Source organism: Hibiscus syriacus, unplaced genomic scaffold (assembly GCF_006381635.1).
Source record: "Hibiscus syriacus cultivar Baekdansim isolate YM2019G1 unplaced genomic scaffold, ASM638163v2 tig00110348_pilon, whole genome shotgun sequence".
NCBI lineage: Eukaryota > Viridiplantae > Streptophyta > Magnoliopsida > Malvales > Malvaceae > Hibiscus > Hibiscus syriacus.
Window position 1 is genome coordinate 1,942,682 of NW_024062699.1, and position 107,604 is coordinate 2,050,285.

A 107,604-nucleotide genomic window follows, 5' to 3' on the forward strand; every position below is an offset into this window, starting at 1 on the left:
AAAAGACTTAGAATTTATAATTCTTGAATAAACATTTGAAGAATAAATTACTAGAAATATACATACGATTAGACCAAATGAAATGACCAAAATACCCTTGAGCTCTAAAATGAATAAAATAACATTGAGTACTAAAATGACTCAAATACCCTTATGATTTGGAATAAGTGAACGCCCTTAAATAAATTTTGAAGATATCAATAACCCTAAATTTTGTACTACCCCTAAAGGTTATAGATCACGACCCAAGCATGTCAGTCATTCTTGATACTGTTGTAATAAAGAAATAAATCAAATACCACTCGAATACCTTTTCGTCTCCTCAAGATCTGTCCAATGATGATTCTGAAGGTGATCAGTTCAATTATACAGTGTAGTCAATATTAAGAAGTGAATATTCGTGAAGTACCTTAGTCTGAAAATTGGAAAGTAATGTAGAGTTGAGATCCACTTATTTCGATTTGACTCAAAATCCTGATAATTCAATATAAATCATGAATACTATAAATCATCATTTACCCTTATTGGGTTAATTTACTAAGAATTCTTTCGAAATTAAAAAGCCTAAAATACCCTGATGGCTTGAGTAATTGAATCACTCCTATTATATATGAATTTTAAATAATTATGATGTAAAGGTTTTTATATACCTTTATGATGCACCTGAAGCTTAAAAGGTCCTAAAGCATCAATTGCTAAATGTTTGATGAGATCTATTAGTGATCAAACCCATTTAATGTGGCTCCGATTCTGAAATTCGATCAATTTACAAAAGCTTCATGTTTTCACCTTCCTGATAACTACCGAGTGCCTCTGAAGAATAATTGGATCATCTAATGTGTTCCTTGTGTGCTATATGGTTGTTTTATATGTTTTAAAATATGAATGAATTATCCATTTTGATTTATGAATGAATTATCATATTGAAATCTTGATTCTTGATTTATTGATTACAAACTATGTTTGCCTGATATATGTTCTATGGTTATCGATTTTATTGAAAAATAATAATATGTCTGATTTATGGAATCCTAATACCTAGGGGTGTTCAAACAATTAATTTAACCATCGACTGAACCGAATTACCATTAACCGAATTAACCGAACTTTTTTCCTTTAACCGTTAACTGGATCAAACTTTTTTTTTGAAAATATTAATCAAATCGAACAAAGTTCGGTTATTTCGATCGGTTAACCGGATTAACCGATTTTTTTTACTTTTTTACAATTTTTTAATTATATTAATTTTATTATGAAAGAGATATTTTTTTAATTTAAAAAATAATTGGGTCTTAATTCTTAACGGGATTGAGCTTAAAATAATTTAATATAACATTTAACATTTAATAATCTGGTTAATTTAGTTAATTAACCGATTTTAAACTGAATTAATCGTTAGCTGAATATTGAAAATAACATAATTGTTCCTCAACCGAACTTATTCGATGGCCGACCGAATTAACCAAACTAATTCACTTTGATCGGTTAATTTAATTAAAACCAATTAGTGAACAATACTTTTACTAATACCATTGTTTATTATTTGAAACTGTTTTATTGGGGTACTCTCCGAGATGTATTATGGAGTTCGAAATGTTCAGCTCCGATCAAGGTGATAATTCCATATGGACCTAGGTGACTTTTTGGTAGGCATACAAACCACAAAGTACTCTCTTAGGTTGGCACTTATACCCAATGGGTACAGTATAAGTCCTTAGGGATATAATAATTGGGGATTGCATTTTAGTGTACGGATGGATGATAGTTATGTGATATAAATAAACCTCACTGTCACTTTTATGATATTTTATTGGCTCACGATCTCTAATATTAATGTTTACTGTTTAAATTGATTTATATTGGGGTACTATTTGGGATTTGTTATGGAATCTCTGCAGGTTCAGCTCCAATCAAGCTGGTAATTCCTTATGGACCTGAGGTATTCCCTCATGTTGGCACCTACGCCTAATGGGCGTAGGGTAAGTCCTTATGGATGCAGTTATGGGGAACTGCATATCATTGTTTGGTTGGAGGGTATTATTGTGAATTTTTTAAAAAAAATCCTAAAATAAACACTGTTGTTTTTAAACTATATGTACATTTATTTCTAGATTTGTTGGAACATAATATACAACCTAATTCAATTTCCTAAATCTGTCTCTCTGAATGTTTCCTTTGAACTGTAGGTTTCCTGATTGTTACATGAAGAATTAATTAATAAAACTTCAACTCATCACTAGAACTTGTATATGCTTGGATTTCTATGAATATTCCATGTTTCACCATATATTTGTTTGGCCTTTAGCATCTTTTTGTAGTTATGTATTATTGAGTTTTCCCAAATATCATTCTGTTACTTACCTTTTCAAGCTAAAGGAAATGTCTTGTGTAGTTATCGACATCAGTAATGGGAGTTCCTTCAGCGTTGCTTGCGGAGTACGGTACTCGTATAATTAGGGGCATGTATGTCGCATTTGTTTTTATACTGAGTCCGAAACTTGTAAGATATTGTGTATGATTAAAATCATATTTTTAATATATGAACGATTTTCTAAACTTGTATTTTTTTACAATTATTTTATTGTTTAAAAGGTTTAACAAAAATGTTAATTTTTTCTAGATTTTTTACTGTGTACCGCTCCGTTGACCCTAACGTGGCATCTTAGATCGGATCAAGTCACTTGTATCTGTTGACTTGTATCAGTGTGAGGGTGTTACAACCGCTCTCCAATCCCCAAGCCCTGGTCTTATTGAAAAAATACATAATGCTTTTGATCTAATAATAGTGAACATATGAGAATAAATCACATGATAATAAAGTAAGGACTATTTAAAGTTTGAATTCAAGATGTTAACATAGAATCCAATAATAACGTTAATCTTTTATTATGACCTGATTAATTGAGTTAATGATTATTCTTTGTCGTTACTGGATTTAGTATCGATATTATCAAAACTAAAGAAATATTACAAAATTGGATTTTGAATTGTCTCACGTCGATCACGTGGAAAATAAGAAGGAAATGGCAATAATACTCCTTGTCCATTTTGTATTTTTTTTGTTTCCTATGAATGGGACACTGGCTTGGTGGTGCAATTTAGCACGAGAACCACCCACCAACTCTCTTTCTTAGGTTTACCCACTTCTCTACTTGGTTAGAAATGTACGTGTGTACCACTACCATCACAAAACAGCAAGGGAAATCGACACTTTTACCAAATAAATTCAAACCATTTTCCACTATCACATGCTGGGATTATCCATTTTATCAAACCTTTATTATTCTAGTAATAAAATTAATCATTTTTAATTCAAAATTTAATGATCAAATTAATATAAAAATTATTTATTTTTAAAAAATATCAAAATATTTTTGGATAAAGTATACATATATTCACTAAATTATGCTAAAATGATATTCTTTGTCACTAATGTTTCAAAAGATACAAAGTGGTTGTAAACCTTATCGAACTGTTACAAAATAGTCATTAAACATAATAATACAGTGATAAGTTTTGATAAATTAAAAAAAATGTAACTATTTAAAAAGTTTAATCATTATTTTATAATTTTTAAAATTTCAGTAATCAAAAAATTATTTCAGCATAATTTAATGATTATTTATATAGTTTATCTAATATCTCAATATTACAATGTAGTATATGTTCACAATAATTTTTTAATTAATTGACAATACACACATCTTACAAACGTCTTTTCTCAAATATATTTTTAAAAAATAATATTCATTTATACCATATAAGCCACTAAATAGATTCAACAATTTTTTTAATAATACGGGGTGATTATAAAGTAGTATTTATTTAAAATATTTTTTTTAATAATTATTTAGAATATTCCCAACATATAATTTTACGATTGAGGAGACTTAATGAATTCATAAATTTTAATTTTTAAATCAAAAAAATAAAACTAAATAATAATTAGATAGATTAAAGTGGTGATGAAGTAACGCGCATTTCGAAAACGATGAGTCGTCGACAATGAAGCACTTTTAATCAATAAATAAAGAAAAAAAAAGCAATAGCTTATACCCCACACCCACTGGACTAACTTTCTTTGTATATGAAGATTCATCTTTCTTGCAAACTTTTATCAGCACGTGTCGAATGAAATGAATTCATTGTATATATGACTAGACACATTGTATTCTTACGTCACGTGGTAGTCCAGTTAACCAGGGCATGTCCTAATTATTTTTAAGCTAAAAAATGGGCTACTACTATAAAAAAATTAAAAAATATATAATATAAAAATTTTATTAGATTTTTATTAAATTAAGCAATTCATTACAATATAAAAGATGTAAAAAATTATATTTAAGAATACAAATACTTATAAAAAATTATTACATTTGATCAATTTTTATGCAAATCATTGATGATAGTGTCAACATCAATGTTTTCCAACATATTTTTCTCAATACATAACATTTGAAAATGAAAGAACGATCTTATATAGAATTTGAAAATATATAAAATTAAAAGAAAGAATTTGAAAATGGGGTCTACCTAGAATTTTAAGAATGATCTTCAATAAGATTCAAGCACTATAATTGACAATAAACAATTGTGACTTTACGTGTGAGAAAAATATGATAAATTAAAAAATAAGAATAATAATATTTAGATGAATCGTGAAATATGAAAGAGAAAAGAAGCATGCTAATTATACTTAAATTTTTCCCTCTCATTAAATTTTGAAAAAAAAATAATGTTAATAAATTTTTTTATTGATATGAAAAATTGGGAAAGAGATTTGGTGAATTAATAGTGGGAATTTGGAAAGACCAAAATTAAATAGTTTAATTGATTTTTTTTTGAATTTTGATAAAGAAATATTATATTAGAATTTTATGGAAGAACAATTCATTAACGTTAATATAAAATTCAATGAAGACAATTGACACCTTAATAAATTCATAGGCCCCATTATTTTATTGAGTAAATTACGTGATTAGTACTAAATTATCAGTTTTGATCTGTTTTAGTCATGGTTATCAAAACTGGACCGGACCGGCCGGTTCAACCGGTTGAACCGTGAACCGGTGGCCTGTCCGGTCCGGTTACCTCACAAAATTGGACTGGCAATGAACCGGCTGAAAACCGGTAGAACCGGCTAAAAATCGGTAAAATCGGGGTGAACCGGCTGAAAATCGGCAAAACCGGTTTGAACCGCCGGTTCACTTTTTTCTTTTAAAAAAAATTAAACCAAACGGCGTCTGTTCAACGAGCCGAGTCAAATTCGAGTATTGCTGAGCTCGACTCGAACTCGAAAACTTTAAAAGTAAGCTCAACTCGAATCAAAAACTCACGAGCTAAAAATTATCAAGTTCAACTCGAACTCGAAATATAATATTAAAACTTGAACTCAAAAAGGCTCGAACTCAAAAAAAAAATTAGAAGTTCGATTTAAGCCTAAAATTTGAGCTCAATTGAAGCGAAATAATAGTTCGCTCTGTGCTCATCAAAAGGCTCCATGATTTTGAATGTCAAATTACCTCTATTATTTATAGAAGTAAGATGTGATACTCTTCTATGTTTCTTAACCATGTGAGATTGTTTTGTTCTCATTTTTTTACTCTTTAAACTTTTGGAATACTCTTCCATGTTGTATAATTATGTAATTATATTTATTATTTAATATATTTTACCTTAATATTATGTTGTAGTTGATTTGAATCATTTTGTTTCACTTAATTTTATGGTTTTTAATTTATATATGTTATGACTTGTGATATTTTTATACCTTTTAATATTGTAAACTTAAAAAAAGTGTTACATATATATTAATATTGCTTTGAATATTATGTAAAATTAAAAAAAATATTATTTTATATAAAATCTGGTTCAACCGCGGTTGAACCAGTGAACCAGTACCTTCACCGGTTCAATGTCCGGTCCGGTTTTAAAAACATTGGTTTTAGTACCTAAACTTTCAATTTTTTCAAAACCATAAGTAACGTTTAGTTTTTGTTTCATTTTAGTACCCGTCGTTAAAAACTTTAGTCTTTTTATTTCATTTTAGTACACATTCAAAATTTAACGTTAAGTTTTAATTTTTTTTTTGAAATTTTAGGTACTAAAACAAACCAAAACTGATAGGTACTAAATGCATTAAGTTTTTAATAACGGATATTAAAATGAAATGAAAATTATACGATAGATATCATTTTTAAAAAAAATTAAAAGTTTAAGTACCAAAACGGATCAGAACTAATAGTTTATGTACTAATGAATAGATTACTCTATTTTATTTTATAACTTTTTAATTTATTATTAGAAAAATAAAAAAAATATTATACTAAAAAATTTATTTTGTGGGCCCAAGACGGACACCCCTCCTGCCCTGTCCCAGGGACGACCCTGCAGTTAACAATTGATGATAAAAAAATGCATTTAATTAAATAACTTTTCTAGAGTTTTAGAATATGTAATTTAATTTCATGAATTAAAACGATGATTAGTTAAATTGATGATCAATAACTATATGATATTTAAATATTTATTATTAAATGATTAAGAGTCTCTAAAAATATTATTATTATCCCCTTATAATTATCCTAAATTAATAAAAAATATATATAACAGAAGTGTTAAACTTTATTTTTTAGTGATATAATATTCAAAAACTAAAAAAATAAACTTATTTCTTATATAATATTTATTTTAGAAAAAAAAAACAAAATGAGAAGGGGTTTAAATTAAAAGTGGTGCATTTCACGTGTTGAAATAAAGGGGTCCCACTTACCAACATTATTTATTACACGTGAGTAAACATTCCTTTGTGCAGCTTTCGTCAGGTGAGAAACGAAAGTTTGCTTATGTCGGTATAGGTGGGGGTGGGTCCCAACTCGTGTCTGAAATTCAGTTCTCTGTTATCCAACTCGCCAACTCGTTTTGCAATTTGTTTTTTCTTTAATTTTGAGTTATTCAGATTCAGTTATTTGAGTGAAACTCCAATTATCAATACATTTAGTTTGAGTAGAGTTGAAATTTTGAATTACTCGAAAATTAAAAATTTAACTAAATATTTTAATAATTTTATAATTTAGTCTATAATTTCATTATTATTTTAATTCCTCATTCTTTTAAGTTTATTTTTTATTAAATTTGAATCATATACTTGTTAGCCATCGTAGAATGCATATGTACTTCCAATTCCTCTTTTAATAACAATTTTTTTATTTTCAATTTAGTCATTCAATTTTTTATAATTTTCGTATTTTTTCAATTCATCATTTATTTTAAGTTTGTTTTTATTAAATTTGAACCACATGCTCATATACCACAATAGAATATTTATGTAACTTCAATTCTTACTTTTTTACTAAAAATGTACTACCACTTTTTTTATTTAGTCTATTAACTTTGCATCTTATTCAATTTGGTCTTTTAACTACAATTGTTTGCAAATTCTTTTATCCCAACAATTCATTGACTCCTTTATACTTTCATCAATATTTTATCCTCAAAATACTTTCTTTAAAATATAATATTATGAATATACTTTTATATTTTAGAATATAATATATATTGATATATATATATATATATATATATATATTATGATTAGAGAAAATAAAAAAAATTAGAATAAATCTTTATCAATTACCATAATACTATAAATAATTATAATAAAATTAGAATAGAAACTTGAATACCTCAACTCGAATTACTTAAACTTGACTCAACTCGAAAAAATTTAAAGTTAAATTTGAATTGTAAAATACGACTTGCTAACTTGAATAACTCGAAATCTTTTGACTCGATTCAACTCGATCAAATACTCATCCTAGCCGCAAGCATCAACATGAGTGTAAGGTATATCTAGAAAATAAATTCCTCCTCTTAATTATTGATTAATCTTTTGATTTTCGGAAATAAAGAAGAAATATACAGTTCTACAGTAACTAGTTATTACCTCCATCCAACTCTTTGTAAAATAGAAGAAAGCCTATGGCTATGGTGGATATTCTAAATTGTACAACACAATATTCAGCTACAAATACAAATACATAAAAAAAAACTTAAATATTAGCATTCCCTGTAGAATCCCAACAATAGTTGTCCCCTTGAAATTCTGTCATCATCATCATCATCATCCACTGCTGAATCTCATCTTCGCTTACTGCATTCTCCAGTCTTTTTCCCTTCTCTTCTTCCTCATTCATCCATTTGTTATTGATTTCATGATCACTGGTTATTATCGGTGTAACTATTCCGGTAGCTGGTGGTGGTGGTGGAGGTGTTGCACTGATATCAGGGAAGGGGAAGTTGAGTTTAGCTCTCGGTCCTCGGAAATCGATAGCTGCTTTATCATAAGCGTGAGCTGCTTCCTCCGCCGTGTTGAAGGTTCCGAGCCACACCCTGCTGGCACGCCTTGGGTCCCGAATCTCCGCTGCCCATTTGCCCCATGGTCTTTGCCGTACTCCCCTGTAGTTTTTCTTTACTCTTTTACCTCTAGGCTTAATTGTCCCCTTGTTTACGTCTTGCAGAGTTGGCGAGAAAAGATTGCATCCCAGACAGCCGTCGAATTTGCAGACGTGGCACTTATCCTGAACTTCACTCACTTGAAGTACCGTGTTACACCGGTCAGCGCCAGTACAAGTAGAAGTGGAGCTCTCGGGAGCACCAAAATCGAAAAAAGAATCAATATTAGAAGAGGAAGTGGAACCAGTGATGACGTTCTTCAAGGCGGAAACCATGACGGAGATTTCTTGTTCAGAAGGAAGATGGTATAGCGGGCAAAATCTCGGTATAAACGCGGGAGGGAAGTGGCGTTGAATTATGATTTTCTTTTTTTCAGATTTCAGTTTGTTAAGGACGAGAGATAAAGAAGCAGAGAAGCGTTTTATATACGGAGAATCGGAAGTGTCTACGTGGCATTCCAGCTGGTTACACACCTTTAATACACGGCTTATGAGACCAGTGTTTTGTCGGGCGTGTGCTACTAGATAGAAAACTCGCCATGGGGTTGAGGTGGCAGATGACGTCATTTTATGACCTCAGGAAAGACAAGGACGAGTGATGTTTTAAGTTGAACAAACCCACACCAAAGTCCCTCTCACTTTTTTTTTATTTAAGTGATCCGATTAACTCTATTCACGAATAGGCATAGATCGGGTTAGTTCGGATTTTTGGTCCATTCGATTCGACCCGGGAACAATGATATGTCCACTCAAAATTCGACCCGACCTGCATAATATATACCCTCCATTCGATCTAAACCCGACCCGAATTTTTGAAAAATCCGTAATCGATATGATCCAACCCGAAATAATAATAAAAATATTATTTTTATTCAATAAAAATAATGATTTAATTGAAAAAAATAATATATAAAGGGGTATTATTGTAATTATTCCTAAATATATAAGATAAAATTATATTTTTTCTGGTCGGGTCGGGTATTTTTCACCCTAAACCCGAATCCGACCAACCCGAACACCACCTTTAAAAAACCCGATCTGAACCCAAATTTTTTTTATAAAAAAATCAATCCGATCAGACCGAGTCAGGTCGAAACATGTCGAATTCGGGTCCCAAGCAAATCTATAACTCTATTTATAAAATGCGTGTATTTATTGTCAATCTGCGTGTAAAAGAAGATTATAATAATAGTGATGGTTCAAGTTTAATAGATTTTGAGAGAGATAATGAAAAAAAATGCTCTTCTTCTTTTGGAGATTAGGTGCATTCTTGTAAGGTGATTAAAAAATTACCATATATCTTGATAGAGGTGTGACTTCACTTGCATATTTATTATTATTATCATACTATAACATGTACAACAATTAGATAAAATTTTAAAATATGTACCGAAAAATATTTAAATTTATTTATTAGTTTTAAGAGAAGAATAAAAAATTTCATTTAATAAAGAAAAAAATAAAAGAGAAAATAACTTCAGCGACAAAAAATGTCTTATAATATACGAATTTAACCAACTTTTTTTGGATTTGCCAAAATGACCAATAAATTCGTAACGCGATCTCAAATTCGCAAAGCGAATTTCAATTTCGCAACGCGAATATGTAAATCGCATTGCGATTTTCCAAATTCGCGTTCCAAATTCGCAACGCGATAGTCAAATTCTCAACGCGAAAGTCAAATTCGCAACTGAATTTCAAATTCGCAACGCGAATTTAATTTCGCAACAGGTTTTAGTTTCGCAACACAAATGTTTTGGGTATATAACAACGCAGCAGCAACAACTCATAACCCTAAATCCCTAAATCCCTAAATCGCAACTCATTTCATCTTCATCTATCACTCTCTCCGGCGACATCCGTTCCTATATCCAACGACATCCTTCCCCATCTCTATTTTTTTTACATAATTTTATTTCTATATAATTTTTCAATGATTTCTCTCCCAAATTATCAACTATCAACTTAATAAAGGTATGTTTTTCTCTAAGTTAGTGATGATATCTAGTTTATAGCTCGTTTGTTTAGTAAATTAATTTACAATTTTTAGAATGAAATCATCTAATGTTGATCATGTTTGGATAGATTTGTGTTTTGGAGGGTCATGGGAGAATGTTCATGGTGCTTTTACAATATATTCCTTTACCCATGAATCTTCAACTAAAACTGTCATTAAAAAAGTTAACTTATGAAACTCTAATGTTACGTGTTGCAAAGAAATTGAATTTAGAGCCTCTAAGTGGATTTAGGCTATTTTATCTGAGAAAAGGTAAAGTTTATTTGTTAACCGACAATAAAGATGTTGAACGATTCATTACTTACATTAGTGTTTCGCAAGAAGATGATGTTACATTATATGTTGTTGAACCTAGAAGTAGTGAAGTTGGGTCAGTAGCGGGTAGTAATCAACTAAGTTCTTCAACCCAAAATTTAATGGTTCTACCACAATTTCATCACCAAGCAAATTTTGTTTCACCACATTTCCAATACCAAACACAATATCAAACACAATCTCAAAACCCACAACTTTTTCCTAATCCAAATCCCAATCAACTTTCAGCACCAAATTTCAATTTTCGTATTGACCAGTTAGACGATTATGAGTCAACAGAAAAAATTGTGAGTACTAGTCAGTATTCGAAATTTGATCTTGGTCAATACCCGGACTTTGATCTTGGTCAATACTCAGATTTTGATGATGTGATGGAAGAAGAAACAGACCTTGCATGTAATGATTTTGATATTGGTCAAAATCCGATTTTTGATGATGAAACAGCCGCTGCCAAGGAAGATGTTGTTGATGATAATGAGGAGGAAGTTACGACTGTGAATGAACATGTTGAATATCCATTCTGTAATTCATATAACCTTGAAGAAGAAAAAGAAGAAGAAGAAGTCCCCGAAGAAAGGAAAAAGAAGAAAATACCACGGGAGTATAACTGGAATATGCCAGAATTACTTCAGATACCGGAAGAAGAGTTGGTAAAGATATCAGTTGATTATTACAAAAACGTTAATCGTATCAAGAAAGATGATTGTTTTGATACAAAGGAAGACTTGAAGATAACTTTATATACGAAATGTGTGGAAGATGGCTATCAACTAAGAGTTAACAAATCAAGCAAAGATCGTTTCGAAACAAGGTGTATGATTGACAAAAACTATACGTGGCGTATGATTGCTAAGAGGATAAAAGATTGCGAAATGTTTCAAGTTAGGACTTTTATTGATAAACATACATGTTCAAGAACCCAAGTTTTTCCTCACCATAGACATGCAAACAAAAAGGTGTTGGGTGGTTTTCTGGCTGAGTTAATGTTTTTGAATGGAAGGGTATATTGGGGACATGAAATTATGACTGACATGAATGCTCGGTTCAAGATTAGTATCTCATATTCTCAAGCTTGGAGAGCCAAATGTTATGCCTTGGAATTGTTGAGGGGGTCACCAGAAGCATCGTTTGCCCAACTTCCGGCTTATTGTCACAATTTAAAGCTGAAAAATCCTAGGTCAGTAACTCATATCAAAAACAGATAGAGATGAACGCTTTGAGTTGTTGTTTATCACCATTGGTGCTGCGGTTAGTAAATAATTATAATTTTGTTGACTCATTTTTGTTAGTTGCATGCATTTCACATTTAAATGATTATATTTCTTGTGTATATGATTTTGTAGATTCGTTCGTTTATTACTTGCATGCACCCAGTTATTATAGTTGACGGAGCACGTTTGAAAGGTCGATACCTTGGAGTAAACTTATTAGCAGTAACCATGGATGCTAACAATGGGATACTGCCAATAGCTTACGGGGTTAGCAAATCTGAAACCTCTGATTCATGGACATGGTTTATGGGGCATCTTAGGGATTGCATAGGTCCTATTAACAATCTGACAATCATATCCGATAGGGCAAACTCAATTGACAACGATGTTAGAAGGTGTTTCCCAGATGCTTTTCATAGACTTTGTGGTGTTCATTTGTATAGAAATCTAAAATCAAGGTCTGCTGGTATAAAAAATCACAAATGGACATACTGGAAGGCTGTAAAAGCTTATCGAGAAGTGGATTTTAATAAGCATATAAATTGTTTAAGACGTGTTTTTCCTCAATGCGCTCAAACACTAGAAGATGTCAGGTTTGAAAGATGGTCAAGAGTACATCAACTTGGAGCAAGATATAGTTTCATGACGTCCGATAGTGCAGAATCAATCAACACTCTAAGTCGTTATTCACGAAAATTACCCATTACTATGTTAATGGAGTTTTTTCGAGCCTCTATTCAACAGTGGTACTACAAGAAAAGAAACCATACATGTATTATTTCTTTAAATTCGTAACTTATCATATATATTTTACTCAGTATTATTTATTTAAATTTACAGGAACATTGGAACGTCGTGTTACACCATGGACTGAAAAAAAGATAACGAAACGTGTTGTGAAGTCAACGTCCTGGAGAGTTGAACCATGTTCAAACACTTTGTTTGAAGTATTTGATAATAATTTAAATGGGCTTATCGATCTAAATGCAAAGACGTGTAGTTGTAAGAAATGACAAACATCTGGTTATCCATGTGGCCATGTTATAAAAGTTGCTCTTCATCTAAACCAAGATGATTCAAGCGCATACGCTATGGATTGCTACACTACAGAAGTATATCGACATACTTATGCCGAGATTGTCTATCCATGTCCACATCCTTCTGAGTGGGACATACCAGATGACTTACAAACAGTTTTGCCACCAGTCATGGACAGCAGGCTACCTGGCCGACCAAAAAATCACGATCGTATACCGTCTAAGGGTAAAGAGAAGAGGATATCGACATTATTTAAAATATTTTGATATTTCGATATAAAAAATTAAGTTAAATGAATTTTAAGATTTTCCAAATGATTTTCTAAGTATATTCGATAGAATTATTCGAATATCAGAACATTACTCCAAATCTTTCAAAGATCATTTTTAATCCTTACTCAAAGTGTAAAATTAAGTTTTAATCTTAAAACAATTTCAAAATAATTTTACAAAGTATTTCGAACCATTTCAAAGCCAAAAATTCAAGATTGCTCAGAGGGAACCGATTCCCCCCTAAGGGGGTATCGATTCCCCCTGAATGGTTTGGCTCCGAGAATTCCAGTATGCTCGGAGGGAACCGATTCCCCCCAGGGGTACTGATTCCCCCATTATATAACGGTCGAAATATTTGAATTTTACACTTAGGGAACCGATTCCCCATAGGGGGTACCGATTCCCCCCATGCTCCAAGCTGTTTTATTAATTATTTTCACACTAAAACGGCTATATGATCTTCACTAATCATCCCCAATGTTCAGAAGTGATTCAAGGTGTATTTAAACAAGTTCTGAAGCCCTTGATCAATAAGAAAATATAGAGAAACAAGAGAGAAAGCATCAAACACCAAGTTTGTGCAAATCAAGCCAATTTTCCTTTCAATATTCATTTTTCTTTCAAGAACACCATTTGTGCTCATTTGTAATTATCTTTGAGTGTTCTTTTCTTGTTCTAGAATTGTGCAAACATCTTACCTTGTGAGGTTTTCCTTGTAAGTTTGCAAATTTGTAATCTTCTCTTTGGGAAAGAGTGTTCTCAAGAATTGGGGTATATTCTTGAGGGTGTTGTAAGGTTATCTCTTTGGCCTCAAAAGAAAGAACAAATTAGTGAATTTGTTGGAAAATCCTTAGTGTGGATAGCTAAGGTAGTGGACGTAGACTTTGATTGAGAAAGTCGAACCACTCTAAATCGCTGTGCAATTACTTTCAATTTTCTGCAAAAGCTTCCACCAAATTTTTAATTACCAATTCACCCCCCTCTTGGCCAATTCTGTAAATCGATTAACTCAACAATTGGCATCAGAGCCTAACTCATTTGAAGGTTTAATCGCCTCTTGAGTCGATTCGGGAAGAGTTATATCGATAATCAAAGTCATCAATGGCCTCCACTTCAAACTTCGACTCCGGTCTCGACTCGATGCCCGTCAACAAGCCTCCTTTCTTCAATGGAGCTAACTATGCCTATTGGAAGAATAGAATGATGTACTTCATTCAAGCAAGTGACATGGGAGCATGGAATGCTGTAGAAGAAGGATACATCAAACCTCTCACTCATCCAAGGTTGTGGAGTGAAGGAGAGACAAGAATGTTCCAGCTCAACTCCAAAGCCATCCATATCATTTTTTGTGCTCTTGGACCAGATGAATACGGAAGAGTTTCATCGTGTACAACCGCCAAATAAATATGGGACAAACTTCAAGTCACTCATGAAGGTACCGATGAGGTAAAGAAATCTAAAATTAGTATTCTAACGCATAGCTATGAAAATTTCAGGATGAAACCAAATGAAGATATCAAAGTTATGACGGATAGATTTTCAACGATTGTCAATGGTCTCAAATCATATGGAGAGATCATTTCAAATGAAAAGTTTGTGAGGAAGTTAGTCTACTCCCTCCCAAAATCGTGGCAATCAAAGAAGACGACAATCATCGAGTCTAAGGACTTACCGTCCTTAACTCTTGAAGAGCTAATTGGGTCACTCCTCACTCATGAAATGATGCTCGAAGATGAGGTGGACCTCGACAAGATTGACGAGACACCAAAGGAGAAGGAGAAGAAGAAAAACATTGGAGTTACTCTCAAAATCCACAAAAGATGAGAGTGATTCGAATAACGATGACGATGACGAGGAAATGGCATTGTTTGCCAAACGATTCAGAAAAATTATGAGACCTTATCGAGGAAGAAAATTCAAACGAAATGAAGGCCTCAAAAATGAACCGAAAGAGAAGAATCCAATCATTTGCTACGAATGCAAAAAGCCAGAGCATGTCAAATATGATTGCCCACAATTGAAGAAAAAAGGTCAATCAAAGAATAAGCACAAGGCTCATGTGGCTATATGGAGCGATGAAGAAAGTTCCGATGAAGAGGAACAAGAAGTAGCTAACTTGTGCTTGATGGCATTTGGGGAAGATTCTAAGGTAACCTCTAACTCATTCGATTTTGATGATTTATCCTATGATGAGTTATTAGAGGAATATAATGGGTTGGCTTCGGATTATGAGAAATTATTTTTAAAATATAAAAACGATGTTTCAAAATTGAAAAATGAAAACAAACTCATATCCAAAACCAACAACTATCTTGAAAGAAAATCAAAGATTTGCAAATCAAACTAGAAGAGTTTGAAAAGAAAAATTTAGATTTGAAAAATTTACTTTCAAAGATCAATGATGATCATCAAAAGAAAATTGATGATCTTAAAACTTCTTTTGATAAAGTTGGAACAAAACATTTTGAAAAAGGTGGAAATTCAAAATCCAACTTTATTAGAAAAAGGTTTAGAAACTACAATCATAGAGGTCCCCAAAGAACCTCTAATGGAAAAATCGAAATATCCTACACAAATGGATACCTAAGGGGACTAGGATTTTGGAAACTAATAAATATGGACCCAAAAGAATTTGGGTACCAAAAATCAAAAATTAATCTATATTTATAGGGAAAGGAGCATTGCTACAAGGCACGGGAAACAAATTCAAATTCATGGTACCTTGATAGTGGATGCTCAAGACACATGACCGGAGACAAAAGCCGGTTCATTGAGCTTAACGCCAAAAATGGAGGAGAAGTGACTTTTGGGGACAATTTAAAAGGTCACATTGAAGGTATTTGTACAATAGGTAATACCTCTTCCATACAAATTAAAAATGTTTTATATGTGAATGGATTAAAGCATAATCTATTGAGTATTAGTCAACTATGCGATAAAGGATTCAATGTCTTATTTGAAATTAATGGTTGTAAAGTCATTGACATTGCATCTAATCGGATTATGCTTGTTGGTCATAGAATAGGAAACATATACATGGTGCATTTATATTCTTTTGATATGACTAATTTATGCCTAGTTGCTAAGGATGAACATGATAGTTGGTTATGGCATAGGAGACTAGAACATGCTAGTATGAGTGTTTTGCAATGGTTAATTCAATGAGACCTAGTAAGAGGGTTGCCTAAGCTTAAATTTGATAATGATAAAATATATGATGCTTGTGCTAAAGGAAAACAAAAGCAAGTTTCTTTTAAATCCATTAATGATGTATCATCTAGTAGAGTTTTACAATTGATCCATTTAGATCTTTTTGGGCCAACTAGAACTACTAGCTTGGGTGGAAAACAATATGCATTTGTCTTGGTAGATGACTATTCTAGATATACTTGGGTTCTATTTTTAAATACTAAAGATGAAGCATTAGAACAATTCATCATGTTTTCAAAAGTAATCCAAAATGAAAAAGGTTACTCTATAACTAGTGTTAGGAGTGATCATGGAACTGAATTTGAAAATCTTGGATTTACTGAATTTTGTAACTCTAACGGTATTAGCCATAATTTTTCAGCACCTAGAACCCTCAACAAAATGGAGTTGTTGAGAGGAAAAATCGAACTTTAGAAGAAATGGCTAGAACCATGCTTTGTGAAAATAATTTGCCAAAATATTTTGGGCGAAAGCCACAAATACCGCTTGTTATGTTGTAAATCGAGTAATGATTAAGCCAATTTTAAAGAAAACTCCATATGAAATTTTCAAAAACAAAAAGCCTAACATTAGTTATTTTCATCCTTTTGGATGTAAATGTTTTGTTTCAAACAACGGTAAAGAAAACCTTGGCAAATTTGATGCTAAAAGTGATGAAGGAATTTTTCTGGGTTATTCCTTAAATTCTAAAGCCTATCGTGTATTTAATAAAAGAACTTTAGTTGTAGAAGAGTCTATACATGTTGTTTTTGATGATAATCCCCTTCCGAGGAAGGATTCTTGTGTGAATGATGATGTAGGTGTTATAATACAAATGACGTTAGACATGACGTGGAGAACCATCACCAAAAGAAGAAACGAAAAATGAGGAAACTCATGATCCTCTTGAGAATCCAACCATTGAAGAAAGGGAAGTATCTTATCCAAGAGAGTACAACTATGTCAAGAATGGTGAAATTATAGGTGATCCATCAAAAGGGGTAACAACTCGATCTTCTCTTAGAAATATTTGTAATTATGTTTCATTTATCTCATGCATAGAGCCTAAGAATATTAAAGAAGCATTAAATGATGAACATTGGATTATGGCTATGCACGAAGAGTTAAATCAATTGAGAGAAGTAAAGTATGGACATTAGTTGAAAGGCCTAGTAATAAATCTACTATAGGTACTAGATGGGTATTTAGGAATAAGCTTGATGAGAGTGGTAATATAGTGAGAAACAAGGCTAGACTTGTTGCTCCAGGGTATACTCAAGAAGAGGGCATAGACTATGATGAAACATACGCTCCCGTAGCTAGGATGGAAGCAATTAGAATGTTATTAGCATTTGCATGTTTCAATGAATTTAAATTATATCAAATGGATGTTAAAAGTGCATTTTAAATGGTTTTATAAAAGAAGAAGTGTATGTGGAACAACCCTCCAGTTTTTGAAGATTCAAATTTTCTGAATCATGTTTTAAAATTGACAAAAGCTCTTTATGGTTTAAAGCAAGCTCCTAGAGCTTGGTATGAAAGATTGTCAAATTTTTTAATTGAAAAGGGTTTTTCAAAAGGGAAGGTTGACACTACATTGTTTTTGAAGCATAAAGGTAAAGATTTATTAGTAGTTCAAATTTATGTTGATGATATAATATTTGGTTCTACTAATGATGTTCTTTGCCAAGAATTTTCTAAGCTAATGCAAAGTGAGTTTGAGATGAGCATGATGGGGGAGCTCTCATTTTTCTTGGGACTCCAAATCAAGCAAAGAAAAGATGGCATCTTCATAAATCAAGCTAAGTACGTCAAAGATATTCTCAAGAAGTATGGACTGGAAAATAGGAAAACCTTATGACACTCCAATGAGCTCTTTAACAAAGCTTGACTTAGATGAAGGAGGTAAATGTGTAGATGTTAAATTATATAGGTCAATGATTGGATCTCTACTTTATCTAACTGCAAGTAGACCGGACATTATGTTTAGTGTTTGCTTATATGCTAGATTTCAATCATGCCCTAAGGAATCACATTTACTAGCTGTTAAGAGAATCTTTAGATACCTTAAGGACACTCATAGTTTAGGACTTTGGTATCCTAGAGACTCTAGCTTTAGCTTGCATGCTTTTTCTGATGCGGATTATGGAGGATGCAAATTAGATAGGAAAAGCACCTCCGGTACTTGCCAATTCCTTGGAAATATGCTAATTTCTTGGTTTTCAAAGAAACAAAATTGTGTTGCATTATCTACCACTGAAGCCGAATACATTTCAACTGGTAGTTGCTGTGCACAAGTTTTATGGATGAAACAACAACTTTTTGATTATGGAATTGAAGTAGGTACCATTCCTATCAAGTGTGACAATACTAGTACTATTTGTCTCACTAAAAATCCCATCCAACACTCTAGAACTAAGCACATTGAAATAAGACATCACTTCATTAGAGACCATGTCACTAAGGAAGATGTAGTTCTAGAATTTGTTGATACTTTGCACCAATTAGCGGATATCTTTACAAAACCTTTAGACAAGGAACGATTTTGGACACTTAGGAGAGAATTAGGTTTGACCAATCTATCTTCACTGAGTGTTTAAAATAATTTTAGCACTTTTAATAAATGAAAAATGCTTATAATAGCAATTTTTGATTGCATTCATTGCTATTAGTTAGGGGGAGTTTATGATTCATGATGAAAAATTAATTTTATGTTCAAATATCGTTTAAAGATTAATTGAATTGTTTGAACATGATTAATTTTCAATATATGAGTTGCCAATACCACTAGAGGGAATTAATTTAGCATTTTGGGTGTTTAAAATCGGATTTTAGCATTTTGGTGCAGAGGGAATCGATCCCCCCTTAAGGGAACCGATTCCCCCTTTGAAGGGGAACCGATTCCCCCCACAGGGGAATCGATACCCCCCTGGGGTTCTGGTTAAACACGGGCAGAACCCTTATTTTGTTCAAAACCCTTCTTCCTTCCGTTGTTTCTCTCCTTCTAAGCACTCAAATCTCCATTTTTGCCTCAAATCAACATTTTTAATCGGAATTCACTTCAAATATCATCCTCTAAACCTGTTGGAATCATCAAAAACATGCAAACTTCATCTAATCTCACTCAAATCCAAAATCATTCAAGGTATTTTTTCAAAACTTCTTTTTATCAATTTATGAACATAGAACTAGTTTAATTAGTTCTAGGTTGAATTTTTGATCGGTCATTGATTAGTTAGTAATTAGAAACTAGATATTACAACTAATTTCATCAAAAACACAAGATTTTTTCAAAAGTTTCTAAATTTTTGAAATAAATAAATAAAAAAAAATTAATTTTCAAATTATTGTGTTTTGATTAAATTATGTTGTTATTATGAAAACTATACATATATTGTTTCTCAAAACCATATTTTTCAAAAGTTTTTCAAAAACTTTGCCCATTAGGATTGATTTAGAGAACCTTGAAATATTGAGGACTCAATTGAGTTGTGGGATTGATTGAATTGCATACATGTGTTTTTTAAATTGCAGGTTATCAATTCTATTCCGATTTCCTAAACCATGTCCAATCCTAAACGTGCTAGGTCTTCATCTAGTCGTTCACACCGTCAACCAAATCCACCTCCAAATCCTCCACCTATTCCAATTTCTAATCCTAATCCTATTGATCCTAATTTGACTATCCAAAATTCGTATTTCAATCATCCTGGTCCTAGAAATCATCATTTTTGGTATTATCAATATTTCGACTCTTACAAAATCCGGGAAGAACGTATTCCTTCTCGTCAAGCTATGTTAGCTATCAATTTTAAATATCTTCCTCTTTTACAAGAGTGGAAATTTGATAAACTCTTTGACCTTGAACCCATCGTTTACCATCAACTTGTTTGTATTTTCTATTCTAATGCCGTTTGTGTTAAAAACCAAACTGAAATCGAAACCATAGGAATTCGTTCCTACCTTCTAGGACAATTCTTATATATTGACTCGGCTTACATAGCCAATACATTCGGATTAGATAATGATGGGATTTCAAATGAAAAACAGGTTTTAGGATCTCGTTATAAAAGAAGGGATAGTGCAAGTGTCCTAGACCTTCATGAACGTTTTCTTCATCTAATGATTTCTCTGTGGTTTCGACCATCCGGAGGTCGTTATTCTACTCTTAGAGCCTTAGATCTTTGGTGGTACATGTTTCGAAAACAATATTAAATCAACCTACCTCAGATTATTTTTGCTGAAATTGTTGAAACCGTAAATCTTGTTCCTAACAAAAAACTCTGTTCATCTCTTGTTTACGGTTGCATTTTGAGTAATCTGTTTTCCAAAGCTGGGCTTAGAGTCGGTCTAGATGTCGTTTTTCCCCTTAAGAAACAAATTAACCTTCTTTCCTTAACGAGAGCGGGATGGATTAAGGATAAGGAAATCGGTGAATGTGTTCGATCTTCTGCAAATACTCCGGGAGCTAGTTCTTCACAAGCTCCACCCGAAGCTGACGAAGATCTCGAGCTTGAGCAATTAATGTGAGACATCGATGAAGCCGAAGATGAACCTGAGCAGCCCGAGGAGCAGCCCGAAGAGCAAGCACAACAAACGCATCCAATGCCTCCATATTTCCAATCCTTTATGGAGACATTCGATTTTCGATACGCTACTATGGATTCGCGCTTTACTTCTATAGAGTCCCATTTATCCACAATGGGAGCTCAACAATTAGAAATTCTTCGGGAAATGCGTGCAAATAATGAAGCAACCAACGTATGTATTTATGACCTCACTAACAAAATGACCGCTATGCGAGCTCGTTTTCCTCCTCCTGATCCGGATATGTGATTCAATGTTTTGCTTTGAACTCCAAACTTGTTGTTTTAACATTTTGAATATTTTGGAATGTTTGAATTTGTGGATTGATTGACTTTGAATTTGTTTGGATCCATGAATGGTTAGAAATTATCTATTTGGTGTGATTAAATTTATTCATTATTGCATCATTTACTTCATGATTAGATATATGACCAATTTTGCCATTTCATATTAATTATGAATATTGATTATGAAACTAATGGCTAACGTTTCTCTTGCTTGTGATCTTAGCAGATTATATTATATATAATCAATTGGCTAAATGATTTCAAAACCTTGTTTAAATTCTTTAAAATGTCTTTTTGATTTAACAAAAAGGGGGAGAAGTGTTAAAGTGTTTTTAAATGATAAATGGGAGAAGTGTTAAAGTAAGGGGGAGTAATTTCAAAACTTAATTTCAAAATCTTAAAATTACTAAAATGTTTTGTTATATCAAAAAGGGGGAGATTTTTGAAAACATTTTGATATTTCGATATAACAAATTAAGTTAAATGAATTTTAAGATTTTCCAAATGATTTTCTAAGTATATTGGATAGAATTATTCGAATATCAGAACATTACTCCAAATCTTTCAAAGATCATTTTTAATCCTTACTCAAAGTGTAAAATTAAGTTTTAATCTTAAAACAATTTCAAAATAATTTTACAAAGTATTTCGAACCATTTCAAAGCCAAAAATTCCAGATTGCTCAGAGGGAACCGATTCCCTCCTAAGGGGGTACCGATTCCCCCTGAATGGTTTGGCTCCGAGAATTCCAATATGCTCGGAGGGAACCGATTCCCCCCCAGTGTGTACCGATTCCCCCCTTGTATAACGGTCGAAATATTTGAATTTTACACTTAGGGAACCGATTCCCCATAGGGGGTACCGATTCCCCCCACGCTCCAAGCGGTTTTATTAATTGTTTTCACACTAAAACGGCTATATGATCTTCACTAATCATCCCCAACGTTCAGAATTGATTCAAGGTGTATTTAAACAAGTTCTGAAGCCCTTGATCAATAAGAAAATATAGAGAAACAAGAGAGAAAGCATCAAACACCAAGTTTGTGCAAATCAAGCCAATTTTCCTTTCAATATTCATTTTGCTTTCAAGAACACCATTTGTGCTCATTTGTAATATCTTGAGTGTTCTTTCTTGTTCTAGAATTGTGCAAACATCTTACCTTGTGAGGTTTTCCTTGTAAGTTTGCAAATTTGTAATCTTCTCTTTGGGAAAGAGTGTTCTCAAGAATTGGGGTATATTCTTGAGGGTGTTGTAAGGTTATCTCTTTGGCCTCAAAAGAAAGAACAAATTAGTGAATTTGTTGGAAAATCCTTAGTGTGGATAGCTAAGGTAGTGGACGTAGACTTTGATTGAGAAAGTCGAACCACTCTAAATCGTTGTGCAATTACTTTCAATTTTCTGCAAAAGCTTCCACCAAATTTTTAATTGCCAATTCACCCCCCTCTTGGCCAATTCTGTCAATCGATTAACTCAATAGACATGTAGTCAGTGCAAAGAGAGTGGTCATACAAGGTTGACCTGTGGATCACCAGTGCCATCACAATCTTCTTTTCCTCTACCAAAAAATGGATCCTCTTCAAAATCCAAAGATCATATGGTGCCAAGCAAAAGGAAATCAAAATCAGAATCACAACCGACTTCACCTTTTGGGACTTATTAACTTAGGTGATTTTAAATGCAAACGTTGTATTATGCGTATTTTATGTGTGAATGCATACATTTTCAGTTAGACATTCATTAGTAACTTGAGTTTGAACATTGATATGATCTGTTCAGTTGTTATCATGTTGGGATTTTCTCTTGTGTTTGATTGCTTGGATAGTTGTTCTCTTGCTTCTTCAAGCGTCCTTAGCTTGTATTTATAGCTTGGAATGTGTTTGATGCTGTATGTTGCGATCAACGCAAAAGTCAAATTCGCAATGCGAAATAAGCGTTGCGATAGTCAAATTCGAAACGCAAAATAATCGTTGCAAATTTGACTATCGCGTAGCGAATTTGACTTTCGCGTTGCGAATTTGACTATCGCAACGCTTATTTTGCGTTGCGAATTTACCTTCAACAGGTCTTTTTTACCTTCAACATAATTCATATTGAAAATTAAACAACAAATTAATTAAACATTGTTGTGGGTACATTATTTGAACATTGTTATGATTACATTATTTGGAAAAATAATGTTCCGGACTTCGATAGAAATAACCCTTTTTCATCGGATTAATTTTGTTTTTGTGGGTACATTATTTGAACATTGTTATGTATAAATTTGTTGTGTATGTATGTTTTGGTTTGATTATATTTTATGTATATTTTCATTCAGATGAGATGGGCTGTGTATAATAAAACAATCTATCTCTTCCATGTGAGTACTTTATTCCAACCATGTGACAAGTGTGACAACCCCATCAACTCACAAATCAGCTTTGAACTCAATCAATATTTTCTTTTAGTTTGATGGTTCATAAAGCATGTTACTTGAACAGTATGAATCAATTATGCAATTTCCATGTTCAATTTAACACTGCATTTCAAATTCATTTCATATGTAATTGGAGTTTGAATTTAAATTTCAATTTGATTTTGAATTTCAATATAAATTTCGGTTCCACTATAAATATTAGCCCAAGCCAATATGAATGTTATCATTGATTATTCCTAATTTCCATTGGTTTTTTTTAACTTTAAACGTGAGGGAAATCCCGACCATCGTATTTTTTGGTCAACTTTAAAGCGTCAGAAACGTTTTGGGCGTATGATCTGGGTGGTATACGAGAAATGCAACAAATGGCCACTAAAAATCTCGATAATTGAGGGCTACAACTTGTAATAATAACAAAAGTTCAAAATTCTTCTGAGTACCACCCAAATCATAAGTCCGAAATGCTTCTGATGCTCATCAAAATCCAAAGCTCATATGGTGCCAAGCAAAAGGAAATCAAAATCCAAATCTCATATGGTGCCAAGCAAAAGGAAATCAAAATCTACAACTTTAGTTTGAACATTGATATGATCTGTTCAGTTGTTATCATGTTGGGATTTTCTCTTGTTTGATTTTTTGGATAGTTGTTCTCTTGCTTCTTCAAGTGTCCTTAGCTTGTATTTATAGCTTGAAATATGTTTGATGTTGTATATACCTTGATGTTGTATGTTGCGATCAATGCGAAAGTCAAATTCGCAACGCGAAATAAGCGTTGCGAAAGTCAAATTCGCAACGCGAAAGTTAAATTCACAAGCCAAAAATCGCGTTGCGAAGTTGATTATCGCAACGCTTATTTCGCGTTGCGAATTTGTACGTTCAACAGGTCTTTTTTGCCTTCAAACTTAATGCAGATTGAATTTTTTAGAAACAACAAATCAACTTTTACAAATCAATTAAACAAGCAAAAAAATAATTCTTATTTACAAATCAAATTAAACAAATCAACTTTTACAAATCAATTAATCAAAAAATAAATCTTATTTCCTCATCAATTGGAACAAATCAACTTTCAATGTAAAATTCAATTGTTTACAAAGAAAAAAAGTGTACCCCAAACTGTTGTTTATGCACAAATACATTACACGCAGCTCACTTCAGGATTAACCTGCAGAAACCAAACATTTGCTCAAACAACACTTTCTACACATCTAAAACCAACAAACAACAAATTACTGAATTCTAGGTACTTAACCAAATATTTTCAAACCAATTAAAGAGTACTGAATTCAAACTTACCAATTGTTTATGTACAACTTTCAGCACGCGGATGCATGTAGGCAGCGTCTCATATATATCGATCTGGCCATATAATGCCGAAACCACAAGCATACTGCAGCTCTATCTCTATCTGTGGGAGGTAGATATTGTATACTTCCTGTCGTCAAACGTTCCAAGCACAAGCATACGAGAGGACCACAATCCCCTCTGGCTCCCTGCGTTTGTTGTGGCGCAGTCTCGTCTCTGATCATTGTAATTTTGAACTTCTTTGGCTTCTTGTTTCCAGATTTTGTCCAATAATCAATCGCATTCAAGTATTTAGCCAAATGATCACTCCATCTCTTTGTAATAATATCTCTCAAATCAGATAATGGTATGTAATTCAACATGTTGTCATATACCATTGTCTTTAGGGATGGGAGCTGAAGCTCGACGAGAACCCAATGATGATGTTCTAAAATAGGGATAAACACCTGCAATCATAAATAATTGCGCACATCAAATAAAATTTATGAAAACCTTTAAAATATTCAAAAAATAAATACTAACCTTATCGACTTCCCACCACGCAAGATAAAGTTTAGCTTTTCCATTAGCCAACTTATATGAAGCATCTTTATGATCCTTCAAGTGAGCTGCGTGAAAAGACGTCGGCATAATAGTCTATCGAATACCTTTTTTCTTCAATTTCCTTATTATTAGAAGACGTGACACCCATGCATCAATATGTTGTTTTATAAAAAAATAAATATATTAGTGAATTTATTAATAATTTAAAAAATATTAATCAAAATGCAATATAAGAAGAACATAATACTTACCCCCCTTCGAGGTAGCCATTATCTTCAACCCCTAATAAAATACCCCACCAAGACCGATCAAGAAACAAATGAATAGCATCGTCGATTTGGCATAGGTCAGAATAACACCCCTTGCTCCGCTCATGTAGATAAAAATCAACTGCCGTCTTAGCCCAAAGGGTATTATCCGTAATTGTGTCCGGTAGTGTTTTCATCTCCTGCTGAGGAAATGGTACTGGTCGGTAACTCATACGAAAGCCAACACGAATCCATCATATCGGGCACGGGAGGTGGTTTATCAATATGTCGACATATGACGCCAAATGAATCAGGCTCTTGAATGGCGGGCGAGACCACTTAAACGATGACAGGGGCCTCTTGAACGGTGGGAGGGGCTTCTTCGATGATGATAGGGGCCTCTTGAATGATAGGAGGTGCCTCTTGAATGATAGGAGGCGCCTCTTGAATGATGATAGGTGCATCAGGCTTATTCTTACGGAGTCTTGGCACTAATGGGGTGAACGGAGACGTAATGGCACGTGCACAACGTTTGATGCGTGAACCTTGTTGTGCAAGAAAAACCCGACAGAAAGCATCTACCTTAACGGGCTGCTAAAAATAAATTAATATATAAATCAGTAAATAAATAAATAAATAATACCGAAAAAAAGTTATTTGCATTTTTAGTATAGTATTAAACAAATTTACCTCATTCCGTAGAGTATTAATCTCATTCTGCAACAATGAAACAATCTCGCGTAGAGCGGCAACCTCATCACGTAAGGTAGATACCTCACCGCGTAGCGCACCATTGTCATCGCATAAAAAATCCACCTTACCACGTAAAGATCGAACCTGTAACACCCCCAACCCGTATCCGACCAGGATACGAGTCAGAAGTGTCACATTGACTTTTCAAAAATTTATTCGTATAAAATAATGAGTAATTTAAAAACTTTTATAACATTTAAATTATTCAAAATATTTACAAAATTATTCAGAGCTTATACAATATATTCTTTTGATTACATGCCAACTAGAACTTTATATACAAAAATACATATTATTCACCTCTCTTCTGATCTGACATTCGGTAAGGAGAACTGACCTGTCTTGTTCCTCTTTACTTTTCTTTTCGCTTTCCAAATCTACGTGTGAAACAATCACACGCTAAGTCGATGACTTAGTGAGGCATATAAAACATATAATATTTCATATAACATAAAGCATACATAAACATATACCATCATTATCATAATCTCTATCATTATCATTAAGAAACACACATAACATCATATGGTTCATGTAACACATTTCAAACCACTTACCTTTGATAACCATTTATAAACCCATCGTATACATATCACATTCAGTATGCTTGTTTAATCACTTTATTAGCCCATGTACACTAGTGAGAACTTAAGGTATATGAGTACATTGAGGTTGTGCACACATATGCTGTCACCACAGCTCGATCAATGTCCCGAAGGACCAGTCCATAGATTCCTAAGAACCTAGGTAATCAGTCCATATGTCCCGAAGAACATAGGTAAACAGTCCATATGTCCCGAAGAACATAGGTAAACAGTCCATATATCCCGAAGAACATAGGTAAACCCTCGACCCTTGGCATACCAACTATACCCTAGCTCTTATATCACATAACATGGGCATTATCATTTAACAGTTCACATTACTTGTCATTTCTCTTCTGTCACATACCACATGTATGTGTAACCATGTATTCCATATCATATCACATGTTCATATAAGCTCATAGCTTCTTTCACATATACATGTAATCACTTAGTCTATTTTCATGTAATTCTTTTCACTTCTCATATGATTTTATATTCATATCTCACATAGCTCATATCACCTTGCATTGTTTCATATAAACATAGATGTCATATCTTGTTCGTATATATTTTCTATATAACTCATATATCTCATAGTTCTTTCACATAGCTCACTATCATATTTCATATCATATCTTATAATAGATTCTTATATCATCATTTGTTTCCTTTCTACCTATTCATAATCACACAACATATACAAAGCATATCATTATCTTTAGTCATGCATACATACAATCAATGTAATACAGATAATCACATATAATTATAACAACACATAATCATGTCCATGACTTCATGCATATTACTCTAGGAAATAGACTCATCGCAAGTCTTATTTCCATTAAACACTACATATCACTAGTATGCACTCACCTTGGCCTCACTAGTCAATTCCAATCTCTTATCTTTCCCTTGATCGATCTTACTTGCCAAATGTTCCGAAATTGCTTTCCGCGTAGAATCTACATAAATGTACATTTTGAGGCAATCATTAGATACCTACACCTTGTAATTGGATACTAGCAACTTAAACGAACTTATTAAACCAATATTCACATTTTCCTTTAGGGGAATCGATTCCCTCCTGTGGGGAATCGGTTCCCCTATGAGATTCTGGAATTTCTGGTTCGCTTGAGGGGTATCGATTCCCCATTGAATGGGTACCGATTCCCTTGAATGGGTACCGATTCTTCTTGCCCAGAAATCATATTTTCAGCACGAAATTTACTTCATTTCATCTTAAACACTTCATATTTCAACCTCTCCTATATACTAAACTCAAAAACACATACTTAAGCCCATTTGTACTCATTTAATCCATCTTAATTCTCAAAATCCTTTCCTCTTAATGAAATTCAAGAATTATACTCAATTTTCAACATGTTCTAAATTCCTTTCTATCATTCCAAATCTCTTAATTCAACTATTGACAAGTCAAATTCAACTTAAAATTCAACTTATCAACTTTATTTCAAGATTTTATTCAAAAACTCAAAATCTTTAATCTCTCCTATACCTTTCATCTTGTTGTTTTATAACCAATTAAGCTTTCCTTAAGCTTAATTACTATCCAATGAACAACACCCAACCTTTAGTTGAACAAATAATCAACTAATGAAGAAACTTACCTTTGCCCTTGAGCTCTTACGGGAGGAGAAAGAAGAAAGGAAGAAGAGATGAAATGTTTTCATCTTCCACGTTTCAATCTCCTATTAAAGGGGATAAAAATATCTTTATTGTCAAATGACCATTTTGCCCTTTACTACTTTGGATAATTACAAAAAACTTCCAGGGATTATCTCCACATAAATCATTGAACTTTTCAACTTTTCCACTTTAATCACCAAATTCTGAAATTTTACAATTTAGTCACTAACCTATAATTTGGGATGTTACAAATCTCCCCTCCTTTAAAGAAAATTCGTCCTCAAATTTTCACTGCACACCTTGATAAGAACATGTCTGATAATGTTCTCATGTTGTTTCCTTTACTTAATCTTTCTTTCCCTTAGTTCTTCAACTACCCTCTTTTTTTTTTACATCCTTATCATGTCACTTATCATATAACCAATAGCATCAGTTATTATCACTCAAAATCATTAATCAATCAAATTCCTTATCAATCTTTAATTACCTTGCAGTAATAACCAACCTTTATTCCATCATCGCTTAATTACTTCTTACACTTTCTTAATACATATAAATTATTCTTTATTCCTCTGACTAAATCTGCTTGATCAAGAAACATAACCTTTATTTATTCAAAATCAAAATCTCCTTATACATAAATCATATATTTTCTTTCATGCTCACATACTCTTTTCCTCTCACTTGTACTCATCTCTGATTACTAATCTTTATCATCTCTTCATCACTTTGATAATCAACACTCCTTGCACATACCTTATTCTTCGTAAAGTCCTTATTCAAATCATAATACACATATACTTGACTTCCTTCAAACATATTAATCCTTTACTCTTTCCGGTCGAAACTAACTCAACATTAATTTATTTGACTCATTCAACTCACATTCTTACTCATTCACAATGCAATTTTCCTGGGTTCAAACTCAGGCATTACAATTTCCTTTATCTTATAAATCAATCATCAATGCACCTATTCTTAAACCCTTGCAAAACAGTACCTATATCACTTGATCCTTTTAAAATAATTTTACTTTACCTATTTTCTAGCAGAACTTTTAATCCAATCCATTACTTTCCCTTCTAACTTAACTTCATATTCATTCTTAACTCCTTATTTAATCTTCCAGTACCAGACTCTACTATTCAAGCGTATCTGTCTTTCATCAAGTTTTGATCCTTTGCTATGGAATACAACTAATTCAAATCGAGTATGTAATTGACAATCATAATCTATGTCTCTCTTCGATAATATCGATTTTTATGAGATACGAATTCTCTTAATTCTTCTGAGATCTCTCTAGATCTTTAATACAATTCATCGCTTCTTGAAAAGAACAATTTTTTTTAACATCAATAATATTCTTTTCGTCTAGGCACAAACCCTCCATACCTCACTTACATACATCATTTTTCCTTCAAATAACTTAACAACAATTTCTTCAACTTATCAAACTATATTCATATCCCTACACGTTACGATTCCTCTGTTTTCAAAATCAAGCATTCTAACTTTCTCTCTCTTATAAACTGATTGTTGATATATTGATTCTTAAACTTTTCTATTACTTTATAACTTTCTTAACCATATGAATCCTTATCTCCTTCACTACATCACATTTACATGGTCAAGATACACAACTATATCCATATCCGTTTCATATTCGGTTAACTTATCCTAATAATATCTTCAAATCCTTTAATTTAAATACACTTTTCGTCACATAAACCGGTTAGCCAACGCTAACTCTTTTCATCTAGAATGCAAACCCTTATAATATCCACATTTTGCTTATACCCAGTATTATCTCTTTGTTTCAAATTCATCACACTAATTGCATTTATCTTATAAACTGGTCACTGATTCACTTATTCTTGAACTCTTCTACAATTCTAGCCACATCCTTAGATCTTTTAACTTTCTTATGGTGACACTTTCATTCACCATATTTTATCTTATCTACGTAGTAACGAAACTTCTCAATTTAATTTCTCATCTTTGGAGAAATGAACACCTTCTAGCATTATCTTCATATCATTTATCCAAAGGTCTGTAACAACAGAACCTTTCTCAAATTCACCCTTGAACTCGGGTGCACTTAACTCTATTCGATACATTCATTCTATGAGTTAACAAAGTATACAATTTAAAACACATCAGAATATCATTCAACATCATGAATCATTCTCTAATCTTATACAGGCATTCCCTGAGGTTTTCGCTCTTCTCCCTGCCTGGCCAGGGCAGGTGAATGCTATTACCTTCAGGTCTATCGCCTTGTGCTTCACTTTGGAAGCTCTCATATATTCATGTGCTCATATCCTTACTTCTATCACTATCACGTGTGCATATGATCATCCAATTCATCATATAACGTATGTTATTTGTATATGTTCACATATCATCTATCATATTATATAAACATATATATATATCTCATAACTCATTCTCAGTATTCACTTATCTTATATAACATAACAATTTAACTCTATTAACAAGACATCACACTCCTTACCCTATCAGATCAGAATTTTTTTTTTCACTTTGTGTTGGCATGTACACTTTTTAAAACACTTTCAACTTCGTTTTTAGCCTAGAATCGGCTAAACCGTAGCTCTGATACCATTAAATGTAACACCCCCAACCCGTATCCGACCAGGATACGAGTCCGAAGTGTCACATTGACTTTTCAAAAATTTATTCGTATAAAATAATGAGTAATTTAAAAACTTTTATAACATTTAAATTATTCAAAACATTTACAAAATTATTCAGAGCTTATACAATATATTCTTTTGATTACATGCCAACTAGAACTTTATATACAAAAATACATATTATTCACCTCTCTTCTGATCTGACATTCGGTAAGGAGAACTGACTGTCTTGTTCCTCTTTACTTTTCTTTCGCTTTCCAAACCTACGTGTGAAACAATCACACGCTAAGTTGATGACTTAGTGAGGCATATAAAACATATAATATTTCATATAACATAAAGCATACATAAACATATACCATCATTATCATAATCTCTATCATTATCATTAAGAAACACACATAACATCATATGGTTCATGTAACATATTTCAAACCACTTACCTTTGATAACCATTTATAAACCCATCGTATACATATCACATTCAGTATGCTTGTTTAATCACTTTATTAGCCCATGTACACTAGTGAGAACTTAAGGTATGTGAGTACATTGAGGTTGTGCACACATATGCTGTCACCACAGCTCGATCAATGTCCCGAAGGACCAGTCCATAGATTCCGAAAAACCTAGGTAATCAGTCCATATGTCCCGAAGAACATAGGTAAACACTACATATGTCCTGAAGAACATAGGTAAACAGTCCATATATCCCGAAGAACATACGTAAACCCTCGACCCTTGGCATACCAACTATACCATAGCTCTCATATAACATAACATGGGCATTATCATTTAACAGTTCACATTACTTGTCATTTCTCTTCTGTCACATACCACATGTATGTGTAACCATGTATTCCATATCATATCACATGTTCATATAAGCTCATAGCTTCTTTCACATATACATGTAATCACTTAGTCTATTTTCATGTAATTCTTTTCACTTCTCATATGATTTTATATTCATATCTCACATAGCTCATATCACCTTGCATTGTTTCATATAAACATAGATGTCATATCTTGTTCGTATATATTTTCTATATAACTCATATATCTCATAGTTCTTTCACATAGCTCACTATCATATTTTCATATCATATATCTTATAATAGATTCTTATATCATCATTTGTTTCCTTTCTACCTATTCATAATCACACAACATATACAAAGCATATCATTATCTTTAGTCATGCATACATACAATCAATGTAATACAGATAATCACATATAATTATAACAATACATAATCATGTCCATGACTTCATGCATTACTCTAGGAATAGACTCATCGCAAGTCTTATTTCCATTAAACACTACATATCACTAGTATGCACTCACCTTGGCCTCACTAGTCAATTCCAATATCTTATCTTTCCCTTGATCGATCTTACTTGCCAAATGTTCCGGAATTGCTTTCCGCGCAGAATCTACATAAATGTACATTTTGAGGCAATCATTAGATACCTACACCTTGTAATTGGATACTAGCAACTTAAGCGAACTTATTAAACCAATATTCACATTTTTCCTTTAGGGGGAATCGATTCCCTCCTGTGGGGGAATCGGTTCCCCTATGAGATTCTGGAATTTCTGGTTCGCTTGAGGGGTATCGATTCCCCATTGAATGGGTACCGATTCCCTTGAATGGGTACCGATTCCCCTTGCCCAGAAATCATATTTTCAGCACAAAATTTACTTCATTTCATCTTAAACACTTCATATTTCAACCTCTCCTATATACTAAACTCAAAAACACATACTTAAGCCATTTGTACTCATTTAATCCATCTTAATTCTCAAAATCCTCTCCTCTTATTGAAATTCAAGAATTATACTCAATTTTCAACATGTTCTAAATTCCTTTCTATCATTCCAAATCTCTTAATTCAACTATTGACAAGTCAAATTCAACTTAAAATTCAACTTATCAACTTTATTTCAAGATTTTATTCAAAAACTCAAAATCTTTAATCTCTCATATACCTTTCATCTTGTTGTTTTATAACCAATTAAGCTTTCCTTAAGCTTAATTACTATCCAATGAACAACACCCAACCTTTAGTTGAACAAATAATCAACTAATGAAGAAACTTACCTTTGCCCTTGAGCTCTTACGGGAGGAGAAAGAAGAAAGGAAGAAGAGATGAAATGTTTTCATCTTCCACGTTTCAATCTCCTATTAAAGGGGATAAAAATATATTTATTGTCAAATGACCATTTTGCCCTTTACTACTTTGGATAATTACTAAAAACTTCCAGGGATTATCTCCACATAAATCATTGAACTTTTCAACTTTTCCACTTTAATCACCAAATTCTGAAATTTTACAATTTAGTCACTAACCTATAATTTGGGATGTTACAGAACCGCATCACACCTTGCACCATTATCTTCACGTAAAGTACCGACCTCATGACGCAAAGCACTGACCTCATCACGTAATTCCCCTAACTCATCCCGTAGAGGTGGAGAACAGGGAGATGTAGATAGACGGAGCCTCTTTGCCGGTCGCCTATCATGAGGTGATGGTGGAGAAGAGGCTCGATGATGTGATGGAATAGGTGATGGTGGAGGTGGAGAAGAGGCTCGACCAGGTGATGGCTCCGGGTGTCGAGCTATAGAATCGGCCCGATGGGGTGATGGCTCTCGAAGTGGGGGGTGCTCATCATCTGTCCCATCAAAAAACTGCTTACTAGCTTTCCACCAATCAGTGGCAAGCTCAGCATCTGAGGGTGTCAGCCTCTGTAATGGGTAGTTGGCCTTCTAACAATATAAAAGCTCAAACAAAGTTAAACGTGTACTAGTAATAACTTGTTTATATATGGTAATATTTGTGTGTTAACTTACATCATTAATCGTCGTATATGGGAGTAAGTCTTCCCAATCCAACATGCGGATCCTCTTTCAGGTAATAGCCCTAGGAATATCATTTGATCTTTTTATCGCATATGTCCGCATAATGGGGAAAGCCTCAAATATCCAAATCTATAAAAAAAAATAATACACAAACATTAGTAATTGTTAAATAATTAATTATAATTTTGGAAACATTATATAGAAATTCGTACCTTAAAGGCCCAAGTAAAGCATGTCAAAGTGTATTTAGAACCATCGCCCCGCAAACTTTTTCGGTCCTTGAAGGCAGACGACAACTTCTTCCAGGTAGCTTTCCATATATATGAACCCCACGGAAACAGGTTCCATGCATTTAGGTCATCTACCAATAATATTAGGTCCTCGGAGATTGGTTGTCTGCCCTCTTTGCCTAAAAAACTGGCATGCAAAAGTAGTAAATGGCATACTCAGACAACATCAAGGTCATCCATCCGAGTAAAACCATCTTTATCAAATAATCTCTTCAAGTCGTCGACATGTATACTCGGCTTCAACTTTGCCAGCTCAGGAAAAACTCGATATAACCATGATGGGCGGGCGATATGACTAGTGTACTGACCTACATCATCGTGTCTGAAGCGTAGACCGGTAATTAAGCAAAACTCCTCCCGCCCAAAACAAGTATACGCCGGTGCCGGAGGAAAATGAAACCATATCTCTTCATCACCACGTTGTACCCCCTCGGGTAGATCGTTAGTCATGGTCTGAAGAAACAAATGTGTCAACATAGCATCTCTACCCGGATGTTGTACTTTCAGCCATGGCCCGAAGCAAGTATCCTCAAACAATTTTCTTTGTAGAGGTGTAAGCGTCGACGCAATTTTAGTGGCTATGCTTAATTTATTCCTTAAGGTCAATTGAGCCGAAAAAAAATTCTACAAAAACAATAAACATACCAAGCTAGATATACCAAAAACTACAAATTATACACTACAAACAGAAATGATATTAAATTGTGAAAACAAAGCCAAATATGTTTCAAACTAGCACGGTATTCACCCAAGTCATTATTCCATCATAGTTCACAAAATGCATCAGATAACATTCCAGAAGTAAGCACTTATATAAACATTTAAAAGAACAACATATATGTTTAGTGCAGGTTCAAGGACAATATAAAGAGTAGTAGTTTATTCTTGAAACTTAAATTAGCAACACTGTGAAGTTAGTATTTGTCTTTGTTTTTTGGTTGAAGTAATGCAATTCATTCAAGTTTCAATTTGCAGAATAAAAGAAGTTTCTAAAACTTAAATTCGCAACGCGAAAATGAAAATCGCAACGCGATTTTAGTTTCGCGTTGTGAATTTGGTGTTGCGATTTAAGGTTTCTTCAACAAAAATACAAAACAAAGACAAATACTAACTTCACAGGGTTAAAGACTAAACAGTTTAGCAGTATTGGCAGTAACCGAATGAATTTAGCAATCTCCGTGAAATGGTTAATCTAATAATAATACAAAAATTTTAAAATAAAAATAAGAGATGAAAAAAACTAACCCTCGGTGGTTGATTTTCCATTTCTGACCGTGAATGGTTGTGAGGGTTGATCTGAGAGATGGAGATAGACGGATTTCGTCGGAAATGGGGACAGATTTCGTCAGAGATGGGGACGGATGTCTCCATAGGGAGTGAGAGATGGAGATGAGACTGAGTTGTGCTTTAGGGTTTTAGGTTAGAGATGATTTGCGATAATACTGTTTACATTTGTGTTACGAAATTAATATTGTGTTTCGCGTAAAAACATTTGACTTTTGCGTTGCGAATTTGACTATCGCGTTGCGAATTTGACTTCTGTGTTGTGATTTACAAATTTGACTTTCGCGTTGTGAATTTTACTTTCGCGTTGCGAATTTGACTTTCGTGTTGCGAATTTGGAAAATCGCAATGCGATTTACATATTCGTGTTGCGAAATTGGAAACTGGGTTGTGAAATTGGAATTCGGGTTGCGAATTTTGTTGGTCGTTTTGGCAAATCTAAAAAAAGTTGGTTAAATTCGTATATTATAAGGTATTTTTGGTCACTGGGGTTATTTTCTCAAAATAAAATAGGCTACACCTTTGTCCCATTAAAGTTGTCTATTATTGACATTTTTTTAATCAATTTTTTAATTTTGATTCATTGTTGTTTAAAATTTACTATTTACAATATTTTATGGTTACTGGATCTAATGTCTTCACCTACTTTTCCTCTATTTTGCCATTGCCTCATGATCATTGTGTGTAGACATCAATTTTTTCATTTAAATTTATTATTATTATTAAAATTATTATTATTAGTATTATTATTATAATAATAATAATAATTATTATTATTATTATTTAATATTAATATTAATATTAATATTATTTAATAAATAATTACAAAACCCGGAGCCCAATAATCAGGCCTGTTTTACACAACCAAAACCGGCCCAATCTAGTCCAGGCCTAGCAGAACCCTTTTAGGGTTTCTATCTCATCCCCAGCTGCCAGACGATCTCCACCGTTAGATCTGGCAAGATCCAACGGTCCAAAGTTTTACAACAAGAAACCCTAGGGTTATGATACCCTAGGAACCACGCGGCCGCCGCTGTCGCCACCACCTCCGTGCCGACGCCCATTGCCACGCCTCCACTGCCAAGTGACCCAACCAGCAGCTACCAATGCCACTGCCAACGCTCCACCAATGCCACGCCCTCGCCAGAAGCCTCCAGAAGCTTTGCTGCCATGATAACAGCCGCACACGTCCCCTCTATGGTAAGTCACCAGCATAGCTTTTGGTGACTCACCGAGCCTTACACCCTTGTAACCGGTTCGACGAGAGCCTCATCGAGGCTATAAAGCCATCACCTGCAAGACGAGAAAAGAAAGCAAGAAAAACGAAGACAGCAACCAACAGACCAGAGAAACAACGACAAAGATACCCAACAAGACACAACACAGTAACGACGAGAGCAACCATATCCAAAGAAAACGAAAGACAGAAGGAGAGAAACGGAGAAGAAACTCACCATCGAATAGCTGCCGAACCACCGTGGAACCACCGTGGAATCAAAAGTTCGGAGGTAAGAAAATTAGATCTACAGGAACCTAAGGGTTTTTAGGGAAAACAAAGACCGAAATCGGTCTTAGGGCATTTAGATCTATATTTTAGGTAAATTTGGGAATTTCCGGCCACCGGAGGCGGTGGCCGGCGGCGAAACTTGCGGCGGATCATGGTTGCCGGCCGGTGGTCAGCTCTCTCTCTGGGGAGAGAGTTTAGAGAGAGCAGAGAGAGTTTTCTCTCTCAGAGAAAGAAAGAAAAGAAAGAAATGAGAAAAATGGCACATAAGGGTCGCCCGATTGGGTATTTAAAACCCTCCCCAAACGACGTCATTTTGGGGAGGGTATTTCTGTAATTTCATAAAGGGTAAACCCCGTCCGCAGTGCTCCAAATTTGTATACCTTTCAATTTAGTCACTAAAGCAATTTTGATTATTTTAATTTAGTCTTCTAATTTTATTTTATTTAATTTAGTCCTTATTAACATATATATATATATATATATTTAGGTAAATATCAAATTTAGTCCCTTATAGTTTAGTATTTTTTATTTTAATCCTGTATTAATTAATTAGGTTAAATTACACTATTAACCATTATCTTTCATAATATTTCAAATTATTATCTTTATTTTTGATACTTTATATTTAGTTTTATAATTTTAATTTCTTTTATTTTGATCATTATTTAATTACAATATTATTTTGTTATCACTCTTATATTTTAATTATGGCTTTAATTATTATTTTATTATTATCTTAGTCTTATAAATATATTTATATTAAATATTATAAAAATTATAATTTATTTAAATCATTTTTATGAAAAATTATTACATTTTTAATATTTATTTATTAATATAGAAGAAAAGAGCTGTCTTAAAGCACCTAGAAGTTCTTTTCTGATATTCTTAAATAAATAAATATCCTGTTTTTTATAAATTATATATTAATTATTTTTTAGAAAAAATGTTTTTTTTAGTTATTTATTTATTAATATCGAAGAAAAGAGCTGTCTTAAAGCACCTAGAAGCCATTTTCTGATATTTCTAAATAAATAAATATTTTATACATATTAATATATTTTCTTTAAAATATTTGAAATAACATAATTATGAATTAAATATATTTTAAATTTTTAAATTTCTAATAATAGAGACAATTTATAATTAAAAAGTACAAATTTTGGGCGTTGTAGGGGTGCTAATCCTTCCCTAAACGTAACCGACCACGAATCCCTTTCTATTATTAAAAAGAACGAATTTTTGGTTAAAACGCAGATCAGTTTATATTTTAATTGATGTTTTCTTAAAAATTCTTTTAAAATATATTTTTTAGGTATTCAACCTACCTGACCCAAAAGGCCGATGGCGACTCCCAAATTATTTTCAAAACCATTTATTCACATCACTTTTCCCGTCAAGTAAATATTTCGTGCCCGGACGAAAACCGGTTACGACAGCTTGGCGACTCCGCTGGGGACCGGTCAAACTTTTAAAATCAATTATAAATTGTCTCTATTAATTATAAATTAAAAAATTCATATATTTGATTTATAATTCTTTCTTTTCAAATTTTTATATACTTATTATTTTCATAGTATTTATATATTTTCTTATTAATATTTCATTATTTGCAGGTATTTTATTATTTATTTTTCTGTCAGAGGTTTGAACATTTCTCCTCACACACAACACTTGCATAACATAAAGCTCTATAATTGAGTTTGTCCCTTTTAAGTGGAAGTGAAAGCGACGTCTTCGTGAGAATTTATTCTTCGTGTCAGACCTAACAAGTAACTTTCGGGGTTCATATGCTCTATGTCTTCGTGAGAATTTATTCTCTGTGTCAGGCATAGATAAATGTATCCCCTCGAATTGAACTCAATCCACTTTAGTCTGTGATGGACTAGGATTGAGGGTTAACAGCCCAAGGGGGCATCAACAGGGACAGTTCGAGTACCTTTACTCCTAGAACTAAAAACTTGCATATAATAAACCCTAGAAATTCTCCTAATCTAAGACAATACTGAAACCATTTCCATAGGTATACACAAAGGAGAAATAAGTTTTACTTTTTAATTTATTATTTTTCTGAATAAATGCCTGCGAACTAAAATCATGCGGTTAGGTTAATTTTTCCTAACAAAACATGGAACTAGAAAGCATGAGGTTAAGATTTATACCTTGATAGATAGATTTTTTATTAGTTGGTACTAACTATTTTATTTTTTCTCATTTCTTTTGTTTGCATTGCATGATCAAAGCATAACCAAAAAGGTGTTTACTTGAAAGACTGTTCATCATATTGGAAAGAAATCGTAAATGGACAAAAAGTTCTATGATCAAACAAAATATGATGCGGCCAAGAAAAGACATCCTGAGGAAACTCCGAGGATAGAAGAGAGCTATGCACCTAGAGATCATGTGTCCATTAAGGAGCAAGAGGAGATACGAGAAATAAGAGAGAAGATGTCCAAGATGATGGATAGAATATCTGTTTTGGCCAAAAAGAGAAGAGATTCCTGCACAGAAAGAGAGAAAGCTTAATGAACATAATCCTGCAATCTCAAATATGCAAGGGACTTCTGATCCTAATCAATTGGAGAAGTTACAGACAATCATCATCCGTATTCACAAGTCATCTGGAGATACCAAAGAAATGATGACAATTGTAAAAGCTTCCAGAGAAGAGAAGAAATCATGTAACCTGAAATCATCGAAGTTTAGTATGCCCCCGATATCTAAAACTCAGGTTCAATTCAAGACAAAAGGCGATTCTCATGTTGATGCTATACCTATATCGTATATTATAAGGTATTTTTGGTCACTGCGGTTATTTTCTCAAAATAAAATAGGCTACACCTTTGTCCCATTAAAGTTGTCTATTATTGACATTTTTTAATCAATTTTTTAATTTTGATTCATTGTTGTTTAAAATTTACTATTTACAATATTTTATGGTTACTGGATCTAATGTCTTCACCTACTTTTCCTCTATTTTGCCATTGCCTCATGATCATTGTGTGTAGACATCAATTTTTTCATTTAAGTTTATTATTATTATTAAAATTATTATTATTAGTATTATTATTATAATAATAATAATTATTATTATTATTTATTATTTAATATTAATATTAATATTATTATTATTTAATAAATAATTACAAAACCCGGAGCCCAATAATCAGGCCTGTTTTACACAACCAAAACCGGCTCAATCTAGTCCAGGCCTAGCAGAACCCTTTTAGGGTTTCCATCTCATCCCTAGCCGCCAGACGATCTCCACCGTTGGATCTGGCAAGATCCAACGGTCCAAAGTTTTACAACAAGAAACCCTAGGGTTATGATACCCTAGGAACCACGCGGCCTCCGCTGTCGCCACCACCTCCGTGCCGACGCCCATTGCCACGCCTCCACTGCCAAGTGACCCAACCAGCAGCTACCAATGCCACTGCCAACGCTCCACCAATGCCACGCCCTCGCCAGAAGCCTCCAGAAGCTTTGCTGCCATGATAACAGCCGCACACGTCCCCTCTATGGTGAGTCACCAGCATAGCTTTGGTGACTCACCGAGCCTTACACCCTTGTAACCGGTTCGACGAGAGCCTCATCGAGGCTATAAAGCCATCACCTGCAAGACGAGAAAAAGAAAGCAAGAAAAGAACGAAGACAGCAACCAACAGACCAGAGAAAACAACGACAAAGATACCCAGCAAGACACAACACAGTAACGACGAGAGCAACCATATCCAAAGAAAACGAAAGACAGAAGGAGAGAAACGGAGAAGAAACTCACCATCGAATAGCTGCCGAACCACCGTGGAACCACCGTGGAATCAAAAGTTCGGAGGTAAGAAAATTAGATCTACAGGAACCTAAGGGTTTTTAGGGAAAACAAAGACCGAAATCGGTCTTAGGGCGTTTAGATCTATATTTTAGGTAAATTTGGGAATTTCCGGCCACCGGAGGCGGTGGCCGGCGGCGAAACTTGCGGCGGATCATGGTTGCCGGCCGGTGGTCAGCTCTCTCTCTGGGGAGAGAGTTTAGAGAGAGCAGAGAGAGTTTTCTCTCTCAGAGAAAGAAAGAAAAGAAAGAAATGAGAAAAATGGCACATAAGGGTCACCCGATTGGGTATTTAAAACCCTCCCCAAACGACGTCATTTTGGGGAGGGTATTTCTGTAATTTCATAAAGGGTAAACCCCGTCCGTAGTGCTCCAAATTTGTATACCTTTCAATTTAGTCACTAAAAGCAATTTTTGATTATTTTAATTTAGTCTTCTAATTTTATTTTATTTTAATTTAGTCCTTATTAACATATATATATATATATATATATTTAGGTAAATATCAAATTTAGTCCCTTATAGTTTAGTATTTTTTATTTTAATCCCGTATTAATTAATTAGGTTAAATTACACTATTAACCATTATCTTTCATAATATTTCAAATTGTTATCTTTATTTTTGATACTTTATATTTAGTTTTATAATTTTAATTTCTTTTATTTTGATCATTATTTAATTACAATATTATTTGTTATCACTCTTATATTTTAATTATGGCTTTAATTATTTTATTATTATCTTAGTCTTATAAATATATTTATATTAAATATTATAAAAATTATAATTTATTTAAATCATTTTTATGAAAAATTATTACATTTTTAATATTTATTTATTAATATAGAAGAAAAGAGCTGTCTTAAAGCACCTAGAAGTTCTTTTCTGATATTCTTAAATAAATATATATCCTGTTTTTTATAAATTATATATTAATTATTTTTTAGAAAAAATGTTTTTTTTAGTTATTTATTTATTAATATCGAAGAAAAGAGCTATCTTAAAGCACCTAGAAGCCATTTTCTGATATTTCTAAATAAATAAATATTTTATACATATTAATATATTTTCTTTAAAATATTTGAAATAACATAATTATGAATTAAATATATTTTAAATTTTTAAATTTCTAATAATAGAGACAATTTATAATTAAAAAGTACAAATTTTGGGCGTTGTAGGGGTGCTAATCATTCCCTAAACGTAACCGACCACGAATCCCTTTCTATTATTAAAAAGAACGAATTTTTGGTTAAAACGCAGATCAGTTTATCTTTTAATTGATGTTTTCTTAAAAATTCTTTTAAAATATATTTTTTAGGTATTCAACCTACCTGACCCAAAAGGCCGATGGCGACTCCCAAATTATTTTCAAAACCATTTATTCACATCACTTTTCCCGTCAAGTAAATATTTCGTGCCCGGACGAAAACCGGTTACGACAGCTTGGCGACTCCGCTGGGGACCGGTCAAACTTTTAAAATCAATTATAAATTGTCTCTATTAATTATAAATTAAAAAATTCATATATTTGATTTATAATTCTTTCTTTTCAAATTTTTTATATACTTATTATTTTTCATAGTATTTATATATTTTCTTATTAATATTTCATTATTTGCAGGTATTTTATTATTTATTTTTCTGTCAGAGGTTTGAACATTTCTCCTCACACACAACACTTGCATAACATAAAGCTCTATAATTGAGTTTGTCCCTTTTAAGTGGAAGTGAAAGCGACGTCTTCGTGAGAATTTATTCTCCGTGTCAGACCTAACAAGTAACTTTCGGGGTTCATATGCTCTATGTCTTCGTGAGAATTTATTCTCCGTGTCAGGCATAGATAAATGTATCCCCTCGAATTGAACTCAATCCACTTTAGTCTGTGATAGACTAGGATTGAGGGTTAACAGCCCAAGGGGGGCATCAACAGGGACAGTTCGAGTACCTTTACTCCTAGAACTAAAAACTTGCATATAATAAACCCTAGAAATTCTCCTAATCTAAGACAATACTGAAACCATTTCCATAGGTATACACAAAGGAGAAATAAGTTTTACTTTTTAATTTATTATTTTTTCTGAATAAATGCCTGCGAACTAAAAATCATGCGGTTAGGTTAATTTTTCCTAACAAAACATGGAACTAGAAAGCATGAGGTTAAGATTTATACCTTGATAGATAGATTTTTTATTAGTTGGTACTAACTATTTTATTTTTTCTCATTTCTTTTGTTTGCATTGCATGATCATAGCATAACCAAAAAGGTGTTTACTTGAAAGGCTGTTCATCATATTGGAAAGAAATCGTAAATGGACAAAAAGTTCTATGATCAAACAAAATATGATGCGGCCAAGAAAAGACATCCTGAGGAAACTCCGAGGATAGAAGAGAGCTATGCACCTAGAGATCATGTGTCCATTAAGGAGCAAGAGGAGATACGAGAAATAAGAGAGAAGATGTCCAAGATGATGGATAGAATATCTGTTTTGGCCAAAAGAGAAGAGATTCCTGCACAGAAAGAGAGAAAGCTTAATGAACATAATCCTGCAATCTCAAATATGCAAGGGACTTCTGATCCTAATCAATTGGAGAAGTTACAGACAATCATCATCCGTATTCACAAGTCATCTGGAGATACCAAAGAAATGATGACAATTGTAAAAGCTTCCAGAGAAGAGAAGAAATCATGTAACCTGAAATCATCGAAGTTTAGTATGCCCCCGATATCTAAAACTCAGGTTCAATTCAAGACAAAAGGCGATTCTCATGTTGATGCTATACCTATATCATATAAAGATTTGTATGAAAAGTTACTTGAAGCACGAGAAGTGGATCCATATTATATAAAACCGTTCCAACCTCCGTATCCAAATTGGTATAACATCAACGTTCATTGTGAATATCATGCCGGAGCTCAAGGACATACCATCGAGAATTGTCTTGCCTTCAAACGCCGAGTCCAAAGTCTTTTGGATCATGGAACCTTACAATTTATGGTAAATGATCGACCTAGTTTGGTAACCGAGGGTCCTGATAGATTAATACCAAAAGTCTTCAAATGTAAGAATATCAGTAGGGGCGCCCAGAGAGAAGAAGATTTGCTGAGGTTTGAAGCTCAAATACGTCATTTGAAGATTGAAAACGATAAATTGAGCACCAAAATGGAAACCATACATGAAGATTTCCAGAAGGTCAGTCAAGCCTTTCAAAATGCTGGTATAGGAAACACCCTAGAAGAGTGGATAGCAGGGGTCACCAAACTGAAAAAAATTTGCAACATACATGAAGATCTTGTCCAAAAACTTTTTGAACACAAATGTTCTCTCACAAGGGAAAATGAGCAACTTCGAGAATTGGCATAGGAGATGAAAGAACACCAGAATATCATGGAAGAAGCTGCAGTCCAGACAAGCAATATGGCTCATAAGCTGATAAACTAACTTGGTTTTAGAGAAGAAAATAAGAAAGTTATTCCCTATATGTAAAGTTAGGACTAAAAGTTGTCCCCTACATGTAAAAGTTTTGTTTGATGTACCAAAACTTTTGTGTTCAATGAAATCTGTTCTAAGATGATCACTCTTGAGAAACACCTTTTCATACATGCATTTTCATTTTGCATTCATACTTTTATGTTTGCCTTTGAAATGCACATTTTGCATTCTTATTTTTCCATTTATGCATTTTTCACATTTTTATTTAAAGTATTGTTATGTACTTTAATTATAAAAACATGTAAATAATTCATGAAAGGTTTTGTAACAGTAAAAATCAAGACCATTCATTTATATTACTATACTATCATCATGAAAACAATGGAGCAATCTTATAATGGACTACAAGACCAGTGGCCAGAACAATTGACAGGGTTACCTCATGATATAAGGAAAGAAGTGTCAGATTCAGTACCAGATGGATCAGATCAAATTATTCAGGGAATGGAATCTGATAAAGAAGAAATAACTGCTAAAGAGAAATTGTGCTATCAGATTGAAGAGTCGAGAAAGATAACATACCCTGGGGCATCCCACTCAAATCCAAAGAATAGCCTCATTAATTATTCACAATATGAGGAGAAAGTCAAGAGGACAGAGAAAGCAATCAGAAACATGAAAGATGTTAGTGCCCACCACAAAGAATTAGAAGCAAGAGAGCTCATCTTGGTTCCATATTTGATTATTCCCCATAAATTCAAAATGCTTGATTTTGAGAAATATGATGGCACCAGTTGTCCCTTAATCCATTTGAGAATGTTTTGCAGAAAAATGGAAGGATATTTGAGTTCTGATGATCTGTTAATTCACTCTTTCCATGATAGCCTTATTGGCCCAGCAGCAGTCTGGTACAATCAGTTGACCCAAGAACAGATCAAGAGATGGGTTGATCTAGCTGATGCATTTTTAGGACAATATCGGTATATTAAAGGCATAGCTCCAACACGTATGGATCTTCGAAGAATAAAGAAGAAAACCAATGAAAGATTTCAAGAATATGCCTTAAGATGGAGAGGAGTGGCAGCACAAGTTCAACCTCCCATGTTAGAAGAGGAGATATCACATATGTTTCGAGATTCTATTTCCGCTCCTTTCTGCAAGTTAATGCAGGCAACCCCGACAAAGGAATTTGAGAATCTTATGATAAATGGAAATTTAATTGAGAATGTAATCAGTGAAGAAAACTCAAAAGTCACATCCAGGAGCCTGACGGATCAAAAAGCTAAAGTTGGTAATGTGAATGAGTATCACATCCAAAGTCCCCGCAATTGCAAAAGAAAAGGAGCAAATAGTTGTTTGGATCAACCAAAGAAAGTCATGCGATCAAGAAAAACTTTGGAAGTATTCCAAACTTCCATTTCAGACTTGTTTCTTCATTTGGTTAAAGGTCAATACATCACACCAAGACCAACTAAAGTGACATCAAACCCTTCTGCTCATAGCTATGATCAACATAATGTTTGTAATTTCCACTTGGGGGTAAAGGGGCATTCTACAGGCAATTGTAGGCCACTGTTAAAAGAAATTGAGATGCTTGTTGACAAAGGGGTTTTGATACAAGAAATGATCAAGAAATGGGGGGCAAATGAAGAAAAGAACCCTGATCTTATTACATACCCAACATTATAGGAATAATGAGGCATGATGCATAAACAAGTGGAAGTGTTATCTACCACTATAGTACTTTTCTATTTTCAGCGTCCTGTTTAAACTTGTTTTTTGTTCCTTTCTACACCTTTTGTGCAATAAATAAATGTGTGTTGCTTTTAAGGTTATGAGCATTGAGTTAATTTTGTAATCTTGCAGTTCTTTGAATATCAACTGGATTAAAAAGTTCTTCATGATTAGAGTTATAATCTTTGACAGAATATCAGGATTGAAAACCAGAAAAACAAGGACCATTGACCTTACCTCAGAAGAAATACACCCAAACACTATCCTATTACAAATATGAGATAGCCTACTCCTATTGAAATGAATTACAAAAAGGCTTGGTATTTATATATAGGAGCGTACAACATGGTGCATCATTGATGTATTACATTACAAAACCGACTATAGTATTTTTCTATTGATAACGTTCAATGATGAACATAATCTTCACAAATAGGTAAATCTAGTTTAAGTCAGTTGCTTGAGAATTGAATTCTAACAAAGAGATTTTCTGAATTCCACCAAAACACCTAGACTATAACAGGTTCTTCTTAACAAGCTTAAGAAATTGGTTTTGAACACCCATGTTATATTATTATACAATAAAGTTTGAGTTGTCCCTCTAGAGCAATTGGTTAATCGCCCTGGCTTTATGGATAATATTCAGCTAGTCTATTATACTATTATATGCAATAAAACTGTCCCTCTAGAGCAATTGGTTAATCGCCCCAGCTTTATGGATAAGTTTCAATTAACCTGATAAAAGTGATTATTATATACAATAAAACTGAATTCAGCTAGCCAAAATGGCAAATGTGTTAAACAAATGGACTAAGGGAGTTGTGAAACACCTGTTATAGTCTACTTCACACTAGCACTCAGAAATTTCATTTTTAGATCGATATTTTTGCACTACTTTGATTAGATGAATCTAAATGAAAGATTCCAGAGAATTGAAATAGAAGGATTCTAGAAGGTCTAGTGATTGGCAATCCTAGTTGCGTCATTTTGTACGCATTCGGTTAAAATACCAAGTCCTTAAAGTGAGGTATGTGACAAAGTTCACAAAGAGATAGAGAGGAGTGACATCTTAAATAGATGTAAACATAGAAAATAGGAAAGCCATCCTGAAATCAAACCAAATCTTGATACTTGTCAAAGAATTATAATTCTCAAACATTACAGAGTTGTTGATTCTTTTGATATTCTTTGAATTCATGCTTATGATTTGATTATATTGTGAACCTGAAAGGGGTAATACTTTACAAAATTCTTTCATTCTTCAATAAAGAAAGGAGAAAAAACATTTTCAAACAGGACAATCTCAAATGAGGAAGGTCTTTGAAACAATTGTTGCTTATTCTACCTCTGTTGTAGAAAAAGAATGAACGAGGCCAGAATAATGAAGCACTTCACATTTTTGAAAGCAAGTGGTATGAGAAGCCAGAAAGTCTGGAGAATTGAACTTGTGACACTCTCCTATGACATTATTAGCAGCTCATCAAGAAAGATTATCGTTTATCTCATGTTGAGGTCGATAAGCATCACCAGACAAATTATTTTTCCCAACCATCAATTCATGTTCTCTAGAAGATTACATCATAGAGCCATGAAGAAGTCACTACCTGCACTCTGGTTATACCGTGATGCTGGCTCAAGTCTTGATACATCATTGTTGCTTCTTCTATACCGATCACTTTCTTTGTTAAAATGATATCCATTATGTCATTCAGAAGATTGTTGAATTTGAATTTGAGGACTTATGGCACAAAATAAGACGTTGGAACAAATTCTACATTTGTATGCCGTACAGGATTCCAAAAGTTTAGATAACCAGTTTTACCATCAATTAAATCTTTCCATGGTTAGGGAAGAGTGGGATATGACAGTGTGTATTTTGGAGCAGCATAAGAGACAGTCAATGTGGCAGTCATTGCAAGGAAATGCACCAACAAAAATCGTCTAGCTCATCCTGATGATGTTTATTTCTTCCAGTAAGGTTGTTACACTTGATGCCACCGACAACAAGGTCAAGTTCGTTAAATCTACTCATCAATTTCTCCAACTGATTATCATTCAGTTCTTGCACATCTGTTTACAAAGATATGCCAAGACAGTAGAAGGCGACCTTTGCATCACTGATCCCAGAAAGAGACAGGACATTGATATCACTGGGGAACATATCTCTAGCAGATCCTCCTCCTCGTGTATAGTTTTTAGGGAAACCTAGAAGCATTTCCACCTCATCAGGTTCAAATGGAGTAACTTTATTCCTTCCAACCCATACCATATTCCATTTTCAGCAATCATCAAGAACATATTTTTGGACACTCGAAGGTGGCTCATTGTCATAAGCTTCAAGAGCCTTACAGATCCTTTCTGTCAATTTGGCACTTCCTGTACATGTTTATAAACAGTTCAACTTTGTTTTTGTATCCCAGGAAGGCCATCATTTCTTTGTCAATAGAAAAGCATCATGTATGGCACATGAAGGAAGCATAATAAGAGGAAATCTGTTCTAAATTGGCAGATTATGAACATAGCCCATTTTTAGTGTAGCAGTATGAAAATACTTTGAATCTACAAGTTTTGGTTTTACAACATCAGTACTGTGACATTTCAGTCTAAACATTAACTGGAGCAAGTGCCATGTTCTCATAATAGAAATAAGGAGACCCAATAGCATCTTCTGGAAGTGTTCTTTGAGTTATTTGATCTGGTTTGGTATGAACCCCAAAACCAATCATTGGATTAGGAAGATGAACTGCATGATCGTCTTCATTAAGAAGCTTCTTTTCAAGCTTCCTCTGCTGCTTCCTTTTCCAAAAATCATAACCTGGGTTTTGCCTTTTCTTGTAATTGGAGTTATTGCATAACGACTTCTTATCTTCTCCTGAAAGAAGTGCATCAGCAGTCTTAGCCATTTGATCTGCACATATAAAAGTTGTCAACTCTGTAATTGATGAATTCAGACTACATCTTTACATGGTTCTTGAAGTCTCAGCTTCTGAGTACTCCATTTTCGTCAAGTATAACAGTTTACTCTCCTCATCAGAATCAGAATTCATGATTTCCTCGATATCAGAAGAACTATCAATATCTGTGAAATCATCCTGAAAGATCGCTTCATAATCAGATGAGTTGTTATCAGAATCAACATGTTGCATGGATGTGGATTTTTGATGAGCCTGTACCATTGTATATGTAGTCTTGCCATTGCATCAGATTACTGTTTGCATAAATTGGTTTCTCTCCCACAGAAAAGTATATTTCAGAAATGGCTTAAGGCACTGTGTCAGCCTGGAACGGATTACCAAGCTATTTTTACTGTTCTGTCTGACTAGACCCCTCCAGATATAGAAAATGGTCACCTCATTCAAAAAGACTAATATCTCAGACGTTTTTGTCAGAATGATTGAATACTTCTTAAGTTTGTGACAACGTGAAGAGAATTCCTCCAGTTACTTGACAACAGTGTTGTTTAGTGACACCATAATGAGAGCATTCAAGATAAACAGATTTGGGGCACGAATAAATCCACACAATGCATTGTCAAAATTGGACCTCATAGGGATCATGAGATTCAAGTCAAACAGACATTGAAAATAAACCAGAATTAAAATGTTGGTGGCATTTTGGAAGTCCAAGTCAGACAGATCCATGTGGGGCATTTTGAAGGCTCAGATTAACAAGAAACAAATGTTAGGGCATGCTGAAAACCCTTGTCAATCAGAATCATGAATGTTGATGTATCATGAATGTTTATATCAGCAAAATGGTAGGGCATGCTGAAAGCCCCTTTCAATCAGAATGAAGAATGTTGATGTATTTTGAACGCTCATATCAAAAAATATTAGGGCATGCTGAAGGCCCACAACATCCTGTGTCAAGATCATTGATTTGAACAAATATTTCCAATGAGACAGAAAGATATGAAGAATGAAAATGGTGAAACAGTGACAGTCGAGCTGACTATACATAATTGCTTCGTTCATCAGGCAGTTACATTATGATCATGTTGTTGAACAAATGTTTACTCAACAAGTATGTTTTCAAATACCTAATCTTCTTAACTGTATGTCACATGATAGTATGTTCTTTGTTAAGCTACATTATGGTTGCATGAATAAAGATGATCCCCAGGCAGACTACTCGATCTAGGGTTCAGTTCCTCAAGATCTCAGCTTTGAATTTTGTATTCTGTGTGTCGGTGACAATTGAAAATGTTTCTTTGAGATTCCTGCCAGTTAGTTTCAACCATACTATTGGGATTATGAAGCTGTTTTTCACATCAGTTTTTTACTTGATGACATTGAAGAGAGAAGCTCGACTTACATATATTAACATTTCTCATTGTTACTGGGGTCATTATTGTTAGCCAGGCTGAACTGAGTTTTTATTTATTTTGGGTTATCACGTGCGTTTCATCCCCAGCAGCAAGAATTTCATGAACCTTTTTCTGTACATGGATCCTACAGTTGATGTGTTTCTACTTCCTACAAAGATCATTATAGAAGAAAACGTGATCAATATCACATTTGTCTTTGCCCGAGATGATATCAAGATCAGTTAGTGTCTCCTATTCAATTCGACACCAGCATATCTTGTGAATTTGACCAACTTTTTGGTCATACCAACATTACACTTGAATCCCCATTGAGTTTTTGTTCTCAAATGGTCTTGTGACATCATTCAAAAGCTTTGAACACTAGGCAAAGAGCTTCAATGATTGAGAACATCTGAGCAGAAGCCACACAAAAAGATGAATGTGTTGTCAAATATTTTACGAACATCTGAGCAGAAGCCACAAAAAAAGGATGAATGTGTTGTCAAATGTTTTACGAACATCTGAGAAGAAGCCACAAAAAAGGATGAATGTGTTGTCAAATGTTTTACGAACATCTGAGCAGAAGCCACAAAAAATGATGAATGTGTTGTCAAATGTTTTACGAACATCTGAGCAGAAGCCACAAAAAAGGATGAATGTGTTGTCAAATATTTTACGAACCTGCTATTCTGATGCTGAACCAATGTTACAATCATATGGTTTCCATTTATTGATCCAAGATGAAATCTGTCTTCTTCAACCCCAAGATTAGAAGTAAGATATAATGAAGATTTCTTTCCACATAAGGGAGAGCTGAAATTTTAACAACAAGAAACTATTTGAATGACAGGTTGTGGTTAAGCATCTCGACATGATATGGTTCAAGTTGCCTTGTTCGAGAACCAATTAAATGTGGAGACATGAAAGGAATTTGAATAAATCTTCCTTATGATGTGTTTCAAGAGTCAAATCAGAACAGACTCTACTCCCCTAATTAATCCCCGCTGAGTCACATATCTACATCTACACTCTTCAAAGATGATAGATTCTCTTTTTAAAGATGATAGATTCTCTTTTCAAAGATGAAAGTTTTATGGGATTTCTACACAAGTCCAAGAAAATAAAGTTGGTTTTATCTAAGACAAAATGGGGCATCAGGGTCATAATTTTGACTACGACAAGAGTTCCACAAGTGAAACATTTCTTCTAAGACTTAAATGAAGCAAAGAAGGCACCACGATACAAGTTGATCATATGATTCTGCAGAAATGCAAGCTTGATAGCATAAGTTTCTACACTGATATCTAGAGGTAACCCTGGCAATAAATGATGAAGTGAAGGAAGACCAAGTTCACCACTTTGAAGTCAAATGAAGATTGCATCAACATTCATTCATTCATAAGAACATCATTTTCACAATAGACAATGCATTACATTGATACATCTGAGTGCATTCAAACATGAAGTTTTACAGATCTTCGGAAGAACAAAAAGATTCATGGTAAGAAATACCTTACAAGAAGAATGTATTCAAAACCGTAAATACAGGAATCATGCAAACATCTGAAGAATAGATGGACGTAATCCACAAAAATGAGCATTATCTTGAGATTGGGGCATGTTACCCAATCAACATGATGTTTCCAAAAAAAAACATAATGAGAAAACGATTTTCATAGTTTCTCATTTTATCTTTTCTAAAATGAAATTGTTGAAAAGTAAGAAAACAATTTTCTTAGTTGTTTTACTTAGTAAACTATTTCCAACAACCTTATCTTGAGATTGGGGCATGTTACCCAATCAACATGTTATTTTGAAAAATAATGAGAAAGCGATTTCCATAGTTTCTCATTCAATCTTTTCTAAAAATGAAATTGTTGAAAAGTAAGAAAACGATTTCCTTAGTTTTTTTTACTTAATAAACTATTTCCCACATCTGTAAGTCCTTCAGTGCATGATGTTTCCAAAAAGCCTTCGGGAGCTTTTTGATGTTTCAAAGCCTTAGGGTCATCTATAAGTCCTGCAGTGCATGATGTTTCCAAAAAGCCTTTAGGAGCTTTTTGATGTTTTCAAAGCCTTAGGGTCATCTGTAAGTCCTTCAGTGCATGATGTTTCCAAAAAGCCTTCGGGAGATTTTTGATGTTTCAAAGCCTTAGGGTCATCTGTAAGTCCTGCAGTGCATGATGTTTCCAAAAAGCCTTTGGGAGCTTTTTGATGTTTTCAAAACCTTAGGGTCATCTGTAAGTCCTTCAGTGCATGATGTTTCCAAAAAGCCTTTGGGAGCTTTTTGATGTTTTCAAAACCTTAGGGTCATCTGTAAGTCCTTCAGTGCATGATGTTTCCAAAAAGCCTTCGGGAGTTTTTTGATGTTTTCAAACCTTAGGTTCATCTGTAAGTCCTTCAGTGCATGATGTTTCCAAAAAGCCTTCGGGAGATTTTTGATGTTTTAAAGCCTTAGGGTCATCTGTAAGTCCTGCAGTGCATGATGTTTCCAAAAAGCCTTTGGGAGCTTTTTGATGTTTTCAAAACCTTAGGGTCATCTGTAAGTCCTTCAGTGCATGATGTTTCCAAAAAGCCTTCGGGAGCTTTTTGATGTTTTCAAAGCCTTAGGGTCATCTGTAAGTCCTTCAGTGCATGATGTTTCCAAAAAGCCTTCGGGAGCTTTTTGATGTTTTCAAAACTTCGGGTCATCTGTATGTCCTACAGTGCATGATGTTTCCAAAAAGCCTTCGGGAGCTTTTTGATGTTTTCAAAAACCTTCGGGTCATCTGTAAGCCCTTCAGTGCATGATGTTTTCAACATTTCCATCCTACTCAAAAGAAGCCAAATGAAAAAATTATTGTTTTTTTCGTCTTTGCTCTATTCTTGTTAACACAAGGATGAGCAAAGAGGGGCAGCTGTAGACATCAATTTTTCATTTAAATTTATTATTATTATTAAAATTATTATTATTAGTATTATTATTATAATTATTATAATTATTATTATTATTATTATTAATGTTAATATTATATATTATTATTATTTAATAAATAATTACAAAACCCGGAGCCCAATAATCAGGCCTGTTTTACACAACCAAAACCGGCCCAATCTAGTCCAGGCCTAGCAGAACCCTTTTAGGGTTTCCATCTCATCCCCAGCTGCCAGACGATCTCCACCATTGGATCTGGCAAGATCCAACGGTCCAAAGTTTTACAACAAGAAATCCTAGGGTTATGATACCCTAGGGACCACGCGGCCGCCGCTGTCGCCACCACCTCCGTGCCGACGCCCATTGCCACGCCTCCACTACCAAGTGACCCAACCAGCAGCTACCAATGCCACTGCCAACGCTCCACCAATGCCACGCCCTCACCAGAAGCCTCCAGAAGCTTTGCTGCCATGATAACAGCCGCACACGTCCCCTCTATGGTGAGTCACCAGCATAGCTTTGGTGACTCACCGAGCCTTACACCCTTGTAACCGGTCCGACGAGAGCCTCATCGAGGCTATAAAGCCATCACCTGCAAGACGAGAAAAGGAGAGCAAGAAAAGAACGAAGACAGCAACCAACAGACCAGAGAAAACAACGACAAAGATACCCAGCAAGACACAACACAGTAACGACGAGAGCAACCATATCCAAAGAAAACGAAAGACAGAAGAAGAGAAACGGAGAAGAAACTCACCATCGAAGAGTTGCTGAACCACCGTGGAACCACCGTGGAATCAAAAGTTCGGAGGTAAGAAAATTAGATCTACAGGAACCTAAGGGTTTTTAGGGAAAACAAAGACCGGAATCGGTCTTAGGCCGTTTAGATCTATATTTTAGGTAAATTTGGGAATTTTCGGCCACCGGAGGCGGTGGCCGACGGTGAAACTTGCGGCGGATCATGGTTGTCGGCCGGTGGTCAGCTCTCTCTCCGGGGAGAGAGTTTAGAGAGAGCAGAGAGAGTTTTCTCTCTCAGAGAAAGAAAGAAAAGAAAGAAATGAGAAAAATGGCACATAAGGGCCGGCCGATTGGGTATTTAAAACCCTCCCCAAACGACGTCGTTTTGGGGAGGGTATTTCTGTAATTTCATAAAGGGTAAACCCCGTCCGCAGTGCTCCAAATTTGTATACCTTTCAATTTAGTCACTAAAAGCAATTTTTGATTATTTTAATTTAGTCTTCTAATTTGATTTTATTTTAATTTAGTCCTTATTAACATATATATATATATATATTTAGGTAAATATCAAATTTAGTCCCTTATAGTTTAGTATTTTTTATTTTAATCCCGTATTAATTAATTAGGTTAAATTACACTATTAACCATTATCTTTCATAATATTTCAAATTATTATCTTTATTTTTGATACTTTATATTTAGTTTTATAATTTTAATTTCTTTTATTTTGATCATTATTTAATTACAATATTATTGTTATCACTCTTATATTTTAATTATGGCTTTAATTATTATTTTATTATTATCTTAGTCTTATAAATATTTATATTAAATATTATAAAAATTATAATTATTTAAATCATTTTTATGAAAAATTATTACATTTTTAATATTTATTTATTAATATAGAAGAAAAGAGCTGTCTTAAAGCACCTAGAAGTTCTTTTCTGATATTCTTAAATAAATAAATATCCTGTTTTTTATAAATTATATATTAATTATTTTTTAGAAAAAATCTTTTTTTTAGTTATTTATTTATTAATATCGAAGAAAAGAGCTGTCTTAAAGCACCTAGAAGCCCTTTTCTGATATTTCTAAATAAATAAATATTTTATAAATATTAATATATTTTCTTTAAAATATTTGAAATAACATAATTATGAATTAAATATATTTTAAATTTTTAAATTTCTAATAATAGAGACAATTTATAATTAAAAAGTACCAATTTTGGACGTTGTAGGGGTGCTAATCATTCCCTAAATGTAACCGACCACGAATCCCTTTTTATTATTAAAAAGAACGAATTTTTGGTTAAAACGCAGATCAGTTTATCTTTTAATTGATGTTTTCTTAAAAATTCTTTTAAAATATATTTTTTAAGTATTCGACCTACCTGACCCATTAAAGTTGTCAATTATTGACATTTTTTAATCAATTTTTTAATTTTGATTCATTGTTGTTTAAAATTTACTATTTACAATATTTTATGTTTACTGGATCTAATGTCTTCACCTACTTTTCCTCTATTTTGCCATTGCCTCATGATCATTGTGCATATGAGCACCCACCAGTAGACATGGAACACAAGCAGCATTAGCAACATAGTGTTCAGAAAATAGTACAAGAATTTGGGATATGACGCTGAAGGACGTAAGAACTCCATAACATCATAGCTGTTACAAGCCAACCACAATTCATCAGCCAACCACCAAAGTAGACAATTCATCAGTCAGTCTGCAGATCATGTAGTGAAACCGAATCATAAACGTAAAGGCAAACCTTGAACTTTTGATGACCCAAAACGGAAATATTATTAAACGTAGCACGAGCCAAGAGTTGGAAAATAATCCGAAGCACACGCTAGCACCGAGCTCCTTTCCCGTATATTTTAAAATTTTAGCTGCTTCCAAAAACACATCACTTGCATCATGTAGGGAAAGGACAATTGAACCAATGCGGAAAAAGTTGTAAACAAGCCAATTATAATCTTCTTCATGCTTGGATATCTATAAGTTCATATAATTTATCAAACCAACTTGCAAACGGGAGCATATTCAACTAGGGATACCATATACGCGTACAGAAAGCAAACACATTTTAGTGTGTAGAGAATAATAATTTCAAAAATGGAATGCAAACAACAGACAGGTAATACTATTTGCCTCTTCTATAAAGTAACAACAGGATAGATGCACTTCCACTGAAAAGGGTAAGTTACCTTGTGACGTATGAGTAGCCACTGAAAAGGGTAAGTTACCTTGTGACATATGAGTAGCTAATCAGGATAGTAGTAATTACATGATGAGACATCATCACAGCAAAGTCCTTCCTTCGAGTCTCCCAAGTAAGGAGTGCAACAATGATATAGATGTAGAATCCACATTGGCACATGTAGAAAAGGCTTAAGGAAAGCCTGAAAAAAGGGAAGAAATTAAATGTAAAGCTGTCGGCAGGTATAACAAGCCCTAGTCCTCCCACCATACAGAACCCAAGAATTAAAGAAAATGGGAAATCTAAAGAGAACAGAGCAAAACATGTTGAGGTATGTATCAAGAGAAACCTCATAACTCATAAATTTCAATAAAAAACGGATAAAACAACTTTATTCCTTCAAGGTAGACAATATCTCATGAGAAATTATTTTCCATCATATTTTCCATCAAGATACGTTACCAAGAAAGATTGTAACACCCTAGACCAATACAACAAACAGTCGACCGAATTGGGTGTCACATGGAACCACCGAAATGGCTAACCAACTATTTTCTCAATATTCTTACTTTTAAACAACCATAAACCACAACCATTTGCATGAGTAAATCATTGATAACACACCACTTAAATTACAATTGACAACTCAACTTTTACATTAGGGTTTATAAATATACATGCCCTTCAAAATACTGAGACGTACTCTGATATGATCTGGGTCAGGTCTGGACCTCAGTTTCTCTAAAGCTCCTCGAACTGGTCAATCTACTAACCTGCCAACAGAAACATCTAAAGGCTGAGCTAACTAGCTCAATACCACACTAACAACTAGGTCATACTAAAAGTGCATCATAGAACTACATCAAGCTTCTCAATCAGTAGTGAATATCCTCGTGATATTCACTCTCTACTCTAATGGTAGACATCATGGTGTGGCTGAGGGATTTCTGCATCTTGGAGCTCACACACCCCTCTAGTCTATTGAGGATATGGCCCTTGGAATCTCTACATCGGACACCATACCCCCGACTAACCCACCCCTCGTGGGTGTTCAGACCTTGCGCCCTAGTTAGTCAGTTTTAAGGGCCTCGCGCCCTCCCTAAGGATATATCCGGACTGTATCTATACTTTCGACCCCACTAGCTTTCTAAAGGAACTCGGGTGTCTGAATTGTTTCTCGAGCATCAAATAAGGCTAGTTTTATGTCACCCTAATTATTTGGTTTCTACGTTTGATTAACTATGTTCCACTTGTAGTCTTATTTGATGATATAACGAAGTGTTGGGTTACCTCGAGTCTAATTCCCTTAAAAACTGATATTTTGCTCAAAACATACTGAAAGTATCGATACTAGCCCAAGAGTATCGATACTCCTGCAAAAGTTTCGATACTTTATATAAGTGTTTATATTTTTAAACAATCTGTAAGGCCCAGTTTCGATGCTTTTTGAGAGTTTCTAAACTACAACCCAAAGTTTAGATATTCTTGAAAAAGTTTCGATACTCTTACCTAGAAAAACACGATTTTACCCAGAAACGAAGAACAAGTATCGATATTATCCCTATAGTATATATACTTTACCTGAAGATACCATAAAACAAGTACGAAAAACTCTATTTTTCATAACCCAAGGACCCTAAGAGGTCTCCAATCATTCTTAAAGTCTTATGTGATATTAAGGGAGCATAAATAAGGCTCTAAAACATATAACGAACCTAACACATACAATTTGCCATAAAAATAAACTCATTATTCCTCAATCCTCAAACATAAGCTATTTGCATTTCTATTGACCCACTAATGGTATGAGGAAGTTGTGAGTGTGTTACATGAATCCTTTTGAGTGCTAAAACCTCTCTCAATCAACTAAGAGTCTACCTTTCCTTTACCCTTGGCTTTTAAACTTTCTTCAATCTTTTTCACTAAACAAAATATATACAAATGGGTTATATACTCAACTAAATGTTGGATAAAACTTAAATACACTCCCTATAACTCATATTCCCTTCTAGAATAGCTTGAATCCATTTTCTAAAAACTAATCTAAAAACTTAAGATTTGGGGCTTAAAATGAAGCTTAGGAGATAGAGATTAAGGTTCTTACCTTGGTTTCTTCAATATAAACTTGAAGTCTCACAAATTCTCACCTTGACTTGCTAAGAAGAGAGGAACGAGAGAAGAAAAATGGAGAGATATTTGGGGTTGATTTTTAAGTGGAAATCTCTATAGAATAAAGGGGTTTATAACCTTTAAAACAACTATGGGTAAATTTCTATCTAGGTCCCTCTCCTTTTTACTTTAAATTAAAAATAAGCTCTTGGGCCTACCTTAGGTCCAATACTCTTAAGAATTGGTTTAAAATGGCTTGAAAAAAATCTAGTGGGCTCTATTGACCGAAACTACTGACCCATAATTCGGGGGGGGGGGAAGTGAAAGGTTGGGACTTTGGGAGTTGGGAGATGAGATTGGGATTTGAGAGAATAAACTTCTAGAGTTTTCTGCTATGCTTTTTAGTTTAGAATATAATTTTAATGGATATGTTAATTTGTTACCACACTCCCTATAACTTTTTAGAATTTATAATTTAATCATTAGTTTATAATGTAACTTTAATATTGATTTAATTTGGATTTTATTCCTAATATAATAATCTAAATTTATGCAATTTAAATTTTACACATTTATTTTAATTCAATTTAATTTAGTCATTTTGTGTTCTTTAAATTTATTCAAATTCCATTCAACATTTCAACCTTCATTTTTTGTATCTCAATACATTTTTATTATCATTACGTTTAATTTCAACCTAATTTTTATCTTATCCTATTACTGAGTTTTTAATGTTTTCTATTTGGTTAAACTAAATATATATATATATGTGTGTGTCATTTTTACTTAGAAAACATTTTAAAAGTCATTAAAAATAACTCTTTATAATTATAATTCTAATTATTATATTTTAGGACAAGTTGTGCGAAATTTTAAAAAATTTACGACTGCAACACCCGCAGTGACCGCGATAGTATCCGTTATGTCCGCAACCGCAATAACACGATTCTACTATGAACGCTATTTAAATCCCTGGATCCATTACTCAATAACCAGACAGACAACCTCTAAAGGAGCATCAATAAAAATTCAAATGTTGTATTAAACTAGAAAAAAAGTTCCTCCTTGACTTCACCTCAGCCCAATTACTAGCATGTTTTTTATATACGATGGATTTATTTTAAAATGAAGTATTCTTTATTAAGCTTGATACATGCCAAACGGAATATAATAAAACCAAAATAGCAATTAAAATTTTGAAACAAAAAAGTATGTTAGGAATCAAAACTCAAAGAAGGAAAGAAAAACATGAGCGAAAAATGAATTTGTCGAGCAAGAACCTGGCGACAGGGAAACAGAGGGCGATGTAAAGCGCAACGAGGAAATGCAAAGCGTTTGGCCTGGAATTGCTGCTCCAGATATACGACCCCATGATCGCACACCAATTCCAAAGAGATATCCCTCCAACTGTACAATTTTTAATGCAAGAATTCCAATTCACCGACTCCCAGGTTTCATTGAAGAGATCTCTTTTCCCATATAAAATAAGAATACTACAAAAACTAATAAAACCAAAAACAAAATTGAAAAAAATGTTGTTTTTTACACGTGGAAATTAATCATATATTTTACTATATAATTTGTTGCTTGACTCGTTGCTAGTTAAAAATTTTGCTCGACTTGTTCTTGTTAAAAAAATTTGTTGTTGAATTGTTGTTCATTAAGCTCGTTGCTATTTAAGATCACCAAAATTTTTATTTTGTTTTAACTGTCTACTAATATTATATAGAACTTATTATAAATATAAATAAATAAATTTAACCAAAACATTATCAAAAGAGTGTATGAAACAAAGTATAAACATCAAAATAAAAATTCATAAATAAATTGAAATAATAATTACAGTTTAATTTTTTGTTGTAGTAAAATAATAATGATTAATTAGTAATTTAATATATTTAATTATCTATTAGAAAATTAATAGATTAGTAATTTATCATTTTTTATTATCTATTAGTAAATTAGTAATTATTTTAATGAAATAATTTTTTAAGATAACTACTAAAAATTAATAAAAAAAAATTAATGAGTTGCTCGCGAACTTATCGAGTCAAGTTGGACTTTTCTCTACTCAACTCATTAAGGTCTTGAGTCAAGCTCGAGTTCGAATCGAGTCAACCCGAGTTGAATTTTTATCAAGTTTTGACCGAGTCTAGTTCAAGCTGCTTAACTCATTAAGCACCCTTAATTGGATGGTTGTTCATGGGTTCGATGATAATTTTTAGATAAATTACACGTTTAATACTCCAACTGACATTTTTTCAATTTTGATCATATAATTATTTTTTTTTTGTAAAATCATATCTATTGTTTAGATTTGATTTGATTTTGGTCGCTCGCTAAAATATATATGATGATATTGATGTTTTAACATAAAATAATATCATATCATTGTATAAAAAATTAAAAAATATCACAACAATTCTATTAATTGTTTAACGATGAATGCAGGGTTGTAAACGAGCCGAGTTGAGCTTGAGTATTATTGAGCTCAACTCGACTCAAAAACTTTAAAATGCATCTCGACTTGGCTCGAAAACTCGCGAGCCTAAAATTTTCAAGCTCGATTCGAACTTGAAACCATGAATTGAAGCTCGTAAAATCTAGAAATTAAAAAAAAATCTTAAACTTAATTTGATTGAAACTCAAGCTCAAACTCGAACGTAAAACTTAAATACATAAAAACTTTATAATATAATTTAAAAAAACAACACATAAATGTTAATATTATTAATAATTTAATTTTTCAAAAAAATAAATTCTTAATATATTATATTTTTCGAGTTGCTCGTGAGCTTCTCGATTCGAGTATCAAGTAGTTTGTTTCGACTAATTAAGAACTCAAATCGAGCTCGAGCTCGAGTCCATTTGAGTGAGTATATATCAAGCTTTAGTCGAATTGATCTCGAGAAACTCACAATCTATCTCGCCTTATTTACACCCCTAGATGGATTACCAAAATAAAATCAAAACACGTAGATACAATAGGTAAAATGAGGTCCACCAATATGTCCAAGAATCTAATATATTCCCAAACTCTATTATATATATATATAATTTTATCCTTATTAACGTCTGGATTCCCAAACTCAAAATCTAACTCCAAAAAACTCACACAGATGATAAGCATTCATATTATGTATAACAGAGAGTTCCCAGCAACATGATCGAAATCAAACTAAATTATCCAATATTTTGTTAATGCTTTGAAGAATTCCAAGGCAAAGGATTAGATGAGACGCAAAACTAACTGATGCATCAGTAAAAACTATAACCATCCTCATCCCTATCAATGATTACAAATATATGATATTCTTACAGGTAATCTGTCTATTCAATCTACACAAATATGACTTCAAACTTGGGACAAGGGTTGTTCTCAATGTGACTCCTTAGATCAGCACCCCCTTTGAACTTGAAGGTATATAAAGCTTGTCTCTGTGTCAAGCCAACTGGATATATTCTGTATACTTTTAGTTCATCCCCTCCTCTGATGCTTTCGGGTCTTTCCGCCTTCCAAACCGGCACATGTTTCAGAGACTTAAACTTCATAACCACTGCTGCCTCCAACGCCACGAGAGTCAAATTCCCAGATCTAATCATCAATGTCAGAAGTTAAGGATTTTCCTCCAGTTTCTACTTTTAGAAGAACCACTAAAATCAGCTCATGCTTAGGAATGTAACACCCAGAAGGTTTCAACTACTTTCCCATCGATCGTAATATTTAAAGAAAATAAAGTCTGGATAAAAAAGGGTCGATAAAAATATGTTGTAACAATTTGCTAATAATAGCTAAAGAACATGGTGGCTACCTCAAGAAAACAGAATCCATCTTAAACCTCCCTCGCTCTCTTACGTATATATGATACAAGGTTTCCGACCCTCTGGTACACTTGCAGGGCCGTCTCTTGAAGTTGGAGCTCTTTTCTTCTTTCTCTTGGATGACTGTTGCCAAATGAATGCACAGACGGCATGACGAATGAACTGCAGCCATATCCACGAGAGCCTTGAATGAATCAGATGGTCCTTCGTACTTCCACCTAATTCATGCATATCGCATGGTCAATAAGATTCCAAATGAAGAACCCAAAACTAAACACAAACCATCAACAAACCTCAAGGGGAGAGGGGTGTGTTTGACTATTCAACAATAAGAACCAGCTTTCTGGTAAATTAGCATACCACACACCTTAGTGATTGATTATACGCAACGGGGTTTTCTGCGAGGTATTTTATTTTTTTGGCAACTGATGGAACATCCTCCAATTCCTTGATATGTAAAAATGAATCTTGAGATGGTGCAAAGTCTTCAATATTTGGAGCACCAACCACAACAGGTATGGTTCCTACAAAATTTTAACGGTTCAGTTGATCAAATGGTGAAACTGAAAAAATTGATATTGAAACATTCAGATCCCAAATGAAAACACATGAATCCTTGCAGCCTGGACCGTAATTTTCTAGATCTAATTTCTCAAAACTGTCAGAACCAGAACAAGTTTCCTACGGAGAAGTTTAGGTTCACTCTAAGAGACTCAAGTATGGAGTTTTTAACATCAATCGAAGGAACAACGGATCGAAAAGAATTATTTTGTCTATCAAATCCTGATTCCTAATATAATGTTTAACGTGCCATTATAAGTACAGCTCATACCTGCAACAAGAGACTGGAAAAACTTTTCGGTCACATAATCCTCTTCATTGGAGTTCTCAAAAGCCAAGCTAAACTGGTAGCGTTTCAGAGCTTCAACTTTTTCCACTGCAAAATTTACATGGAATATACCTGTAAATTACTTCACACAATGCATAACTAGTATGTATGGTTAAAGATACAGCATGTATACATGATATCGGTAAACCACAACTGATTCATGTCTATGACTTCTTTTAGTTAAATATTTACTGCATATCTGAGGTTAACAGTTATCTTCCCCTGAGGTGGAACCTTTGACATTTCTTACACGAGTAAATTTTTTTTGATAAAATCTTACACGAGTAAATCAACCCCGAACTCCTCAGTTCACACCTCTTATAATAATATAAAAAAAATAGCTGACCCTTATTCCCATACGTAATGGGATAAGGGGGAGGTAGGATAGTAGGCTGCCCCCAACGCCAGGTTGAGAGCAGCTTCTGTGATAGACCTCCAAATTCTGAAATGCCCTCCGTGAGAGACCTCTTATAATAATATGATCTCTCAAAATAGTGAGAGGTCTAGAAAATCTTTCCAAGTGATACAACCCTAGCCAACTCAGCATTTTGGTTCAGCCATTCTGGTTTGAATTGAACTGTTTCCATAAATTAGAAACTACAACATTTAACAGTTATAACATCAAAGTACATGTCGGTATATACCTAGTTTAAATATAAAAAAGTGTAACAAAACAAAAACTCACCAATTCCATTATGATTTCTATGGCAACTGCCATAAGAATCAATCTTGATATTTGCCTTTTCAAGCCCAACAAGTGCTTGCAGACGAAAATTGCGGGCACCGCAGTTAGAAATGAAAGCAGCTGCATGGGCCTTCTCAGTCTTCGGCAGCACCGGTGCCATGATATCATACTCAGCCCATGAAAAGTATCCAACAGGTATATCCGATGAAAGGCTAGTCGTCATTACAATATCAAAACCCCTCCTAATTCAAAAGGAAAACAAAATAAAACCATTAGTATTACAGAAACTTCCCATTAGCTAGAATCCACTTTAAGTCTAGCTCTGTAGGACAGCTTATCCAGTGAAACAATTGGCATACTACAAACAGTTTGGGAGGCAATAGTCGAGTTTACTTATGTCGAACACTTCCGGAACAGAAGCAGCTTAATTACAAAAAGAAGCTAGAGAAATTACTTAATACTTTTTGGCAGAGATCTCATTAACTTTTATCAACCATATAAACATGCTAGAAGTACGTGCTAAAGATTATTGAAAACATAAGGACACGTGTATAGCCATGTCCATGAGCCTCCTAGATTCTCGAAACTGTAGGAAAAAGCTTGTTAAAGAGAATATTGGAAAGAAATACTGTTACCTTTCAACTCATCAAAAGTAGACTGAAATCTTAGGACTCGTTAGAGAAAAACTTACATCTCTTTTTAAGGTTTTGGTAAAATTCAACTAGCCTCCACAACAATACTCCCCTCTTGAAGAGAGGAAGGTAAAAAAAAAAACCCTTGTCCTCAAACTCGGATTCGGGATAAACTTCACAAAAGGTAGCTTCCTCAAGAGTGATTGGCATTTGTTCAACTAGAGAGTCTACCTTGGCACCTACCCGAGTTGCAAACTTGTTTAACACCAATCATTTTATCCATTCCTTCAAGCATTTGATCAAAGACTTGGCTTTTGTTCTTAGAAAAAATCACATCTACATGCTGATTGCATATTTGTTCTATCCTTATTCGCATATGCTCAAACTTTTTTTTTCATTGCCCAGTCAGCCAATGCCAAAAATTGTTAGCTCTAATACCAAATTATCAGGATTTTATTGCGATCGATAGCTCATTTCATCAAAGAGAGACTAAAACCTTTCAACTCATGAAAGATAAACCGAAACCTTAAAACTCGATAAATAATAAAATATTTTTTTACGGGTTTTGATAAAATTCAACTTGCCCTTGCCTCTGTTTGATTAAAATAGCGATTAAATCATCAAGGATGTGTTTGGATGAACAACTTCAAAATTTTGGAGATTTGAAAAATCTGTGTTTGTTTCAAATGCAACCAAGTCATTAGGGATTGTGCTTACCCACCGTCGTGCCTGAGCAATATTATTCTCCGAATAGTACGAAGCCGATTCCATTGAGCGCAGCACGGTAGCTACTCCAGATTGTTGAGACAAACCAAAGGCAGCATCTGGTTTCTTACTGGGATCAAATCCAAACGTACAACTCACACCACAAGTTTTCCACTCCTACATACCATGAAGATGAAGTTAGCAAAACACAAAGAAAAGCCACTTAGCCATGAATAACAATATGCAAAATGATAACATTTTAGAGTGGGCTAGCAACTGTAAACAGCATCTTTAACTCCTAATGTTATATATATATATATATAGTTTAGGATCCACTTATACACTGTAAAACCATTTTAGCTTTACACATATTTAGGGTCATTGGATGAGTGGAAATAAAAATTTTACTGTGTAAGTGGATCCTTTTGGTGGGGGTGGGGGGTGTACTTCGTTTGATCTAGGGACACACTATGGAGACATGATCTTCACTCAAAAGCTATAATACATAGACATTATTTTTATCTACATTTCATATGTTTCTGTCAAATTGTGATAAAACTTTACTAATAACCTCATAATTTCATAGACAAATAAATAAGAGAAATTGACAATCTCGGAAGATGGTTCACAGACCATCAGTACAGTGTTCAATACGCTAATTATCTAACGCCTAGCAGAGAAAAGACCTTGTATCGTATCAACATTTTGACTCAGAAAAAGAAAAGAAAGAAACCTGGTCAGCACCAGAAACCCAGATGGGATCCTTGGCAAAATCCCTTGAATAAGTCACGGCATCTACCCTTTCAAGCCACTCCTCACAACTCTCTTTCACCAAGCCCCGATCGCCGGCAGAGGAGTGTGATTTGTGGAACATCTCAGGCCATGAATCTAAAAAGGCAGCGTTTTTGGCCATGTCAAGACGACCCAGAAACGCGATTTCAGCTATGACCACAAGGGCCACAACCAAAGGCATCAAACTGCACCATTTCCTTTTGTTGGAAGCCGATGACGAAGAAGGTGGCAAAGTATTGGAGAGGGGCAACCCTTGTTGCTGGGTTTTTGGTCCTCTTAGATTTGAGATGATACCCATCAATAAAAAAACAGAGCCTCCTTGCCTGTATCTCTCAATCTAAAGGAACAACCTTTGTTTCCTTTTAAAATGCTATAGATGTTAGTTGAATGAAATGAAGAGTTGCAGAAGATAAAAAATTGACATTTTTCTTAATTTTTCCCTTTCTCTTTGGATTTGTCTGTTTGCAGCACAAGTTGTCCTAACCCAAAAAAAAAACAGTGAGATGAAGGCGCAGACTTGCCTCCTTCAAAAAGTCTACGGACTTGGGATTGGGGTCTACTGGCGGCGTTGATCATTTTCCCGAACCGAAAAATATATACCTTCTACTATATCCGTACCTAATTTTTTTTAGAGAAAATTCAGAGTGGATTTAAAATAATAAAAAATATTAATTTAATTTAAAAAATACTCATTTGTCGGTGATTGAGTATTTATCACCCTAAATATGAATCCGACCCAATTCGAACATTACATTTAAAAAAGTTTAACCCGACCTAAATCCATAATTTTTTAAAATACCCGACCTAATCGGATCTGATCGGGTATTTTAAAATTATATTTTTTTCTGGGAGGGGTATTTTTCACCCTAAACACTAATCCGACCCAACTCGAACATCACATTTAAAAAGTTTGACCCGCCCCGAACCTATAATATTTTTCAAATACTTAATCCGATCGGATCAGATCAGATCAGGTCGGAACCCGTCGGGTTCGGGTCTCGTGTCCATCCCTAACCCCCGACCCGATTGTTAGTTCTTTTTTCACTCTTTTTTGGATAAATATATTTGTTTGGTCCCTCAACTTAATTTTAGTGTAAAGTTTAATACATATATTCTATCAAATTAAATACATCATCTTAATCTCTTGGTTCGAATATTAAATATTTAGGGCGGTTTCTTTTTTTAAAAAAAATTGAGAAAATATAATATTTTTTATTAAGCTAAGATGACTACAGAGTAATATCTATTTTAAATACTCATAACCATTTGACATTGAACGCTCAATCATCCTACTGCAGTCGTTAGTGTTTGAACATGCGAGCTTTAAAAAACAACAACAATTCCTTTAACCACTAACACAAAATAGTTCATACATAATAATTTTTTTTAAATAAGGAAAGTAATTTTAATTGGACAAGTAAGATTAGAATAATGTTTTTCTATTTTTTTTATTAAATATACCTTTCAATATTCAACAGTTTATCACATTAAATTTTGATAGCCATACTTATTAATTTTAGTTTTGTTTCATACTTTTTGAAGCTTGTACTTTAGAATATGTTTGCAGTTGCCTTTTACTTAAAACTTTGTATTATGAATAACTTAAACGTTACATAAAATAACAATTCAGTCATAAACAACTCAGGATTAAACATATTTATTACTTTGAATAATTAAATTTAAATTTCCTTTGAATATACAGGTTAATTATCTTACTGCATCAGCGAATTCTTTTACACAATAAAATTTAATCAATCACCATATATTATCGATGGCTTATATAACTATTAATTCAAAACACCTATTACTGGACTAAAAAACTGTTTATAAAAATTATTATGTTTATATTATTTTCTGCTTGTTGCCGTATGCCAACACCAAATTCAGCACACTCGTATAATAAGTTGTTTACACCGGAAATCTCAAATTATATCTAAAATTTTAAATTAATTTATAGGTTTTAAATATACTAGTTTAATCTTTAAATTATTAATATAATCTCAGTCAGACATTTTTATTAGTCTGCAATTTATTTAAAAATTTTGTTTTAGATCTAATACAAATAATATATCAAATATTTAAATATTGATATGTTTGTATAAATAATTTAAATTTGGCATATAAAAAAATATATCATTAAATCCATATTTATTTAAAAAAAGGGTTCTTACTGGAATTTGTGTTGGATCTTATGAGTGGACACAATTGTTCTTCAAGCAAACAGTGGACAAAATTGTCTGTAATTTTCCAACTGGGGCAGTGTTGGGAAATAAACCAAGTACAAGTAATTTCCCTATAACCAGATTAGTGAGAATGCAAAATAAAAGCGGAAAAATAATACCCGAAATTGATAACGGAGTTCAGCCAATTGTGCTTACGTCTCCGGACTGCTGCAGATCTTTTACTAAGAGAGAAAATTTACACTACTCACAAGAAAACTCTCTAGTATTGGGAGAAAGAAATGATTTTTTTGGGATGGTATTGAAGCTAAATGAGCTAGGGTATTTATAGTTGAAACTTAAGGACTTAATCTGTAAATACCCTAAAACCTAGGGATTAATTGTGATTATCCCATTATCATTTTTCAACAAACATCTACCAAACTTTGAAAAACTATTTTTCAAAGAAACATTTACCAAACTTTGAAAACCATTTTCAAAGAAACATTTACCAAACTTTGAAAATCATTTTTTCAAAGTTGGTTATCAAACTTGAAAACCATTTTAATACTTTCAACAATCTCCCACTTGAAGACTGATTTTAATCTGTCTTCACACCTCGATCAATGCAACAGCTTTTCTAGTCTTGTTACTCTAGCATGTCAACTGAAGTTGAACACAACTTCAGTTTGTCTGTAGTCACCGTCTTTGTCAACATATCTGCCGGATTTTGAGCTCCACTGATCTTTTCAAGTTTCAAAATCTCATCTTCCAGAAGAGACCGGATAAAATGATATCGCAATTGTATGTGCTTTGTCCTGGAATGAAAAGACGGATTCTTTGCTAGATGTATAGCACTTTGACTGTCGCAATACAAGACATTGTTTTCTTGTTTCTTGCCTAACTCTTCCAAGAAACTTTGGAGCCAAACCATCTCCTTGTTAGCTTCCGTAACAGTGACATATTCTGCTTCAGTTGTGGAGAGAGCAACTATCTTCTGTAGTTGAGAAACCCAACTCACTGCAGTTCCTCCTAGAGTATAGACATACCCTGTAGTGCTCCTTCTGATGTCAACATTTCCGGCTAAGTCAGCATCTACATAGCCTGTCAGTATCGTATCTCCACCTTTGAAACAAAGTGCTTTGTTTGTGGTACCCCGTAGATATCTGAGGATCCATTTGACTGCTTCCCAGTGTACCTTGCTCGGATTATTCATGTACCTGCTAACAGCTCCCACTGCTTGAGCAATATCTGGTCTGGTACAAACCATGGCATACATCAGACTTCCAATCGCTGAGGCGTACGGCACCTTCACCATGTGTGCACGTTCTTCATCCGTCTTTGGTGACTGTTCTTTGGAGAGTCTGAAATGAACACCTAAAGGTGTACTTACTGGTTTAGCATCTTGCATGTTGAACCTGGAGAGTACTTTGTTGATGTACTCAGCCTGTGATAATATCAAAGTCCCTGACTTTGTGTCTCTCTTGATCCTCATCCCAAGAATCTGCTTTGCAACGCCCAGATCCTTCATAGCAAATTGCTTTGACAATTTTTGCTTCAAGTTTATAATCTCTTGCATGTCTGAGCCTGCAACGAGCATGTCATCAACGTACAATAATAAAATAATGAAGCTATTGTCGAACCTCTTGATGTAGCAACAATGATCTGCTTGGCATCTAGTAAAACCACTGCTACTCATGAAACTATCGAACTTCTTGTACCACTGTCTAGGATCTTGTTTTAAACCATACAAGCTCTTCTTCAACCTGCATACCAGGTTTTTCTTGTCTGCCTCTATAAAGCCTTCTGGCTGCCTCATATAGATTTCTTCCTCCAAATCACCATGAAGGAAAGCTGTCTTTACATCTAACTGCTCAAGATGTAAATTCTCTGCAGCTACAATTTTCAACACCAGTCTGATTGTAGACAGTTTCACGACTGGAGAGAAAATTTCATTGTAGTCAATACCTTCTTTTTGCTGAAAACCTTTGACAACCAATCTCACTTTGTAGCGTTTGCTCCTATCATGCTCTTCTTTGATCCTGTAAATCCACTTGTTGTGAAGCGCTTTCTTGCCTGGTGGTAATTCAGCTAATTCCCACGTCTGATTTGACAAAAGCGAGTCCATCTCATCTTTCATGGAAGACTCCCACTTGACTGAATCCTCCACTTGCATTGCTTCATCATAGCACTCTGGTTCACCATTGTTAGTCAGCAACAAGTAGTGCAAAGAAGGAGAATACCGTTGGGTTGGTTTAGGAATTCTGGAGGAGCGTCTTAGTTCTGTGTGCCTGGTTCTTCTTGAACTGCTTCAGGACTGATCTGAACATCATTTCCAGAAATCTCCTCAAACTCAACAAATTCCTTTGTTTCAGCTTTGGTATTGGAGCTGCTTGATTCTACAGTTGACCTGTCTTTGTACATCACATTCTCATTGAAAATGACATCTCTGCTTCTAATGATCTTCCGATTTTCATAGTCCCAAAACCGGTAACCAAACTCATCACCGCCGTAACCAAAAAAGACACATTTGTTGGACTTAGCATCAAGTTTACTTCTTTCAGCAGAGTCTATGTGTACATAAGAAATACAACCAAACACTCTTAAGTGTGAAAGGTTTATTTCTTTCTTGCTCCAAACTTCCTCTGGTATTCTGCCATCCAAAGGAACTGAGGGCCTACGGTTGATCAGGTAAGCTGCAGTGTTAATAGCTTCAGCCCATAGAAATTTGGGCAATCCGGCATGTATCCTCATGCTTCTGGCACGTTCATTCAGAGTTCTGTTCATGCGCTCTGCTACGCCATTCTGCTGCGGTGTCATGGGAACTGTTTTCTCTATCTTGATCCCATTGTTTGCGCAAAAATCTCTGAATCTCCTATTTTTGTACTCTCCTCCATTGTCAGACCTCAACCGCTTGACTTTCATACCATTCTCATTTTCCACCATGGCCTTCCATTTTCTGAAGGTATCAAAGACTTCTGATTTTTTCTTCAGAAAATTAACCCACACCTTCCTTGTAGAATCATCGATGAAGCTGACATAATATAATGAGCCTGCAAGAGATGGAACTGGAGATGGTCCCCATACATCAGTATGAACTAACTCTAACTTTTCAGCCTTGGGTGTCTTACCAATCTTTGCAAAGCTGACTTTCTTTTGTTTGCCAAAGATGCAATCCTCGCATAGTCCGACATCTACATTCTTTAGATCCGGCAGCTTCCCATTTGATAAAAGTGTCTTCATCCCTTTCTCGTTCATATGGCCAAGCCTTTTGGTGCCATAGGTTTGATTTTCCATCATCATCTGCTACTGCAATGATATTCTCTAAATTTGAGGTTACATAGAGAGTACCAGTCTTCTTACCACGAGCAATGACGAGTGCTCCTTTGGTAATCTTCCATTCACAACCTGAAAAGGTTGTATTGTATCCTTCTTCATCAAGCTGTCCTACAGAAATCAAATTTCTTTTGAGACCAGGAATATGTCTCACTCCTGTAAGCTTCCAGGTGGTCTGGTTTGGCAGCTTTAGTCGGATGTCTCCTTTTCCGACGATCTTCAAGGTTTCATCATCAGCAAGATGAACCTTCCCAAAATCACCACTGACATAGTTCTCCATGATTTCTTGGCATGGCGTGGAGTGGAAAGATGCCCCTGAATCCAAAATCCATGATTCAATCGGACTGTTGACGCTTAAAATCATGGCATCACCTGTCTCCTCCGTCATATTGGCAGATTCCTGTGCGCCGGTATTTTTCTTCAGTGCTCGACAATCTCTTTTAAAGTGGCCCTTCTTGCCGCAATTATAACAGGTAAAATCTTTATTTCCTGTTCTTGATTTTCCCCTTCTGGATTTCGATCTGCCACGATTTGAATTTCTTTCTAAAGTTCTCCCTCTGGACTCCGTGTGCAAGGCTGAGGAGGTTGATGCTTCATCCGATTCTCTCCGTCGAATTTCTTCGCTCAGTACCAGATCCCGAACATCGTCGAATTTTAATTTGCTGTTTCCCGACGAACTGCTGACTGCTGTAATAGTAGCATTCCAACTGTCTGGTAAAGATGATAAGAGAATTAAAGCTCGAACTTCATCATCAAATTCAATTTCCACTGAACTCAACTGGGTTGTGATTGTGTTGAGTTCATTTAGGTGTTGTGCCATCGATGCCCCTTCCGTCATTCGCAAATTGAATAATCGCCTCATCAAATGAACTTTGTTTGAGGCCGATGGCTTCTCATACATACTGGAGAGAGCCGTCATAAGACCCGCCGTGGTCTTTTCCTATGCTATGTTGAAAGCAACATTGCGGGATAACATCAGTCGGATAACTCCGAGGGCTTGTCTGTCGAGAAGAGCCCAGTCTTCATTCTTCATGCCCTCTGGTTGTTTTCCTGAGAGGGGTTGATATAGATTTTTCTGGTATAGAAAATCTTCAATTTGCATCTTCCAAAATCCAAAGTCCGCACCATCGAACTTTTCAATTTTCACCTTCCCTTCGTCTGCAGCCATCGCTCCCACTCGAATCTGGCTTCGTTTGGATCGTTTCTGACAATTTTTGCGAACCGCCGTGTATTAGAACACCTCCGTCGACAAACTCGTATCGCCGACCGAATTTCACTATTCACGAAATTCACTATTCACGTGAATAGTAACCCGAATAGTAACCTCGCAAAAAATTGACAAAATTCACAACCCAAAAGCTCTGATTACCAGTTGTTGGGAAATAAACCAAGTACAAGTAATTTCCCTATAACCAGATTAGTGAGAATGCAAAATAAAAGCGGAAAAATAATACCCGAAATTGATAACGGAGTTCAGCCAATTGTGCTTACGTCTCCGGACTGCTGCAGATCTTTTACTAAGAGAGAAAATTTACAGGTGTTTACAAAACACTCACTACTCACAAGAAAACTCTCTAGTATTGGGAGAAAGAAATGATTTTTTTGGGATAGTATTGAAGCTAAATGAGCTAGGGTATTTATAGTTGAAACTTAAGGACTTAATCTTGTAAATACCCTAAAACCTATGGATTAATTGTGATTATCCCATTATCATTTTTCAACAAACATCTACCAAACTTTGAAAAACTATTTTTCAAAGAAACATTTACCAAACTTTGAAAACCATTTTCAAAGAAACATTTACCAAACTTTGAAAACCATTTTTTCAAAGTTGGTTATCAAACTTGAAAACCATTTTAATACTTTCAACAGGCAACCTGAAGAAGAATTTCATAAATAATAGAAGTGAGAGTTCCAAAACATGAAGCATCATTGAATAACTGAAATCTTATATAAAAGCCAAGGACACGGTTAAATTTTAACTTTTACTTGACTGTTACTTGAAGCATTAAGCACTGTCGTCGTCTTCAAGCATTTTGCCCCACATATCCAGCAAGTCATTTCTCCTTGGTCTTCATCCACAAAATTCTGATCTGAGACCTCTATAAAAGACCAATTACTTCAGTTAAGCATCAAAATCAAGCAGCCAAAACACATGAACGAAATTAACAAGGTTGAAATGTTCAAAAGGGAACAAACAAAATAATAGTGTAAACATGATCGTCTCATGGAACATACGAAGGAAAAGTATCCAATGACAAGGAAATCCTCAAGTCACAGAAATAAAAGGAATAGACAACAGGTGGCTTCCTTACAAGGAATTAGAAATGCTTAATAACCGATCGCTTGGATGATTTCTGATATTAACGCATTTAGATAACCCATATAATATGCAAGAAAGAAAGATTAGTTGCTAAATTCAATGAAATATAAAGGTCCGAAACTTTTTAGTACTTCAACTCATCTTCTCAGGCTTCACTATTATCCTTCCATTTCTTGTATAAGCTCATATCCTTACTACAATTATCAAGATGTTTTCAACTGCCCAGCTCTTGGTAGATACAGCAGGAATCCTCCAGCAAACCATTCATAAAAGTTTCCTTCAACCTAGTAATGCAAAACCTGGTACTTCAATTACTTTCCTTTCAGCCTGATCATAGTGAAACACAATTCCCACATGGCATCTCTCCAATTTGAGTCCGTTTGGAATAAGTGTGGTGTGGGGCCACCCTCCACACCAGATGTGCCCCCCAGCCGAACATGTACTTCATCCAATCTATTCTAATCCAATAAAAAAGATCGCCTGTAGGTCTTCCCTCATTTGAAACCCACATTTAAAGCTTCTAGTAACAACTAACAAATAACGAAATACGAAATCCAGATGCGCGCACATACACACATAAACAGTACACTCACTGTGAAATTTGGAGACACTGTTGAACAAAGGCAACTGCTCACAAGACTTAAAATATGTAAGATCAAGTTGCTTTCACCAATCATGCAAGGTCTAGATAGAGAGAAAGATAGCCAAAGCAGACAAGCCTTCACTGGTGTCAAACATCAGTAACATAACCCGTAAGGTTCATCTGTGAAACATTTCCATCAAAAGCATACTAGGAGAAGAAAACATGCTTGTGTGCAAAAATTTCCAGAAAATTAAGGCATGCTCATGAGAAAGTGCAATGGTTCAAAGCATGCACCAGCATGGAATATGGGAACTCAAAATAGATGTGAATGGGTGGAGGAAAAAGAAAAAAATTCTAGTACATCGAGGCTTTTAAGTAGATTTACCAGCATTGCAGCTACCCAAGCTGTGATTGCATGAATCAATGATGGGATTCTGCTCCGAGTTTACTGCTGATTTGCCAGAAAAGTCTGTATTACTTCTCAAGTAGATTCCATCATTGGATACCACAATTTCTATTGGAACAGGAAATGTTGTTATGCTGCTTTTGCCTGCAGATGTAAAATTATGTAACCTTGGACTTTGCACCACAGAACCAGATTTAGCAATGGTTTCCAAGAAAAGATCATTGCTCTTATAATTCATCTTCTGGACACAGTCATCTTGTAGTATCGGAAACTGAAACGATAATGAAGATAAATTATTGAAGTAATGCAGTTAATCGATATATAATCCTAATGTGAAGAAGGCACAAGCAGATTAAGTTTCTGACCTGATGAGAAGAATTATGTCCAGCTGACTGTTGTGGGAATGGACATTGCTTCCACATTCCCACTTGTGGATGACAGCCATGCAAACTCCTAGAATAATGCAACTGCTTAACAAATGATTCTTCTAAGAAATCAAGATAAGAGTTATGCTTCTCATTTGTCCAAACCATAGTTTGTCCCTGCTACGTTAAAAATTAAAATACAAAAGGAGAAGAGAGCTCTAAAATAAAGAGAAAAATTGAATACAACACGTTGCATGCAGGGGAAAAATTAAAGCATTTATATAAGACTAATCAATAAGGAAAAATGGTTTCCTACAACAAGAGGACAATCTTTTAACTTACCATCCAATCCACAGGGACTCCAAACAGCTGAAGTATATGATTCTGCTAGGTTCTACCAAAACCATGCTGACATGTTAGGATTTCTCACATAGATTTTATTACACGAAACATATGGAAAAGGTGCTGAAAAATACTTAAGTATAGGTTGGAAGCACTAGTTGGTGCCAATAGGAAATTGCAATTCTAAGGAAAAGGAATCCAAAACTGCAAGGCTAAAAGCTACATCAGGAACTTGGAGATGACAGGATAATAAAAGCTGCTGATGAGAAATCTATTGATAGAAAACATGACGGAAAAAGACAAACTTAAGGCCATCCTACAGGGAACCTAACCACCTCCAGCATAACTCAATCTTATGTACTAAATTGAATAACGAAATGGAGGTCTTGTACATAAATAGAGGGCACCAGAGCATGCTGATAACCTAAAGGGAACCAGGTCCTAAGAGTCGTAAACAACAAGTATGTAATAGAGTCATAAGCTATACATTAGTCATTATAATACTCTATTAATATGTACCTTTTCTTTATCAAAAGGGCAAACAAGAAATCTCTGTAACAAGCAAGGATCGATAGAAATAGCAAGGTGATGGAAGAGGGTCAATTAAAACAAGTATAATAATCACTTATTCTAAGTGAAAACCCTCCACTTCCATTTAGGATGCCTTAATACCCCTCGTGAATCAAAAGCTTAGCCTCGGACAAAGAGAATGGTGTATAGGCTATTTTTCCAAATCCTAACATTTAGCCTCAGTATGTCAGATCAGCAAGAATGAGGAATATCCCAAATCATTGACCCAACCTTTTGCCTCAATCTACCATTTTATTTGGATACCTGTTAAGAAAGATGACATACTTGTCCAATGGTAAATGTCTAATATAAACTTAAGATTTTACTTATAAAAAAGTTACTCTAACATAAAAGAATAGGAAAATGTAACAAATTTTAATATAGTATGCCAAAACTACCTACCACTGACCAATCTCGAAATGTAACAAATTCTAACTAGAACTGGAAAATAGACTTCCAAAACTACATCCAGCCTTCTATTCCACTATTAAATTATCAGAAACTAAATCTTCTTTTGAAAGTAAAAGAAAAACAAACTCCAAATTAAAATATTAAGCTACCTTGATTATCCATATCATCTTGTAGAGGGAACAAAGGGTAGCTATGTCCTCTCAGGTTCATTTGGTATGCTATAGAAATTACAACCAGGTAAAAAGCCCCTGTTTGGAGTTCATCACCTTTTCTTTCCTGGCAATGGTTTGAAATTATATCACATTTTTCATTGGCATGAAGACAAAACTCTCTTAAACCTATCAGTAGGGACTGCTTTCGACAGTTTTGATCCCCACAAATATCTCAAACAAGTACGAGGTTAATGAGATACCAAAACTTTTGCTCTATGATTCAGAGTAAAATTTGAACCCATAGGGCATATAGAATACTTTTGTAGAACTGCAAGGAACCAGGAATCACCCTAGAATTTTAAACAATCATATATTTTAGATATTTTTTTTATATATTTTCTATCCGTAACTTATTTTTGCACCTAAAATTTTATAAATTTATTCTCCCCTAAAATTTTAGAAGAGCATCCCTTATCATAAAATTTTGTATCTATCCCTACGAGTAACTGAATTTCCATTTCTCCACTCCAGAACCGCTAATCATACCAAACATGGACATAGCAACATATTTGACACCCAAAAATGTTTGAAAATACTTTTTTTTATAGTTGTACATAAAAATATTAAAAATAAAATTGACACTTTTTTAAATATATTATCACCACTCTAAAAATAATTGACACATCTCGAAAGAAATTGAAACCAATCGTTTGAAACCCCCCCCCCCACCAACTTAAAAACCCATTATAAAATTTTCTAAATACAGAAACTGCAATTTTCTTGCTCCGACAAAACAATATTCTAGAATTATCATACGTCACTTAAAACTAAACACTAAAATATATATCTCAAGCAGCCGTCTTTCGGTTGGGCCCAGAATTATGTTTCGACGTAATTAATTGGATTAGAGTTATCACCGATCACTTCAAAAAATATTTAGGTGGATCGGACACCATCTTACCTGATCTGCGTTTTATCAGAAATGTGTCGGGCTTAGAAGTCGATTACGTTCAAGGAATGATTAGCACCCTTGAACCGCTCTTTCGGTACCAATTAATTTTTCGATTGTCTTAATTGCGAAAAGTTAAAAATTTAAATTACCCGATTTGAATCATTTACCTTTGATCAGTTGGAGTCCTTCTAACAATGGGTCAAAAAAGGTTAGATAATAAATAAATAAAGAGAAAATAACCTCAGTGACCAAAAATCCCATATAATATACGATTTTAACCAATTTTTTCCGGATTTGCCAAAATGACCAACAAAATCGCAATGCGATCGCTAATTCGCAACACGATCTCCATTATCGCAAATCAGTTTCCAGATTCGCAACGCGATTATGACTATCGCAATGCGATTTTCCAATTTCGCGTTGCGGTTTTCCCAATTCGCAATGCGTCGCAATGCGAATAAGTAAATCGCAATGCGAATTTGGAAAATCGCAATGCGAATTTGGAAAATCGCAATGCGAATTTGGAAAATCGCAATGCGAATTTGGAAAATCGCAATGCGAATTTGGAAAATCGCAATGCGAATTTGGAAAATCGCAATGCGATACTGATTATCGCAACGCGATACTGATTATCGCAACGCGATAATACAAAATCGCAATCATCTTTTCCTCTACCAAAATATGGATCCTCATCAAAATCCAAAGCTCATATGGTGTCAAGCAAAAGGCAATCAAAATCGCAATCATCTTCAAAATCCCAATCACAACCAGCTTCACCTTTTGGGACTGTTAACTTAGGTGATTTTTAAATGCAAACGTTGTATTATGTGTATTTTATGTGTGCACTTTTAACATTTTCAGTTAGGCATGTATTAATAACTTGAGTTTGAACATTGCTATGATATGTTCAGTTGTTATCACTTATTAGACATTCATTTGACTATCGTAACGGGGAAATCGCAACGCGAAAATGACTATCGCAACACGAAAATGGCTATCGCAACGAGAAAATCGCAATGCGAAATGAAAATCACATTGCGATTTTTTCGTTGCGATTTTCATTTCGCATTGCGATTTTCATTTCGCATTGCGATTCTCTCGTTGCGATAGTCAGTTTCGTGTTGCGATAGTCTGTTTTGCCTTCAACATAATGCAGATTGAAAATTAACAAATCAACTATTACATTTCAATCAATTAAACAAGCACAAATAAGAATTATGTACACATCAATTAAACAAATCAACATTTACAAATCATGTTTTACAAATCAATTAAACAATAAAAAATAATAATAATTCTTATTTCCTCATCAATTATTGAATCAATGAATCAATTTTTGCACCCGTACATCCATTTCACGCAGCTCACTTAAGGATTAACCTGCAGAAACCAAACATTTGCTCAAACAAGACTTCCTACACATCTAAAACCTACAAACAGCAAATTATTAAATTCTAGGTACTTAACCAAACATTTTCAAACCAAAAGGAGTATATATGTTAACAAAACTTGCATTTGACTTACCAATTAACAATGGATACTTTCATAACGCGGATGCAGGTAGGCAGCATCTCGAATATATCGCTCTAGCCATATAATGCCGAAACCACAAGCCTACTGCAGCTCTATCTCTATCGGTGGGAGGTAGAAACTCTGTGCTTCCCGTCGTCAAATGCGCCAAACACATGCATACAAGAGGACCACAATCCCCTCTGGCTCCCGGCGATTGTTGTGGCGCGGTCTCGTCTCTGACAACTGTGACATTGAACTTCTTTGGCTTCTTGTGTCCAGAATGAGTCCAATAATTAATCCCATCCAAGAATTTAGCCAAATGAGAGCTCCATCCCTTGATAATATCTCTCAAATCAGACAGTGATATGTAATTTATCATGCTGTCATATACTATTATCTTCAGGGATGGGAGCTGAAGTTGGACGAGAAGCCAATGACGACGTTCCAAAACAGGGATAAACACCTGCAATCATAAGTAATAATTCATTTATTTGCACACTTATTTATGAACACCTTTAAAAAAATTTAAAAAATAAACACTAACCTTATTGACCTCCCACCATGCAGGATAAAGTTTAGCTTGTCCATTGCCCAACGAAAATAATTCATCTCGTTGATTCTTCAAGTGAACTGCGTGAAAAGCCGCCGGCATTATTGTATATCGCGATTTTTTTTTTATTTTTCCTAAGCTTCCTTATTATTAGAAGACGTGACACCCACGTATCGATATGCTGTTTTACAAAAAAAGACATATATTAGTGAATTACATTAATTTTAAAAAAAATTAATCAAAATCATATATAAGACAAATATAAGACTTACCTCCCCATCGAAATAGCCACTGTCTTCAACCCCTAATAACACACCCCACCAAGACCGATTAAGCAACAAATACATCTCATCGTTGAGTTTGCTTATGTCAGTGTAACACATTTGGCTCCGCTCATGTAGATAAAAATCAACTGCGGTCTTAGCCCAAAGGGTATTATCCAGAATTGTTTCCGGTAATTGTCTCCTCTCCACTTCAGATACCGGAAGGGTACTAGCCGGTAACTCATACGAGAGCCAACTCTCATCCATCATGTCCGGTAACGGTGGGGGTTTCTCAATAATTCGATATATTACCCCATGTGAATCGGGCTCTGGAATGGTGGGAGGGACCTCTTCAACGATGACAGTGGCCTCTTGAACGGTGGGGGGGGACTCTTGAGGGATGATAGGGGCCTCTTGAACGATTGGAGGGGACTCTTGAGGGATGACAGGTGAGTCGGGCTTTTTCTTGCGGAGTCTTCGCACCATTGGGGTGAACGGAGACGTAATAGCACGTGCACGCCGTCTGATGCGTGAACTCCGTCGTGCAAGGAAAACCCGACGTAAAGCATCCACCTTATCGGGCAGCTAAAAAAAAATTAATACATAAATCAGTAAATAAACATACATGATGTTAAATAAAGACAAATATGTTTCAAACTTGCGTTGTATTCACCCAAGTCATTATTCTATCATAGTTCACAAAATGCATCAGATAACATTCCAGAAGTAAGCACTTATATAAACATTTAAAAGGACAACATATATAAACATTCCAGAAGAAGAATAGTTTACTTTCGCAACACGAAACTTACTTTCGCAACGTGAAAATGACTATCGCAACGCGAAAATGGCTATCGCAACGCGAAATGAAAATCGCAATGCGAAATGAAAATCGCAACGACAAAATCGCAATGCGAAATGAAAATCGCAACGACAAAATCGAAACGCAAAACACAAATCGCATTGCGATTTTCATTTCGCATTGCGATTTTGTCGTTTCGATTTTCATTTCGCATTACGATTTTGTCGTTGCGATTTTCATTTCGCATTGCGATTTTGTCGTTGCGATTTTCATTTCGCATTGCGATAGCCATTTCCGCGTTGCGATAGTCATTTTCGTGTTGCGAAAGTAAACTATTCTTCTTCTGCAAATTGAAACTTGAATGGATTGCATTACTTCAACCAAAAGACAAAAACAAATACTAACAAAAACAGTTTAGCAGTATTGGCAGCAACCGAATGAATTTATTAAGCAATCTAAGTGAAATGGTTAATCTAAGTGAAATTACGAGTAAATTTATTATCAAGTTAAATATGAAAAATCTTAAACTTACCTCGTTGCGTAGAGTATGAACCTCATTTTGCAACGATGCTACCATCTCACGTAGAGCGGCTACCTCACCGTGTAAAGTAGACACCTCAACACGCCATGCACCATCGTCTTTGCGTAAAGTACCGACCTCCTCACGCAAGGCATTGACCTCATCACGTAACTCCCCTAACTCATCCCGTGGAGGTGGAGAACAGGGAGATAAACGTCGTGGCATCTTTGCCGGTCGCCTATCTTGCAGTGATGGTGGAGAAGAGGCTCGATGATGTGACATAATAGGTGATGGCTGTCGTTGTGGAGGTGTATAGTCAGGTCGATCAGGTGATGGCCCTGGGTGAGGTGATAGCTCTGAGTGAGGTGATGGCTCCCGAAGTGGAGGCTGCTCATCATCCGTGCCATCAAAAAAACGCTTACTAGCTTGCCACCAATCAGTGGCAAGCTCAGCTTCCGTGGGTGTCAGCCTCTGTAATGGAGTGTTGGCCTCCTAACAATATAAAAGCTCAAACAAAGTTAAACGTGTACTAGTAATAACTTGTTTATAAACATATGGTAGTATTTATGTTAACTTACATTATTTATTATCGTATACCGTAGTAAATCTTCCCATTGCAAGGTCCGTTTCCTCTTCCAAGAAATAACCCTGGGAATATCATTTGAAGTTTTTATTGCATATGTCTTCATGGCGGGAAATGCCTCAAATATCCAAATCTACAAACAATATAATAACAAACATTAGTAATTGTTAAATAATTACTTATAATTTTAGAAACATTATATAAAAATTCTTACCTTAAAGGCCCAAATAAAGCCTGTCAAGTGTATTTGGAACCATCGCCATGCAAACTTTTTCGATCATCCAAGGCAGACGATAACTTATTCCATGTAGCTTTCCATAAATACGAGCCCCACGGAAATAGGTTCCACGCATTTAGGTCTTCTACCAATTTGATTAGATCATTCGGAATAGGTTGTCTGGCCTCTCTGCCTAAAAAGCCGGCATGCAAAAGTATTAGAAGGCATACTCGGACAACATCGACGTCATCCATCCGAGTAAAACCATATTTCTTATTCAATAATCTCGTCAGGTCTTCCACGTGTAGATTCGGCCTCTCCAGCTCAGGAAAAACCCGGGATAACCATGATGGGCGGGTAATGTGTCTAGTGTACCGACCTACATCATCGTGTCCGAAGCGTAGACCGGTGATTAAGCAAAACTCCTCCCGCCCAAAACATGTATACGCCGGTGGAAAATCAAACCATATCTCTTCATCACGACGTTGTATAGTATCTGGTAGATCGCTAATCATGGTTTGAAGAAACAGGTGTGTCAACATCGCATCTCCACCGGGATGTTGTACTTTCAACCATGGCCCGAAGCAAGTATCCTCAAACATTTTTCTTTGTGCAGGTGAAAGCTTCGACGCAATTGTTTTGGCCAGGCTGACTTTATTTCTTAAGGTCAATTGAGCCGAATAAAAGTTCTACAAAAACAATAAACATACTAAGTTAGATATACCAAAAACTACACTGTGAAGATATACCAAAAACAATAATAAACATAAAGAGTAGTAGTTTATTCTTTAAACTTAAATTTGCAACACTATGAATTTCTTATTTGTCTTTGTTTTTTTGTTGAAGTAATGCAATTCATTCAAGTTTCAATTTGCAGAAGAAGAATAGTTTCTGAAAATGACAATCGCAACACGAAAATGACAATCGCAACACGAATTTGACTATCGCAACGAGAGAATAAAATCGCGTTGCGATTTTGTCGTTGCGATTTTCATTTCGCGTTGCGATTCTCGGTTGATTTAATAAGCAATCTAAGTGAAATGGTTAATCTATTATTGAAATTACCAGTAAACTTATCATCAATTTCAATATGAAAAACCTAATAATAATGCAAAAATTTCAAAAAGAAAATAATTAAAAAACTAACCCTCGGTGGTTGATTTGGTTGATTTTCCATTTCTGATTGTGAGGGTGGCTCTGAGAGATGGAGATAGACGGATTTCGCCAGAGATGGGGACGGGATTTCGTCAGAGATGGGTGAGAGAGTGAGAGATGGAGATGGGACTGAGTTGTGATTTTAGGTTTTAGGTTATGAGTTTCGATTACGGGATATACTGTGGACGGTTCAGTGTTCCAATATATTAATATTCGTGTTTGGAATTTGAAAATAAAATACGCGTTACGATACTAATGGCGCTTTGAAAATCGCATTGCGATTATGTATTATCTCATTGCGAAAGTCAGTATCGCGTTGCGAAAGTAAGTATCGCGTTGCGAAAGTCAGTATTGCGTTGCGATTTTGTATTATCGCATTGCGATTTTCCCAATTCGAGTTGCGATTTACTTATTCGCATTGCGAATTGGGAAAATTGCAACGCGAAATTGGAAAATCGCATTGCGATAGTCATAATCGCGTTGCGAATCTGGAAACTGATTTGTGATAATGGAGATCGCATTGCGATTTTGTTGGTCATTTTGGCAAATCCGGAAAAAGTTGGTTAAAATCATATATTATATGGGATTTTTGGTCACTGAGGTTATTTTCTCATAAATAAATAAATAATTTAATAAGAAATACCAAAATGATAAATCAAAGGAGAGAAAAAATAAATATATATATATATATATATATATAAAAGTATTTAAAAATAAAGTAATAAATCAAAGGGATATAAAAAATAAATAAATAAAAAGAAATGAAAAAATGTTAAATGAAATAAAAATAATATGAAAAAAATAAAATAAAATTTAGAGGGCCAAATTGGAATATTAACACACAAAAAAACATGTAACATAAAAAACAAGACTAACATGTAAACCCTTAAAACTTGTAGGACCAAATAATAGTTAAACCAAAATGAGATAGTGGTTAAAATAAAATGCTAGCAAATATAATACCCAAAGTCGAGTTCTAATGAAATTAACAAAACAAATAAGTGTCAAACTAAAATAAAAGTATTGAAACATTGATACTCAAAATAAAATAAATTGAAAGTTTAATCCATGGCTAGAAAATAGAATTACCAAGGACGAGGGACCCTAGATGACATTATCCCCCGAACAAAATTAAAAACACTCCCCATTGAAACTACGTCGTTTCGTGGGGATTATATAAGGCCCAAAACAAAGGCCAAACTCGCCCACAACCTCATTTGCTCACTTGGTTCCCTCTCTCTACTGAAATGAAAGAAAAAAATTCTCTCGCCTCTTTCTAGCCGTCTCTCATCAGAGGGCCACCGGTAAAGACCGATCACCATCAGACACCGCCGTCGGCAGTGGTCGAAAAAACAAAAAAGCGATGAGACGTTCCCCTTACCACCCTAAAGATAAATCCGTGACCAAAATCCCACAAAAGCGTAGATCTACGCCCAAAGATCCGGTTTTTTACCTCACCGACGGTGACTCTTCGGTTCTCCTGGTGGGTTTGGCTCCTCTTGGCTCCGACCGTCTTTGTAACTTCGAATGGTTTTTATATATAGTTTTTAACTCTGGGTTTCTTCCCTTTTGTGGTTTGGTTTAGTGGCGTTTGGTTGTATTTTGGTGATGGTTTTTGTCTGTTGTTGATGATGGTTTTTTTGCCTCACTGTTGATCTCTTATTTGTTTGATCCTGCTGTTGGTTTCGTTGTTGATGGTTCTCTATTTGGGTCTTGTTGGCCGTGGGTTGATGTTCTGACATTGTTGATGGTCGCTTTTTGTTCTCGTCGTGGGTTCGATAGCTGCTGTTTAGTATTGTCTTCCCCCTGTGACAGGCTTGGTGGGGTATTTATACCCCACCGTTGGTGGCTCATTTCCGGTGATCTCAGGGTCGATCCTGGATATTCTGGGATCGTTCCCGATCTTGTTACGACCTGCGTTCTGTTTGGTGTTGTGGAACGTGTTTGTTCCGATTTTGTTGCCTGTTTGACCGGTTTCATTTCCGGTGATGCTTGAGATTGCTTATGGCTGTTGGATTGGGTCAGATCTAACGGTCCAGATCTGACTGTATAAATGATGTCTTAAGGTTTTTCCCTGTTGCGGTGTTGTGATATTAGGGTTTCTAAACCCTAAACATTATCGAGCTAGATCAAGCCTATCTGGTTGGACTGTTACTGGACCATTTCATTGGACCCTATTTTGGACCTAAAACAAAAAAAATAATAAGTAATAAATAATAATAATAATAATAATAAATATAAAAAATTATTTTTTTTGTAAAAAAAACTATATAATATAAATTTTTAAAATATTTTTTTAAAAACTATATATTATATATAAATTTTCAAAAATATTTTTTAAAAACTATATAATTTTCAAAAATATTTTCAAAAAATATATATTATATAAGTTTTCAAAAATGTTTTCAAAAACTATATATTATATAAGTTTTCAAAAATGATTTTAAAAACTATATATTATATTTTTTTTCTAAAATATTTTAAAAACTATATATTATATAGTTTTCAAATGTGTTTTAAAAATCATATATTATATACATTTTCAAAATGTTTTTAGAAACTATATATTATATACGTATTTTCAAACGTTTGCAAATTATATAATATATATATATATATAATAAAAAAATAAAAAAAAATATGAACAAAAATGAGTATCTACAGTTTTAATTAAGAATAAAAAACACACCATAATTCTAAACTTGAAATGAGAAACGGAAGCTAAATTAGAAAGAGTTACCGGTTGTGCAACTGCAGTAGGGTATGTGAAGCTCTGAATGGTAACACCAGAGTGGGAGGAATACGAGTTGGTCGGAGTCAACTCAGGTAAACAAGGCTGGGGATCCAAAGACGGAGTGGCAAAGGGAAAACTTTGCCGGAGAATGCATCCCATTGTAATTACTTTTTCTCTTTGGTTCTTTCAAATCGAACCAAAAAAAAAAAACGTGAAAATTAGTTCACTCTAGGAAAAAGAAGAAACTGTAGCCTGGCCTCCAATTTAGCTGAGAAAAGAGGGAGAGGAGGTGTTGAGAGGGACCCAATGTCGACGTTTTTACACGTGTCAATACCATCGTGGAGTGCCACGTCATCAATAACGATAATATCTTTACCCAATGTCAACTGGATAATTATTTATTTTTTTCCGCGCGCTCTCCCTCTCTGACTCCTACCTCTGCAAATCGGATAATTCGTTGACCGGCGACACGAACTCACGCGCTCTTAGTCGTTCCCTTTTCCATGCAAATTTACGTGCTGCGGCATTTTTTTTATAGAATTCCTCGTTTGTATTGTATTACTTCATCATGATAGTCTAGAACTGATATCAAATAGTTTATGTTATATTTTCATTAATATTATGCAATGTGTATCAACAAGTGGCATTTTTTTTAGAATTCCTCGTTTGTATTGTATTACTTCTTCTTGATAGTCTAGAACTGATATCAAATAGTTTATGTTATATTTTCATTAATATTATGCAATGTGTATCAACAAGTAGAAACTAAATAAATTTAATGGTTAAGGGAATAACTATTATTTTTAATAGTCTCAGATTCGATCATTTAAACATCTACAGAAGTATAATTATTATCTCTAGAGGTCGTTGATTCAAATATCTACATAAGTATAAGTTTCACTGTCAATTGATCGAAGATATCTACTATATGTAAGTGGAATGTAATCTATGATCATGGGTATACTTGTTTCATAAAAAAATAAATTAGAAAAATAATTTATAATTTTAGAGAAAATTATTTTCTGGTTTTCAAAAGATATTGTGTTAATCATTTTGTAACATTTGATCATTTTCTTATGAAAAAATATCTTACACTGATGTAAAAAATAAATATTGATATCGAAGAAAAAAACTAACACATGCATACATATGTACTCATATACTAACAAATTTAGAAACTATTATAATATTGAAAAGTATATAATATTAAAGTAAGAATATTACATTTTAAATATTTTAATAATTAATAATTTTAGAAATTGTATAAAAATTAAATGTATAATATTATTTTTGGTAAACTATTTATTTAGTCACACATCTATTACTTAATTTATGTGTTATTTATTTAGGAAAATGTTAGTTTTATCGACGTGCATATGAAGACTGCATATGAATACTGTTCAACTATGTATTTATTTATTTATACATGCATTGCATTTTATCTTTATTTTTAATTTTCTGACTGTCGGAGGTCTTCCACGGAAGCTGCTCTTAACCTGGCGTTGGGGGCAGCCTACTAACCTACATCCCCCTTATCCCATTGCATATGGGAATAGGCTTTTGTTGTTGTTGTTGTTAGCTTTATCGATTAACTGAATAACGCCAAGAGGGGGTGAATTGGTCTTTTTAAGAATTTTGGTGGAAACAATCGAAAAATAAAAATTTTGCACAACAATTTTGAGTGATTCAATTTTCTCAATCAAAGTCTACATCCACTACCTTAACATCCATACTAAGTATTTCTCAAATCTACTAGATTTGGTTACCTTTGATGACAATGTGTATCTTTACAACAACCGACAAAGTTTATACCCAAAAATCTTATTTACACTCTTTCCACAAGATAAATTACAAATAAAGCAAATAAAGAGAAAACCACACAAGGTAAATGTGTTTGCACTAACTAACCTCTCATCCAAATCACACTTAAGCAAAATAAACAATGAAGCTCACAAGTGTGTTTACAAGAAAGAATTCGACAAATTAAGCACAAAGAAATACTTTGAAGTTGGTAGGTTGGTTCAATATGTTTTTTTGTTGACCTTGGGAAGCTTTGACCTTCAATTTATACCTCCTCTATTAATTCTAGTCATTTAGTGCAGTTGGGATTATTAAAATCGTTACAAATTATTATAGTTGTTACCTAGAACCAAAAGCAACATTTATTACACAAGAGATTGATCCTTTGGTGAAAGGGATCGATCCTTTTTCAAATAATTCGACCGTTACAAGAAAGGGATCGATCCTTTAAGGGGAGGGATCAATCCTTTTTTGTAAAAGGATCGTTCCCAAACCTACTGGAATCCAAGGGATATATCCTTTTTCAAGGGGATCGATCCTTTTCCTAAGGGATCAATCTTTTGAGCCATAGAAGCTTGGAAACTTAACTTTAAAGCGCAAAAATGATCGAGTAAGTTTTTAAAATGGTTCAAATATGCTGAAAAACATTTAAAACATATTTTTCAAGTTAATTTAGACTTTGAATTATTTTTTATAATTTTTTTTATAAATTCAATTAAGTCGAAAATCAATTTTGCAATTTATTGTTATATCAAAATCTTAATTCAACAATCTCCCCTTTTTGATATAAAAAACTATTTGAAAATTTGTTTTTGAAAAATGCTCCCCCTTTCAAAAAATAATGAAGGATTTATGAATATAAAAATTTAAACTTTAATTTTGATTTGAAAAAAAATCATTTTTCATTTCATACTTCTCTTTTTTGTTATATAAAAAATAATTCATAAGTTAGTACAATATAACAAGGAGATAAAGTATTTAAAACAAGCTAGAATCAAGAATAAGCATTAAGGCACCAAAAGCATGAATATCCCAACATAACAAATGCATATTAGTTCAAATATTCAACATAAAAACCAACCAAATATCAAATCAACATAGGTTCATAATACCAAACATCCTGGGTCAAATATCCAAATGTTGCAAAGTCTAAAGTCCAATAATGAAAATTAAATGATATGCATGCCTGAACTAAGATAGTGATGAAGGGGGAATGAAAAATTCGTCAAGATGGCGTTGGATCGCTCAAACTTCCTCGATCATAGGAGCCTTAAGAGTATTCTGATAATGTTCGATCGCATCAAAGCGAGAGTCGACATGGATTTGGAGAGAATCAAAAGACTGAAACATCATCTTCTCAAAAACCTCAAAAGAAATCTGCGGGAGGTGTCGGGTCTACACGAGCCACTCTCTCGGGCTCCTCGCCAACGTCGTCGTCATGAGCCTCATCCATGCACTCATCTCTATTGTAGTCATCATCCATATGCTTTCCGTGGCGGATAAAAACCCAATGCACACTACAAGAAATTGCACCTTTAGTGATAGTGTAAATGGTCACTAAAAACATTAAATTTAAACACTAAAATGGATAGTGACAAAAATTTCAAGTCGTAACTCATCACTAATAACTCTGTTACTAATATATTAGTGATTTTTTTTTGAAAAAATTGTCGCAATTGTTAATTTTTCATGACCATCTAGTCGACACTATTATCAATATAAATTGTGATGAACTTATTCGACACTGAAAACATATTTTGTGACCATCAATGTTGTCACTCTAAGTATATATTTAATGACCAAATGTTCGACACAATTTTCAATGGAAATTTTGATGAATTTGTTTGACATTGAAGATATATTTTGTGACCATCAATGTTGTCACACTAAATATTTTTTTAGTGACCAAGTGTTCAACGCTATTATCAATAGAAATTGTGATAAATTTGTTTGCCACTAAGAATATATTTTTATGACCTCCAATGTTATCACACTAAGTTTTTTAATTGACCAAATATTCTACACTGTTTTCCATTAAAATTGTATGAATTTTTTTAACATTAAAAATATATTTTGTTACAATCAATGTTGTTAGATTAAATATTTTTTTAGTGACCAAATGTTGGACACTATAATCATTAGAAATTGTGATAATTTTTATCACTCAAAATATATTTTGTGACAAAGCAAAGAAGTTACAATTACAATTAATAGTCACAATACTTCTTTGAATTATGATATTTTTTACACTAAAATCCAAAGTTGCTATAAAAAAATAACCATAATAATTATTTTCTGTAATGAGTACATCATAATAAATGAGATTTAATTAAATTATAAAATATTGTTAAAACTACGACTACTTTATCATTTTATCAATAAAATTCGGAAAAAAAACTATTTAAAAGAAAATTAACTCATCTAAAATACAATAAATGTTATAGGATAAAAATATAACATCCAAAATAAACTGTAAAAAATAAAATAATTCATAATGTATAGTTTCAATATTGAAATATGAAAAGATCTCGTTAACGGCCTAAGCCAAATACTCCGAACCAAAGTTCACTCTTTAATATATTCCTACAGAATAGACAACAAGAGAAAAAAATACACGTAAATTAGTATGAAAAATTAAATATGTCATAGTAAGAGAAAAATAAATTAATTAGTATGGAAAATTAAATATGTCATTATGCAATGTTAATTAAAAAAAATATTTATTTAATTTAAATATTGTACTTATATTGTCAATTGCAGAATTTTATTGAGATTCACTAGTTAACAAATTCGAGATTAACTTTTCATTTGCAAATAATAATTTTGTTGTAGTTCTATAATTTGTTTTATATGAAACAGTCTAGATAAGTCTTTATCTTCACACTTTGGGGTGGAAGTTATCAAAACTTAAACTTTTGTTTAAGAAATTTAGAGTGATTCGACTTTCTAAAACAAAGTCTATATCTTAGCATTCACACTAAGGATTTTTTAAATCCACTAGATTTGTAAACCTTTTAAGGACAATGTGTAACCTTACAAACACTTCAAGGTTTACACCCAAAACCTTGAATACACACTCTCCCAATGAGTAATTACAAATTTAGCAAACACAATAAAAACCTCACAAATGCAAATATGTTTGCACAAATTAAGCACTCACCAAAATCACACTTGAGTAAATTTAACAATGTTGCTCACAAGTGTGTTAAAAAAATTGACAATTTTTGCTCTAAAACTCTATTGATGTTGGTTTAATCTTGCAATTGACTTTCTTATTGTTCTCCATTTGAATCTTGGTCCCTTTTATATCTTCTAACATCAATCTAATTGTTTGGAGCTTTGGGGGATCGACCTGAGTCGTTGGAATCATTAATTTTGAGCATTTAATGCTCACCTGTACATTTGGTATCAATATCGGAATGTTGGTATCGAGACCGAGCATTCTAATAATCAAATTTATAGTCGATGAACCCTTGGTATCGATACTATTTGAATGAGTATCGATACTATTTGAATGAGTATCGATACTCAACTATCGGTCTCGATACTAGGACCATGGTTTCGAGACTGAAAAGTCTTCTGGGATTTTGGTATCGAGACTAGCACACTGATCTCAAGACTAGGAGGGTTTTTTGTGTGGCTAAAATACAAGTATTTTGAGTTTTAAAACAAAACTTACAATTTGTGAAATTACTTAAGAACTCTTATGATTATTTTTCACACTTAAAACTCTTATTTTTCACACTTATAAAATACAAATTTTAACAACTTAAATCATTTAAAAATTCATGTTATATCAAAATAAAAAATTAGTTCAACAAAATCATCGACGATGATGGAGGTATAGAAAATGATGGTTCCTCAACAGCGGTCCTAATGGTCTGGGAGACGATCGATATTCAAAAATCTGACTCAACAGCGACGATGCATCTTCATCAGTGACGGCTAGCTTTACTCGAAAGAATGACAACATACATTGAATCTTTTATTTTCTGTTTGGTTTTATTTTTCACGCTGTTGGAAACATTTATCTTCAACCTTTTAGGTTTCACTTAAAAATTAGATATAAATGCTATTAAATTTATTATTAAATTTTCCCATTAACTTCTCCCTCTAATGCTAAAAAATAGCCTTTCAACATAATGCTATTGTAGTTGAGATATCGGATAGCTAAAACATAGGAGCGTTTACTTTTTTTTAACACAATTTAAAAAATATAATCGATAAAACTAAAAATTATTATAAGATAGTATATTTTTAATTATATTAATTTATAGTTGGGATATTAATCTAATATAGCTTAGGTAAAAGAAATTCTTTAATCTAGCAATATATAATCCTAACAATATATGAAATACTTTATTATTTTTGCAGATACCCAAAAATAAGAGCATCTTATTTTATTTATAGTTTCAATATAATTAATAAAATTAATAGGTTAACATATTCCTAAATAAATAAATTTATTATTTTCCATGGAAACGAATGTTATGCTAATTTTATTTAATTGGTGACAAACTAGAAAATGACAAATAATTAGTCAAAATTGTGACTATGGTTTACTTCTGATGTAATTTTTTAAATTGTCACGATTACATCATTATGATTAATTATATCATCTCAATCATGATTAATTATAGTAACTATTTATTAAGTCGTTACTATTAGATAACTTCCCTGAGAAAAAGGAATTTGATGCCAAATTGAAGATTTTATTAGTAGCAAAATTATAATGATGATGAGATTCTAACACAATTATGCAACTACAATGATAATATTATACTTGTGATGTAATTTAAATGTCACAATTAGTAGCATGATTTTTGGTCACTGAGGTTATTTTCTCTTATAAATTTACCGGTGACAAAATGTTTTTGTAGCAATTATGAATAATAATAATGACTACTTAATATGTTGCTACTATTACATTATTCTTTTTTAAAAAAAAAAAAGAGTCGTTGACAATCTGAGCATTTCATTAATGGCAAATTAATGATGACAACTTGCCTTGGTCACAATAAGATATTATTAATGATGAGTTACCTGTGATGTAATTTAAATTTGTCACAATTATTACTAAAAGAGTGTCTAAATAGAAATAAGTCACAATTACTCGTGTCAATTGTGACAAAAATAATTTTCATCGCAAATAACCAAATAAGATTATCGCATGTTTACCATTATAAAATGATAAATTTACTAGTGATAAAATGTTGTTATCACAATTATGAATAATAATAGTGACTAAATATGTTGTCACTATTACTTCATTTCCCTCTAAAAACAAATTGGCGCCAATTCAAACATTTCGTTAGTGATAATTTGATGATGATAACTTGTTTTGGTCACAATAAGATACAATTAGTGACGAGTTACTTGTGATGTAATTTTAAATTGTCACAACTATTGTCAAAAGAGAGGCCAAATAGAAATAAGTCACAATTACTCATTTCACTAGTAACAAAAATAATTGTTGTCATAAATAACCGCTTTTTGTCTTAATTTTTTTATCATCACAATCAAATTGTCATTAAAAATCATATTTGTTAAAGTGACATGGATCCTTCGGGCTCCTCCATGTAGCCGATCTTCGCCATGGTGCCACGACCAATGGTCCTCTCATTAGAAGGGTATGTGCCCAAGCTTGTAAGAAATGTCAACATCAAGAAGTTCAAATAAGTTACTAAGATACATTCCATTGGCAAGGTTCGATCGAGCCTTCGATTTAATGACACTCACAATATTGTTGAAGATCATACTTGCGAGGTGAAGCTTAAAACTATGTTGAATGCAAAATATCCACAAATAGTCGCTCTCGCGAACGATAGAACATTTTGTGCCTCGAGCAAAGATGTAATGGGAGACAATGAGATGGAGTAAACGACCACTAAGGGAGAAAATGATGGCTTTATTATTTAGAAGGCACATCTCGGGAGGAAAAAGGCCTTTTACATTGTCATCACCGGTAAGAGGAAGGTCAAAAGATTGGGCAATGAAGTCAACGATAACAGTGATAGTCTGACCCATAAGATATGAGACAATGGTCTGATAGATGGTGCCATCACGAGTAGTGGATAACACACGAGCATTCGAGTAAAAACCTCAAACCAAAGTGCGATTAGTGGGGCCATGAAAGTTGAGAAAAATGAAAAATTTCATATCCCTTAAATTTTGCTCGTAAGGAAAACCCTAATTGTTTAAAAATTCAAAATCAATTTTTAGGGTTTCCTTAATAGGTCAATATGAAAAAAACGAACTAAAACACTCATGAGCTTTGGTTTTTCGAAAACATTGGTTAATCTAAGAATCAATTTGACTCGTGGATTGTCCCTTTGAAGTCATTGTTTTTCGTTTTGGCATTTTGATGAGAAAGTGTTTTTAAACCAAAAAGATGTTTAAGGGATGCTCAAAAATAATTTAGGGGAAATTAAAAACAAAATTTTGAGCTTAAAAATATGGTATGACCAAATGATTTTGGTGGTGGTTTTGGTTGGGGACTTTTATCGAATACCTTGTGGGAGTAAGATAAAAATTTGGGATTTTGAAAGCAATTGGTTATGGGTAAGGCTCCTTGCAACAAAACAATAGTTTTTACAATAAATAAAAGTTTTCTAACCACCTAATTCAACCCAATTAGTCTGAATTTAAAAAAAATTAAAAAGTTAGGGTTTTTGATAAATCTTACACAAAGTGTTGATTCTTCAAAAAAATGAAGAATGATTCATTGAGAGGATCAAAAGGGATTTATTTTGGAACAAAACCCAGTTGTTGATCCGAAATAAATATTTTTGAAGAAAATTTGAATTTGGGAGGTTTTTTGGGTTTTTGCTTCGAAATATAGGGTGAAAATGATGAAACACGTACAAATAGCCTTAAACAATCTTTCTCCGCAAATTTGGCCTAAAAGAATTGATCCTTTTTACAAAGTGATTGATCCTTTTTCTGGAAAATGCAAGGGATCGATCTTTTTCACAAAGGGAACAATTTTTTTCTCTAGAAAAATGCATTTTTACTCCAATGACCAAATTGGATGATATTAGACTTGAATTTTGATGCAACCTAAGTCATATTATTGAGAGAAAAATTAAATTTAATGACTTAAAGGATTCTAAATGTGCATGAATGTCAACTTGAAACATCAAATTATAAATTTTTTTATTATTGATCAATCTAGTCTATAATTTGCACAACTAAAGTTCAAATCAAGTCACACAAACATACAATGGCTCTAAAGATCCTAAACATGCATAATTTCAATTTTGCTACATTTAAACATCATATTCTCAAAATTAACATAAATGATGAATACAAAGCAAGGAGAACATGATTTCACAACAACAAACAAAAATTGCACATTTAAGGCTAAAATTATCATCATAAGAAATAAGACCATAAAATTGAAACTCGTACAATAATAACTCCCCCAAACTAATTGCAATTAAACACTATTTGGTGACACTTAATCATGCATATAAACATATAAAATCATATGAAGAAAAAAATTGTATGAAATTGAAACTTGTTACCACTTGAATTAAGGTTGATTTCTTAGGTCTCCCTTTCGTGATATTCCTTAGTCTGTTTTAGAGCTTCCAAATTCATTTTTATTGCTCACCATTGCTCCAAAAAACCTACAAGAGACATATACTTGATTTTTGGTACCGAAATTGCTTTGGGTCCTTGATTGTTAGTTTCATTGCCTCTAGTTCCCTTAGAAACGCATACTTGTCTTATTTTATAAAATTTTCTTTTCTTTATAGGACAATTATTATAATTATGACCATGATAATGACAATGCGAACAGTTTGTCATTATTGACTTTGATGAATTGTTAGAAATAATTTCTTTTTCTCTTCTTAAAATTTCAAGCTTGTTTTTCAAATCAAGATTTTCTTTTTCAAATTACTCAATTATAATTTTTGAAAAATCTAACTACTTTTTAAGATTTCATTTTGATTTTCAAAATCCAATTTTGCCTTTAAAATAAAATCATTTCAATTTTAAACTTAGAAATTATTTTCCTATATTTGGAATTCATGGTCTAAAATTCCAAAATCATATCATCATAAACATCTTGTAACTCATCAAAAAAATATAAATTTAATTCATTTGAGTTAGAAGATACATTTGAATCTTCTTGGATGACCATGATGCAAAGGTTGACTAATTCATCATCCTCATCATCGGTGGAGTCTTCATCACTCCATGTATCCACAATAGCCTTCTTCTTTGGCTTGCTTGATCCCTTCTTCCTCAATAATGGACAATCATACTTGACATGCCCCATTTTTTTACAATTATAACATATGATGAGATCCTTCTACTTTTTTTGATTTATGCTTCCTTTCTTTATATTTGGATGACATGAATTGCTTGAATCTTTTGAAGAGTTTGACCATCTCTTCATCTTCTTTTTCATCCTCTTAATCGAAGTTACATTCTTCATGTGTAAAGGATCTTAAAGCAACACCAACTTGCTTTTTATTTTATTTCTTATCTTCTTCTTGTTCCTCCTCTTTTACCATCAACTCATGAATGAGCAAGGAACCAATAAGCTCATCAAGAGAGAGACTTTAGATTCTTTGCTTCAATGATCATCTTCTTCTTAGATTGCCAAAACTTTGGAAGAGCGTAAATCATCTTTCTTAGAAGTTTTTCATTAGGGATAATCTTTATATCCCTTGAGGCCATTGACAATTACCAAAAATCTATTTGTCATAGCTTTAATGTCTTCATCTGGTTTCATCTTGAAATTCTTATAGCTATGGTTGAGAATACTGATTTTCATTTCTCTCACTTCATCGGTCTTTCATGAGTAACTTAGAGCTTGTTCCAAATATCCTTGGCATTTGAACAAGATGAGACATTTTCATATTCATCTAGGCTTAATGAACTAAACAAAATGTGCATGGCCTTAGTATTAAGTCGAAACTTTTTATTCTCTTCTTCTACTTCACTCCACCATTTCTCTAGTTGGAGTAAAATGTCCGTTCATCATGATGTTGCATGCTCCCAAATCATTTTCTTGAATAAAAACATCATCTTATTCTTCTAATAATCATAATTAGCTCCATTGAAATATGGTAGCTTATTGATCGGTTGTGAATCTTAAATGTAGTAGGAGCCAAATATTAAAGCCTTCTTTCTCGGTTTATAGAGGAAGTTGATAAAGCTCTCCTAGGACCTTCTCAAGCTTGTTAAACCATCCATAGAGACCTACTGTGATACCAATTGTCAACTATCGATCAATCAAATAACGCCAAGAGAGGGTGAATTGACCTTTTTAAGAATTTTAGTGAAATCAATATAAAAAATAAAATTTTTGTACAACGATTTCGAGTGGTTTGACTTTCTCAATCAAAGTCTACATCCACACTAAGGATTTCTTAAATCCACTAGATTTGCTTACCTTTGAGGATAAGATGTAACCTTAAAATAACCCACAAGTTGTATACTCCAAAACCTTGTTTACACACTTTCCACAAAAGGAATTACAAATAAAGCAAACAAAGAGATAACCCCACAAGGAAAATGTGTTTGCACTAATTAAGATCTCACCCAAATTATACTTGAGTAAAATAAACAATAAAGCTCACAAGTGTGTTTACAACAAAGAATTTAACAAATTCAGGACAAAGGAATACTTTGAAGTTGGTAGGTTGATTCAATATATTTCTTGTTGACCTTGTGAAGCTTTGACCTTCAATTTATACATTCTCCATTAATTCTAGCCATTTGGAGTCGTTAGAGATCATTTTTAGTTGTTACCTACAACCAAAAACAACATTTATTGCACAAGGGATCGATATTTTTTCAAATAATTCGACTGTTGCAAAAAAGTGATCGATCATTTAAAGGGAAGAGATTAATCTTTTTCGTAAAGGGATCGATCCCAAACCTCCTAGAATCCAAGGGATCAATCATTTTTCAAGGGGATCGATCCTTTGGTGAAAAGGATCGAGCCTTTGAGCTAGAAAGGCTTGAAAACTCGAATTTAAAACGCGAAAACGTTTGAGTAAGTTTTTGAAAAGGTTCGACTAAGTTGGAAAATATTTAAAATATATTTTTCAAGCTAATTTGGAATTTGAATTATTTTTTATAAAGTTTTGATAAATTCTATTAAGTCCAAAATCAATTTTGTAATTTATTGTTATATCAAAATCTTAATTCAACAAAAAATTCTACAACGCTCGACAAGCACCGATGAGTACCACTAACGATGAGCACCACTGAGCACCATTAATTTATTTTATAAAAATTTAAAATTCTAAAGGACTCAATGTATAATTATAAATTATTTAAAATTTAAAGGTAAATTATTTAAAATAAAATATTAATTAAATTATTTTTCATAAATTTTAAACAATTTTTAAATGATTTTTAAAGGTAAATTATATTTTTTATTGTTAAAAAATTATTATGAAAAGTAATGTAATCGATATTTTATTTTAAATAATTTACTTTTAATTTTTTAACTAATTTATAATTTATATTTTAAGTCCTTTAGAATTTTAAATTTTTATAAATTAAATTAATAGTGCTCAACGATACTTATCATTAGTGGTGCTCAACGATACTTATCATTAGTGGTGCTCAGCGATGCTCGTCGAGCTTGACAGACCCATCCATATATTTAACTATTATTTTTTCAAAATGATATTTAGATTTATGGGTTATTTCTATTTTGACCATCTGTCGTTAAAAAATTAATGATAATGCTAACGTGACACTTTTTTTAAAAAAATTGTTAATACTGATGTGACTTTATTTTATAGTGACACATCAACACCATCATTAATTTTTTAACGACAAGTGATAAAAAAAAGAAACAAAATGTAACATTAAATATAATTTTAGAAAAAAAAATAGTTGAGTAGCCAAAATAAAACTTGAGTCATGGATGGGTGACCAAATAAGTAATTTAAGCTATTATTATTATTTTATTAATATAGAGTAAATACAAGATAATATTTGTTCAAATAACAATCTCAACCATTTAACATTGGAGACTCACACCCCTGATATACCTCATACTCGAACTCGGGACTTCAAGGAATAACAATAATTCCTTTACCACTGGAGTCGCTCGGTTTTTGCATGCTATTATTTTAGATGCATATGTTGAGGTAATATTTTTGTTCCGTTTTGATAATTAAACTTTATTTTTTCAAGATCATACATAATATTTAGTTTATGTTTTATTTTAATACTCTATTGTTAAAAACTTAACGATGATGTTGATGTGTCAATATAAGATAGTGCCAAGTCTTCATTAAAAAATGAAAAATATTACGTGAGAAATTATGTTAATTTTTAGACGATGATATACCAAATTAAAATTTAAATTAAACATTAGATATGATGTGTCACCATAAGATAGTGCTAAGTCTTTATTAAAAAATTAAAAATATTACATAGAAATTATGTTAATTTTTAAACGATAATATACCAAATTAAAATTTAAATTAAACGTTAGATATGATTAAATAAAAATTAGATACAAAACAAAAGTAATAATTTATATACTAAACTTATGATTTATCCAAAAATAAATTGTTTCCGGTGTAGTAGGCTGAAATGGGCCCCACATTTTGTAGGTATCTGGATGGAACACAAAACAAAACAAAACGTGAGTTTATTTTCCATTTGATTTCTTGTCCTCGTTTTGTACAGTGATGAACGGCCGCTAATAGTGATACGTGGAAAGGTAAAAGCAAGAAAAATCTCCCAAAACCAAACAGATTCAAACCTTTCTTCAATGGCTTCTTCTACCTTGATTACTCCCTCTTATTTTGCTTCCACGACACTTCTCCCCTTCGCCTGCAACCTCAGCTCTTCAAGGATCTCATTCCCTTCGAAAAACGCCTCCTATAGCCTCCCTAAACCTCTCGAGGCATTCTCTTCTCCTGAATCCAAAGGTATTCTCTTTCTCCTTGCTCCACTTCTTCACCACTCTTTCAAATGTTGGCTTTTCATTCCATCTGCTCCTTTAATTTATTATTTATGTGCTTTACATGTTATTCATATTTGATCTTAGATATATTGACTAGATTCTAAGTCTAGGATTGAAACATCGATAAAGGATTGATTTACAACTGTGAGCATGGTTTATCGCTTTCCTCAAATGTTTGGTGTTTCTGATTGGAAATAAGCTGATATTTAAAGATCGTACTTTATATGAAATTATATTTTCGTAGAGGAATTTATGACAGGGAACTGTTACTTCTTTTACAAAATGTAATTAACCAGTAAAAGGTTCATTCACTGAGCAGCTCCATGAACAACACTTTAACAAAACCAAAAACAAAAAGAGTAAAATATCCCCATAGTACGAGGGAATTTTTGCATTAGTTTCATGGTTACAAGAGTTTGGCTTAGTGAATTGGATATGGAGTTAAATTAAAAAGGTTATCTCCTAATCTTTCTCTGAAAGATAAGTAGTTTTCCATTCCTTTCAGAACATACCATTTTATTTTTGTTCCCTATTACCACCATCGACCATAACATTAATACCTTAATAGCAAAGGATCTATGTCGTTATTCTTATTCAATATTCATGATATCTAATTCTTGAAACTTATAAATATGCTCCAATGGATTTTACATATTTTCTTTTCTTACTTTTACTATTTATTGAAACTTATTGATGCACTATATACTTCAGAGTTTGCTCCAATCTTCCTACTTTTCATCTCCTAGTCGTAGCATTTCTTGTAAAACTTGTTTGCCATGCTTTTCTCCTTCTTTCCAAATAAGCCTGGAATGGTGAACCGTCTGGCATGGGATGGGATATTTGATATCCAAGGATGATTTACATTTTTTCGGCGCCAGTGATATAGGGTGGGTGTATAGATATTTATATATATTTGTCTCTTTGTACTGGTAGAATAGATCACAGGAAAATCTTCTCATGCTGTAAAGGTAAATTATTTGTGTGTATTTGTAAGTTTTCAAAGGTGATTCCCCTTTCTAAAATGGATATGATCTATCATTGAAAAGTTTGTTGTAGCAATGTCTGGCAGCATCCTGCTATGCACCAGTTAATCTATAACTACGGTTTAAGTTTGAAATAATGGACCACAAAGAAGTTAGTATTCTGGAAAAGTAAGATGCCCAGTTCTCCTTGTAAACTTGTAATTGCATATGTTAAGGGTGATCAATGTTTTGTGACTATGTCATTTATCATAGTGGTCGAATCCGTTGAGATATTACCAGCAGCCTGGAATAGAGCTTTTGTATTTGGGATATCAATTTATTTTCTAAAATTTAGGAGCTGAAAGAAAACGAATAACAGAACCGAACAAGGTATCTCGCTGCATCCCAAAGGCAATGATCTCATGATGCTTCAGTATTAAACTATCATGAATTCCAAGCATGCATTTCTATGTTGAGTAGTTTCTTCTAGTTTCTGCCTCTTGCGTTTTGCTGCAATCTTACCGATGATTGTACACAACATTTGAAGGCTACATTGACCTTGTTCCATTGATTGGTTTATCCATAGCTGCAGTTGTTACTAAAGACACATGGGAGAAATCAATATTGAACAGCGATTCCCCAGTTCTCGTCGAATTTTATGCAAGCTGGTGTGGCCCCTGTAGAATGGTTCACCGGATTATCGATGAGATTGTAGGGGAGTATGCCAAGAGACTCAACTGCTTTATTCTCAATACGGACAATGACTTTCAAATTGCAGAGGATTATGAAATTAAGGCTGTACCGGTCGTGTTGCTGTTCAAAAACGGAGAGAAGCGAGAGTCCATTGTCGGTACCATGCCAAAGGACTTCTATATAGCTGCTATAGAGAGGGTTCTGAAGTCTTAAAACAATGATAATACTGCATAACTGGAATCTCCGGTAAAGGTTTCAGGTTTTCTTGCATATATATTTTGTTAACCGGATCATGAATGCATAAACTGTGCATCATTTAGTTGTATCTTGCTGGTTTCTATTAACACCATAGCCTGGAAATGTTTGGTTTGATCCTTCTTGGTTCATGGTTTTCCATTTTTCAACTAAAATTGGTACCTTAAAACTTTAAACTGTTCTCTCTATACAACAGGAACAAAATATTATTAAATGGGACAGTTTACCTTTAAAAATAAATAAAAAAATGTGACAATTTTATCGTATGGATTATCATTAGATATAATGAGAGGGGGATCCAGGAATTCAATTTTGGTAGTTCATTGATTGATAGTGGTCCGTTTGTTTCAAAACAGATTTTAGAAATGATTTATTGTAAAATAAATTATATTTTCTGGAAATCATCGGATATTTTATTTAAATTTTTTTTTAACATATTTTACATAAGAGAGAAGATGAATTTTATTTTTAATGAATATTAAATCTATAATTTAGGGGAGAAAAGAGGTGTTAACGAGGAATTTTCAATCACTAGCTTTAAAGATTATTGACAAATATTTTTTTAATTAAAAAATAATTAAAAAGAATGAACATATGATTAAAAAATATGTATTTAAATTGATTGATCCATACAATCATTTGTATATATTTGTAATATTTATCTTACTTAGAATTGTTAAAAAGAAAATAACTGTTATTTATTCTTTAAAAATATTTGAGTCAATTATACCTATAAAACGAATTGATCATTAGATAATTTTAGGCAAAATTTTTAGGATAATGATATGGAAAAATTACTTGAATAATGGTCAATCAGAATTATTTGTTAGAATAATGCATTTGTACAGTAACACCAGGAGTCACACTTTGATCAAAGCATTAAATTAGGTGTCGCATGGGAATCCATGCGTCTTGCATGGAAAAAATAGTGTCGCATGGACCACCATGCGTCTCCTTTCCTCCTCGGACCACTGTGCGTCTCCTTTCCTCCTCGGACCACTGTGCGTCTCTTCCCTTGGTCATGCAGAGCACCGTGCGTCTCCCCCTAGCATGCATGGGCCATGCATAGCTATATTACGTAACCTGCTCATTAGATACAGTTATAACGAGCCATGCTTTGTATAATCCATACCCTGACACTACAAGTTGCTAAAAAAGTTATCTATATTAAGTAGCCTGCTCATTAGATACAACTATATTGAACCATGTCCTATATAATCCATACACTGACACTACAAGTTGCTAAAAAAAACTATGCGTCTCTCCCTAGCATGTATGGGCCATGCATAGCTATATTACGTAGCATGCTCATTAGATATAGTTATAACGAACCATGCCTTGTATAATCCATACCTTGTATATAATCCATACCCTGACACTACAAGTTGCTGAAAAAATTATTTATATTGTGTAGCTTGCTTATTAGAAACAACTATATCAAATCATGCCCTGTATAATCCAAACACTGACACTACAAGTTGCTGAAAAAAATATTTTTCCAGCTATATATGTATATATATATATGTGTGAATGAATCCAAGAACGACCATTAAGAAGAAAGCAACAATTAGTTAAGTGTGAAAGATTTAAGCGCTCATTTGGTGTTTTTTTCGGTCAGATCATTTGGTGAGTTAATATTATTGAAGTACGTGTGAATAGATTTTGTTTGAAGTATTTTATGATTTATTGTTATGTTAATATTATTTTATAATATTTGTAGTTTTATTTTACCTTTACATATTTATTTTTGTTATTATGATTATAATATTTTTATATTATAAATAACATTTTACAATTTATGATCATAGTATAACTATCTATTTATGTACCTGTATTTTTTTATTCTAAATACAAAATTTTAATTTGTAGAGAAAATGAGCAATAATTTTTTCACGATTGTCCATTATAATGGACATATTATGGAAAATGAGGTCGGAGTCGTTTTTCAATATAAAAGACCTATAAATATGATGTTCAAAAGGGATATCATATTTGTAGAAATGAAGCAGGGGATAGAAAGAAAAATTTGAGCTAATTTTGATGGTTTGAAATACAAGTTTATGGTATTTATCAATCTAGTTAGATATGTTGTAGTACTGGTTAAAGAAGATGATGTTATTAGAATCATGATTGGATTACATGAGTTAACAAATGTTGCAGTTATTGAGTTATTTGTTGAGGTGCGTAACATATCTGATGTTCCTAGGTCATCAAGAAATGTAGGAACATCAGATATGTGTCTGGAAATTCATCTCAAATGACTTTTGGAAGTGAGCTTGAGGACCTGACATAAAGGTTGATAAATAGTTTTATGGCGCTATTGGAAAGTGAAAATGAAGTCGGTGGGACACCCGTGACAGCATAGTATAGGGCTAGAAGAATACATCATTCAGAATTGACTATTGACGTTGATGCTGAAAATCGATGAGAAGAAATACATGATGATTCCAGTGAAGATGAAGAACATGATGAACCCGTTTTGGCCGACGATGATAATGTCTACGGTGGTGGTGCACTTGATTTCGGAATAAATGAAGTTCTAACACCTTATCAACCTACTAGTTACATGTACGAGATAAATTATGATGTGATGAGGGCACCTGAATTCCCAGACATGCCACATTTAACTCCATATCACATGGTTGAATCATTCAAAATTCAGTTGAATTTTCAGTTGGGGTGTAATTTAAGGGGAAAATGAAGTTATGTTGGCGATTAAAAAGTATTCCATCAAAGGCCATGTTGATGTCCATGTTGCAAAGTCCAACCAAAAAACCATATATGTGAATTGTGTTAAATAACATCAAAAGTGCAAGTGGAAGATTAGAGTATCAAAAATTCAGATGAACGATGTTTGAGTCGTCACAAGGTACAATGGTCCTCATACATATTTGTGAAACTCCATCGAACAAGACCACCGACTATTGGACTCTGATGTAATATACGAATATGTGAAAGTGTTGGTTGAAAAAAATCCAAGGATCCCTTGTTCAGTGTTAGTTGCATCTATTCGAAGCCAGGATACCAAGTAAAATACAACAAGGTTTGGAATTCGAAGTTGAAGATAATGTAGCTGACGTATGGAGATTGGGATATATCGTACAATGAGGTACCATATTTGTAACACTCTAACCCGATACGACACACAGTTGACCGATTAGAACGTCGCATGAAACCACCAGAGCGACAACCCAAAAAATCTTTTAAAACACCCATAGTGCAATAATTAACAACCATTTAGAACCATGAAATCATATGAAATAATATAATTTTACAATATTGGGGAGCTCCCAAAATAAATATATCAAAAGTACAATCGAGTATTTAAAATCAGTTACGACTGTACAAGAAGGTCTATGAATTATACATGCTATCTAATAATATAGACTCAAGACGTACTATAACTGCTTGATTGTCTGGAATATCTGCAAAGATATCGACTCCTCGAATCCTCCATTTATAGACACACGAACAGAAACACAATTCTGAACACTGAGCTCACTATCCCAGTACCACACTAACAACAATTCCATACTAAAAATGTTCATGCTAACATATCGGTAACATAAGTGAGTATGCACGTATACTCACATTATTCTAGGGTAGACGTCATGGTAAGATTGAGGGATTACTCTATCTCGGAGCTCATGTACCCCTTTAGTCTACGGTGGATGTAAATATGGAATTACTACATCGGATTCAACACCCAACTAACCCACCCCTTGCAAGTGTTGAGGTCTTGTGCCATGGTTAGTCATAAGTGCCTTGTGCAATACCTACCAATAACCAGACAATCTATACTTCGTAACTAACATCATCTACTAAAGTAAATCAGGCATCCTTGTTTTTTCCCGAGCGTCAAACAAGCTAGTATTATGTTATCATAATTAATGTTGTTCATAGTTGTACTTTGTTCATAGTTAACGGTTCTCTCTTGTAGTCTTATCCGACTGTATAAATATAGGCTTTCTTGGGTCCCTCACATCAAAATCCCTTAAAATTTGGGCTATTTGCCCAATTCCTAACCTATTTTATTGATACTGACCCTCTAGTATAGATACTCATGTTTTAGTGTCGATACCCTATGTGAGTATCAATGCCAAAAATGCTCACTAAAATATCGGTCTCCATACCAAGACTGGGGCTCTCGAGACCGTGAGTCTAGTATCGATACCCCATGAAGGAGTATTGATACCCCTGCTTTGAAAATCCCTTTTCTTTCAATAACTACTAGGCGATATCGATATTATTCTTCTAGTACTGATACTCAGGCTCATATGTCTTACTTAGGCACGAAAATGGCTCATTAACTACCCTAATAACCCTATTGAGGTTCCCAAACATGTTTAAAGTCTTATGTGAGTTGTAAGGATCACAAAGAAAGCTTAAAATAATACTAAAACATCAAAATGTGTAATCTACATGAACATTCATGCAAACTTTACCACTATATTTAAAAGTTAGAGATGCATTTCCATTTACCACTAATGATATGTAAGAGATGTAAATGTGTGACCTTAGCTTCTTAACAGATGGAAACTGCTTCAAATCACCCAAGGTGCAATTTTTCCTTCCTTTTCACCTTAGAGCCTTCTCCCACCTCTTGCACTAATCAAAGAACAGGTAGATGATTTCCCAACTTATTTAAAAGCTTATGAAGGAGAAAACATTTCCTATAACTGAAATGTCTCCAAAATCGGACTGAAATTCCCCAAAACCTTAAACCTCACTAAACCCTCATTTCACTACAAAGGCTCAAATATTGTGTTTGAGGGCTTAATTTGAAGCTCTTCAAGTGGTGGTTTAGATTCTTACCTTAGAATTCTTGGACTATGCTGAAGATATAAAAGTTCCACCTTTGCTCAAGTCTTGGAGATGAAAGAAAATGGACAAAATGAAAGAAGAAGACAATGAAATGTGGTGAAAACGAGGAAAGAAAATCTGACGTGAAATCATCAAACTATTATGGGAATTCAACTTTTATTTCAAACTTGGGTCTAATTGCTCTTTTGGTCATCCCACTTCTTTGTTAAGATTAAAAACACCTTTTTTTATCTCATATTGAGCTTAAGCCAAGCCCAAAACCACTCAAATTTGGGCCAAGGTATCCTCTAAGTTAGATTATTTATTATAAGGCCCTAATGTCTAAAGCCCAAAACTCTTAACCTGAGATTTGGGGCATTACAACTTTCCCCTCCTAATAAGAAATTTCATCCTTGAAATTTTCCTGAGCAGAATAGATGTGGATATTGAAGTTGCATGTTTTCCTTGGTTTCCCAAGTTGCTTCTTCAACTTTATGGTTCCTCAAAAAAAACCTTCACTAAGGGAACCCTCTTATTTTTTAACCCTTCGCTCACTAAGGGTAAGATGTGATAAGGGTCAAACCGATACCTCCTAAGTATAAAGATGTAGAACACGTTGTGTATGTGCTCTAACTCTAAGGGTAGTGTTAACTGATAAGCTATCGGTGTAACTCTCTCGAGTACCTCATAAGGTCATATAAAACGTGGGGTAAGCTTTTCTTTGGGCCCAAACCAGAGTACTTTCTTCTATGGAAATACTTTGAGGAAAACCTTATCCCCCACGGTAAACTCAATATCCTTGCATTTCAAATATGCATACAACATTTATCTATCATAAGCTTATTTCAATCCACTTTGAATCAATCGAACCTTTTCTTCGATCTCTCTAATCAAGTCTGAGCCCACTATCTTTCCTTCGCTAAAC

At 33.7% G+C, this 107,604-nt stretch overlaps 5 protein-coding genes across 6 annotated transcripts; 1 reads left to right on the top strand and 4 right to left on the bottom strand.

Moving 5' to 3' along the window:
• Positions 1-8,006: 8,006 nt before the first annotated feature.
• LOC120120916 (ethylene-responsive transcription factor ERF109-like) lies at positions 8,007-9,020 on the bottom strand. The gene has a single exon (XM_039140412.1). It carries the CDS (start codon positions 9,018-9,020, stop codon positions 8,052-8,054), a length of 969 nt encoding a protein of 322 aa, XP_038996343.1. The 3' UTR covers positions 8,007-8,051.
• A 44,863-nt stretch (positions 9,021-53,883) lies between these two features.
• Positions 53,884-60,125, bottom strand: LOC120120917 (LAG1 longevity assurance homolog 2-like). The gene is made up of 6 exons (XM_039140413.1): positions 60,034-60,125; positions 56,691-56,846; positions 56,213-56,398; positions 55,928-56,106; positions 54,224-54,284; positions 53,884-53,947 (listed from the first exon to the last, which is right to left on the bottom strand). The coding sequence occupies exons 1-6, from the start codon at positions 60,123-60,125 to the stop codon at positions 53,884-53,886; spliced, it is 738 nt and encodes a 245-aa protein (XP_038996344.1).
• Positions 60,126-62,017: 1,892 nt separating this feature from the next.
• LOC120120811 (glycoprotein 3-alpha-L-fucosyltransferase A-like) lies at positions 62,018-84,952 on the bottom strand. Its single transcript, XM_039140351.1, has 10 exons — positions 84,948-84,952; positions 70,738-70,743; positions 66,626-66,635; positions 66,220-66,593; positions 65,503-65,663; positions 64,150-64,391; positions 63,408-63,512; positions 62,943-63,099; positions 62,566-62,793; positions 62,018-62,348 (listed from the first exon to the last, which is right to left on the bottom strand). The coding sequence occupies exons 4-10, from the start codon at positions 66,574-66,576 to the stop codon at positions 62,093-62,095; spliced, it is 1,506 nt and encodes a 501-aa protein (XP_038996282.1). The 5' UTR covers positions 66,577-66,593; positions 66,626-66,635; positions 70,738-70,743; positions 84,948-84,952; the 3' UTR covers positions 62,018-62,092.
• LOC120120919 (cold-regulated protein 27-like) lies at positions 73,639-75,618 on the bottom strand. The gene is made up of 4 exons (XM_039140414.1): positions 75,451-75,618; positions 75,065-75,356; positions 73,763-73,875; positions 73,639-73,650 (listed from the first exon to the last, which is right to left on the bottom strand). The coding sequence occupies exons 1-4, from the start codon at positions 75,616-75,618 to the stop codon at positions 73,639-73,641; spliced, it is 585 nt and encodes a 194-aa protein (XP_038996345.1).
• A 14,755-nt stretch (positions 84,953-99,707) lies between the features above and the next one.
• LOC120120788 (thioredoxin M3, chloroplastic-like) lies at positions 99,708-102,063 on the top strand. Of its 2 annotated transcripts, none has more exons than XM_039140315.1 (2): positions 99,708-99,931; positions 101,521-102,063. In XM_039140315.1, the coding sequence occupies exons 1-2, from the start codon at positions 99,772-99,774 to the stop codon at positions 101,832-101,834; spliced, it is 474 nt and encodes a 157-aa protein (XP_038996246.1). In that variant the 5' UTR covers positions 99,708-99,771; the 3' UTR covers positions 101,835-102,063. The 2 variants fall into 2 exon arrangements, with proteins under 2 accessions (XP_038996246.1, XP_038996245.1); XM_039140314.1 differs by having other exon boundaries at positions 99,712-99,931; positions 101,515-102,063.
• Positions 102,064-107,604: the final 5,541 nt, after the last annotated feature.

Bases quoted from the DNA above. Each gene is read 5' to 3' on its own strand.
- LOC120120811 (XM_039140351.1), bottom strand. From the start codon at position 66,576: ATGGGTATCATCTCAAATCTAAGAGGACCAAAAACCCAGCAACAAGGG. The intron at 65,664-66,219 runs GTTTCTTTCTTT...CATGGTATGTAG, and splicing joins GGGTTTCTGGTGCTGACCAG to GAGTGGAAAACTTGTGGTGT. The intron at 62,794-62,942 runs GTGTGTGGTATG...TGCATGAATTAG, and splicing joins GCGTATAATCAATCACTAAG to GTGGAAGTACGAAGGACCAT.
- LOC120120919 (XM_039140414.1), bottom strand. From the start codon at position 75,618: ATGGTTTGGACAAATGAGAAGCATAACTCTTATCTTGATTTCTTAGAA. The intron at 75,357-75,450 runs GTCAGAAACTTA...TTATCGTTTCAG, and splicing joins GACATAATTCTTCTCATCAG to TTTCCGATACTACAAGATGA. The intron at 73,876-75,064 runs GTAAATCTACTT...GGTCTTTTATAG, and splicing joins CTTGGGTAGCTGCAATGCTG to AGGTCTCAGATCAGAATTTT.
- LOC120120788 (XM_039140314.1), top strand. From the start codon at position 99,772: ATGGCTTCTTCTACCTTGATTACTCCCTCTTATTTTGCTTCCACGACA. The intron at 99,932-101,514 runs GTATTCTCTTTC...GTTTATCCATAG, and splicing joins CTCTTCTCCTGAATCCAAAG to CTGCAGTTGTTACTAAAGAC.
- LOC120120916 (XM_039140412.1), bottom strand. From the start codon at position 9,020: ATGACGTCATCTGCCACCTCAACCCCATGGCGAGTTTTCTATCTAGTA.
- LOC120120917 (XM_039140413.1), bottom strand. From the start codon at position 60,125: ATGGGGTCGTATATCTGGAGCAGCAATTCCAGGCCAAACGCTTTGCAT. The intron at 56,847-60,033 runs GTTCTTGCTCGA...CCCTTTTTTCAG, and splicing joins CTCTGTTTCCCTGTCGCCAG to GCTTTCCTTAAGCCTTTTCT. The intron at 54,285-55,927 runs GTAAACATAAAA...CTCGTCTTGCAG, and splicing joins AGGTGAAGACATTAGATCCA to GTGATGGCTTTATAGCCTCG.